Source organism: Pseudorca crassidens, chromosome 11 (genome assembly GCF_039906515.1).
Source record: "Pseudorca crassidens isolate mPseCra1 chromosome 11, mPseCra1.hap1, whole genome shotgun sequence".
NCBI classification, from domain to species: Eukaryota; Metazoa; Chordata; class Mammalia; order Artiodactyla; family Delphinidae; genus Pseudorca; species Pseudorca crassidens.
Window position 1 is genome coordinate 5254573 of NC_090306.1, and position 142690 is coordinate 5397262.

General features: G+C 49.8%; 2 protein-coding genes across 8 annotated transcripts in view; one reads left to right on the forward strand and one right to left on the reverse strand.

Annotated features, from left to right (window-relative positions):
- Positions 1 to 20564: 20564 nt before the first annotated feature.
- NTF3 (neurotrophin 3) lies at positions 20565 to 85917 on the forward strand. Of its 6 annotated transcripts, XM_067695480.1 has the most exons (3): positions 80468 to 82139; positions 82376 to 82519; positions 84835 to 85917. In XM_067695480.1, exon 3 carries the CDS (start codon positions 84856 to 84858, stop codon positions 85612 to 85614), a length of 759 nt encoding a protein of 252 aa, XP_067551581.1. In that variant the 5' UTR covers positions 80468 to 82139; positions 82376 to 82519; positions 84835 to 84855; the 3' UTR covers positions 85615 to 85917. The 6 variants fall into 6 exon arrangements, with proteins under 6 accessions (XP_067551579.1, XP_067551582.1, XP_067551583.1 ...); XM_067695478.1 differs by lacking the exons at positions 80468 to 82139; positions 82376 to 82519 and adding an exon at positions 20565 to 20699; XM_067695481.1 differs by lacking the exons at positions 80468 to 82139; positions 82376 to 82519 and adding an exon at positions 21287 to 21577.
- A 31921-nt stretch (positions 85918 to 117838) lies between these two features.
- ANO2 (anoctamin 2) overlaps positions 117839 to 142690 on the reverse strand; it is a 338080-nt gene continuing 313228 nt past the window's right edge. The window contains exons 21-25 of one of the 2 annotated variants that reach the window (XM_067695483.1): positions 132815 to 132967; positions 132390 to 132442; positions 130232 to 130413; positions 120056 to 120161; positions 117839 to 118785 (exon numbers count right to left, since the gene is read on the reverse strand). In XM_067695483.1, the coding sequence (XP_067551584.1) occupies positions 118513 to 118785; positions 120056 to 120161; positions 130232 to 130413; positions 132390 to 132442; positions 132815 to 132967 (767 nt within the window). In that variant the 3' untranslated portion in view covers positions 117839 to 118512. The remainder of the gene's footprint in view (positions 118786 to 120055; positions 120162 to 130231; positions 130414 to 132389; positions 132443 to 132814; positions 132968 to 142690) is intronic. The other variant, XR_010932208.1, reaches the window with a different exon arrangement.

A 142690-nucleotide genomic window follows, 5' to 3' on the forward strand; every position in this document is an offset into this window, starting at 1 on the left:
AAATTTCCTCTTCTTATAAGGACACCAGTTGGATTGGATTAGGGTCCACCCTGGCAGCCTCATTTTAACTAAATCACCTCTTTAAAGGTCCTATCTTTAAATATAGTCATATTCTGAAGTATTGGGACTTGTGACTTCAACATATGAATCTGAGAGAGACACAATTCAGCTCATAATAGCAAAGCAGCTCCCTGTACTCAGAGTAAAACAGATATCATAAGCCAATTCACATGAAAAAAAAACTTCAATTTTTGTAAAGGACCAACAGATTGAATGCATCTTCTGGCCAGAATAGGACCTTCCTACAAGTTTGCTGAAATGAGCTCCTCTGAGTACCTGGGAAAATCCTCACAGCTGCAGGCTCTGTTTCTTATTCCAGGAGAGATCTAATATGTAACGTAATTCCAGGCAGAAGGAACAGAGGATGCAAATGCACGAGCTTGGCAAGGTCCTAGTGAAACAGTTGGGTGTGCACACAGTGTCTTATGGGGAAGGGTTAGGAGATAGAACAGAAAAGATAGGTTGAGCCCAGAGGGTAGAGAGAGGCTGGGGTACATGTGCTGTGGATCCTGATTTCATCCTGCAGCCTCAACAGCAGGAATGATGCTTGGAGAAGGGAAGCTATTCTGACTTGATGATCTTTGTTGTTTTAAGCATGTTCCTGAAACAGCAGTGGGGACAAAGGACCAGCGTGGGGAGAGGTGCAGACGGAGAGCCCACTTAGGAAGTGACCACAGCGATTCAGGCCATTTTAGGAAATTAGGAAGGCACTGGGGTGGGAGCCCAGGTTGCCCTCATTGTAAAGATATGGGATCCGTTCAACACTTCCTTAATCTCTCAGAACAGACAAGTGCCAGTGAGGTTAGATTTGGGAGGAGGTCACTGGCCTACAGGCACAATGCCATTGATTTCCCTTGTACTTGAGCCAAAGCCATGCTGGGGGCAGAAAGGAATGAGATCAGAGGTCCCCAAAAGTTATGGGGAGTCTCCATGGACGTGTCAGCTATTGGATAATTAAATTCCTTATTGGAAAAGTGAGATCTAGCTCCTCTCTCCCATCATAGTATTCTTGCAAGAGAGGCCTGCACCTTCTGCTGGCTGCCTGGTGTGTCCCGCTGTAAATGTCAAGGCCTAGCCCTGTAAAGTGCTGGAGACCTTCCATCTGAGAAGTGAGTCAGGTGGGTCCGCCTGCTGGACCAGATGAGGTTTCTTCACTGCTGGGATCAAAACCTTGCCTTCTGCGAGTGGAACATTTTCCTGTTTCAAGAGGACCATATGACTGGATGTTTTTTCTTATATCTTTTCATTCCCTCCCTCAGCATTTGTCAAGTACCTTGTGTATGTTGGGCTAATGACAGACACTGGTGGTACAGAGATGACTACGACCCGGTCCAGAGAAGTCTTGTGCTAATCTGATAGGGACCAAGCAGATACAAGTGGATGACTTAAAACATCATATAACATACACCCTACCTTAACTATGAGCTAAGGGGACCACAGAAGAGCCACAACCAAGTGATTACTCTCCTCAGGCAGAGCGCCCCATGTTGTACATGGGGTGATGATTTACCAGGACGCTGGAGTCAAGTGTATGGTTCACTGGCCTATAGGGGTACCAGGAATTCCCACGTTCATTCATTAATTCTCTGGGTGAAGGCCTATTTAAATCCAAGAATGTTTTTATTCTAATCATATCCTACTATTTCAGCTCAATCACTTAGAATAACCATTCACCCAAATGATATGGAAAGACAGACAACTGAGAGACCGTTAGTCACGCAGATATTTATCAGCCGTCTCTTACCTAAAATGCACTGGATTTGGGTACCGCAGGGGGATGGAAAGGCATGTAAAGGGGCGAGAGGGAAGCAAGTGAGGGAGTTAGCCTCTGGTGACGGCCAGGCATCATACTGGAAATTTGGCGTATAGTACGTTATTTATTTTTGAAACAAAGATATTATTATCTCTATGGTACAGGTCAAGATACAGGTGACATGAGTTGCTCAAGTTCACAAAGACAGCAAGGGACATTGTCATTGTCATTCCAAAGCCCACGTCCAACTGACCGCTCCCTGGTACTCTGACAACTGTGCACAGGGTATGTTTCATAAGGAAAGGAAGGGGAGAGAGAAAAGCCCTAAGGTGAAATGAAGCAGTAGTCCTGGTATCCGAGTGGGAGGGGACACTCATTGCAAAGCCCACCACTGCCTGATTCTTCCAGCGGGGCAGGGGCAGAGCACACTCCCGGCTGCCTCAAAGCACACGGGGAAATAGGACCCTCCACTGCTGCACCTGTGGTCCTCCTGGGTCAGCATTGCGGGCTGCTGAAGACATGTGTTTTGCACACCTACGTGCTACTATTTTTCAGGGGCATGGGCATGTTAGGATTGTCAAAATAAACATCCCTTTGAAAGAACTGTTGACTTTATATCCTTCTGTCATCATGAATATTCTCAGTTAATGGGTACTAGACAGGCAGTCACTATTGTGTGTAGGGTATGATGACATTTTTGCTTCTTGGCATGAAACCAGGGTCCTCATTTTAGAATAGGTTATGTGTCAAAGAACTAGAGAAACTGTACGGTTTCCTCTGGTGAACCTCTATCAAGGTTAGAGCTCATACAAGCTGCCAGACACTATGATAAGAACTCTGTACATCGTCTCCCTTGAGCTTCACAGCAGCTCTGTAGGTGGGTAACATTATCAACCCAGTTTAACATACGAGAATATCAAAGCTCAGAAATATCAAGTGACTTGCCCAAGGTCACACAGCTGTTTAAGTTCTTGAGCTGAGATTTGGCCCTATTCCTGGACTTGACTGGCAGAGCCCAGCCCTTCACCACCGGCCTCTCTCCCTTATTTGATGAGCTGTGATTCTGCCTTCCTTCTCAAAGTTGTCTCAGACTCCAGACGAGGACTGCCTGCCAGAATCCAGCTTCATCTCATGGGTGTGAAACAGACCCTTGAGCACAGTCTCTGAGTGATAAAGCACTTTGCCTCTAAAAGTTCTTCTGAGCTGCCGCTAGAATGCTTTTAAACGGAATTATTCAATAAAAGGGGAAATTTCGGTGGAGTTTATTTGTCATGCTAATGGGCTGGTGCTCTGGACATAATCATGTACAAGATAAACTATCCAGTGGAGAGAAAAGGAAATTCCTTGCACTCGGAGCCAGAAGGCACCAAGATGAAACACTGCACTGGGACCCACAGGGATTCTTTTACTATCCTTTGCGAGGGACTTTGGACCCTGAGCACGTCTGCCAATTCGATCTCCCCTCTACCTCCAGGAAGTCTGACCTGTTTCCCTGGGATTAGCTCCCTTGAAATGGAGCTAAAGTTCATTTGATGCAGTCCATGGTTGCATCACCATCTTGGTTCTGTCTGTGTTCTACTGACCTTCCCACTCTGGTCCGCAGGAACTACTCATGCTCATGCCCAATCGTTGAACTCTTATCCTGGTAGAATTTCCTATGCATCGAAATGCAGGACTTGAAATTGTTGTCCTTTTCCTTCGTTTTTAATTGGATATTGCCAGTTTTCACGTAGCATTACAGGTCTCCAAATTCTTTGGACTATTGTTTCTGCCATTGGAAATATCAAGAAATATTTCCAAGATTGGAGTAATACACAAATTTGGAAAGCTTGAACGTTTATCTTCTTCCAAGTCGCTGATGGAAAATATGGAACACAGACAACAGTCCTCTGTTTATGCCTCCTGGGACGTGACTGCAGTTTGACCTCAACCCACGGAGACAGCCTAATTCCTTGATGACCAGCCCAGCTCCTGTAGCACATTTTCAGTGAATCCTTCCCAGATCCTAGAGACTGTCACCTTCCAGCCTAAGAACTCAAAGCCATCGATTTAATAATCTCTAGAATGTTCAGTTTCATCTATAGTGTCCTGAGCCATCCTTCTAACCTATTTTGAAAATAAACACATTTGCCCGCTTCCAGCATCTAGTCCCTTTTTCCATGAATCTCAAATGTTATAAACAATTGTCTAAGATCATAAATGCTGATTCACTTCATATGTTAATATGTAGTTTAGTGAAGCCAGAAGATTTGACTTGAAAGTGACCGAGTGTCCTCTTTGTGTGTCTTTGCCTCTTCCCCCACAGAGGCTGCAAATAGATTTGGAATCTATTTATTTCTCCCATATATACACACATGAAAACCTCTCCCGTTATCTGTTTACCAAGGAGAAGAGAAAACTCTCGTTATTCACGCAAGACTCAGGATGGGGAATGGGAAAAATGTTCCATGAGGTCAGCTGGCCGCACCATCTAATCATGACATGTTTGAAACCCATCCATCGCCTCAGAGCCTGAAACTGATTGGCAAATTAAAAAGGGTCATAAAATTTTAGAACTGGGAGGAATCTGGGGATTCTCTAACACAGCCCCTCATCTTGCAGATAAAAAGTGAAACTCACAGTGGGGGGTAGGGAGTGGCCTAATGAGTACTACATGGTGTGTTCACGATGGAGACAAGCTTAAAACCTGTCTTCTGACTCCTAATCTCATGCTCTTTCCATTTCCAGGATCACTTTTCTAAATTCTAAGTGGCTTTTCGGAGGAAACGGTTATCAATGGCGCAAATTATTTTGGCAAATCAGTAATGGAACTTTAAGCAAGTTTATGGAAGGACATTGTAAGTAAGGAACCGGAAATAGAAGCAAACACGACTCTTGTAGAAATTCCTTAGAATGGTCCTTGTACTCTACTCCCCATCAGCCTCTGCACCCACCCAGCATCTCCCTTTTATGAAACTGAGGCAGGGAAAAAGTTCAGGCATTTCTCTAAACCTGCAGAACTGCTAAGGGATTTGAATCCAAACAGAGTGGTTACAGAATTTGTGTTCTTAGCCATCGGACAAAACTATCTCTCCTGCTCACCTATGGCTCCTAGGGGTACACCAACCACGCTGCCCCACTAAAGGGTTAACTGCTTCTTTCCAGCAGACTGGACCTTCCTTACCTGACCCAGCTGATCTGATACACTAAGCGCCAATGAGCCCAAATGAGCCCAAATCGCCCCTCTCAATTTGTACTTTTGGACAAGGGCCCTTCTGGAGATGATGTCTTTGCACGAACTTACTTCGACAAGCCCTTTTGGAGTATGGACCCCGTGAGGGATCGATTAAAGATTTTTTCAGGAGAGTTTAATCTTGCCCTTCCCCTCATCACCCTGGTGTGTGATGAATAACAACACCCTGTGTCTGAGACACACAAAACCTCGAGATCACTTCTTCCCTCTTAACCCCTTACTGAAGCATCAGAACCCATAACTTTGTGGTACCTGCATCCTAAGCACTGTGCCAAGGGCCTCGCATATGTTATCCTGCTTAATAGTCATGACAGATGAGGAAACATTGGCTCAGAGAAGCAATTACATGTTAATGATCTTGCCAAAGTTCTCCAGCTAGAAAATGGCTAAGAAAGTTGGGATTCGAAACAAGTTTGGTTCTAAAGCTCTTGCTTTCTTTTTCCTTTTCTTTCTTCTTTTCTTCTTTTTCCCCTTCCTTCCTTCCTCCCTTCCTCCCTTCCTTCCTTCCTTCCTTCCTCTCTTTCTTCCCTTCTTCCTCTCTTCTTTTTTTCTCTCTTGAATTATCCTAAGCTCTCTCACATATATTAGCCCGTTTTAGGATGGAGGTCATCCAAGATGGATGGCTGAAGGGATATCACAGAAGGAGGACGGAGGTATATGTCAAATTCACCAAGCGTTATTGAAATTTGAGTAGAATGAAGGCTAGACTAGCAACTGGAGATGTTATATAATTTAAAACTTCCCCTGTTTCTTAATACATTTGCCCTCAGAATTAGAGGAATCAAACAAGACGATCTCTAAAGTGTAATGTGGCCATGCAGGCAGCAGAAGAGTGAGGGGTTGGAAATACCTAGAGTCAGGACAGACTGTCTTTTGTCCTCAGCTTAATCAGACACCAAGAAGATAACAAAAAAAAGATGAGAAATGCAGAACATAAGTCGCCACAAGTTCAATATTTCCCAAAGTCTGTCTTTTGCAAACCACATAATGATTTTCCCATATATGCATATCGCTGAAACTATTATCAACTTAATTTTTCTTTAAATTGATTCATTTGTTTTATTTAATTAAATGGATGTTTCCTTTTTTACAAAATAATATTGAACTGCAATATTTATGCAGAGAAGTGCCCCGATGATAAATACATGACAATAAACTTTTGAAAAGTAAACACTCATGTAATTATCACCCAAACCAAGAAGTGATCACTAACACTCCAGAAGCCCTCATCCTGCCTCTTTCTAAGCACGACATTTTTTTGTCCTCAGAGGTAATCACTATCTTAACTTCAAAAACCACAAATTAGTCTGGCTTCTTTTAGAAACTTATTGAAGATGAAATTAGATATTATGCAATCTTTTGTATCTTTTTTGTTTGTTCAACATTTTGGTAGCCAGATTTTTCTGTTTTTGCATGCAGCATTAATTCATCAGTTTCATTTGCTATAGAGTAATTCATTGTATAATTACACTACAGTTGGTTTATTTCCACATTTGAGGGGCACTTAGGTTGTTTCTAAAATATTGCTACTGCATTTTTGCACATGTTTTGGGGGCCAAAGTGCAACATGATTCTGTTGAGTATATACTTTAAAGTGCAATTGCTGGGCCAAAGGTAATTATATGTTCAACTTCAATAAATACTTATATAATAGTTTTCTAAAATGATTGTACCTATTTATGTTGCATAGAGTTACTAGAATTATTCTTGGATACAAATGTTTTTATTCTATTGAAAATGTATTTTTTAGATCTCATTTTCTAATCATTTGCTGCTTATAAATAATTAGATTTTTTGTGTGTGTGGCAACCTTATAATTACTGATCTTACTAAATTCACTTTTGAATTTAAATAGATTATCAGGATTTTCTTTTGAAATTTATACATACACAATAATGTTATCCATGAATAATGACAAGTTTATTTCTTCCTTTTCAACCCTTATTTTTATTTATTTGTTTATTTATTTGTTTATCATCCTGAGTATGACTTCCAACTAAGCAGATAGCCTTGTCTTGTTAATGTTCTCAAGGCAAAATCTTTCAAGTTTTCACCATTAAATATATTGTCTGCTGTAGGTTTGTAGGTAGGTGTGTGTGTGTGTGTGTGTGTGTGTGTGTGTAGATGCCTTTTATCAGATTCAAGAGATTTCCTTCTATTCCTAGTTTGCTACATTTGCTGGTTTCATCATGAATGAGATTTGAATTTTATCAAACAATTTTTCTGCATCTATTAAGATGATCGTATGGTTTTTCTTTTTTGTTCTCTTCACGTGGTAAATTGCATTGATTGGTTTTCAATATGAAGGTAATTTTGCATTCCTGGAATAAACAAAAATTGGAAATGATTTTATACTTTTAAAATATCCGGGATTTTACTTTCTAATATTTCAAAGTTTTTGCATCTATATTGGTAAGAGAGACTGACTTATACTTTTTTTTCTTCTTGTAGTGTCCTTTTCAGGTTTTAGCCTCATAAAACAATTTAGGAAGTATTCCTTCATTTTAGTCACTGATAGATTGTGTGTAAAAACGATGTTATTTCTTCATTAAATACTTACAAGTGTTTATTAGTGAAGCCATCTAAGCCAAGCGAGTTCTTTCAAGAAGGTTTTAAATTTCAGATTCAAATGCTTTAAGAGATACAGGAATATTCACATTTTCTGTTTATTCTTATATCATTTTGGGGAATGAGTGCTTTTTCTAGGAATTTGTAAACTTTATAGAAATTTCCAAATGCATCGATATAACTTGTTCATAATGTTCTTTCCTTAAATATTTTTATTTAAATTCTTAGAATCTATGATTCTTTTCATTCTTGATGTCAGTATTTTGTGCCTTCTATAATTTTATTGATTAGCTGTACTAGGATTAATTATAATCTACTGTTAATTAGATTAGTCATTTATAAAGACATTTGAAAGGAACAACTTTAAAATTTATTCCATCAACAGTAATCTTATTTTCTCTTTCACTAATTTCAGGTCTTATGAGTATTGTTTTCTTCTATGTTACTTGCATAGAATTAGCTCTTCATTTTCTAACTTCTTGAGATGACAGTTAAATGATTTCTAGCTTTAATTCTTTTCTAATATGTGCATTCGATGCTACATATATTTTCCTTTAATCATGGCTTTAGCTGTATCTTACAAGTTTTGTCATATCATATTTCACTGTCATTCAGTTCAAAATATTTTGTAGACCTTGCAATTATTTAATTTATGAGTTATATAAAAGTATGTTCCTTAATATCCAAATATTTAGGTGTTTTCTCACTGTTACTGATTTCTTAGCTTTACTGGGCTGTAGTTAGGGAAAATATTCTGTATGATTTAAACCTCACAAACTTTTTGAGACTTACTTTACGAATCGGCATGTTGTTAATTCTGTTAATTACTACATGTGCACTTGGGAAAAATTTATGGGTGCAGAGTTTTAAATATTTGTTGTCAGTAAGTTCAAGTTTGTTTACCATGTTACACAAATCTTATATAACCTTAATAATTTTTTTGTCTATTTGATCTACCACTTATGGAGAAAGACGTATTAAAATCTCTCACTATGATTGTGGATATGTCTACTTCTCCCTTGTGTGTGTGCATGTGTGTGTGTGCTCTATTATACATGTATAATATATACATGTTACTAGGTGCATGGAAGTTTAGATTTTAGTGTATGGAAACTCAGTATTTTTAGATGTCCCTCTTTATTTTCAGTAATGAGTCTTACCTTATTCTCTATTTTACCTGATATTAATAGAGTTACACTACTTTCATTCTGAAAATATTTTCATGGTATATGTTTTATAATCATCTTGCTTTTAAAGTTTCTTGGTGTAATTGCCATGTACTGTTTTTTTTTAATCCAGTTTGTTCTCTTTAATTGAGGTAGTTAGATTACTTTATTTCAATATATTCATTCATAAATATATAAATAGACATATTTGGGTCTAATACCCTACTACCTTACTATTAGTTCTTTCTCACCTGTGCCATGTTCCTTTTTTTTCTCTTTTCTGGCCTTTTTTGGAATTAATGTTTTTCCCAAACACCACATTAGCCTCTTCATTTGCTATATTCATTTTGTGGTTATCAGAGAAACTACAACAGGTCACTCTGACTTATTAAAGTTTAATGTACATAAGTACTAATATGGCTTTCCAAAGAACACAAGAACCTTGGAACTTATACCTAGTTACAATGTCCTGCCTTTTGTGCTGTTTCTGCCATGACTTTAATTCTACAAGATATTTTGTGGTTCCGTAGTGTTAGTATTCATTCACATTTGCCACACATTTAACTTTTCCTATATTTCCTCACTTTCATATGCAGTCTTCTTCCTCATTCAGGAATAAGTGTCTTTAATATTTCCTTTAGTACAGATCTTCCAGTAATGAATTATCTCAAATTTTCATTATCTGAAAATAACTTCACATATTTTTCAAGGATGCTTTTACTAGCTAAGGAATTCAAGATTGACTGTTCTTTCCTTCTGTACTTTGATATTCTCTTGTCTTCTGAGTCCCACAGTTTCTGTTAAAAAGTCATTGATAAGTCTCATTGCAATCGAAGGTAATGTGTCTTTTCTCCCTCCGGTACTTTTACTTTTTTCTGTTTGTCTTCGACTTCCACAGATTTATTGCAGTGTGTCAAGTGTGGTTTCCTTTCTATTTATCTTGTTCAGGTACGCTGAACTTCTTGAATATGTGGGTTGGTGTCTTTCATCAATTTTCAAAAATTCTGGACCCTTAAATCTTCAGACATTGCTACTGCACCATTTTCTATTTCCTCTCTTTATGGGACACTAATCATATGTGTATTAGATCTTTTCTCTGCGTATCATATGTTCTTACATCCTCCACAACATTGTTTCAAGGTAGTCTTATGCCTGAATTTGTCCAGTGACTTATAGCTATGGAGGCAGTTGATTCTAATTCTGGAAATTCTGTGTGTCAGAACTATCACTTTCTCTTGACTTAAAATTTGCACCCCTGCAAGTTCCATTCATCCATCCTAGTTCTATCCTTTGGGGTCTTCCACAACAGATACATTTTTAAAATTTACATCATGACCTTCTAGATATTGGGGTCTTTGCAACTCCTGGTTTTTGGATGGCCCTAAGCTCCTGAGGTCCGTAATGCCAATAACAGATATTGGTGTCAGCTCTTTTACAAAGAAGGAATTAGGATGCAAATAGGAGAGCAAAGTACTTGACCCTACATTTTACTGATAGCTTTATTGCAAGAAAAAAATAAAATTAAAAATTCTACCAAAGAAACATTCCCTTAGCAAAGATAGATACTTTTGCTGTCATTCATACAAAGGAAAGAAGATTTTTTAAAAAGATTCATTCAGGTGAGAATCTTAAAAGGTTATTTATAATGTTATTGAAAAATAGAGTTGGTCTAATTAATCCTCTCTTCAGAAAGGACTGACCTTATGTCATCAAAAATAGGAAAGTGTCCATTCCACTTCTGAAGCTGTCTTTTAACCTCTATGTGATTAAAACTCTTTTCCATTTCCTACTGAAACCTTGCCTGCTGCATGTTAAGTTAATTTTCTCTTGTCTTGCCAGTAGTGCACAATGGGAACAAAACAAAGACAATGAAATATTAGAATAAGTGGAAGTAAATAATGAAATAGAGGAAAGAAGTAAAGGTAAGGAATTAGAGGGAAAAGGGGCATTTTCAGAAGGAAAGCAGGAGTTGTGTCTATTTCCTGGGGGTTGTATAGACAGAGCAGATGGAGAACAGCCTCCTAGCAGTCATGAGTTCGGGTTCCACACTCTCACTGACAAGTCTTGTTTTTTGTGTGCTCTCTGGCTGGTCCCTTCATTATCCTGAGTCTTGATAATGTTCTCTGTAAAATGAGCAATTGCACTAGGGGAATCTCAGGCACCTCACAACTCTGAAAGAACTTAAGTCATTCATGCATTGATGCTATGTTGCAGCCAGTCTGTTTTCCAGTTTGAGATACAGAGTGTGGACCAGTGATTCATACTGTAAATCTCCTGCCAGTTATGAGTCCATTCCTATCTTAACCACGGATTCCCTGCTTACCCTGGGAAAAATCCATGGTTTGAGGTTTATTAATATTCATGTATAGAAAGAAGGCTATTTCCAACTTTGTCATATATCTCTTTTGTTAACTTTATTTTTAAACTGTCCATAAAGTCAGTGGGGGGAGATCGATACAGGTGGAAAGATAATCACAGTCATCATTTGCAAAGTTATTCTTTCTCTTTGCGCCACAGGAACTTCTTTCTAACTTTTGGACTCATCGTTGAAAACTTTTGGCAAAGGACCTTTGAAGCAGTGGGAGAAGGACCAGTGGAATTCTCTTATCCTTGTTTGGAGGCAGAGAGGCTGGACATGGTGGAGCAGTAAAATACAAATCTGATGCCTCATGATTCCTTTGTTGGCAGCAGCTCCAGACTTTAAAGCTCATTCACAGGCAGGTTTTGACTGCTGGCTTGCCTGCTGTGTCTGAGCTCTGAGTGGCATTCAAGCCTGGGTCTAAACTAAAGGAGGAGATGTTTGCACGAGTGTACTTGTGACTGGATGGGATTCAAAGGAAACATATGTAACAATACATCAGTTGTCCATAATGTTCTAATCCAGCATTCTATGGGTTTGGAGTGGGAATTTACAGACTTAGTACTTATTAGAGACTCAAGGCTCAACTTTTTTCCTGTATGTCTTGATGCTGTCAGCACTAGTAGTTTGGATTAGAGGGCTTTTAATCTTTGGAGCAAAGCCAGTGCCCTGCCCCCTTGGAAGAATTTCATAGTAACCCGGCACTGCGTGGGTTTGTCCTGCTTACTTGGGGGATTTCTCTTACCCAAGGCTGGCACGTTGTTATCTAGGCTGTGTCCTGGCAAAGAGACCTGCTGAGGAGCTGGGAGGGTGCTGAAATCAGTCTTTCTTCCAGGTACCAAGTCACTGTTCTGGAATGAGTTCTCTCCATCTACAAAGGCTCACGAAGGGCCGGGCCATGGATGGACTTGACCCTACTGTACCCTATCATCCATCTCCTTCCTTCTCTAGGATGACCTTGAGCCCAGGAGAATTAACCCTACAGATATTGCAACCCTGATACTGCGGGTCTAGGCCCTGGACCAGAGGCAGGACACCTCACTCACATCTGAGCTCCTCTGGATGACCCTAATAGGGAAGTTGCTCATCTTCTTCTAGGCCTGTTTCCTCATCTGTAAAAACACCACCCTCTCAAGGTCGGATGGTGTAGAGGTGACGAGCGGTTAGGGTTCAAACTTCTGTTTTGCAACTCTTTCACTACCCAGGTATACTTGGGCAGGTTATTCTTTACACCTGAATATTTTAAATCAATAAAATGGAGATAATAATCGTACCTACTTATGTATTATTTAATCCTTAGAAAAACCCTACAGGTTGGCACGATTATTATCTCCACTTAACAGATCTTTTACAAATGAGGAGTAGGAAGGGATAAGTAACTTGCCTAAGATCACACAGGAGCTCAGACATGAACCAGGTTTTCTGTCTCCTTGTCCAGTTCCAGGACATGTGATATACATATATCTATAACATATGAATATATGCTGGTACAGGTACGTATATGTACATATATATACACACACACACATACACACACACAGTGCTTAAAAAAGTACCTGGGGGCTTCCCTGGTGGCGCAGTGGTTGAGAGTCCGCCTGCCGATGCAGGGGACGAGGGTTCGTGCCCCGGTCCGGGAAGATCCCACATGCCGCGGAGCGGCTGGGCCCGTGAGCCATGGCCACTCAGCCTGCACGTCTGGAGCCTGTGCTCTGCAACAGGAGAGGCCAGAGCAGTGAGAGGCCCGCGTACTGCAAAAAAAAAAAAAGTACCTGGTATATAATGCTAATATTATTAACAGTACCTGGTACCCATTAAGCACTCAATAACCTATTGTTAATAATAATAATAAGATGATGATGATGATGTTGATGACAATCTGTAAAGAAGGTTCCCACCTGCTACATTTCTCCCTGCGCTGGGAGTTTATTGGCTCTATGGGACCCCAGCTTGGGTATTCTTTGTGGCTGAAGCGTTCCTTGCATTCTGAATGGGGGCCTGAGGACAGCCTGCTCTCAGGGTGGGAACAGGGGCAGACCTTACGGTGAATGGACTGGTAAATATAGCAAAGCATCAGATGCGTGCCTGCAGGGGTGTGTCTGTATATATTTGTGTGTGTTGACGAGAGAAGTGGTTTGTAAGCTTATTTTAACTTGAACTTGGCTTTCCTTGGCCCCCAAGAACTGCTAACATCCCTTTTGAGTGTTTCGTGGGAAGTCTGGGCACAAGGTCTTTAAAGGAAGGGGCTCAGTGATTAGTTCCCTGTCCTTGGTTTTGTAGACTGCTGGAGAGAAGAATGTTTTCAAGGAGACGTGGACAGCAGCATGAACCTTCCTTGCCCCCCACCCCATCCTGCACATTTTGAGCCTGTCCTTTCGGTGGTGAATGAGGATTGGCCTTGGGGGTGGGAAAATGGATGAGGTGACCTTTGCTGGGTCACCCAGCCTGGAATTCTGAGGAGAGACGTACAGGAAGAGAGTACTCGGAGGACATTTTATTGTATGTCGCTGTCATACTCATGGCTGGTCCGGACGGGGCTCCTACTTAGGAGCAAGGAGACCTGGGTTCCTGCCCTGCTTAGGCGTAAGGAGACCTGGGTTCCTGCCCTGCTTAGGAGCAAGGAGACCTGGGTCCCTGCCCTGCTTAGGAGCAAGGAGACCTGGGTCCCTGCCCTGCTTAGGAGCAAGGAGACCTGGGTTCCTGCCCTGCTTAGGCGCAAGGAGACCTGGGTTCCTGCCCTGCTTAGGCGTAAGGAGACCTGGGTCCCTGCCCTGCTTAGCCTTAAATCCTTGGGAAAGCTGTACCTTTGGATTGCTATAGATTTGCCTCCTAGACTTTCCCCGCCCCTGACTACCCAGCAAGCATAGTAAACGAAGGGTGTGGCCAGAAGACTTGTCTAATTCCTAATCCCATTCCAGTCCCCAGCCAGAGGTGTGTCTCCAAATGACTTCAACAGCCGGTGGAAGGGACCGTGTGATGGAAAGGGCTCTGGTTTTCTAGCCGTCTTTCTAGACAAGAGCCTGCATTTTGTGCCCTTTGGTCAGCAAGCCACGGAAAGTGCAAAAAGCAAGCTTCACTCTACGCTGTAGTAATGGGCGGGAACACTGCAGCCACAGGAATCAGCAACTCGCCGAGCTTTGCAGAGAGGAGTCGCCTGGTTGTGGCTTGGAACCAGCCGGAGTCTCACTGTCACTCGAATTACTGAAGGTGGAGGAGAGCGGATAATACAAAACTTCCACTGTACCCCAGTCAGTGTGTTTTTTTAATTTTCTTATTTCTATTCCCCATTATACAAGAAAGTGAGGCCAAGTCCCTCGCATACACGGTAAAACCAAGGAGCTGAAAAGTTCAGTGAATTCCCTGAGCTCACAAAGTCAGTGACAGTGTTGCTCTCTCTCTGTTGTCCCTGGATTGGATGTCTTTCAGGATGAACCAACATTCTTTCAGCAGAAATGGAAACCTAAGCTCCTCCTACAACCTTCCATGTCCTCCTAAGCGTTCAAGGGATCTTTAGCATCCAGAGCCTTCCCCAGATGCAGCAGCAGTGAAAAGACCACCAGGCTGGAGGTTTGGAAATCGGACGTGGACGCTGTCCATTCAACCCGTGGACCCCAGCCTTCCCCTGAGGCTCACAGCCCTGCTCCAAGGGGCTCAGAGTCTATACTGTCACATATGCGTCTCCATCTCTTGAAACATCCACATTGACCCTGGTTTTCACTTCCAGCATTTGGTGATGTCTAAATACCCCTTGGAGGGCTCAAGAAACAGCGGGCTGGTGAGTGGACATAGCTCAGCAGATGCATAATTACTCTCAGAATCTGTAACTCTGTACCTGGACCAGAAGATGCTGGCTCACATAATGAGGGGATAGTCTAGCGAGTATTTTATTGTCTGAAGATGGAATTAATGGCAGTGCCACAGCTATGTCAAACCCAGCTAATAAAACCTTATGAGTTCTTACCCAGGAAATATTTTGTTTATGTCACATGGGTCTAATCGAAGGGTTTCTTTTCTCTTTCTTCGCTTCCCTGCCCCCGCCCCCTTCCCTGCCCCCTTTGTCTCCTGAGGCCTATGCCCTCTGGAAGTGCATTAGTTACCTAGGAAACCTTCGTGTCAATTTTTTTTATGCATGGAGTTTGGTGCGACATAAAGCTAATTTATAGGGTGGTGAGGGATTCATGTCATGACTGGTGAAATAGGAGACTTTATTATGATTTCTATATCCACCTGTGTAGTAGGAATCCATACCTTCCCTCTATTATTCTGGGTAATTTTTTGAAGCATAATTATGAATCTGCATGCTATTTCACAAAATGAGTTGATCAATTATTGTTCAGTGTAACTCATTATATTGTTCAGTGTGAGCTCTAGAACATAATTAGCAAGAACAACAAACCGAGAACACACTAGGCAAGCTGTTGAGACTTAAACACACTGTGGAATTTCCTTTAAAATGAGGTGATTCTGTTTTAGAGGCAAAGAATGAAAAGATGAGATTTTTAAATTCTTCAGCTATGTCTTCCCTGCTCATTGAGGTCCATATTAAGAAGCTATTAAAATTCTAAATATGTCCGCTACTTCGTTCTGCTGATTTCTTTCTGTCTTCGTACAAAGGGGAGAATATATACCCATGGAGTTACGTTAATGAAATGTTTAAAGACAGCTTACGAAAAACAGGACAGTCTTTCTAAAGGCTGATCCGCCACCAGTGGGGTGGCAGGATTTCAGTGCAAGCACCATTAGATTGGGAGTTGGGGCTTACATGGTACCAGGCACTGTGCTGAGTGTTTTAAATAAATAAGTTCATTTGATCCTCATAACACTCCAGTGAGGCTGGCACTGAGACGCTCAGCACCTGCCCAAAGACACACAGCTGTGAAGTGAAGAAGGACGCATGAGACCTGGGTTTGGATGCGTCCAAAATCCCCTCTTCCGATGAGTCGTAGCTCCTGATCTGTCACCAGGCTTTTTCTATTTCCCTGGGGAGAGTCATTGTCAGGTTGGAGCCTCAGTTTCCTCAACTATTCAATGCGGGGTGAGGACACACAGAGGCTCAGCGAACATGACCTCTGGGATCCCTGCTCCGCCAGACTGATAACAGCAGAGCCGCACTCTCTCGAGATAGAAATTTGAGGGAAGACCTGGGCACACGGCTCCTGTGGACAGCTGCACCTACTTCACAAAAGAGTAACGCCTCACACAGGACTCTTCAGGGCCTTTGGGCAGGGTTGCTAATGGGCGTGATGTTAATATGGGTGTGATGTTAACAACGCTGTGGTTAGGACCTGTGCCGTAATGGTTGGGCAGCGGGGAATCTTTTTTTTTTTTTTGCGGTAAGCGGGCCTCTCACTGTTGCGGCCTCTCCCGTTGCAGAGCACAGGCTCCGGACGCACAGGCTCAGCGGCCATGGCTCACGGGCCCAGCCGCTCCGCGGCATGTGGGATCTTCCCGGACCAGGGCACGAACCCGTGTCCCCTGCATCGGCAGGCGAACTCCCAACCACTGCGCCACCAGGGAAGCCCACGGGGAATCTTTTGAGTGCCAGGAGCCAAGGGAGTGCACGGTCTTCCCTGACCCTTAAATTCCCAGTCCCTGTGCAAGCACCTTTTGCATTCACTTAATTGTTTCACAAACAGAGACTTTCAGGCTCCCTTGGCAAAGCAGTCTGAGTGAGTCCGGGTGGGGAGGGACAGGGTAGGGCCCAAGAAAGGAGTCACAGGCATCCTGCCAAATTCTCCGCAGTGCCCTCCAGCCGCAGACCATACAACCTGCAAATAGTTGAGGATCAGATGAGGTGTGGAGGAGGGATCTCCAAGGCAGGACGCAAAACAAACAAACAAAACAAAATAAAACAAAAAACAATGAGAGGAGACAAATGTTCAAGGCTAGCTAGCTGATCATGGGGAAAATCACCCTGCTTGTCTTTGCCACGAAGGGTCACAGAGGAAAGGGTCCTTGGAGGCCACTCAGCCCAATTCTCTTATTTCCTGGGTCAACATGTCACAGTGAATTAACCACAGGCAGCTAGAGCACAAGACCACACGCTGGGCATCCCACCCCCCCCCAACACACAGTCTGCTTGACTCAAACATCAAGGCCATAAGTGCTGCTTTTTACAGGGGAAAGGCACACTTCAGGCCAACGTTTTCATTCTGTTTCTATTCAGTGTTTCAACCACAGAGTGGTGCTGTTGCAAAAGAGAAGAGTGGGCAGGAGGCTGGCTCTAGAAATTTGCTTTAGGAGAGAGTTTTAAAACGACCTCCAAACACCAGATCCAGTCTCCACTCTCACAAACCGCTTTCAGGAGGAGGGCCTGACACCCAGATGCAGCCAGGAGAAAAAGAAAGTTCAGCAACCTAAAAATACAGTCAACAGATGGACAGCCAAGGCCCGGGCTGCGACCACAGGCTCAACTTGGAGAAAGGGATCCAAAAAGACCTAGTTCTGGATGGACTGCCCTGGACCCAGCACCGCCTTTGGGGCACGAACTCCCCAGCTTACTTCCTAGCTCTGTTTTTTGCTTTAGCTGTCTGCAACACTCAGATCTGTCTCTATTTCGAAAAATGGATTTGCTTAGAAGTCACAATGCTCCGCAGTTCTAACACGATTCCATATTATATGCAATAATCTTTTACTCTATCTTTTAAAAAAATACACCTTTCTACTCCTTTTTCTGGCCACCCTATTTCTCCATCACCTGGTCACTCTCTTGGAAGCCAGAGGGAGGACCTGGATATCAGTCTTTAGAGCGGGGGAAGAGGACACTTAGCTCTGAACTAGAAAGGATAGCAGTAAGGAAAAGGCAGTTTGCTTGCTCCAGGAAGATTGTTTGAAAAGGGCCTTCCACAAAGGAAGTGGCTCTCCATTTGGGAAAAAGTGAGCAAAGGGCATCTTTCGGCCTCTGCCAGTTCTCTCCTCTTCCTCTCTCCTCCCTCAGCCCCTTCCTCCCTTCCCTCCCCCTCCCTCACAAGGCACCACGCATATTTGGCAAGATTAAGGTGTCACCTCTCATATTACAAGGCGTGTTGATTGCACGCAAAGACAGACCCACCAGCTCAGGACAAAACCCCCTCGAGTTGGGAAAGGCACAAACTTTTCCTGGGGTCGCCTAGGTCCTGGCAAAACGAGACAGACAGTCAGCGCCTGGCATCTGCAGAACAAATCGGTCTTAAACTCCACGCTGCCTCGTCTTTTTTTTTTTTTTCCTTCTGACTTTTTTCACATTTAAGCTTGCCCCTCTCCCTTCCCCGCCTCCCTCCATCCTGCTGGTGACCGAAAAGCCGCAGACAGATCAGCCGGGACAGGTTTTTAACCCATTCCTCGCTGCAGCGGGAGCCAACCCCCTCTTTCCTTGCAGTCTTTGGGTTACCGGAGGACCTGGAGCTCCAGAGAAGAGCCCCTAGAACGTGGCCAGTGGGCCTGAATCCCGCCTTTGACTGCGCGGCAGCGGGGGTGGGGTGGGGGGATTGGGGCGCAAGTGCGGGCAGTGGGGGAGGGCAGGGGGGCGGGCCAGAGCAGAGCGAGAAAACCGGGACCCAGCAGAGCACGCCCAATCCAGACCTTCATGGTGCCTTGCTCCGGGTGGAGGGGACATCTCCGCAGCCTAATCTGGCCCGGAGGAGGACCTGAACCTTTTGGCGCGAGGGCAGCACGGAAGGAGGACCCTACTCTCCCCAGGGACCACGGGAGGTGCCGCCCCTGGGCCTCAGTAGGCGCTTCTGGCCGTTTTCCATGTGGCAATCTCCAGCAGCCAGGATAATGATGAGGCAGGTACAATCTACCTAGTACGCAGCCCCCAGCCTCCCCATCCCTTCCCACCTCCCCTCGGACCGGCAGCCTCCTCTCTGCGTCGGGTTCGGCCTGATCTGGTAGGTGCGGTGCCCTTATTTCTTGGTGTTTGACTAAATTCTCAAACAAGTCAAAGGAATTTGGATGTTTTTGTACTTGGACGCCACCAACTGAACTGCTTATTAGACGCCCGGAACGGCAGGGCCGCGGGGAGAAGCGATACCTACTCACTCCCCTCTCCCAAGCGCGCGCGCGTCCAAAGGTCCTGGAAAGAGATGGGGTTAGGGGTGACTGAGGTGGCAGCGAGGAAGAAGTGGGGGGGGAGGGGGATCGGCGATGAGATCCCCCCACGCCACGACCCGGGGAGCGGGTAGGAGGAGGACAGGAGGGCAAAACTCCGTTCCGAGGCTCTGGATTTCTCATTGACCCCTCAGTGACATTCCCCCCCCACCACTTCTCTTGATGGCAAATGGGCGAAAGCAAAATGCATTAACTAGGGTAAATTTAGAGAGACCGAGCTCACCACAAGCGGGGTCTAATGGGCGGCTAAAGTTATCTCGAAATAAGAGATTTTGCCCCCTGCACTCCCCCGTCCTTTCCTCGAATAATCTAAGGGTGGGGAAGTGGGCGTCACTCCTTTCGGAGCGCTTAGAAAGGTTGGTCTGTCGCTTGCCTTTCTGCTTCCCGCGCTGTCCCCGCGTGCAGACTTGTGGGTGCTGGGCGGGAGCTCGGCTGCAGGGCCCGACCCTCATTTGGAAGGAAGGGGCTTAGGAGAAGTTGAAGGCTGCGTGGGGTGGGAGGCTCCGATTCATCACCCTCCTCTCCCTTCCAGCTCACACACAAGCGCGCACACACACCCGCCCTCCCCCCCCGACCCGTGCCCCCCCCCACCCCATACCTCTCTGGCTTGATCCGCCTGGACCGCCAGCAGCGCCTTGGGTGCTGGTCCCGGAGCGGCGGGCAGCCTGGGAACGGTGTCCCGGGGCGTGCTCGGGTGGTGGGGAGAGGGAAGGACGGACGGGTGCTCTTGGGAGCGGCGGGTGGGGAGAGATCTGGAGGTGAAAGGGTCGAAGGTTCGGAGGAGTTTGCACATTCGACCCAAGCCTCCCGAGGCAAGGGGCAAGAAAGGCCCTTCTTCTTTGTAAAGAAAAACCTTAAATGAAAAGCAAAAAGAAGATCAAAAAGAGATTTTTCAAGGAGAAGAACAAATAAGACAGACTAAAGGCATGAATGTGTAAAGCGCAGTGAAAAGTTAAACATTTCGTTTTTTCTTGGAGATGGAAAAATCGGAGATGGAGGGGCAAACTGAAGCATACTACCAACTTGGAGGTTGGGGATATTTTTATTTAAGAAAGGACAGGGGAAATGACCCGGTGCCCCCAGTGGCCCCCGGCCCCAGCCGGAGGGGCGCTGGGGCGCAGGCTTGCGCGGCCGGCCGGGCGCGGGGGCGGGCGGCGCGGCGCCGAAGGGGTTAAGGCGCTGAGCGCGGAGCCATCTGGCCGGGTTGGCTGGTTATAACCGCGCAGATTCTGTTCACGGGACTCAGAGTTGAACGCTCCTCTCCCCACCGTAGCAGCTCCGCGCGAGGCCCCCGAGAGAGCCCGGCGCAACTACTTTCTTCCCTCTCCTTTCTCCTTCTCTTTTTGTCCCCTGCTGGGGGCTGGCGGCGGCGGCGGGGTGGGAGAGACTTTGAATGACCGAGCTCGCGTCCACCTTTCTCTTCATGTCGACGTCCCTGGAAACAGTCACACGGATGCCATGGTCACTTCTGCCACGGTAAGCGGAGGCGGGCACGCTGGGCGGGCAGGTTCGGGGCCGGGGACCTGCGCGCAGCCCGGTCCGCACCCCGCCCTCACCCCATCGCGCCGCGCTCCCGCACTCTTCCCCCGCTCGTGCCTTCCCGAAGTTTGCGCCCGGATCTGCCCAGGCCGAGGTGCGATCAGAGCCACCCGCCCGCCCCCGCGAACGGACACTCCTCCCCACCTCCTCCCTCCCGTGCCTCGGCTGCTGGAGAAACCGCCCAATATCTGGGAAAGTGATCAGGATTAAGGGACCGGGATTGGAAAGGGCGGGGGGGGGGGGGGGGCGCGGAGGCGAGGGGAAAGGAGGACGACGGAAGGGCAGGAAAGGGCTTCGGAAAACCGCCGGCCCCTCACCAACGCAGCCGTCTACTCCCGCAGAGAAGGCTCCTCGCGCATCCCGTAACAAAAGGGGGTGGCAGTCGTATCCGGGGCGGCGGGGAAGCGAGGGTGCCGCCGCCGTTCCCCGCACGCGCCCCCCGCGCCCCGCTCGCCACCTCGCCAAGCTCTCCGCTCTCCTCCCCCTCCCGGGCCGGGCGGGAGCTGCGGGGGCAGGGGACGCAGAGCTCCGGCCCCCGCGGAGAGTCGCTTCCCAGTTTCGGGAGTTGAGACTCCGTGCGTGGAGTGGCTACCTGCTGGAGTCCCCCTGCCTCCGCTCAAAGCTTTCTCGGAAGCAGCCCCGCACCCCGGGCTCATCCTGGCCGGCGGCCACCCCACCCTGGGTCTCTGCGCAGATGCTGGAGCCGTGCGCGCGGCCCGCGCGTCTGGGTCGCCGCCGGGAGCGGCGGACACGGGGGCCGAGCGGTCCCTGGGGAGCTCCTCGCGGTTCCTCCGGGCCAGCTCTAGGAATCGGAGGTACCGGGAGGCTGGGAGGCCCGGGGCCCGGCGTAGCTAGGTCGGACTTCAGAGGACCCTCAAGGACCCAATTTCTCCGTGGCCCCTGAGCTAGAGCTTGGGGTAGTTGACTCACACTGCCAAGGGAATTTGGAACGCCTGGGAGTTGAAGGTTCGGGAAAGGCGGGCCTGGGGTGGGGGAGGGGACTCTGCTTGTGGCTTTCGGGCGCGAGTGGGTGCGCGGCGAGGAGACGCTGCTTCTTTGGGGGACTTTGGCTGCTGCGTTCCTCAAAGGTACAGCACTGAGACCCCCGAGCCGCACCGGGTGAGGGCTGCTGACTAGTAAGGATCCGTCTCGTTGGATCCGTGGCCGGGGGCTTCCAGGTGGAGGAAACACCGAACTAGACAGCCCGGTCTTGACCTCTGGCGGCGGGCGGCACGTTCAGAGTCTCAGTGCAGGCAGCTGCCTGGACGCAGCCCTAGCGCTGAGCTCGGAGTTGGAGAGCTGGCGACTACACGTCTTGGACTTGTTTATGTGCGCCGAGGAGCAGGGGGCGGGAGCTGGCGGGGGGGAGGGCGGGCTAAAAGGGGGTGGGTGTCACCCCGAGACCCTAGTCGCTTAAGGGCTGTGCTGGGCAAGTGCTCTTTAATGAGGAGATGTCCTCTCCCGATCTGCAGAACGGAGAGCCAGGGACACATCTAAACCCTCTGCCCCCAATGTCAGGATGGAGAAAGTTGGAACGGGAAGGAACTTTGCAATCGGTTCTGTTTTCCCGGCACTGAGAAGTTCTCCCGTGTCCTCAGCCTGCCCCCCTCCCGCCCCCGACACAAAGAAGGTGGAAGGGTGGGATTCAGGGGATCAAATCCAACCGCCTCTGCCTTGGGCTCAAATGCTCAGACCTGGGTTTGGCGTTGGGAGAGGAGGAGATGAAAAGAAACCAAGCTCTGAACGGTGTTGGGGGAAAGTAGGAAGTCTGCGGGGTTGCAGGAAGGAGCGTGTAGGGCTCTGTGCTGGTGTGGACTGTTTTGTAGCTGGAAGTGGAGGCTGTGGCTCTGTGTGAACGGGTCTGCCGGCCTGAGGAGGGCGATCAGGACCCCTGGGCGCTCTGTTTGGTCAGGGAAAGAGGTTTTTTGGAAAGTGTCTGCATGAGGGTGTGCAAGGGGGACGGCCAGAGTGCGGGAGCGCCCCCTGCTCTGTGGGCAGGTGGAGGTGTGTGTTTCTGAGGCTCTCTAGCACGGGCAGCAGGTGAGAGCATGTGGGAACAGAGGTGTAGCTGATGAGAAATCTGTGCCTGCGAAGGGTGTCGGAGAGGGAGAGGTACGGTGTGTTGCAGCAGATGGCTTGTGCGCGCCTGCACAGACACACGGAGTGGGTGTGGCATGGGAGGGCGCCCGTGTGGGGGACGTGTGTGGAAGGTTAGCCTAGGCGCCTGCGGATTACCGAAGGGATGGGGAGGGAAGATTATCTGCAAAGAGCAGAGTGTGAACTTTATGAGTGAGTGCTAGGAAATTTGGCCAGGAGGGCATTGGGGTACGTGGGGAACAGAAAAGTGTGGGCTCAGACGCATTACAGAGAGATGGGGCATCTGCAGAGAAGGATACTCCCCCCCTCCCCCCGCCCCACCCTGGCCCCTCACCAGAGGGGAGGGAATTGGAGAAGGCTTAGGATGAGGGATGTACATTTAAGGGGAAAAGTCCTCTGTGTGTTGGTACCGGCTGGGGATGTGTGCGAGTGAGATCTGAGTGAGTGGAGAAATGTGTTTTGCATGCCAAGTGGCAGGGATGCGCATAGTATTATATTGTATAATGGGTTTCTTATTTAAGAAATAAGAACTGGAATGCCCACTGGACACTCAGCCCATTGCTGGGTACTGGGGCGTGGCATGGTGCCCTGGAACAATTTCTTCCCAGGGCTCAGCGGACTGCCGCAGTTTTGCCAGGAGAAACGAGGAGAGCTCGGTGCTAGTCGAGGTTTTTTCAAGAACTATAATTCAGTTTCTAGAGATGTTTATGGATCTCGGAGGCCAAAGGGAAGCTGATTGGAAATGTACCTGTGGTTTTGTAAAAAGGGCGCAGAAAGATAGGGATGATGGGTAGTTTTGTGTGTTGGGAAGGGAGCTGAGGGCTGTTCCTGTTTCTTGTAGGGGGTGTGGGCTGGGAATGGGGGGTGCAGCAAGCCAGGTCAGCATGCAGGTGCGCATACACTAGAGGCTCGAGTTTCTGAGAGCATGGCAGGGACACGGCTTCATACATGGAGCTGGAGAAGGGGTGAGGCAGTGATCAGGAAGATGCCAGGAAGATGCAGGTTGGGAGTGTTTGTTAATCTTTGATGACTTCTGGGCTGTGAGTTTAAAGCTAACGTGTGTGTGTGCGCGTGCGTGTATGCGTGTATGCATGCAGACACGCCGTGGGTCTGGAGTGAAGTGACTGGGGGGAGGCTAGCTTGGAGGACTGGAAGGGTGTGTATGCTGTCTCTAGCTTGGAGGACAGGAAGTGGAATGTATGTTTTTGCAGGAATTCTTTGTGGCCGAGGAAGGATGAAAATCATCTTGGATGCTAAGATGTGTATCAAAGTTTAAAAGGTACAGATAAAAGAAGGGTTGCAGGTTTATTAGGAAGCATTTGGGGAGGGAGGGGCATGTGATGTTGGTTGGGTTCATACCAGCAAGAGCTGGGGAGGTAACTGGGACAGAGCAGGGGGAGGGGTATGCATTGGCCACACACACCTGCTGACCAGGAACCTCCTTTATTAGGTCTGTTCGTGTGAGGGCATATGTCTGGGGGGAAGAAACCTCATCTGTTTGACCCATGACACTTTTGATTTTCTGAAATGATGTCTGTGCCATTTTGAGGTTCTGCCTTATTTGTAGGGGAAATTCATCTGTGTAAGAGTGTTGATGGAGGGTCTGACCCTTGGTCAGAGGATCTTGCGGCAGTATCTCAGAGGATGGCGTGGTGGAGATGGAAGGTTTCCCATTGGGAATGGCTCGGTTCTAGTCCAGTTCTGCCACTTTGGAGCAGGGTGACCTCAGGAAAATTTTTTAATCTCTCTGATCCTCCATTGTTTCTCTGTGTAAAATGGCGTTGTCTGCCATGACTCAATGAGAAGGAAAATTCACTCTGCTTCCCTCCCCTTCAAAGCTTGGTGTGTTTAGGGGTACAAAGCTTTACTCGAAGGTGACGCCAAGTTGAACACAGGCGCTAGCATGGATGTGAACCGTTGTAGAAATGGGTCCTGGACCTCCTTCTCTTTACAGGGCAAGTTGGGAAAACAGTCTGGATGCCCGCTGAGTGTCTACTGCTCACCCGTGGTGCAAACAGAACTTTCTAGAACTGCCTCAGTTTACTCACCCATAAAATGGAGGCAGCCAAGCCTGGATTACTGTTGATGGCAACCTGTTTTCCTAACAGGTCTTTGAACCATTCAGAAGAAAGGTGGTCCACAAATCAATATTAGTAACTATCCGACGCAGACGTTTCCCTTTTCTGCAGGCCACAACGCCTAAAGAAATGTGATTTGAGGACAGAGAAAATAGTCATGTCTTCGGCGTGTTAGAATAAAAGAAGAGCAAAGTCCAGCCAGCCCGGGTTACTACGAAGGTCTGTTTTTCTCTGGGCTACGCGTCCTTGGCAGGCAAGAGCCTGCCCGTGAAAAGAGGGCATGGGCTTTGGGTCTTTGCAGACACCCAATGCAGCAAGTGGGTGCAGCCGCTTCCCCAGAGACAAAAGTGGAGACCAAACAAAAAAGAGGGACCAGGAAACCCACCCAAGCCTCCGAGTCCTCCCAGAAGTCAGCACATGCTGTGAACTGCTGGCTCAGAGTCAGGCTCCCATCCATCCTTGAGTTCAGTGGCCATAAATAGTCAGGCGCTAAGCTATTTCCATGAGGCACTAAACCAATTCTGCTGCTTTTCTTGGCGAGATTGGGCCAATTAAGTTGATTGGAAGAGGTCACTGTTGATGGCTCTCACATTCCCCAGGCGGGACAGGCCAGCAGAGTTTAATTACATAACATTTCCCATCTCCGCAGCTCCCCTCCCAGACAGATCAGATGTGCAGGCCTCCCCCTCCATCCAGGACGGCGAATGCAGCAGGCAGCCCCTGCTTCGGGCTTCTCCAGACTGTTTCCTGAGCAGTTCCAGTACTCCCACCCCAACTGTGAGGAATGTAAATCCAGTGTTGGCGGGAACGAGAGCGGGGAGTCGGGCCGACACAGAAGATCCTTCAAACCCCCCACCCTGCTTCCCAACCCCACCAGCTGCTCTTTAATGAGGCAGTTTCTGGTGGGGGGGGATGCTGAACTCATGACCCTTGCTAGGGTTTTCCATTTAGTTTTCTTTAAAATTGAGTTTGTTGGAGAAGGACCAAATCTACCGGAGACCAGCCTAAGACCCGTGTGGTGCTGTTGATAAGCTCTGTGGATGTACTTTGTGCGTGGATAGGTGTGTGCAGAGAGAGAGGAGAGCAGGGCTGTGTGTGTGCTGGGGGACACAAGAGCACAGGAGGGGCCCTGGCTGGGCAGGAGGCATTCCTAGAGCTTGTGTTGTGGGCGGCAGGTATATGGGCACCTGGTTCAGACTGGACCGCCGCCGTATTGTGTCTTGAGGAAGAGCCAGCCTGTGGAAGAAATTGGGAGCAGCTTTTTTTCAGACCATTTGTGTTTGGGGATGGAGGATGTGTGAGCTTTTAGGAAGTCTGAGGCCAGTGCAGATAGAACCTCATTCTTGCCTGAGCAGATTTCTATTAAAATCAAGGCTGGGCAAAGGCAGCTTTTCAGAGGACTCATTTTAGAACCTATGAACGCACATGTAGAGGGACCAAGATCTTTAAAGTCTTCTCGTGTTGTTGACAGTTTTCCGTAAGTCAGCCTTTCCTTCTACCTAAAAATACCAAGGGGCTAAGTGTGCACGCACCTCTGGGTGGTGAGGATGCGTTGGCTGTTTCGTGTCCACATCTGCTCCATGGTCCTTCTCAAGCAGTCCTAACTGCTTGAGGTCCTTCTCAAGCAGTCCTAACTGCTTGAGGTCCTTCTCAAGCAGTCCTAACCCCACCAGAGGCTGTCTGTGGCTCTGGGCATCCCTGCAGGACTAACCTCTGCCTGTCCGTGTGGTTTCGCTGGAGAAGGATTTTGACGTTAGCTTTGGTGTGGTCTGTTGTGATTGCTCACTTTTCAGCAGCGTCTCCAGGAGAGACTTTGGTTGAGCCCCCGGTCTTCTATGGATTTTGTTCAGTCAGAGATTTTTTGAAAGGGTTGAGCTTCTTTCTCATTCAAGACCAGAGCTGTAGGCGTACATGGCAGCTTACTGATCTCAAAAGATCCCAGGCCCAGGTCATCTTCAACAGCCTGGGGCAGCAGAAAGCCTGCTGACTTAGAGGTGGGGCATCAAGCTTGCCCCTGAGTTCTGTCACTAATAGGTTGCTGTTGTGTGACCCTGGATGGTCTCTCCAGGCCCTGACGTACCCATCTGTAAATGAAGACCTTGAACTAGAGGATCTCAAAGTTCCATTCCAACTGCACCATCTGAGGATTCTCCAGTAGCCCCATCCTCCTACTCGCTCAGCGCTAATATGCTTTGCTTGGAGTGCATCTTGGCACACCCTCAATGAGCTCCTGTTTTTATCTTTGGGGAATGGCTGAGTCAAAGGCAGAAAGGCGTGCAAAGAATTTGCCATAGAGTTTTGTTTTTGGCCAAGAATACTCTTGAAGTTGGCTTCGCCTGCACAGTGTGTACAGAGTTCTAAGGGGTGGGGTTTGGCTTTCTGGTAGACCCGATGCTAGTCATCCAGCTTCCACATGAACGCCTATTAGTGTTTCTGACTAAGAGAAGGACCCCCCTTGAAGATGACTGATGATGATGATAGTTAATATTTGAGTACTTACTGGGCGCCAGGCATTACTGTAAATATCACATGGTGTTATCCCAGTGCCCCAAATAATCTCTTTTGCAGGTGGGGAGACTGAGGTTATGTGAGGTTAAGGGGGATGTTTACGGGTACACAGCTAGATCTCGATGTGCTGACATTCTAGCCTGAAGCCTGTGACCATCCCAAGTCCATCACCTGCCAATCAGGTTCTGTTTCTGCATTCTGTGATGTCATCCAGATGGGAGATTGCTTGATAGCCCTCTCCAAAGTCTGTCACCCCACAGGGTAACCTGCTCCACCGGAAGGTTCATTTTCACGTGCAAGACAAATGCTGAGGCTTTCTGGCCACCTGCTGGAAAGCATGTGTCAGATCTGTCTTAGCTCCCAACGCCCTCCCCCTTTACTTCCCGTCCTGTTGACAAGGGAATCTGCCCTTCCAGAATGGGGGTGTTGATTTAAGTCACAATTGCCTCCTTGTAAACTCTGTAAGATTGGAGCTGGACATCTGGTTTTGATGCACTTGCCCACGAGAGGTGGTGGGTCCCAGGGTTCTTGAGTCCTGTGGTGAGGGTTGCACAGAATCAAAGTAAAAGAGAATGGAGAATGTGAGGGCTCTTCAGAATTTGGAAAATGGCTTTCCTTGAAAGGCTAGGGAACTCCCTCCATGTATACAGGGGCCATGTATTTCTTGCTGAGAGGTTGAAGGCAGGAGTTGCTACCAAGGACTGGGGTCCCCAGGCTCTGTTTGATGCAGAGCAGAGCAGTTTTAGAGTCTTCCAGCCCTGGCACTTGCTAGCTGCATGCCCTTCTGGGCAATACCAGAAGTAGGGAAGCCAGAGGTGTTCTCGGGTGCATGTTGCCACCATCTCTGAAGCGTGTGACTGAAGGCTCTTGTTTTTTCTCCCTCCACTGACTTTCCCGTCACCACTACCACACATACATCTTCAAAGCAATGAATGAGAATGACTTGGTTCTGTTGCTGGAAAGTATTTGCAATGTGCTAATAAATGGACAGCATTAACCTCATGCCTGTGAAATTGTGGGTGCTCAAAAGATATGTGTTTGCTTTGTTTAAAACAACATTCCATGTGTAGGGTGATGCTTTCCTTCTTTGTAAGAGGACATAGCCCTATTATTATCATTTTTTTTTTATGATAGACCGGTCTTGCCCTGCCCCCCCTCTGTTTTTAGGTCTGAGCCCCTGGCATTTAAAAATATCCTCCCCCTCTGGCTCCAAACCATCCCTCAGGGAATATAGTTCAAGATCTCAGTCTGGGATTATTTCCATTCTGTGTCTAGCAGATCTACTCCTGATGGATCATGGGGGACATCCATCCCCTGCTTCCACTGGGTCCAAGAGGGAAAGTGCAGCTCTGGAAATCACCTGTTTCCCAATATGTGCGTCCTGTAATTGGGAAGGAGCCCAGCTCTCCTGACACCCAGCGTTTGCTCCCCAAACTGCTCACCTCACCACTCTTTGCAAAGGACTCAAACTAGCTGTGCGACCTTGAGCAAAGCATTCTCCCTCCACGGGCCTCTGTTTCCTCTTCCGGAAAAAGAGGGAATGGGATTCACTGGAAAGTCAAAAGGACCCTGCCAGTTCACATATTCCATGACTCTGCTGCTCCCTGAGCCTCACCGTGGCCCATGCCTGGCATTTCTGGGTATCCCTGCTCCTCTGGAGGACTTATGTGCAGAGATGTGGAGGGGGTGGAGGAGGAAATGAGGTTACATGATGCCAGATAAGTTCTTGAACACATGGAGGAGTGCATGTTCATAAAGTGCTGAAGAAGCAAGCTTGCCAGATCGGTGGCAGGTCTTGGATTGGGAGTTGAAAGCACAGGGAAAGGTTTATGTGGGATAAAATTCCCTTTGGGTAGCTGAATTTGGTGAGCGAAATCAGAAGGACCCTGAACTATGAACAGAGATACCAGGCTCCACCCCAAACTGTCCCAGAGTCTCACTGTGCAATTTGGGGAGTCTCTGCTCCATGGAGAGTGAAAGGCTCCTGGCTTAGATGATCCCCCATCAGTAATTTCCTGACTCATCAGGAATTATGGGAATCGAGGGCTAGTAGAAAAGCCTGGATGGATGGATTGATAAGGGGCTTGAATGTAGAGGGCAACGTCCTCTGATTGCAAGAGGGTAGGAGTAGCAGAAATATACATCTGTTCTTGAATTTGAGATGGTCACGGAGGGCTTATTCTGTGTGTATATTGGGCTTAGAAAGCTCTCCCTTCTTCACCAGGGATATTGAAAGCATCCTTCACATCTTTGCTTCACCATTACCTTCTCCTGGAAGCCTCTCTGCATCCTCCAGGGAGCCTGGGGCTCCCTCTCGGTATCCCTGTGTTACACCACCGGGTATTCTGTCTTCTCACTAGAAGATGGGCTCTGCAGAGAAAGGGACCTGGTCTTTTCATCTCTGTGTCCTCAACACCTTGATATGTGTTGGGTGAGTGAATGCATGACAGGTGAGTTATCAGGGAGTCCAGCGGTGAGAGGCTGGGCTCAAAGAAGTGATACTCCTTCCCAAGGGTCCAGAGCCATACGTGTTCTCTGTGTCCCATTTCGGCCTGTCCCGAGGCTGATGTCATGAAGCTCACTGCCGGCCCACTAGGAAAGCCTGTTCTTGATCTCTTTAGAGACCCCCTTCTCCCCTGTGTCTTAGTCTGCCAGGTCCTTCTGCAAATGTGGCTTTTGGTCATGGGAAAATTGGGTGTCACTGCACATGAATTAGGGCCATCTATCTCTAGACATTCAGAAAACACATGTTTAAAGATTGTTCATTAAGCATCCTGTTGGTGCTGCCAAGTCTCAGGCCCTGTGCTCGATGCTGGAGAAGATGCAGAGATGAACGCTGAGCTCTGAGCTCCAGGGTCTAGGAGCTGGTGAGGGCAATGGGCCAGTTCCATCATTGTGCTCTAGGGAGGGGCCGTGTGAGCACGGAAGTTCAAGCACAGGGTTCCTGGATGGAATGTTGTGTGTTGGTGTGAATAATGCTGGGGAATCCTCTGGACCAGAAGCAGGCTGGAGGGTCCGTGAACTGCCTTCACTTTTCCTCATCCCTGAGTTCCTAAGGCCTGACCAAGCCTCTTGTGAAGGATGCTCAGAGCCCGTTGTGATGGGAGCCATTGGCTCTTCCCAGAGAGAGTTTGGGAAAGGGGCGTGATGTACAGGTGTTAGGTCTGGGCGGACGTGTAGGTGTGTGTGTGCTTTCCAGAAGTAGCCCTGCTCTTGGCTGTAGTCAGCCCAAAGGGGGGAGGTGCGTCTGCCCGAGGCTTTTAAGCGCTGCTTCTCCCCGCTGCACTGTGTGTTGTGTCTGTGACCACTCCTGACACAGGGACAGACTGCCATCTACTGTCCACTCTTGTCCTCTATGAGTCCCTCCTGCTCAGTGAGCTCCTCGGCATTTTTTTCACATCCTGTTTTTAATGGGTCCAGATACCAGCAGAAAGAGAATAGACATCAGGTCCTTGTTAAGTAACTTCGTTGGAATTTGGAAGGGGGCCTTTAAAAAACAGAACACATCTGTTAGATGTTTTTCTTATCTGCTTAACGAAAGTGTTATTTGAAGGGGGCTTCGTGCCTCTCTTGACTCTTCTTAATTACCATGCTGGGTACCCGGGTACCATGTAGAGTGCAAAGACCAAGAAGGCTAAGTCCTGTCTTCAAGAGCCTTGCAGTTGGAAGTCGGGACAGACCTGCAAGGAAATAGACCATAGGATGTGGCAAGATATGTTTGGTATGTGGCAGGTGAGTGGCAGGGACCCCAGAGGCTTTGGGGGTTTGGGGAAGGAGGAGTCCTTGTAGACAGAGTGATTGGGAAAGACAAGTATGGGCAGCTTGACTGGGTCTGCTTTTAGCAGCCCCAGGGTTTGGTGAGCACCTCCTAAAATCGCTGTGTGGTATCGTGGAACAGGCTCTGAGCTGGGAGTTCGGGGACCTAGAAGGTCCCTGTGACCCAGGGGGGCTGGTTTCAATGTCCTAGGGCCCACCCATCCCTGACCCGGCATCGCATCCCACATCTGCATGCAGAGGGAGGTGGTTCCTTGTTTCCATCTTGTCAAGGACCAGTAGAGCCGGAGTCCCTCTTGCATCCACTGCAGGGAGGGCATCTCAAGGTGTGTCCAGTCCTGACAACCCCACACACAGTGGGAGGGAGGGAATGTCCCCAGAGTAACCTCAGGTGCTGTACAGCTATGAGGAGGTGTCTGCCTGCTGCTTCTCTCCGTATCTCCCCCTGGACCTTCCTTCCAAAATACATATGCATAGTGCTTGAGTCGAGGATAGTTTTTCCAAAAGGAACTGCATTAGTATCCTAGTGTAGATTATAGCTCAGGTCTAGGATGCCTTCATGTTCGAATTCATTCTACCATTGCTTTTGTGGAGCTTTTTAAAAAAGTATCTAAGACTTTTGATGACTGGGGATTAAAATGGGGGAAACGTTGCTTTTCATAACTCACTCACATTCTTTCTTTTTCTCTCTCTTTCTTAGCATTTAAATGACCATCAAGGAAACCTTCAGTGTATTTATTCCATGTACTTGTCTTATGGTGCATGTGTATGTGTGTGTTTGTGTGTGTGTGAGAGAGAGAGAGAGAAAGAGAGAGAGAGGGAGGGGAAAAGAGAGAGAAAAGGAGGGAAAAAGAGAGAGAAGAAGAAAGAGAGACAGCAAGAACAAGAGAGAAAGCTATTGTAGACTGTGGTCTATTAGCGAGTCTAGGAAATCAAGTTGAATTGGAGTTGGGTTACTGGTAGAGAGACCTCAGATTGTCACTCTAAACCTCTGACATTTCCCTTTTACTTTTTGGCTCTTGTACGAATCAGGAATGTCTCTTCCCAGTCCCCCTTCCGTGTTTACATCTCCTTTTGGGGCTGCTGTATTAAGTTACCATCTGTCTGCAGAAAGTCTCCTGAATTCTTGGGGGACCTCTCAACAGAGGCACAGTGAAGGATGGAGCCATTAGAGAAGGTCTGATTTTTTACTATGGGGGGAACTAAACCCTTTTACTAAAAGGGTTACGGGTTGTTTATCATGTGTTTTCCTGTGGTACAGTGATGTCTGTGACTCCTGCCTAAAGAGAGAGAGCGAGCAGAGGCTGGGACAGAGATGGAAAGGGAAATGCTTCCAAGAGCAGCCAATGTGGAGGGAGAGACTCAGTTCCCAGCAGTTTCGTGGGAGGTTTTCTGATGGCCTGTGACGTGATTTGTAATCGTGGGTGAAAGTAGGAGGAGATGGGGGGAAGAGAGTTCCAGGTGAAGGTGCAGATGGAAAGAGGGTCCCAGGTGAGGGAAACCGGGGGTAAAAGAACCGAAAGCCGCCCAGGTTGTGGTTCACGGGGAGCCGCGTGGGGTGATGTGTCCAGGGAGATGGGAGGAAGGAGGGCCCACACTGAGCCCCCTCCCAACCTCAAGGGCAGCAGGAGCCAGTGGAGGTGGCACAGGGGAGGGTACAGTCAGTCTTTTGTTTTAAAAAAAGATCACTCTGGGGCTTCCCTGGTGGCGCAGTGGTTGAGAGTCCGCCTGCCGATGCAGGGGACACGGGTTCGTGCCCCGGTCTGGGAAGATCCCACATGCTGCGGAGCGGCTGGGCCCATGAGCCATGGCCACTGGGCCTGCGCGTCCGGAGCCTGTGCTCCGTAACGGGAGGGGCCACAACAGTGAGAGGCCCACGTACCGCAAAAAAAAAAAAAAAAAGATCACTCTGGTTCAATATGGGAGGTGGCTTTTCTGAAATAGTTGTTCAATGGGAAAAAGACTGTTGGTTGGATGGATGGAAGAATGAATTAATGAGCGAATAAATGAATGAAATGCAGGGGGGACTTGATCAAGCCAGACTTGGTCACTGGTTACTCTGACCAGTGCTGGCTCCAGGGGAGATGAAGGACAGGACGGGCTGGGGGGATAGGCGACAGGTCATGGATTAGCGTGGCTCTGGCTGTAGGGAAACAGGGACCAGCATAGCAACAATGCTGAGAGATCAGTTGGCCGTGGGAGGATCTCCCAACCTGTTTGCATTTTCTATACATTTCCATCCAAACTTGATTTCATTCCAGATCAAAAATGAAAGTGGCTTTTGGAGTTGTACCCCAGAAAATTTAAAACTGTGATGGTGACTTTCTCCAGAGGGGGCTGCTTGCTTGCAGACCTTTTCATAGGCTCAAAGCGGGCTGTGGACAGATGGTGAGTTTTCTGAGGCACCTGGCGGGTTCCAGATTCTGGGCATCAGATCCATCTATTGATGATTCCTATGGATTGTGTGTGTGTGTGTGTGTGTGTGTGTGTGTATTTCAAAGTCTCCTGAAAATTACCAAATTCCACAGACCCTCTTTTGCTTGTAGTGGATCCCTATAGAGCGTCACTTGCAAGGTCACGTAGGTTAGCACAGATAAGAAGAGTGTGTGTGACAGTGACCTAGACAGACGCCTGGCATGCCCTCCAGCGACTTGGCCTGGTAGAATGCAGGAATCCCCCTTGGTGGAGGCAAGGGAACCAAAGAGAATGTTCTGTGTCATCTCGAAGGTCTCTGCTCAACAAAGACCTCACTGTGGAACCCCCCTCTGCACTGTCCCTGCCCCTCTGTGGCTTTGCCGTGGCATCTGTCCCATTCAGTGAGGTCCCCGTAAACCCATCATAAGTTGAAAATATTGTTGGTCGAAAATGCATTGAATACACCTCACCTAGCAAACATCACAGCTTAGCCCCGCCTACCTGAAATGTGCTCAGAACCCTTCCATCAGCCTGCAGGCGAGCAAAATTATCTCACACAAAGCCTGCTTTATAATAAAGTGTCGAATATCTCATGTAATGTATTGAATACTGTACCGCAAGTGAAAAACCGAATGGCCATCTGGGCACAGAATGGCTGAAAGTGTATCGTGATCGCGGGGCAGCATCACGAGAGAGGCTCTACGCATACAGCCAGGCCAGGGAAAACGATCAAAGTTCGAGACCCACCAAGTACGCTTTCTACTGAACGCGTATCACTTTCACATCATCGTAAAGTCCAGGAATCTAACTGTCATGAGGCGGGGGCTGTCGGCCCTTGCTCTGAGGGCTGCTCAGCTCATCTGAGCTGAATCTCCTTCTCCCTACTCATCCAGCATCTGCCCCGGAAAGTGGAGACCAGGAAGGCAGATCACAGGTGCTCAGCAGATTCCTAGGTGCAGCTCAACTCCATCTCCTGAAGGCGGTGTTGAGGGTGAGGGCAGGGAGCAGGGCAGAGAGAGAGGGACAGAGACCAGTATTCCTAGGGCCTGAATGCTGTGCAGGTACCTTTTAATTTTTTATTTTATTTTGGCCACACCGTGTGGCATGTGGGATCTTAGTTCCCCGACCAGGGATCGAACCCTCACCCCCTGCAGTGGAAGTGCGGAGTCCTAACCACTGGATTGGCAGGGAAGTCCCTGTGCAGGTACCTTTGTACAGGTCATCTCATGAATTCCCCCCCCAACTGCCCCCGAGAGACAGCTCCATCCCAGGCTGCAGGGCATGGCATCCACAGTGCTTGCAGAGTGCAGAAGTGTTTGTGGTCTATGCGTGATCAGATTTCCTGCCCTGGTTCTCCCTGGGAACTTGCGTACCAGTAAGAGGCCCTGCTCTTGGTGCAGTTACGGAGCAGGTCTGCCGTTGATGTCCAGCACCGATGGCTCAATGGGAAAGTCAGCACCTTTCTTCCCTCTCGGGTCCGGGAGATCCACCCAAGCGCCAGGCTTAGGACGACAGTGCTCCCAAGAGGCCCACCCTGAGGACCCGCTTCAACCAATGGGCCACCTTGGCAGAAGGCAGTTGTTTCCTTGCTGTTTTCCTGTTAGGGAGCCAAGACTTGCAGGAGGGCAGAGGAGTGGGGGTCAGAGAAGGAAGCTGAAAATCAAGGTCTGAAAAAACTAGTGAGGTCTGAAACAGTTGTATTGCCAACCACATGTTCCCAAATCGTAAAGTGGACCATGTGGAACGGTCGCAATCCCTGGGTTTCTCGTTACAAGAAGTTATCCCTGTGGATGCTGGCAGTCGTGCTGGGGCTGGATGTCCAGTGCCGGTGGCTAAGTGCGTGTGTCTCTAAGCCTTTGGATTTGGGATTCTCCAGACTGCTGAGTGCCCTGAGTGCAGTTGGAAGCTATGATGGAGAGAGGCGTGCCGACCAGATGTAGGGCCCGGGATGGTGGTTCCCCGGGGCGGGGTGTGGGGGGGGTGCTGGATGGTGGTGTGGGCAGGTGTGGGGGGGTCTCGTTCTGCACGAGTCACTGTTGGGGATTCCCCGTCGGAGACAGAGACAAGCCCTGCAAAAAGCAGTGGAAACAGAAACCCACAGGGCTCTCTGTTCATATCCTACAGGTGGAACTGAAGTCATTCCTGACAACAGATAGGCTCCATCCCCCTTCCCCCGACCCTGCATCACACAGCTGTCACCCTCAGCAATGGCTTCTGCTTTTAACTCAAGGAGTGGGGCAAGAGATGAGCTGAAGCATTTATATCTGGGTTCTTTTTTAAATTTTTTATTGAAATACAGTTGATTTACAGTGTTGTGTTAGTTTCAGGTGTACAGCAAAGTGATTCAGTTATACATATATAAATATGTATATATATATATATATATATATATATATATATTCAATTCCAGATCCTTTTCCCTTATAGGTTATTACAAAATATTGAGTATAGTTCCCTGTGCTGTTCAGTAGGTCCTTGTTGCTTATCTATTTTATATATAATAGTGTGTATATTTTAATCCCAAACTCCTAATTTATCCCTCCTCCCCCTTCTCCTTTGGTAACTGTAAGTTTCTTTTCTATGTGTTAGGTTTGAAGCTGGTATATTCTGATGCTAATAGCACATTGTCCTTTTTGGTAGGCAGCTCTCCTCCAAGTCAGTCTGGGAAAATGTTCCTTAAAAGACATGCTACAAAAAAAAAAAAAAAAAAAAAAAAAAGCCATGCTACAGCACTGAGAGTTGGGGAGGGAGCCTTCAGGGGGTACCGTGGGAAGAAACGTTACAGCTGTGGCTTGGAAGCATCAGTGTATTCCTTTACCTGTTTCTGATGACGTCGTCTGGGGTGTAAGCTCACGTGAGGGGCAGATGGGACAGCATGCTGGGAGCGGACAGGCATGAGGCATTCAAGATGTGGTACAGGAAACTTGAGGTTACGTTGATGTGGGTTCCTCATCCCTTCTGCAAGGCCATCCCCCGAGTTTGCCTCCAGCTACTTGCTCTCATTCTCCTCTGTCTGCACCATTATATCTGCATCTGCAAAACGGAACTTCCCTCCCAGCAGCGTCGTGGATCTGGTTGCAGAGCTCATAGATGACCTCCCCTGCCTTATCGTTTACTGTCTCATCATTATGCAAATACCCTTGAAACACCCCTATTCTTGTTGTGTGGATGCATCGCCTTATATCTTTGAGATTATGCAATGTTCAAGGTCCTTTTCTCTTCACTCTCTTAACTGCCTCCTGGGGGCTGAGTTGTTCTGGTAGTAGAGTTTGCTGTTTCTTTCCGTGGTGCTGGTTTTCCTCGGAGGGTGGTTGGTTATTCTTTCTGCCAGGTTATCTTCCCTGGCAGATTCTTCTACATTCCTTGCACGTGGATTCAGTGCTTGGCTTCAGTTTCTTAAATTATCTGTGGCTTTGTGAACGTGTACCTTCTTTTAGGGATTCCTTACAGTTCCTAGCCAATGAAAGCCTCTCTTCCTGTTTTCCAGCCTAGGCAATGTATAACTGCCTAGGCTGGAAAACAGGAAGGGAGTTTTAATGTGTTTTCTGTTGTATGGATGGACTTGATACAGGAGGAGGAGGAGAATTGAAGTGGGTACTCAGTCCGCCGTCCTGAAATGGGAATCCCTTCAAAGTTCTTAAGAATCCAAGTGAAACATTTAAGCCTCGGTGGAGATAATGGTAATATAACTCAGACCACTTCGCACAGTGCCTGCCCCATAGCAAGGGCTTATTGTAGATAGAACTGTTCTGTTAGCTGCATATTATTGTAATTAAAATAGGGCCTCAGCCTGGTTTTAAATCCCATCTCCGCTTCGTCTTAGCTGTGAGATCTCGACAGTATTGCTAAGATTCAGTCAGTTCCCTTAAGTGTAAAAAGATATTACATTGTTTGGAAAGACTAAATAAGTTACAGCATGTAGACTCAGAGAGTCTGGAACATGGTCAAGGTTCAATACATGTTAGCTGATACTCTCATGATATTATTAATTAACCCAAAGGGGGAAATAACCAGATACTGTGGCATCTTAGGGAATCCAAGGGCAGGAACTGTAGCCACGCTTCATAAGAGACTAACCCAGGAGCCTGGAGGCACTCCTCTGTCTACAGGACCACATGGCCCTGTTCTCTCTGCCTCTGAACCCCGCTTCCCCACTTCTCATTCTAGGCCTACCAACGGACTCTCCCAGGGCTCCCGTTTCAGATTCCTTAGGGTGAGATCTGATTGGCCCAACGGGAGTCAGAGGTTCATGCTAGTTCATTAGTTGGGGACCGTTGAGTATGGTCATGTCACGCGGCACGTAACTTCAGAGCACTACCCTTTCAACAAAGGTACGGCCCTTCTCAGAGCACAGGCCTGTGGGCTGAGCATTCAGCCCCAAATTATCGAGCTTCTGTGAGTGTGTGTGTGGCGGGGTGGTAGAGAAGCAGTGATCAAAGGGCAGACTCATGAGTGACAAATAAGCAGGCCTCACGGAGCACCCCCTTAGGATGAAGAGGACAGGTTTACGTGTCCCCACGAGACTCTGTGTCTTGCTGAGTTTAGGGCACGTTCGGCACCATCCCTGGTCTTTGTCTTTGGGTAACAATCCAGTGAGGGTCTTCACCAGGGTAGACGGGCATGAGATGAATTCTGCACGCAGTTTGGGGAAGCATGGTGAGGTCTGGTTGGGGTACTCTCACCTTCCCCACATGCCCTGCGTAGCTCAGGGAGCCCGGAGCATGCCTGCCGTGGAAAGGCCACCATCCCTGGCTCAGCTCTTTTCCCCAAGTGCAGATCTGAGGCTCTTCTCTAAGAACGCACCCCCCAGGCTGTGCCTCTTACATTCAGAAAGTGAGATCCTCATGGTACACATGCAGGTCCTGGTTTGTGTGAGCTTTTTCCCTTTAATTCTCTGCCTTTTCCAAGCTGAACCCAAGTTTAAACAACGAAGGCCTGAGGAATATCTGAAATGGTGAAGATTCAGATCCTTAAATCCTAGGCAGATAGAGAACAAGTTTCTGATCCAAGAGGAGGGTTCTGAATGTGATGATTTTTAAAGATTTGTTCAGGGTTTATTGGCTTGTTTGTTTGCATGTGGGGTCGTGACACTGGGTATTATACTGTGCTTCGTGCTTTAGTGCACAATCCCATCCCCTTAGCCCCTCGGCAAGATAGACGTAATTTCCCCCATTTCACAGATGAGGAAACTGAGGCTCAGGGAAGTTCAGCCGCTTGCCCAACAGAGCCTTGATCAGCAGCCAGAGCTCCCTAACTCTACAGCTCACGTGTTGCCCACAGACACCACCTTTCCTCGTCTGCCCAGGTGCCATTTATCTTTCCCTGAAAGATTCTAACTGTATCCACCAGGAACTAATACAGTGCGTAAGAAATGTTGGTTACACTGAACTGAACTCCAGCGGCATGAGGGGTCCCAGAACTTGGCAAGGCTTTTCCAGCACTGATGGATCTGTCTCGGTTGAGTGTATCTTTAAAGCTGCGTTTTTTTTTCCATGGGAAATTTCAGCTGGGTAACTTGAAAAAGCAGCTGCTTCATTCCTGGCCAGAACTATAAAGTCTTGGCTCTGCCGGCAGGTGATTCTTACATCAGTGTCCAAAAAGAGCATTCTATCCAGAAATATTTAGTTAGCTCCTGCTTTGTGCTGGGACACTGTTGTTGGTGCAGGAGACAGAGCACAGAACGAGAAAGGTCAACCCTCTGCTCTCAAGGAGCTTAGATTCCACTGGAAACAGTCTTCAATGCAGAAACAAACAAGTGGATGGATGGATAGATAGATAGATAGATAGGCAAATGAAATTTTCCTATGGGGATTAGTGCCAGGATGGATGATAAAATCAAGTGATGTGATAGACAGTGGGAGAGGGTATTTTTTTTTTTACCTTTTTATTTTATATTGGAGCATAGCTGATCAACAATGTTGCATTAGTTTCAGGGTACAGCAAAATGACTCAGTCATACATGTACATGTATCTATTCTTTTTCAAATTCTTTTGGGAGAGGGTATTTTAGATCGTTACGTTCATGACACAGCAGAAGGCTCGTGTGGCTGGGACAGAGAGTGAGAGAGGCCAGCTAGATCGTGTAAGTCCTGGTAGACCACTTACAGAATGTATTCCTGTGATGAGTTGAGGTGTGTAATTAGAAGCCACGCCTCCCTCCAAATATGGTGGGAAGCCAGAGCTTTTCGCCTGAGGGAGTATTGGGAAGCCACTGGACGTTTTGGAGCAGGGAATAGTGTCATCTGCTCAACATTTGTAAAAGGCTGCTCTGCGTGCTTTGTCGGGGGCAGGCTGCAAAGACAGTGAGACAAGTCGGTTGCCAATACAGTGGGCAAGAGGGAATGGAGGCCTAGATTCTGTGGTCGTGAGGGGGTGTTAAGGAGCCAGAAGATTTGGGATCTGTTTTGGAAGTAGGACTGGAAAGAATTGATGGACAAGTGAGAGAAGAGAGTGTAAGAAAAAGAAACCTGTCAATAGAAGGAACGATCCAAGTCCAGGAAGGGAAACATGCCATTGACCTTGTTGGGTTCCTAAGACCCGGGAAGGGAGACATACCATTGACCTTGTTGGGTTCCTAAGACCCAGGAAGGGAGACATGCCATTGACCTTGTTGGGTTCCTAAGACCCGGGAAGGGAGACATGCCATTGACCTTGCTGGGTTCCTAAGACCCGGGAAGGGAGACATGCCATTGACCTTGTTGGGTTCCTAAGACCCGCAGAAAGAGCTGACTTTCCAGCCTGAACTCTGTGTGTGCTGTGGCCAAGAGCACAAGAGAAAGAAAACTAGAATGTTCACTATGCTTCTTTTATCTAAGCTGAAAAACGAACTCAGGTCGGTGACCTAAATGGGCATAAGCTCCAGTGCTGAAAAGACCACTCATCCAGCCGTAGCTCCAGGGCACCTGATGTGGTAAGGCATTGTGTCCTTGCTGATGGGAAATACAGAAATTCACGGTTCCTCACCTCCATGAACTCATGTTATATCTGGGGAGATAAGACATCCCCAACTAAACACAACTCAAGCTAGAAATGATTAAGGCCATGGGACTGCTACCCACAGAGGGCAGTTGGAGTCCCAAAGACTGCTGGTGGGTGATGAGGAAACCCCCTGGATTGGGCAAGAGAGTTAGCAGGTAGCTCTAGATGGCGCAGACGGAGGCACAGAGGTGGGAAAGGCACGGAGCCTTGGGGGCTTGACTGATGCCTGGGAGGGAGAAAGTCTATGCAGAGCAGTAACAGAAGCTGCAACTCAGAGAAGCTTCCTGCCCCACTCCAGGGCATCGTGGTTTGGGGGAAAGGCTCTATTACATCCCCTCATGGCTCCTCTTCCCTTTTGCTGTTTTTGGTTTATGTTATTTCCCCTTCAGAGCATTCTTTGAACTTTCTGGAAACTCCCTTTGGCGGTCTCCTCATCTGTTCCCAGTTTAACCCTTTGCTCCATCTCATGGGTCCTGCGTTGTAGGTTGTAGTGTTTGAGATGCTGCCTTCCTGAAGTGTTTCTCTGAATTAGCATCGGGTACCTGTTCTGCTGTTTTGTTGCCATCCCATTACTCAGGAAAGGAAGGACTCCCTTCGGTATGGGAGCGGGGCTTCAGAGAAAAGCCTAACACTTCCAGCTCCTGAGTTTACGGAGCTCTGCCAAACCTGGTTTCGTACAGATGAGGAAAAGCATCGCAAGTTATCTTCTTTGGTGTCAAGTGCAAACAAATCCCTGAGCCCCTCTGAGGGGCACAAAAAATAAACCACTGGTTTGTGAAGCCCCAGGATAATGCATCTGATTAAAGCCTTGCATCGCATTACTTAAAACATTCTCGCACAAGCATTGGCTGGCATGTGCACGTACAGATTCACACATCTATCTCTTCGCGCCCTTTTCTGGCCTCTGATGACTTCTTTCCTCTCCAGGAGGCTGGAGTCCGAGGCTTCTGAAGCATGACTTCTGGAAAGCTTTTCCTTCTGCCTAACCAAGATGGCATCTCTTTCCTTCTTCTCCTGGGGAATCATTGGCCATTGGACAGTGGTCAGGGCATGGATCAGAAGCACCCTTGATTTCTGGGGGTTCATCCCTAACACCTGGGTGGGAGGCTGCATTGTGCTCTGTCGTCTGGCTCCACCTGGCTTTTGTTTTTTTTGTTTGTTTGTTTGTTTGTTGCGGTACGCGGGCCTCTCACTGTTGCGGCCTCTCCGGTTGCGGAGCACAGGCTCCGGACGCGCAGGCTCAGCGGCCATGGCTCACGGGCGCAGCCGCTCCACGGCATGTGGGATCTTCCTGGACCGGGGCACGAACCCGCGTCCCCTGCATCGGCAGACGGACTCTCAACCACTGCGCCACCAGGGAAGGCCTCCACCTGGCTTTTGGAGAACCCCATTTGAGTCTTTAATGATCTCATGACTCCCAAATGGCCCTGGGAATGTGTGCGCTTAGAGGAGCAAACAGCCTCCTTCCGTCCTGGCCTCTGCAAGAACAGTTTGCTATGTAGCATCCTTAGGAGACACAGCAGCAGGTGAAACTCCCCAGATCTTGTGTCTTTCGTTAAACTCTATCCTGAAGTAGGAGAAACCAAAGAACAGATATTACCTTTATCAAAAGAAGGTCAGGGATTCCTCTGACTTCTTATGAGGTTGGATACAACCAAAGGCAAGGAGAATTTTGCTCTTTGTTTTAGCCATTAGGAAACCCAATACCACCATGTTGTTGGTTTAATTTTCCCTCGTCACATGGGGTTGAATCCCCTTTGCTTCTGCAATTTCTGAATGGTAGCAATCATTTCTCATGATACTCTTGTGTCGTCACTCAGAGTAGAAGAGTAGATTTGACTCTTAATCTCAAAAGAATGGTGACCGTTAATATCGATTGAACTGGGAACCACGCTCAGTACTTTACGCGCGATCTCAGGAAATCTCCCAAGTTCAGGAAGTAGCTGCTTTACTTCCATTCCATTTTGCAGGCAAGGCAGCTGAGGCTCGGACAGGTTTTCCTACATTGCTCCTAAGATCATCTGAGAAACTGTATATTTCACTTGTTTTTCTAATGTGTTTTCTTACTCTCCCTAGTATTAACAGATCCCATGGAGTGTAGGGCTTTTCTGTATCCTTGCTGCACTGCCGTATCTCTAGCCCCTGAGATGCTCTGCAGCACGTGGTACTTGCTCAGTTAGTATCTGTGGAATGACCACCTAAGGTGCCCAAGGTTAAATGGCTAGGAAGTGGTGGCCGAACTTGGAATCACTCTTTTCTGATTCTGGAGTCTGTGTTCCTAACCACTACTTCACACTGCCTTCTTGTTTATTTATAAACGATTCCCCTTCTCCCCCTCTACCCCTCTTTTCAGTGCTTTTCACCTTTCTTGCTGGAATTGAACAGCACAGTTGTCATTTACGAGACGCAGTAAGTGGCAGTCCCCCTCTGCCTGGTGTCCTCATCCCCTTCTGCTTCTAAACATGGTCCTTGTTTCATCCTCTCTTAAATCACCAGGCTTAGTTCACATATCTGGTCATTTTATCTAATCAGAAATGCAAACCATTTGTCTCCTTAATTCAAGAGTTTGGGCTTTTCCTAGGTTAAGATCAGGGCCAAAGAAGTACCACATTGCTGGCTGGGGTTACTCAAAGTCTGCTCTTTCCTGCGTCTAGTCAGTGGGAAACAGAAAAGATGACAGCTGAAGCTTTGGGGGTCCTTTCAGAAGTAGTTATAATGTACGACATTGTTGTACGATTATGAAATAAGTAGCTGTTCTAAAATATGTCCATTTTAGAGAATTAGGAAACTATTAGAATAGAGGAAGACAGTTACCAGAAATCCCATCAACATTTTAGGATATATCCCCTGAAGTTCTTTTCCCGTGTGTGTGTGTTTGAGTGTGTTTTCATGTGTATGTGACTCTGTGTGTGTGTTTCCTTTTTTAAATAAGGGGGCTCATCATACTTGATGAACAGTTTTTAACTGGAATTTTCCACTTAATGTCGCTTTGGATGTTTTCTTCCGTGTCTTTAAGTTTACTTACAGAAGATCATTTTCACTGCGTAATATTCCGTCATGGGCCACCCTTTAACTGTTTCATGACTGTGACACGTTTGCCTTTTGGCCACTGTTTTTATACTACAGTTAGGCATCCTTTGACGTAAATGTTTATGCACAGATGTGGTTACTTTCTTAGAGGAGATTTCTAGAAGGTACGTTTCAGCAAAGCGCATGTGTCACGTGGTGCAGTGGGAAAGCGCTTGGGTGTGGGAACCAGGCCAGCTTGGCTTTGAATCCCAGCTCCCTCACTTACTAGTGGGGTGACCTTGATCAAGTCATCTATCATCCTCAGATTCCTGTGGAATGGGAGTAAAAATCTAATTCATCGAATTGTACAGGATGAAATGATCATATCATGCAGAATGCTTTAAACCGTGCGTGGCACAGGGGAAACCTTTAATAAAAGGCAGCTTTAAGGAAATAAATTTTAAGCTGGATAAATCGACAACAGATTATTATGATTCCTATTTATATTCCTATTGTTTTGATGTCTAACGTGTCGCAAGGTTGTCAGCACTCTGGCACTTGTGGACTTACTGGCCAGACGTTTCCTCCAGTCCCAGGACAGCTCTCTCTCTCTCCTTTCCTGTCCTTCTATCCTTCCCTCTCCGCTTCCCTGAGACACTGTTGTTTTACAGAGTGTGGCTTTTCTCAGCCTCCCCGATCTGCCCACACGTGTTTGCTTTGCTCTCCCATCCCATTTGGACTTTCCCTCCTTGTCAGTTTATTTATTCCATTTAGGAGGAATTGGAGCCCGGCCTCAGCTTTCCAGTTGGCTTTATCCGTGTGCTGCGTTGTCAAACTGCTCTCTCCGTGACTTAGCAATCTCTTCGATCCTTGTTGAGCTGGTATTTGTTCTCCTAACAAATGTTTGGGGTGGTTGGAGGAAGCCTCCTGCCCCTTCAAGCTGCCCTGCTTGTTTGGAATCTTTACCCGGCTGACCACAGACCAGGGACATCTGTCCAGAAGGTCTCCCTTGCCCGGCAACACTGAGAGTTGCATGACGACTGAGACTTTCTGGGGAGACTTCTTGGCAGGAGGAGTTGGGGGGGGGGGGATGCTGGGGACCCTGCAGGGTCCAGTTTGAGTTCCTAGACACGGTCCGGGAGCGTTTTCGATGCACAAGATACATGACTCAGCTCATCCTCTGTGTCTTGTTAACAAAACTCAACCTTCCGTCATCTGTTGTGGACACGAAGCTTCGGGTATGGCAGGCAGCCCAGGAAGACCACAAGGGTGGGGAAGCATGTGAGTTTCCTGGGGCTTCCATAACACCCTGGGTGGGTGAAAACATGGGGAATTTATTGTCTCACGGTTCAGGAGGCCAGACAGCCAAGATCAAGGTGTTGGCAGGGCCACACTCCATCAGAAGGCTCTAGGGAAGAAGCCGTGTCATGCTTTCCTCCCGGCTTCTGGCAGCTTGAGGTGCTCCTTGGCTTGAAGACAAATCGCTGCAGCCTGCCGCCCCACCTGCCTCCCTCCCTGAGTGTTTCCACATCGTCTTCTGAGCGCCTGTCTTGGCCCAGGTCCCCCTTTGCATAAGGTCACCAGCCGTACTGGATTGGGACGCACATTAATGACCTCATTTTAACTTGATTATCTCTGTAAAGACTCTATTTCCAAGTAAGCTCACATTCTGAGGTCCTTGGCAGGGCGGGGGTGGTCAGGACGTCAACATGTCTTTTTTTGGGAGACACAGTGCAACCCAGGGCAGGAAGGCAAGACACTGGGGGTCTGTAACCCCTCTGTGCACTCACCCTGGGCAGTGCAGGCTGTGTGCAAACATGCAGTCAGCTCTTTTCAGGATTAAGATGAATGGGGCCAAGACTTTGAGTGGGGTCTCTGTAGCAGCAGTGATGGCCAAGGAGGACGATGTCTTGCCTTCCTTGTCTCAACCCAGACATTTGTATATCCCACGTGGCCTCTGCCTCTGTCTCCCAACACATTGGGAATTTCTGGGGTCCTGGGATCCGGAGAGAAAGCAGCCCAGCCGGAGGCCAGCTGGTCAGGAATGGAGGAAACGGATGGCGTCTGGGAGGGCAGAGTGGAAGGGGTGGTGGAATCGGGAAGGGATGTGATAGAGCACCAGGGTGGTGGGGAGCCTACAGGAGCTTCCTCCACAGCCGCGAGTCATGCCCCAGCTCTGCCCCTCGGCTGTGTGCCCGTGACCTGGGCACGTAGCTTCTCTGGACCTCAGCACCTCCACGGGTGAGGCTGGGAGGCCGATGGCTGCTCTCTAGGCCACCTTTCCCTCCAGAACAGAATTAGCTAGAGCCTGATGTGTGGAGCAGATGGGAACTCTGGGGCCAGGCCCCTGCAGGGAGAGCAACCCATCTTCCTGTGGAAATATCTTCTGCGTGGGACCCCGGCCCAGGGTCACCCGGCACACATCTGGCTCCTAATTCCCGCTCCACACACACCCCCCTCACGCCCCGTCCAACCCCCGTCTCTTCCCACATGGAAGCCGGCTACTCCTTTTCATGATTCCTATTACTCTTGGGCTGCACACTTCTGCCTTCCATCGTTGTCAGCCCTGGGAGGCTATTACAAGCTTCTGGTACACAGCCCATGCCGACCTGGGCTGGACCCCGTGAGTGAGCTGGGAGCAGGGAGGAAGATGCCTGCAGCTGGGGCAGGGGGCTGAGGGCCTGGGCTCTGACTCTACAAGTGCTGCCTTAACAGATTAAATGAACCTTTGGGTCCTGATCGCCTGCGATCACCTCAATACCGAACACACACACAGACTCACCAAACACACACACATACACACACACACACACACACACCCTCCCCTGTATTCAGAGGAGCCCGAGCCCTGCTCATGCCCTCCGGTTTAGTCTGCCGGCACCCCGGGCAGCGGAGGCCCAGGGCTGCATCCTGTTTAAATGGGTGATGTGGAAGGGGATGGTAGGTGTGGCTCAGGGAGGTGAAGTCTTACTCAGAGCACGCAGCAGCTGAGCTGGGAACTCTGCTGACTCAGAGATGTTGATGGGCAGGAGGCTGTCTCTGTTCATCCTTCTGCTGAAGTCCTTTCCATGATTGACAGAGAGCGTGAAGGGTACCCTGGGAGAAGGTTCAGGCATAAAGGTCAATGGTAAGAATCACACGGTCCACAAAGTCTAGGCAAGCACCATCTGTGGCAAGCTGGGGGTCATAGTGGCCCACTGGATAAGGCTCAGTGCTGCAGGGTCCAGTGGAGAAAAAGAGGGTGGCACAGGGCAGGCAAGCTGTTTGCTTATCGATGACGTCTTCCTTCAAGTATCCTGGGAATCCTGCAGTCAGTGGGCGGTCTCAGGTGTTCAGGGGGTGCTGTGTTTTTCTTAGCAGGGATACTGTGATCACTTGCACAGGATGGTTTTCTCGGGGGCTCGGGATGCCCCGCAGGCATTAACTTCTAGTAGCCTCTTCCCCCATCAATCACCATGAAAACCAGCAACGCCTCCCCCGATTTCCAAATGCCCTTTAGGAGAGGCAGTACCAGCCGTTTCTGAGAATCACATAGACCCACGTGGATTAAGCTAGTCGAGAAGGAACGAATGATATCCTCCTTTTGTGATTTTGCAGCAAACTTCAGCTTCCTCTGCCCCAGGTGGAGCCTCGCCACCATTACTGAATCTATCTCCCTGCTGCTGGGGCCAACTGCACCCCACCACCCCAGGCAGGGCTGTGCGTGCTCTGCAGATAGCTCGCTCGCTGGGCAGAGGTGGCCCTATTTCTGCTTCGGTCCAGCTGGGAGCTCTGGGGACCCACCTCCACCTCCAGCCCTCCCTCTTGGAACGGTGATTCGGGGTGGGAGCCCCAGCATTATTCTGCGAAGTGTCTGGCTATTGGAAGAGAGGTTTGTGTAAGATTCCCTCTCAGCAGCTTGGCACAGATGGCTTGGCGAGGACCAGATTCAGTTTCTGATACTCCCCAGCCTTTTTACCAGGCTTCCCGGAACAGACAGGGAATCAGAGTGAGTTCCTTGAGGTCAAGTGATTTGGACCCAAGTTCCCCAGAGTCCCCGAATGACCCTGTTGGTGGCCCCGTGTGCCGAGCACCCCGCAGCTGCTAGTCGGAGAGATGGGTGCTGCGGGAAGAGGGCACTGAGCTGCCATCCAGCCCTGCCACCCACCCATGGGGCACAGCACTGCCTCTGCCTGGGTTTGCTCACCTGCAGAATGGGGAAGATGGTCGTCTTGCCACTTTTGCTACACAGGCATGGAATGGGGGCAAAGGGGAAGTATTTATGAAGCATTTTGAACTCCAGAGAGAACAGGCACTGCACTCATCCATGGTATACTAGGATGTGACGTAGGCACGGTCAGAAGGTGGAAATGAACCTAATCCAGTCGTGAGTGTCATTGCCAGGAAGATCCAGGGGTCTGCGAACCCGGTGCCCCTCTCGCCACCCTGGGAGGCCTCCCTTCCTGCTCCTGCCTCTGTCCTCTTCACGACCAAACTTCTTTCACAAAGGTGTCATCTCCGTGATGCTCAGGCGCCCTGCAACCTCGCTCTTACCACCCACATGCCCCAGAGCCTCCACGGCCCATGGCCTCGTCTCTAAAGCCAGAGAGGCTGGCCTCCTCCTGCTGGGCCTCCGAGCACCTTTCCGTGTTGTCACCTTCTTGAAATTCTCTCTTCCCTGGATCTCCCACACGGTCCTGCTTTCCACCCTGCCTCTGGCCGTCTCCTCCCACTTTTCTCAGCTGACTTTTTCTCCTCTGCCTTGGGCTCTGCCCTCTGCGTGCTCTCCATAGGCAATGGTCTCTCTCAAGCATTCCACTGGTCTCTCACATCTGCATGGGGCTGACTCCCAAACATACAGGGGTTTTCTTGTAAGCTACAGACCCATATACCCTGCTGCCTGGTAGATACGCCACCCAGATGTCTCGCGGGTACCGAAAGCTCGGTGTGTCCCAAACTCCACATGAGGTCCCTCTGTGCTACAAACCGCCCTACCTCCAGGGAATGTTGTCCGTGTTTCCCAGCTTAGTCAGTGAAACCACCTCCTGCTGCGTTTGGTCGAGTCAGAGCCTGGGCACCATCCTCGCTCGTCTCGCTGCTGATTCCCACGATCAGGCAGCCTCCACGCCATCTGAATTCATCTGCATACCACAACCCCAATCCAAACCGTCTTCACCTCTTGCCAGTTCCCCACACTTTGCAAAGCTAATTGGGTCATTTTTTCCTATTGGAATCTTATCATGGGTCCCCTTGACATGACCTCCATCCTCTTTGTACTGCCTTCTCTCCCTCTCCAGCCCTCTCCCCTCCCTTCTCCTCTCTCCTCCCTTCCCCTCTCTCCTTCTCCCTGTCTCTCCTTCAGCCTTACTGGATTTTGTAGTGGTTTCTGAGGATACACCATGTGCCGTCTTGCCTCTGAGCCTCAGGACTTAGGTATTGGTTCCTGCCACCTGGAACAATCCCTCTGCCCACCATGCCTCTTGCCTACTCTTGTCACCCTTCCGGTGTCAGCTTCAGCACCACCTCCTCTGAGAGGGTGTCCCTAATCCCCTGTCTTTCACAACGGCTCCCGGCCACGTGCTCCCAAAGCACCCTCGACTTTTCCTAACATCCCATGTTTCCTATTCTAACTCCTGGTTCCACATCATTCTTCCTATAGACTCCTTGAGGGCAGGAACTCTTCGTAACATCATTTCCGTCCGCACTGAACACAGGGCTTGGCTTCAAATAAACAGTCAATACACAGTTGTCGAATGAAAGGGTGAATGAACAAAAGGGTTGCCCGGCAGAAACCTGGAATGGGATCAGAGATCAGGCCTGGGATTAAGAAACCAACTTCCTCAGCGTGGCATTAGGCATTCCCAGCACAGGTGACTGACCCCATTCACTTTAGCAACGGTCCGTCCATGCCACACAGCCAAGTACAATGTTGAATGAGGTTTAATCTCTGCCCACAAGGAGCTTATTCCTTTTTTCGAAAACCTCTGAAAACAAGCTCTGAAATGATTTTGGCAGTAGACGGACTGGTTCCTTCTTTCTCTGTGACCAGTGATGGAGAAAAAGGGAGTGTGCGGCACACACACACGCAGACGCACACAGACGCACACAGACATCGTGCCCACACATGTGCACATGCCCAAGCCCTTCCTCTCCTTGATGAGACAGTACTCGCTCTTCTGTCTGGGCTCTTGGCATGCCAGGGAACATCCCATCAGCCCGCAAGCCGGGGAAGCAGCTGTGACCATGGCAGTGAGGCTGGAGGTCAGGTTTGCTGGTCCCCTTTATGCCCCCCACTTTATGCCCCCACTTCTCACTTGGTGAGCGCTGCTGTTACACTGTCCTTCCCCCCAAAGTTAGCACCTGATTTGGCGCCCCCAAAACTGGCTCTCTGTGCTTGGAATTCATCTTCGCGTCCTCTTCTGGATTCTCAGATGGGATGAAATCAGAGGATGGAGACTGGCCACGCCCTTCCTCCTCGACCCCCATAAAATTTCTTGGAGGCTCCCCAGAGGCAGCCAGTTCCTGCTGGGGAAGGAGCATCTGACAAGAGGCCTTGGGAAGCCCCCAGGCCCTGTTAAGGATGCGTCTGTCCTTCATTCTCAAAGACCTTGCTGTTATCCCCCTGCTTGAGTGGCACATGGGCACTGGCTCTTGCCTGTACACACTCCAGCAAGTGGCTATTTCCCGGACCTCCTAGAAGTGATTCCATCCTCTTTGGAGCTGTTTCGTAGTTCAGTTATCTTCAGGGAGGAGCGTATGTCTGGGATCTTTGCCTGGCTGTGAAATTTCATTTCCATTTCTTTACACCTGCAGTTGCAGCATGAGAAGACAGAGCCCAGCTGATGTCCCAGAGAAGGTGCTTTTTTTTTTTTTTTTTTAAAATCAAGGTGCTTTGGTTGTTGTTTCCCAGAAGGGGCTGCGGTCTGAGAGCTGATTTCATCAGCAGGGCGCTTGCGGGGCCACCTTTTTTCCCTTTGGGGTCTTGGCCTCTAATTCTTCTTCCTGCCCAGGCATGAGCTCTTGGTTTCCGTCTTTAAGGCTGATGTTGAAAAGATATTTGATTCGCTGTTCCAGATGCTCATTTCAAGTTGCAGTTTGTCCTGAGGGGCCAGCTTATCCTCTGGCTTTTTCCCTTTTCCTGATCCCACCTGTCAGTTCCCCTTTGGGACCTCCTGAAAACAGAACTGGTCTCCGTTTTGTTCTTTTGTCACCACAAGGCCTATGATCCCAGGGATTTCTCCATCTTTATGTGTTCCTTTCTACCTCCCCGTGGGCCAGTGCCCGGCAGATAACAGAGGCACATTTAGCGATCATTCCCTCCCACGATTGGGGCCACCTTCCCAAGGACGACAAAAGAGGGCAAGGTCGATTCCAGTGCCCCGCCCCTGATTTAGCCTCATTCCCTCTTTCTACAATAAACTGGATCAGAACCAACAGCCCTGTAGAAGTACATTTCTTTGCCTCAAAACCAGGCCCCAGAGAGCATTTGATTCCTTGGCAGAGACGGGGAGGCTTAATTAATTTTTCCCTTTGAACCTCTTGGAATACACACACATACTCACATTCATGCACAACTGGGTGTAGAAGAATTTTAATGGCAGGTGGTGTGAGCAGTTCTTTTCCTCCTGATATGACCAGGGTTTTTCCATCTGGACTTTTTAGCAGGACCTAAGAATATTGACTTTCTAACCACTTGGGTGGAGTGAGCAGAAGGGGAAGGGGGGTGGGGAAGGTTCAAGGGGGAAATATGCTTATATATAAATCACATGTGAAGGCAGTTTTGAAGTCATTATTGCTTCAGGATGTGTGAACCGTAATTGTTTTTTAAGGTCTTGATTTGCCCAATGAGCTTTCCCAGGGTTGCTGCTCCAGGCATGACGTCGTTGCTGTCAGGGTGTCCGGCCCGGTCTGATAGAAGTTTAATCATTTTAAAGGGGGCCCAGGGTGGGATCTGGTTTCTCCCAGTTCTCTGCTGCGGTCAGTTCTGCCTGCAGCGTGATGTCCACATGACTTTGACGATTAAGACAAAGGAGTTAAAATGAAGAAGAGGCGTTTTCTCCCTCTCTTTTCCTGCTGATTTTTTTCATGGTTGGCTGCACAAGGCACTGCGTCACTTCTAGGCTGTATGCTATTGATCGTAAAACTTTCCCTCTGCCTTCATCAGCTCCCCGCTCAAAACAGGCAGTGCCGTTTTGCCCAAGCTCTGAAAGCCACTTCTCAGCTGCCCACATTCAGCCTTTTGACCCCCGAGGCTGTCTTCTCATCACCCCCCTGCCCTGTCGGCACACCCACTCTCCCAGCCTCCATTCCTCGTGTCCTGGCAGCTGCAGGCCTGCATCAGTAATGGTCATCCCAGGGAATAGTTGTCAAGGGTCATGTAAAACATCCCCCCCGCTGTGTTTTGAGAAAGTTTTCCATCCCTGAAGGGCCTTTCTGGATAATCAGGAAGGTCGAACTGGGGCAGCCTACAGGAAGAAGCCTGGAGAAGGGAAATCTGTGTCCATAAGCCATGCTGATACAAAACTTATTTTTTGGGCAAGTCACTTAAAGAGACATGTGGAGAACTCAGAAGACCTGGGGGAAAAAAATTGAGAGAATGTTGAAAATGTTTGAGGTGTATGTGCATGGGAACACTTTAAAGGCTGTGGTGGAGAATTAGATTTGTGGTAAAACTTTGTAACAGAGTAACCTGTTCTTTCACCGAAGTGTGCTTTAATGTGAGGGTGACAAATTCAGCACATGTACTACCATTCTACACTTTGCCCAGAGCAGACATCACTAATCAATCATTACACTCATTCCCACTGAGCTTCCTAAGGCCTTTTAATCCTCAGCACAGGTCTCCAGGGAGCCATATATCAATCAGTTGGATTTGGAACTTAGACTGAAACCCATTTGGCACCTCTCATTTAATGGAAAGAACATTAGGCTTAGAGTCAGAATATCTGAATTCTACTCTGCAACCTACTACTTGTTGGTAATTATTAGTAATGATTATCTAACTTTAGTTTCTTCCTCTCTAGTAAGAAAACAATGGCTATCACAGAGGTCTGAGATAAGGGTTAATTAAGGTAACATGTAACTTACAAGATAATGTATGTGGTTGTGTCTAGGACAGAGCCTGGCACATTGTAACAGCTCAACAAGAGATGACCAAATATGAGTTTGCAGTGGGACATGCCCCCTCTCCCATGTGGAGGACAATAGATAGTACTTCTCCCACCCTTGCTGCTACTTTGAATGTCCTCGGTGAAGGCAGATGGGGAACAGCCGGGGCTCTGTCTGCCACCTTTAACTTCACATCGTCAAGACTCCTATTAAATCTCTCTTTCGAGAACTAATATAATGGTCCCTTGATACCCTGGGAGGACAGAGTTCACACCCGGTGTCAGGACCTGCCATGCTGCATGTGTAGCTGTGTGCCAACGCCAGGCCTGCTTTAGACCTTGGCTGTGCAGGGCCTCCTCACTGTGACTAAGGAAAGCCCTGGAAGAGATCTTGGTTGAGATATTTGTACAACTCATTGTCCTAGTGTTCTGGCTGGTGGTGATGACGGAGAACAAGGGACCCATGGAGGTGGTAGGACAGGCTTTTTTGGAGGAGGTTTCACTGTACTTCAACAATTCCAAGGTCAGAAGACTGCAGAGCGGTGTGTAGGGCATCCCAAGGACTGCCTTTTCCAACATGATGTCAGACTGGCCCTGGATGCCGCCTTCAGACTGGGGAGGCGTTATTTTCAGAGCAGCAACCTCAGGGGACATTCTTTGAGCAAACTGAATGCTTAGGGTCATAAATTCACACATCCTGGGATGCCAGTGACTTCCAAATGCCTTTCGCATTATATATATTATACGTAGTGCATTTGACTTCCCATCCTACTGATTTGCAATGAAAAAGGCGAGTGGAATAGAGCTCTTCCATGTGGCTTCAGATTCTCTTTGGACTTTTCCTTGTTTATCTTTCCACTCAAATGTGAACAGTTCATACCAAGGATTAGTCAAGGCCATCAGGTCCTTCTTTTTCTGGAATGAAAGGGGCAGGATCCAGATCCCTGCATCAAGGCAAGATTCATTGTAATTAAACAAATAGATACTGATTACCTGCGTGTATGCCAGACAATATGGGAGGCATTGAAAAGTGCAAAACGTAGTCCCTGCCCCTATGCAGCTTAAAAACTGTCATGAGGGATAAAGAAATACACAAAGGGTGTGGCAAAATAGAAGATCGTCAGAATGTCCTGGGAGTTTGAAGGAGGCAGATCCCCAAAGGCTTCATGGAGGAGGCGGCAATTGTAGCCCTTGAGATCAGTCTTGCAGCAGCTCTAGATGAATGGGCTGGGATGGGGCAGGGGTGGGGCAGTAGAACTGAGAGGCAGGAGAAGGCACCAGCATGAGGATGCGGCCATAAGAGCCCTGAAGGGTGCAGGTTGTAGTGAGGAAGGGTCTACGTAAGGGGCGTGGCCTAAGAGACGGGACTCTTTCTTGTGCTGAGGTCGGGTTTCAGAAGCAGCAGTCGGTACATATGCTTTCAGAAGCATACGTATGTATGGCTCAAGGACAAGTCCTGTGTGGGATCTTGGCAGGTCTGCAGATGCTTGGATAATTGCAGAGCTGGCTTAGTCCCTTTTCCATTATACCGTGCTCCCAGGGAACCAACTTGCTGTGAGGACTTGTCAAGCTACTGCCTTTCTCTGGGCTTCAGTTTCCACACCCGTAAAATCAGGAGATTGATTTAGCCGATTCTAGATCTGACATGTATGATTTTGTGACGATAATGAAAAGGTGAGGGGAGCATCTTTTCCTTCTTTCCTCCTCCCTTCCTTCCTTCCTGCCTTCCTGCCTTCCTTCCTTCCTTCCCTCCCTCTTTCCTTCCTTTCCTCCTCCCTTCCTTCCTTCCCTTCTCCCTTTCTACCCTTCTTTCTTTGTCAGTCATGCCTCTTTGAGATGGGAGTGGGAACAAAGTGACATTCGATCCCACAAGGAAGTCAGGGGTCCAGGTCTGGGCTTGGTCTGAGCTGGGCTTGGTTTTTTCCTGCTCTGACACAGGTAGTCAGCACAGCTGCTTCTTCTCCATGGGAGGTCCCAGTGGGGTCTCTATGGCAGGTCCACCAACTTGGAATTTCTGCTCAGTTCAGCAGACACTTTCTGAGCAGTACCCATGCTAGGCGTTGTGTGGCGTTGCGTGGGATAGAGATTCCTGTCGATCTCAAGGCAGACAGGTCAGCCTGGAGGGAGCAGTGGGTCGCAGACCTCATGCTTATCAGAGTCACCATGGAGGAGTTTTCTTAAGCGTAGATTCTTGGGCCCATTCACTAATGGTATTGCCTCAGCAAACCTGGGGTAGGGCCTGAGAATCTGTAATATTAGCTGCTTCCAGGTGACTGTGATGCTGGACCAAGTTTAGGGAGCTCCAGTCCAAGGAAGATGCTCAGCTGTCGCTACCCAGAATGACCGTGTTCTACCGTACTTGTATTTATTTGAATTTATTGAGTATTTGTTGATTTTTTTTCCCTATATACTTGATACGGACCTCCACATCCCAGAGGTGGGGGGTGTAGAAGGACTCTAAGTTAGACTATTGTGAGACCTCCACTTCTGAGCTCCTACACAGCTGACGACCTCATTAGGAAGGCAGGTCATTCACGTGAAGTGATGTCATCATTCCCATCCTCACCGTTCTCTTGAGTATTCATATAAAACTCATGAGATTTATCCGTTGAGATTGGAAAGAGCCCCCCTAGGGTGGACAGGTTAGGTGTTTTATCTCTTTCTTTTCAATATGGAGACCGAGGCTCTGAGAGGTGAATCGATATATCCAAACTCACAGAAGTAGCAAGTGTAAGACCCAGGATGCAAAGCTAAACTCCTCCCTCAGTTCACTGCCGCTCCCCACTCCCCACTGAGAACTATATCCTCTCCCCCCAGAGCACTGGATCCTGGAGCTGGGAGAGGCCAGCGTGGGCTGGGATGGCTGGGGAAAGGTTCAGGGAGAGCTGAATTCAAGGTGGCAGAGGACTCTGGCTGGAGCCTGTCCCGGGAGCAGGGGGGTAGACACAGCTTCGATCTGGGATGGTCCAGGCTGCTGAGAGTGGCAGCTCTTTCCATCCGCCTTGTAAGGCAATAGCACCGTGACAACATATGTTTATGTTATTTCATCTGCGCAGAATTCATGTGAGGCAGAAAGAAGGCAGGGCCTGTTACCCCGTACCAGTGGGAAAGTTTAGGTTGAAGACAGACATTTTCCTCAATGAATGGAAAGACTATTTATCGAACGCCTACCATGTGCCCTCTGGGCGCATGTCATGCGATGCCTCGTCGATTCCCGTAACTGCTCTGTGGGATAGGCATCGTCAGCCTGATTTTACGGTTGGAAAAACTGAGGCTTTTACAGAAAGTGTGTGAATTACTCACTGTCAGACGGCAGGGAGATGGCAGAGCCAGGCTCTGAGTGAGGGTCTGTCTGACCTCCCAGACCACCCGCTTGCCCCAGAGTCCCCTCTGTACCACTCACCTAGTGGAACTGAGCTGAGTCTCGGACCAGTGGCCCCACTAAACTTCTCCATCAAGGGAACCCTCGTGGTACGCCGGCCGTGTCGCTCAGGCCAGCGTCCCTACTTATCCATTAGGAGCTGTGCACCAGGTGGGGCTGCTTAAGAAGCATTGTCACAGGAAACTTAGCTCCCTGTTGAGGCGACAGGAGTTGCTCAAGACCATCTGACTTGTAAGTGGCACGGCTGGGATTCAAAGGCAGGTCCCTGACTCAGCGGTTGGCCCATCGTATGCAGCTCGGTCTGCCTAAAGGATGCTGAGCGTGGCAGGCCGTCTCCCAGCCAAGGTAGCCAGAAGCAGGGCCTGGTGGGGATCTGTGGGCATCACGGGGACCGTGCCCCAGTCTCCAGGCTGAGCTGCCTCTAGCCTTCCCCAGGCAGGGGTTGATACTAGAGCTTTATACGTCTTGAAATGAGTTCTTCCGAAAGGCCCGCCCAGCTCTGTCCTGGCCAGTGGTGAGATGCACGTGGTGAGGCCAGCTCTGGGTAATCTTTCCCGCTGCCCTCCCTGTGCTTCAGAACCCAGCCTGCAAGGATAATGCCAGAAGAATGTACTGCCAGCCCCAGGAGGGCCTTTTACAACTTCTGGTTCCCTCGTAATTCTTCTGACAAATGCTCCTTTTGATCCAGACTTTTTTAGCCATCAGTTCATTCCAGAAGTGACGTGTATGCACACATGCTTGAGGGGGATCCAGGAAAGGGGATAAGAGGAGAAACAGGGACTCCAAATCTGCTCAAATGTGGTAGAGAAGCCTATCCAGAGAGTGCTGACTGCTCACCGGAATGTTATTTGCCTTTTTTTGTTCTCGGAGTAGCCTCTTGTTCAGACTTGAACGTGGAATTCCTCCACTTCAAAATGAACAGGGGAGAAAGCCTGCAGGTTGGGATTTCCCAGGAGGACTGGCGGCTGTCTGCCCTGGGACAGAACAGGGAACGTGAACTCTCTGTACTTGTTTGTTTTGTTCATGGGAAGCATGGGGGAGGGGAGAGAGCAGCATGACTGCACTTTTCCTCTGTGCCCTTGAACGGGACGGGGGCCAGGCGTGGGGTGCTGTCCACCAGGCTCCCTTTTTGGAGCATTGGGAAGTGTTAGGAAGAGTTGGTCCTGGGTTTGGGGTCTGTGATCTTCCTCAGATCATGTCACTTGTCCTTCCCTGTGATGGGGATAAGAGCATTGTAGCCAAAGAGAAGAGTTTTGTTCTCCAAGTGTCAGCATCCTAGTGCCTGGAAGGAAGAAGCCTTTCATGTGCTGGTGGGTCCTCCTCCATATTTAACTCTCCTATTCTTAGGCCGTATTTCCTTGAGTGTCTTCCATGGTTTAATCGATCTATTGGGGGTTGCAAAGTTGTCACAAGAGCAGCACAAAATTTGGGGAAAAAAACTTTAAAAAAACGTAGAATCTTATAATTGGGGGCACAAACCCCAGTTCTGGCTCTACCATTAACTGGCTGTGTAGCCTCGGGCAGCTCATAACTCCTTGGCCTTGGTTTTTTCATCCGTGAAATGAAGCCTGAGGGCTTAGATGATTTCCAAGTTCCTCTGAATGCTAAAATCCTGCTCCTGAGGACCTTGTTTAAATGTCACCATCATTTCAAAGCATGTATTTGGGGAGGTCCCCCAGGTGAGCATGGCCTTGTGTTGTGTCTGAAGGGGGTTGTCATTCGGTCCGGCTGTGGTCACCTGCTGCTACGGGGGCCTGGGCTCATTCAGAAGGTAGAATTCTGAATTCTTCAAGGGACTGGCCAGGTGCCAGACTCTTCCCTCTCTCACCCCTCCTCCGAAAAAGATTCTTTTGATCCTTCCTGCTAGACCTGTCCATTAATCTTGCTTCTTTCAAACCTGCATGTGATGAATGTCCATCCTTAAATTCTGACAGTTTGAGATGAGGTACGTTTCACTGTTCAATCACCCAATTGGAGTGAATTTATTTCCCAGCCCGCGGCTGCAGAGGGATAGACCGGCCGGTCCTTCTTGGCTGCCTTTCCTGCCCTCCCCCTCCCTCCCTGCCCAGATTCTCTTTGTCCGCCACCCTCTCTGCTGGCTCCAGCATGCCGGGTATGCTGTACACCGTGAAAGTGGAGAGATGCGTGCGCCCTTTCCTTTCCACTTTCCCAAACTCTGCCGTGAAGCCACTGCCCCCTCCTCCCAAGCCTGCTCCCCAGCCCCCAACCACGGTTTCCTCTGATGAGATTTCCTCTCTGAGGGAATATTTTGGTCCCGTTCTCTGTTCCCAAACAAATTCCCCTGGTTCTTTAAATCTGGTTTCAATCAACATAATCACAGTCTGTTCGGTGATATCAACTCTGCCTTGATTTGCTCATGTAATTCACGCTCTGGCCTCCACCCCTCAGGCTGTTTTATATACACACACTCAAAGGCATATATATATGTATATATTACGTACAATGTACGGATATCGTGTATTGAAAGAGGGATACATTTTCCATCAGGCCTGTAATTTCTTTTCATCCTTCTCCAAGTCAATATCTTAATGCACGTCACCTCAGCTGGACTCATTGTGAGAATGCTAGGGGCTCTTTTTTATTTTTTAAGAACAGCTCTGTAAACCTGGGTCACAAACGAGTTTCAAACCGAGGGCAGACTTCTTCTATCTGCCAGTGTAAATCCCATCCGCGTAACGGAGTCGTGAAGAGCGAGGTGGGAGATGTGCTCGTCCGTTTGACACACACCTCCCCGATACCACGGAGCATGTTCTCCTAAGTCTTCATTCGTGTTTCTGTTATAAGTCCTTTCTGTATGTGGAGGAAGAGAGGTGAGGAAGTCCTGGGAAGGCGTGACGCACGGAGACCGTAGGAAGCGACACAGATGGGAGCTCAGAAGTGGCAGCTCAGGGGTAGAAGCTCGATACCCCTCACATACTGACTTCTGCTAGCCTGCTAATTACACTGCCCTGTGAATTCCAGGAGGCAATGAAACGGGACACTCGCCTGGGTCATGGCGAAGCCCCCCTCCCCAGAACAAAACAAAACAAAACCTATTGGGTCATCAACCTCAGAGAGGAGGGTGGAGGCCACCTAGAAAAGAGAAGTCTATTGAATCGCTGAATCAATGTTGTAAATCCATAACAGACAATAATGGCAAGCCATGGCTTTTCATTGCCAGAGTAGCGGCTACTCAAGGGAGAAAAGTTTCTGTGAATACTGAAAGTTTAACTGTACCCTCTTAGAGCCACAGTTTAGAAGATTCAGAGCGTAAGGACATCAGAGCCACTTTCCCAGACAGCAGGCTGGGAGGGGAGGGTTTGGAGGGGAAGGGGCAAGGCTTAGACGGGGAGAGGCTGGGGTCTTCAGAGGCCTAGGGAGGGGAAGGCTTCACTGTGGTGGAGTCAGGGATGCTTCCGGGTGCAGCGATCATCTTAGAGTGCACAGGACAAAGGGGAAGCTTGTACTTCTTCTCTGGTTTAGGCATGAACATAGAATGGGTTTCTACAATTAATCTAGAACTAACCCTGACCAACAAGGCAACATGTAGAGACATTGGCCAGACTCACCTTGAAGGTCACAGAACTTGCTGAATGTGTGTCTCTTTCACTCTCCAAAATAATATAAAAATAAGTTTGGAATCGTGCATTTAATTTCTTTTTAAATGTTGGGATAACATCGATTATTTTTTTAATTATCTCTGTCTTTGATTTATCGAGACCCCCCCCCCCGTATTTAAAAACCAGAATGAGAGGAGCCCCATTTCCCTTTGGTGCTGTTACTTGTTCACAAGTTCATTTTAAGGGAGACTTGTAGAGGTTTTCATGGGGGAGAATCACATGGCTGGGATTCTTCCTCTCCTCTGATACGGGGACAAGAGCTCTTTCTTATCTCTACTGTGAGCAGGAAACTGGATTGACGGCCACGGGCTCCAAGAGTGAGCAGCTAGTACATTCCAGTTTTGCAGCCGGAAAACACCCCCTCAGCCTGCAGTTTAATTGCTGAATCCTGTGTCGCATCTGGATGCCCAGGTGGAAGCAGGGTCATCCTGGTTCCTGGGGCATGAGGTTCCTGGAGCCTGAGTGGCCATTTGCGCAGCGGATGAACCTCCATCACCACCCACCCTCCCTTAGCTGCAGGGCAGGGGCTGTGCTCTCCTCTTTACGCCTGTCCTGGAGAGCACGCCCTGCCTTCTCCAGGGTCCCCGGTGCAATGGCTGGAGAAGGGGGAGCCGGGGGCCAGAGATTCATCTTGACACCGTCCCTCCTTCCCCTGCCTCTGCCCACCCCCACCCGACCAGCCGCACTGTGAGACCAGAAGCCTCATCTTCCCCTCCCAGGCGAAGCCCCAGACATCCTGCGAGCACGCCACCCAGCCTGGAGGCTTCTGCCCCCACAAGTCTGGCTGTAAGATGAGCGTGTCGCCCAGATGACTTCTGATAAAGGCTGTTATTTTGAAGTGCAGAGTGCGCATCTCTGGCTGCGGGGGTTCACGGGAGCCAGGCATGTTGTCAACACCTGCTTAGAGCCGCTTCCGTCCCCACCCTTCCTTCTGGCAACGTGAGTTGCAGTTCATTTCCTCCATCCCCAGGCTCCTCACCGCCCTGTGACTGTGTCCTGCAATCGACAATTAAATAGTTATTCCGCCACTGGTATAGTCTGTGTCGAGACTCACTGACTTGAAGGCACTAAAACTTCCTCTGGTTTTTATAGACTGTTTCACAGGTTATTAATGTGGAGCAGACGGCCTTCGGAAACAGCAATTCACAAGGGTTCAGGACACCTGGATTCATCACCTGGGGAGGGACCTTAAATGGGTCACTTTCTCATTGGGCTTCCTCATCTCTCGCCCAGAGGACCAATGTGAGTTTGGGAAACTCATGAAATCGTGTATTGAGATTAGAAACTAACGCTGAAATACAGAAGCATGATCGTGTGGGCACTCTTTTCCCACCAAGACCGTACCCAAAGAAAAGGGACTAAAAGTTGCAGTCGGAAGATTTGGGATAGAGGATGGGGAAACCTCGGTGCACAGGGGCATGGGTGGCTGATGGTAGCTGTGGCCCTTTCCGGAGGCCTTTCAGAAGAGTCAGCTTCGGTATCGGCTGGTTATTACGTGTGTTTCCTTCTGTGGCCGGACTCCTTGGGAGCTCTTCTTGGAGATACGGAAGAGCGTCTGATGGAGGCTGGTGGAGAGGGTAGGAAGTCTGCCCAAAGAGGCGTTGTAGAGAGGGGAATAGTGTTGCATGAGACTTGGATTTGCTCCCTGGGGATAGATCTCTGGATCTCTATAGAATTCCAGGATGGATCACCTGGTGGGAAAGTCTCTGCCTCCTAGTGGAAAGAAAAAAGTGAGCATTAGGCATCCTGCAGTGTCGGAAAGATGGGGAAACCCTCTCCCCAGTGCAGCACACGAACCCTGCAAGTCTGGTGCAAGAAAGCGTTATGTACAAGGCAGAAAACCGAGCTGGGGGCCGGGAGCTTTGTCTGCATATTGTCAATGTTCACCTGGTATCAGTTTGATAAATGTGATCTCTGAGATCCTGTCCAGAAAGCATCACCTCGCAAGAGGTATGTGATTACCTAAGGGTCAGGTTGCCCTCTATACGTAATCAGGCTCTAAAGAGGGAATAACTTGAAAGTATTTTTTTTTTTTAAATTAGACTGATTATTTTATTTTATTTTATTTTTTTTGCGGTACGCGGGCCTCTCATTGTTGGTGCCTCTCCCCTTGCGGAGCACAGGCTCCGGACGCGCAGGCTCAGCGGCCATGGCTCACGGGCCCAACCGCTCCGCGGCATGTGGGATCTTCCCGGACTGGGGCACGAACCCGCGTCCCCTGCATCGGCAGGCGGACTCCCAACCACTGCGCCACCAGGGAAGCCCGAAAGTATTTTTTAATATCATGCAATAGGTAAGAATCCCAGGACTGTGTTGACGGAAAGAGAGCTGGGGGTTGGTGTGGTCTGAAGGCCACACACGATCGGGCACAGAGTGTGTGTAAGTATTTAGGAAAAAGAATAAGTGTCAGAGGATGCGGATGGAGGCCTAGCTCTGTCACTTAGTGGCTGTTTGCCATTGGACAAATCATTTCATCTTCCTAAGATTCAGTTTTCTTCAACGGCAAATAAAGAAAGTATTGCTCCTTATATCTCATTGAGCTACTACAGAACAGTGTATATGTTCGGAATTGTTATTGTGACATCTGGAGGCACCAATGCCAACGCCCTCACTTTTTCCCTTTTGTGGTTACTTACTCTCTGCCCCTCTTTCTGGTCCGTTCTTCCGTTACTATCATTTGAACCTGCCTGGGGTTGGGGAGGGGAGGTGCCGCTCTCCCATGATGCCTGGCGACTGGGCAGTTTTTCAAGGCCAGCGTGACCATCATGGCTGGTCTCTTTCCCCATTTGTACCTGTCTTTTCCCCGCTGGTCCCAGGGTTCCTGGGAGGCTGATGTTGAGGGAGAGAGCCACGGCAGTGGGAAGGGGCGGCATCAGAGACCAGGAGTCGGTCTCAGAAGCAGGCTTTTGCTTTCTGTTCTAGAGGATCAGTGACCTCAGATTTCTATGTTGATGCCTGTGTTAATTTACCCCCGGAGCTGTTATTCAGTGAACTTAAAAAAAAAGTTCTCCAGCTTTGTTTTCCTCTGGGTGGCGAGAGCACCCTCTCTGAGGTTCACTTATCAGGTGTATGTATTCCTGGGAGGGTCCAGCAGAGTTCCTGTCCTGCTTAGTTCAAAAACGGTCTCCCCTCCCCTCAGAGCTCTTGCTAAAGACATGACCCTGAACCTTCTTTTTGTCACCGTGACGGAGTCAAGCCTGCTTCCTCTTTCCCTTTGGCTTGGCCAGCTCTCCCCAGATCCTTATGTGTCTTTTGGGAGTAAGTTCTTTCTGATCCACGCATGGCATCCTGTAGCCCACATTGTTCCAGGCACTGTGTTAGGGGCTGGAGCTGCAGAGCTGAATGAGATGGGCCCTGCCCTCCGGCACAGTGCAAGCCAGTGGTCACGTAGAGCCCCACGGGGGCCCCTGACCTGGTCGGAGCGCCTCCCAGAGCCTTGCCCCAGCCGGGACTTGGCCTCCGTGGCAGCAGCTTAGGGGCACTTGGGGCCAGCCCTAGTCTCACCTTCATGAGTCCTGTTGGGTGCTGGTTCCCACGTGTTTTTATTTGCAGGTTCTCCAGTCTCGTGCATTCTCTCCAAGCCCCAGGAATTCCCAATCTAATCCTGATCCTGCCGGAACTGTAGGTGGAGTGTGAGAGAGGAGACGCAGGTCCAGAGGGGCTTCGGACTTGCGTCCCTTCCCGTCTCGGTGCAGGAGCCCTTCTCTGTACCTTCCTGCTCACCTCTCCTTCCTAAAGAGAGGCTGCAGTGCTGCTTCCGGGCAGGGGGCCGGGACTGCTGGAAATGAAACTGATTTTCCTCTTCGGCATCCGAATCCTTCCTTTGCAGCGGCTGGCACACAGGTAGTGTGAGAGATCACCTGTGTCATCAGCTCCCAGGACGCCCAGGAACTCCTTCTCACTACCCTCACAGCATCCTCAGCTGAGTCGTACTAGCCACTCTGTTGCTCTTGACTCAATAATTATCTTTAGAGGGTGCAATTAGTCCATGTTAAGGGCCTTTGGAGACAAGTGAGCATGAAAGGGAGAACTAATAATAATTATACCAGGACAAAATCATCAACGATCACACTTCTCAAGAGGTCCATCCCTTTGATCCACTGACTATGTTTCTTGGAGCCTTTTACTGAACACCGACTGTGAGCCTGGCACCATTATAGATACTCAGGACATCAGACTTAGAAGGAAAGCTTACAGTCCGGTGCGGGAGAAAGACAAGGAAGCGGAGGGTTATAAAAGAATGTGCTGAAAGGCAGTGTCTTTAGGAAGGTGGTGTAGGAGCAGGGTCGGAGGGACACACAGGAATCAACCAGGTAAAGGGCGGCAAAGGGGGTCATCAGAGATCCTTGAAGAGGTGAGAGCACTTGGCGGGTTTGCAGAACTGCAGCCCTTCCTGGTGAGACACGCACCCAGGACCAGACTGGGAAGGGCCTCATGCAAGGCTGAGGAATTTGGGCTTCACCTCGAAGGTTTTAGAAAAGAACAGAAATTTCTCCAGCTGGGGAGTGATGCAGTTAGGCTCCACTTTAGAAGATCCTTCCGTTCCCGTGTGGAGAGGAAATGAGAGGGAGTCTGGGAGAGGGTGAAAGTGGGTTCTCAGAGACCACCTAAGGGTCCCCAGGAGTAATCCCGGCAGGAGAGGTAGTACGGGCCGTAGGGAAAAGGGGCGTTCATTGTGAGAAGTAGGAGGCAGAATCAACTAGAATTTAACGGGACTTCCCTGGTGGTCCAGTGGTTAAGACTCCGTGCTTCCACTGCAGGGGGCACGGGTTCAATCCCTGGTCTGGGAGCTAAGATCCCATGTAGTAACGGCTAGACGAAAACTGTGGGAGAGCCACAGAAGCTGAAGGAGGCGGGCCAGGAGGCTAAGGAAGGAAGGGCTGCAAGGCATCTACCTGATTTTCAAATGAGGGACCCAGGGCTCTTCTGGGAGGGTTGCTTCGGGAGGGCCCGGTGCTGGTGGTGAGGATGGATGGACGGAATTCTGCCCTTTTCGAGGGGGTGGAGGAAGGGGAAGTAACCAGTGCAGGTGCTTTTATATGAAGCTGGACTGGGACCAGCTAGTCGTCCTTAGGGGAGAACTATTTTCTTTTCCTTGTTTAGGGTTGGTAACATGCGAACATTACGGGCACACCTCGTTTTATCGGGCTTCGCTTTATCGCACTTCCCAGACATTGCCTTTTTTACATTTGAAGGTTTGTGGCAACCCGGCCTGGAGCAAGTCCATCGGTGCCATTTTTCTATCCACGTTTGTTCACGTCTCTGTGTCACATGTGGGTAATTCTGGCAGTATTTCAAACTTTCTCATTATTATTTGTGATGGAGATCTGTGATCAGTGATGTTTGATTTGACGATTGCAAAAAGATTACAACTCGCTGAAGGCTCAGATGATGCTTAGCATTTTTTAGCAAGAAGGTATTTTCTAATTAAAGCATGTACATTTTTTTTAGACACAATGCTACTGCGTATTTCATGGGCTACAGTATAGTGTACACATAGATTTTATATGTACTGGGAAGGCAAAAGAATCATGTGACTTGCTTTATCATGGTATTTGCTTTATTGCAAGTGGTCTGGAATTGGACCCGCAGGGCAAGCAAGCTCTGAGTTCTGCCTGTGTCTACTGAGGAAAGGAAACCTGCAGAGAGGGGCAGGTTAAAGACAGGATTGGGGTGGAGGTCCTGATGGAAGGAGGCTTCTGAGTGAATGGGAGGCGGTGGGGCCAGCGTGTCACTGTAGATGCTATTGGAGATACAATGTGACCAGGACAACCCAAACACTCAGAGGAAATTATGGCTGGACTCAGTGTGAGTGTGGAGTCCTGGTTGATCCAGGGCAGGCCTGCTGTGTAACCATTACCCCAACCAAATGATCAATAGCACCCCCTTTCACTTTCACAAGTTTACTGGTTAGGGTGATAAAGCATCTGGCCACTTCAGCTGTGTGGATTCAAGGAGATGTGTGTACAGAGTGAGGAGTTCTTACCTGGGGGACCCTCTCTTTTTTTTTTCTCTGAAGTAGGAGGCAAGCTTTCTGTGCTCTGAGACTTCAGGAGATAAATGTGGTTCTGAGAGAGCTGTTGTGAGGAACAGAAGAAAGACCTGACATAGGAAGAATAGCAAAAACTTGATCGACAGCAAGGGCTGAGACAAACTTGAGAACATAAATTTGCTTGGCACCTAACAGTGCCCATGCCGCCCTTCCCCGTCTCCACAGCCCGAGTATCAGCCAGAGAAATGGGTGCTTGATTGACCTGAGGCTGGGGAGGTGCAGGGCAGCTGTGACCAGGGCGGGGGTGGGTGGGGTAGAAGAAGGGCTGAAGCAAAGGACTGTGGGAACAGCTCAGACCTACAGTCACCTCTGCACAGGAAGATGTCTATTGCAGCATTACTTCTGAGAATGGAGAATTGGAAATAATACATTTCCTACAAAGGGGGTGTAATCCAGTAAATTACGGCAATTTCTGGGATGGAATATTAATTATGTAGCCATCAAAACTTTGTTTATGCACATTTTTAATATGATGGGAGAATGCTTAGATTATAAGATTAAGTAAGTCAGTTGAAGAACGATGTGTATTCAACAATCTCAACTTTGTAATGCGTAGAAAAACTTTGCACGTGTTTAGAAAAGGCTGGGTACTGTGGGAGTTGATAGATTTCTTTATGTATTTTTGTATTTTTAGAATGCTCTCCAATATGCTCTTATTACTTTTATAACACGGAAGAAGAATCTCTAGAGAAATTTATTTAAAATTCTTTAAACATAAAAAGGGTGTATGCAACCACGAGTTAATCCGTATTCTCTTGATCTCTTAGATGGGCAGCATCACCCAGATAGCATGGTGTTTGAGAAATGAGTTTTGGTGTCAGACACACCTGGGTTTGAACCCCAGCTCTAGTATAGCAGTGGTGTGATCTGAGGTGAGTTGTTTTCTCTGGGGCCCTCTTTCTTTATTTACGAAGTAGAGAGAATAACGCACTCCCGCAGTCTCTTCTGTACAATTCCAAAACCCACAAAGCTCTGAAAACCCAGAGTCCCTTCTTAAAGTTTCAGCAGATTTATTTGGCCGCAAAATGTGACCTGAATTGGCATAATCTTTATCTCTCTTAAGTGAGTATTTATAATTTTGCAATAGAAATATTACCTTGTGTAATCACGGGAGCTGCTCCAGACCCATGCAGAGTGCTAGGTAATGTACAGTAATACACAGGGTTTCAGATAAGTGACTGTCGACTGTGGGACCTGCCTCAGAGGGTTGTTGCAGAATTAAATCTTAGCGAAGTTCCAGGCAGGAGCAAATGCTATCATCATGATTGATATCATCATTATTCTTGAGCCTTCACTACGTACAGAATGCTTAATTTCTGCTTGCTTTCTCTTCCTTCCGTTCCTTTCCTTATTGGCATCTTTGAGAAGAAGACAGACGTGTCATTTTTTATGGGCACTTAGGTTGACATTGTTTAGGACGTGGGAGTGGAAAAAATGGGAACTTCCAGCAGAAAATTCTCCTGCCTCTTTCCTTCTTCCCAGTTCCTAGTTTCCTGAAGAATAAGCCATAAGGAATAATGCGTGTTAACAGGGCACCCAGATAGTTGAAGAGCTCATCAAAGGATTAAGTCTTATTCTCTTGGTGAAGAATTTAATGGCAAAGCACATGTGTTCATTGTGGAATTGTGATACATTCACAGCATCGTTGCTCTACATTTAAAGATGTACTTTGCTTTAAGCTAAAACTAGTCTGATATATATATATTTTAATGGAAGAGTGGTTATTTACTGCTTTCCATAGGAATTCACAGTAAGATTTTTTGTTGCAAACCCTCCTAGTATCTTTAAAACACAAATCAATTCACAGAAATGTGATTTGCACTCAACATTTTCAGAGGCATAAGTAGGGCATAAACTGAGGTCATTCCTTCCTGTTCTTGGATGAGTTTTGCTTCATAAATTCTGTCGGTGTGGCACTAGCCAACTGCGTTATTAACATCACCAAGGGGAATTAAAACATAAAATGTTATAGGATCAAAAGTTCCACATTCTGAATCAATGCCAGTATATTTCCAGACGCTTCAGTTTGACTACAGTCTGCAGCCATCCCCTCCTCTCCACCATGTGACTCATCCACTTCAGGGTGGAGGTCATTGACTGTTCCCACACATCGCTATGGCCCCATCAACGTCCCCATGGTGGAGCGTTTTGCCTTTACATAGAATCACAGAGCCTCAGGTCTGGAAAGAACTGTTTTGCAATCCTCTCTATTCAATCCAGTGAATCTGGCCATTTCGACGGCATGCCTGGAAACTCACCAGAGCCTTCTTTCTAGTAAACCAAAATAGATCTCCCTGAAGTAGACGGCTCAAACTCTGCAAATTGGTCCAGAGGCAGACGAGCTGGTCTGTTGGCTAGAAATGCCGGCCTGTCCTAAGGTCTCCAACCCTTTTCCACTTCAGCTCATCAGGTCCTCGGTGGCCCTCCTACTGCGTGCCCAGCACAGTGTCAGGACACATTCCTGCACGTTCTTGGGTTCCAGCTTACCCTCTATGTTAATGCATTCATTAGCACCAAATTGCAGGGTTCCTTGTCAAAGCCCTTCAAGCCTAATTGGAGCTTCTGAAGTGAGATCCCCCAATTATATTAGTTCAGTTGTCTCATTGGTCTCATGCCTATCATCAAACACGTTTTCCTTCACGATTGTTGTCATTTTCTTAAAACAGGTATTGTTGAGAAAGACTGTTTTTAACGCAGACTTTTGCTTAACCGGTTGTTTGATCTGCAGAATACCACAAATCCTCAGATGAAATAGAGCCAGGAGTGGGGGAGGGGCGACGGGGGGAGGCTCAGAAAGCGGCAGGTGCAGAACCTGAGCCAAGGACGGGCCCCACCCGGCTCCCCGCGCAGCCAGAGGTGGCGCGCCTCCGGAGGCGATCCACTTCGTGTGCATTGGCGCGTCAAAGAGGCGGCGGGCCCAGAGGAAGGTTGTCTGCACTTTGTAGCTGTAGGGACTCTCCCAAGGTTCACAGCGAGCTGGGCAGTCCCAGCCATATGGTCTGTCCTCTGGATTCTTCAGGGCTTCTTTGTGTGTGTGCGGCACGCGGGCCCCTCACTGCCGTGGCCTCTCCCGCCGCGGAGCACAGGCTCCGGACGCGCAGGCGCAGCGGCCATGGCTCCCGGGCCCAGCCGCTCCGCGGCATGTGGGATCTTCCCGGACCGGGGCTCCAACCCGTGTCCCCTGCATTGGCAGGTGGATTCTTTTTTTGCGGTACGCGGGCCTCTCACTGCCGTGGCCTCTCCCGCCGCGGAGCACAGGCTCCGGACGCGCAGGCGCAGCGGCCACGGCTCCCGGGCCCAGCCGCTCCGCGCCACCAGGGAAGCCCTTCAGGGCTTTGAGAATAGAGAGGTTATCTTTTAGGAAGAGTGCTGGATCAGGAGTCAGGAAGCACGGTTCTGGTCCTGGCTGTGAGAGCTTTGAGCCCATCACTCACTTACGCTATGCCCTAAATTTCTCAGCTTTAAAATAGCAATACCCTCTCTTTATAATTTTCCTAACTTCATGTCCACTCAAAAAGCTAAAGACAGTAGGATGCAAGTTTTAAGTTGCAGTCCTTGGCATATAGTAGGTGCTTAGTGTAGCATCCTTCCTTCCTTGAAGAGATCAGGGGGTTCTGCCATGTCCCCAGATGTTTTCTGCCCGCGCCCTGTGTCTGTGAAAGCTTCGAGCCTCTTGTTGGATGCTTTGCCCACTTCTCCTGGCTGTGTTTGTTAGATTAAAGGGTTGCCTCACTGCCTGTCTCAAGGTAGCCTCTGCTTGCTCTCCAGGACACCCATGGGGGCCTGGAGCCTTTAAGTACAATTGTGCTTTTGAGGAAGAGGAGCTCCACACAGTTCTCAGGCTCCCCGGTGCTTATTTGAGGTCATCTTCAGCCTTTCCAACTCAACCCCTCCAGAGGGGTGAAGACCCACCTTCTTCTGTCTTTTGGGAAATCCACCAGAACTAGTGTGAAGCCATGCATTGCATTTTTCAAGAGTCAAACTCAATCACCAAAAGATGCATCAGAGGGGCCGGGGGGTGTGGGGTAGAGGTCAGGGGAGGAGGTATGGAAGGTGTGCTCACATCCCCCCCAAAAAGCATTGGAAGTTGTGTTGGAAAAATCCTCAGCTTTTGTTTACCACGGTGGGTAGCCACAGGAGAGGGGGAGCTGGGTGGGAAAGGAAAACAATAGAGGGCTGTGTGCTTTGCTGCAGAAGCGCGCTCTCACCAAGTAACGTGGGTCAGCGCTGCTCAGTTGGCCCCAGAGCTTAAAGGAGGGTCTGGTGCAGCTGTCAGTGGTGGTGGGCAGGCTGGGGCCAAGGCAGGCCCCCTCCAGGCACTCGGAGGCAAAGCTGCAGGAATCCCCAGGTTCAGCGGGCTCCGACCTGCTGGAAACCCTCGCTACCTCTTGTTCTAGGGAGGCTTGTGGGGAGGCCACAGAGGAGGTGACCAGGAAAGGGAGTGCTCACATCGCATGCAGAGAGTGACCGACATATGGAACATGTTATCCGGAAGGGTTACAGGCTGGAGGAGCTCCTAGACTTTTCCAGGGGTGGGATGGGGGAGGGGACAGCCTTCAGAAACCCAAGGAGGTTTCTAAACAAAAGGAATTTGAGAAGGGTTGGAGGAATAATGAGAAATGCAAACTTGACCCAGAGTTTCTCTTTCTATCTCCCGGGCTTCTCCCCAGCCTGTCCTTACATGTTTCCAATTCCTGGGGACCCGAGAGGGCCACTGGGGCCATGTGCCTCCCTCCTTACATGGGCAGAGCTGGCGGGGGGTGGGAACGGGGTCAGCAGGACCCCAGAGCCGTCTCCCACCCCACCCCCCTTGTCCCTGGGGACCAGAGAGAGAGAGAGCAGGGAGCCCAGAGCCTTGTCTCTGCCCCTCTGTGGGTAGGCAGACTGCAGACACTGCGAAGATCTTAGGATGATTTACCCGGATTCCCTCACTTTGTAGAAGAGCAAACTGATGCCTGGGAGGTAGAAACAAGGCTTGTCCGAGGTCCCGTGGAGACTGACCGGGAAAGCTGCAAGGCGCACCCAGCCTGCGCTCCTCCAACCCTAGGGCTGTCTCCCCTCCTCGGCATCCCTCTCCCAACACACTGCACACACGTGCACACAGATACACACACACAGATACACAGACACACGCACAGACACACACACTAAGACGCACTCAGACAGACGCACACACACACTCAGACATACACACTCACATACAGACACACACACAGATAAACATGGACACACACAGACACACACACTAAGATGCAGGCACACAGACATACACACACACACTCAGACATACACACATACAGACACACACACACAGATACACATAGATACAGACACACACACTAAGATGCAGACATACACACACACACTCAGACATACACACATATAGACACACACACAGATACACATAGACACACGCACAGACACACACACTAAGACGCACTCAGACACACACACGCACTCAGACATACATACATACAGACACACACACACAGATAAACATGGACACACGCATAGACACACACTCAGACACAGACATACAGACCCAGACATACACACACACAGACACACACAGTCATACACAGACATACATACACACACAGACACAGAAATATACTCATTCACACACAGACATACACATTCACACACAGGCACATTCACAGATATTCACACACACACTACACACACAAATAAACACGTTATACTCTCACACACACACACTCAGACACAGACATACATGCACACGTACACACATACTCACACGGACACACACACAGGCACACTCACAGACATCCTCACACTCACACGCTCTGCTGGCCTGTTTCCCAGCAGCTTGTGTCCAGGTTGGAATTCCTCCTCCTTCTGCTCTGCTCGGATGGCAGAGAGCCGTAGGCACTGCCCCGCCCACTCTGCGACACGGTCCCAGTGGCCGCAGGGGCGTGGCCTATTCTGTGTCACCACCAGGAAGCCCTCTTTGACCCTGAGTGCTCATACCCTCGTTCTTGTGTCCGTGTCCCTGGCTGCTAGGAAGAAAATGTCAGCTGGGGTGGGGTTAGCCAGCTCTGGCTGCTGGCGCGGTGGAGTGGCTCCTAACACGGGTGGATCTAGATGCAGACACCCTCTGGGCGGCAGTCGTGGTGGTTTGGGGGGACAGTCTCTCCTCCCCCGTTTTTCCGTAGGCGTTTTTCCAAAAGCCACCATGCAGGGGCCTTGGACTCAACTGAAACCCTGTTCAAGAAAGCCTTGTCAGGGCTTCCCTGGTGGTGCAGTGGTTGAGAGTCCGCCTGCTGATGTAGGGGACACGGGTTCGTGCCCTGTTCCGGGAGGATCTGAGCAGCTGAGCCTGTGAGCCATGGCCGCTGAGCCTGCGCGTCCGGAGCCTGTGCTCCGCAACGGGAGAGGCCACAGCAGTGAGAGGCCCGCGTACCGCAAAAAAAAAAAAAAAAAAAAAAAGCCTTGTCTGCCTTCCTCCCTCCGTCCTCTCTTTCTCTCTGTGTCTCCCTCCCTCCCTCCTCCTCCCCACCCCCCACAATCACTTGCCCTGAGGTCCCCAGGAGCAGAGGTGGCTCTGTGTCGCCCCTTTGTAGTCAGACCCTCGGCTGCAGGCCCTCAGGTGCCTGACGGCTCACCTCTTCCGTGGGGACGGTCCTATTCTTCGTGGTTCCCGAGGTCCATTTTAGACCATCCTCCGGGAATGTACTCAGACTCTTCGAGCAAACTTAGTGAGACGTCATCACTGGCACTAAAAGGTGACCCCTCTCATCCTCTGTACTTTTTCCAGCTCTGGGTGTTTGTCCATCTTTCACTGTGTAACAAGCTCCCCCAAACTTGGTGGCGTAAAAAAAAACCCACTGTTTTCTCATTTCTCATGACGCTGTGGCTCAGGGAATCGAGTCGAGCTGGGTGGGTCAGGTGGCCTTGACAGAGGTCCTTGGTGGTTTTCAGTTGACTGACGGGCTGGCATGGGTCACCCAGGCCAGTTCACCCGCAAGACGAGTGCCTTGGCAGCACTGGCTGGAAGGCCATGGTGAGGGGGGTCTCCAACATGGTGGCCTTGAATGTCAGTGCCTCCCATGGCAGCTCGGGGCCCCAAGAACAGGCAGAAGCCACACGCCGCTTACAGCCTAGCCTTGGAAGTCGCATAATGTTACTTCCTCTATATTGCATTGATCAAAATGGGCACAGGCCACCCACCTACAAGAGAAGGGTACATGGACCCACCACTACGTGGGAGGCGTGTCAGAAATCAGCGTGTTTTAAACTAGCAACCTGCCTGTGCACAGTATCTGATCCCAGTGTATCTTCTGGCTACAGTCTCTTCCAGAGCAATGAACTTAGGCACTTTTGCCCTCTGATATAAAAGAGAGCCTCTACTGGTGCTTAAGCCTCCTCTCTCAGGCTTCTGGGGTGTCCCCCTGGGCCATGTTCTGTGACTGTCCTGCACCCCTCCCTCCTCCAGCTTCTCCTCCTGAGACAGCGTGCAGCCACGCCCACACTCATCACGCCAGTCGGCTGGAACGCAGAGAAGCTCTTCAGAAACGGCAAGGTTTTCAAAGACAAGGGAGAGCATTGGTCTTGAGTACGCTGGGGAAAGGGAAACCAAAGGGATGGAAAAGCCATCAGGTTGGAGGTGGAGTCATCCAGCGTGGTGGCAGGACCAGAGATGGAAGAGAAAAGGCATGACATTCCAAAGCTCTTGAGGAGTGCAGATGTCACTAGACAATGGTGCTGATGCCACACAAATATTTGTAAAAGGAAGGGAAGGGTTCTGCCTCATGGGCTACCGTTTGAGCCGAGTCAGGCTGCGAGGGCTCCAGCCCTCTCACAGCGTAGCGTTCCACATGCCGTGCCGGTCCTGATTCCGCTGCACCTCCCGGAGAAGCCCTTCTGCAACCTTGTGGGCAGGTTTCCCTCTGGGTGTCCTTATATTTATGGCTCTGCGTTGGTTCCAGATGGGCAGCACAGCTCTGCGCCTCTGGAGAGCCGGCTTCTGGTTCTGGCTGTTTCGTTAATTGATTGTTGCATTTGAGGCAGAGGTCACTTTCCTGCTGTAACCTTCCCATTGTCTGAGAATTCTAGGTGATGAGAATGCCAGTGCCTGGCTCTGTAGCTTCAAAAGGACACGGAAGGGCTTCCCTGGTGGTGCAGCGGTTGAGAGTCCGCCTGCCGATGCAGGGGACACGGGTTCGCGCCCCGTTCCAGGAGGATCCCACGTGCCGCGGAGCGGCTGGGCCCGTGAGCCATGGCCGCTGAGCCTGCGCGTCCGGAGCCTGTGCTCCGCAGCGGGAGAGGCCACGGTGGTGAGAGGCCCGCGTACCGCAAAAAAAAAAAAAAAAATAGGACACAGAAAAGTAGGAAGGACCAGAAAGCGAGACCAGTATTGAGGATCATCTGTCTGGTGAAGAAATGGCCCAGGGTTAGCAGAGGGTCATAGAAGCACAGGATATTAAAGCTGGGAAGAAGCTGTGAAAAACTGTTTAGTTCAAGAGTTCTTCACCGAGGATCTATGGGTCTCTGGGTGAGGCTTTGGGGAGCTGGTGAATTGCCTCGAATTTTTTTGCAAACTGTTTCCGATATGTGCACATGCGTTTTTTTAGGGGAAACTTTCTTTAGTTTTTATCACATTCTAAAAAGGGTCAAAAACGGCTGAGAACCACTTTAGTCCACCAGCATTATGTTATGTGATTCTTAACCAGGAGGGATAAGGGCTCCCCAGATGGTATTTGGAAAAGTGTGAGTGCCTTTTTTTGGTCGTCACCATGACTGGGGACATGATTGACATTTAGTAGGTTGGGGGCAGAGCTTCATGTGTGGGAGACAAAACTGAATAATGAAGAACTAACTCTCCTGCCCAAAATACCAGCATCAGCCCTATGGAGAAAGCCCGTTAGGAATTGAGACCCCAGGATGAGCAGTGATTCTCCCGTAGCCGCAAAACTGATCAGTGGCAGAGATGCTTTTCATTCATAAATCAAAGAGGGAGACGTGCCGAGAGTGCGCATTATTTTATTTCTCCTTGTCAATACGCTAAAAATCTATGAAAACCAAAGAATCAGAAATCTGTCTCGCCTTCAAAATTCCAACAAATTTCAAAAAGGATCCCTGGGTTCTCGGTCTTCTTTACCATCCAATAAGGACAGAGGAAAGGAATGTGTGACATTTGGGGAAACTAAGGCATAGATAAGTGAGCCCGTCAGCCCCGTGTTGCATAGATATGCTTCTCAGCCACTGTGAATTGGCGATGCCCAGCCTTGGACGGGGAAATGTTCCCTTTGCGCTTCAGAGCACCTGTCTTGGAGATCTCTTTCTCAGAACAAGGAAAGAAGCATTAACGTATCAATGTGGGGCTTGGTGCCTCGCTCCCTACAAGCAAGTCAGAGGTGCCTTCAGCTCTCTGGAACGAGTTGGGAGGTGGTCTGCAGTACTGGCTAAAAGTACAGCCTGGGGGCCACACAGGGGTCTGCATCCTGGCTCCACCTCTCAAATGATGCGTGATCTCGGACAAAAGAACTTAATCCCTCTGAGCCTCAGTTTCCTGAGCTGACAAGTGGGCATGATAATCGCATCCATGAAGATTAATTGAGACAATCCATGGAAAGTCTGGAGAAGTGCTCAGCATATGGTGCGGCTCAGTAAATACTCGCTGTTATTACAAGCGGTTAGGATGACTGTGTCTGTGATGAATGACAGCTTTGGGTCCACAGTGTTGGTGCCAAAATTCAGAGGACAAACTCTGGGTTGGTTTCTCGTCTTGCCCAGCTGCCCAGAGCGAGAGTCGGTAGATGGTTTGGGATTGGACCGTAATGTTTATGAAGTGTCTTCCACACACCTGGGTTCGGGTGGAAGATGGATTTTCTTCCTGTGTGTCCATTCCAGGCTCCCTTTGCAAGGGGGCGCAAAGAGGCTCAGGAAATCTCCCGTGCAGACGCCTCTCCTGCCTTGCTTTCCCGGTGTGGCAGGGGATTCAGGTGAAGGACGGTGGCTGGGTGAGCCGTGGAAGGAGGCTTTGGCCCTCCGAGTCCCCAGACAGCATGGTTTCCTGGAGAGGGTGTCCAGACCAAAGGCAGCCATGGACCATCTGCTAGTCCCTCATCCTTGTGGAAGGAGGCTGGCTGTGGGCTGGGGGAAGAGTGAGCGGGAGACACAGGCCCCATCGCCAAGCCTGGAGGAGAAAGGCTACCACCTGACCACATTCACCGTGGCCAAGTCCTCGTGGGGCCAAACCAGAGTGGTTTGGGTTGACCCCGCCTCGCTGCCGCTGCCCTGGAGGTGCAGTCCCAGGTCTGGGCGTTGCCAAGCCAGCTGTGGTCTTGGTTTGGAAGAGGCATCTGCAGAGTGAATGGGAGTCCTGATTTGGGATTTCCCTTCGCTCCCAGCTCTCAAGATAAAGCCAGCTTCCTTATTCTGCCATCTTGAGAGCCATCCTTGGCTGGGTGGACAAAGTAGATAATCGATCGTCCTCATCATTATTTATTATAATTATTGAAGATGGAAGGTCAGCAGCCTTCTGATACAGTTAGCTTACAGCTGGGTAGCACTTTACGGGTAATACATATGCTTGACCCATCAACCCATCAAACCCATCAACCCATCAACCCAACTCAGACACTAGGAGTACATCTAGGACAAGAAGTTTCACTTGCTTGGGGAGGTTATTCTCTGACGCTAAGAGTTGAACGCCAGCCATACCCGCAACTGTCTGTGTAATGGAAGCAGCCTTCCCTTGTGTGTTTCCACACTTGGAAAAATGGAGTTAACCCAGATGCAGAAAATGAAACCAACATCAAGACGTCTCAGAATATTAAATGCTATAATAATTTGGAAATGACCATAACCCATCCTCATTTGGGGAGGCTACAGTGTGTGTGAGGTGTGTGTGTGCGTGCACGCATGCACACACAAGCCCACCACAAACCCATACATGTACATCTTCAAGCACAGTGGTGAATGAACATCAGTGCCCAGAACAAAGAAAACGGAATTTACTAGATAAACACAGTTATGGCCAGTAGCTGGATTGACTCAGATTCTCTCTGCAGATCCTTCCTTGTCTACCCTCTGGCCATGAAATGAGAGTTGATAGTATGTAAAGGATAAAGTAAATCTGGGTTTCCTGGGGCTTGTGTCGGCATACCAAGCTCCTTTCAGATCTCTCTGCCAAGATGGGGCCAAGCCAGAGGGTTCCCTGGCCTGGGGAGTAACTGCGCTACCTTCTTCTGGGAGCTGTGGTGCACGTTGTTTTGACATGTGCCGTACCTTCTGTCTCTCACTACCTTAGGGCCCGATGAGTGGATGCTTTGAACAATGTAAAATTCCTCTTCCAACAGCTGTGAAAAAGAAACTCCCAGCTTTTTACTTCCAGCTCAGGGTGTTTAGCTTGCTTTGGGGAGACCGGCTCCTTGTCATTTCAGGAGTCTCTTGTCTTCATTTTCTGGCCTCCAAGAGGAACCAGTTTCAGCAGCTCCTTTCTGAGGGAGGTGAGTCACCCTTCTGAGGTCTCTATGTCATTGTGTTTCATCCTAGAACACACCTTCCTTGTTGATAGGTTGTCTTGTTTCCACCGGGAAGCCAGCATCCCCTGAAAACTGAGGACCTTGTCCTATTTCAGATCTTGGGCCAAGCTGTCTGTGTCAGTCGGTTTCAGAACCCTGAGTTAAGTAAGTTTCACTAAGAGGAACTTTGCAGAATGAGGGGCTTTCAGAGAACAGGGAAGGAATCCATCTCCCTGCCTCTGCTGTCACCTGTATGGACTCTATGTGATGCAGACCTGCCCAGGGATCAGGGGTCTCAGATGAGGTCTCACCAAGTACAGCAGCGAGGTGATGCTTTTTGGTTGGGGGGGAATTGAGACCATGCTCGCCGGCATCTTTGATGACAGTCGTTGACTAGTTCTCTGATCTCAGCTCGATTTCTTACCCTCTCTAAAGCTCAATGTATGTGTCCTTGTTCTGCCTAAGACAGGGAAGAGTGGCCACCCTCAGAGGTGCAATGAGAGTGAGTGAGTTGTGTTTGACGGATGCATGCAGGGCCGTCGGGGGAAGGGCGCCACGAACACCCACACAGCCCAGTTCTGGTGAGTTCATTTCTAATCCGCTCCTTCCAGACACCCCAAGTCGCTCCTTCCCTCCATCCTTTCACAAGCGTTTCCCTCCCTTGTTGGTTTTGGATCCACCAGTGAGTTAACCTGCGTGTTTCCAGTCTAATCTCACCCTGCTTCTTCCAGGCTGCCCGCCCACACGGGGGCTGGGGAATAATTGGTTTGTCTTCATCGGTGTTTGTAGCGCCTTCCCTTCAAGCGTCATCTGTGCGTTTCAATTAACCTGCCACTTTTTCCTCTCTCCTGCTTCCGGATCATTATTAAAGAGATTAACCAAAACCAGAGCAGCCCCCAGCGGCGGCTCCACCGGGACCTGTCTCTCCCAGCCCCCAGCCTTGTCAGGGGTCAGAACATCTTCATGTGGCCCCAACGGACTCATTTTGAGGCCTCAGGACCCATATTCAGAACAAAGCCAATTTGAATTAATTTTGCAATTAAGACAGGAGAACAAGCCTGGCCAGTCCTTTTATATGGCCTTGGTTTAACGTTTCCACCACATTCCTCTCCTTTTGGTCATTCTGCTTTAAATCCTTTGCCTCCCCACCTCTCACTCTTTCCATTCCCTGAACAAGATATTAGGGTTATCTGGCAGGATGTGGTCTTTGGACATCTTAGCATTCATCAGAGACCAGGTCATCGCTGCAGAAATTCTCCAAAGAATTAGGTCCTTATGGCTACAACTGGCCAGTGTCCTCGAGTGCACTTGCCCCCGGCAGATGTGGCTGCCCTGGACATAATGAAATCTCTAGAATTTGCATATTCAACACTTGGCAAATTAAAAAGTGCTTCCACCTTTGCTCTCACACCTCCTCCCCTAGGAAAGCTAGAACAGAGCCTTTACGCCCTCTGTGCTATTCACCCCATTCTCCAGCGCTGGGGCCAAACCCAGGGTCTGAGGTGGTACATTCTGTGCTCTGTATGAAGCAACGCGTGGGACAGGCACCTGCAGGGGCCCGACCTTGGAGGGCATCAGGCCCAGGAAGGACGGGAGGAAACGGAATTGTGTTTCCTTTCATGGGGGATCTGAGAGGAGGAAACAGGAGTGGTGACCTCAAGCCCCTGGAAACTGCTGAGAGGTGCCTAGAGGCTTCTTGGGGAGATGCTCAGCCGGCCGGCTTCAGCTGTCCCGGCTCCAGGCTTAGAACCTGAGTTTCCTCTGGACGGTGTGAGAGCCGGGACAGAGAGACAGCACAGGACATCTGCTCCAGAGGCAGACGGCCATCCAGTCTGGGCTCTGCTGCTTGTTAGCTAATTATTAAACCTCCCCATGCCTTGGTTTCCTCATCTGAAATGGGAAATGTAACTACGTACCTTCGAGGTGTTGTTACCAGGATGAAGACGCAATGTATGTCATTTCCCGGCAAGAACATTTTTGTGCTTGGTGACCCCACTCTGCCCAGGCTACAAAATTCACTCGGTACACGTGCAAGAAGAAAGGGCTGGGGGTTCGTGGCCAGGCGGTGGCTTGCACGTGCCAGGGAGCTAGTCCTAGAGAGGTGACTTGTGGAACTCAGCGGTGACGGCCCCCGTCTCCCGCGTGCGGCAGGACAGACCCTGGTTGCTGTGGCCTCAGACCCTGTACCACCGTCCTCACCGGCTTCTCTTCCATTTCAGCTGTTCCTCCCAGACCCCAAACCCTCTGTGTGGATTGTACACTGAGCCAAAAAGGAGGAATCAGAAATTGCTCTCTTTTGAGTATTTTGAGGGATGGTGAAACCTTGTAGGAATGTTGCTCCAGGGTCTGGGAAAGCACCATATGTGGGAAAGCATTTCTAAGCGAGCAAAGTAGCATCTGCAAGCTGGTCAGGATCTTGGACAACTCTGAGCGGGGAAAGCGGGCACTGGGGAGAGTGCAGGACGGGGTCCAACGGAGGTCTTTAACAGGTCTTTTTCCAATTATAGCCGAGAAGAGCCTGGGGACCCTGGCCTGCTTCAGAGCCAGACCTGTATTTTCTTTGGGAGAAGAGGCAGAGTTGATTGGCTTCCAAACCAGGCTTGGCAGAAACCCAGACAGAATCCGAGGCCAGGAAGCTGAGTCTCGGTAGGTCTTGCTTGTAGTAGGTGCTCATTCAGTAAACGGACCTGGAGACTCGACAACAGCGCAGCCCTGTGCCGGACGTCAGAGATGGGGGGATGAGAAAGACGTGGCCTGGTCATGCGGGAGGAGCCATTCAGACAATGCTAACTCGGTAGGATCGTTGCTTAAACGGGGGTCTCTATAAACTGCAGTCACCACCAGCGAAGGAGCATAGAAGTCTCTCGAAATTGAAATGTTCACTGATGCGCCTTCCTGGTACCGCCTTTCCTCTTCCACACCCCACTCCAGGGAACTAGTCCTCTGCTACCTGGTGTGTGTGCACGGAGGGCAGGTGTGCAGTGTCTTCTGCTGCCACAGATAACTGAGGTTCATGTTCATCTAACCTGTCCAGCGGATCACAATGTGCCAGGCACGGTGCTAAGTGCTTTCATAATGATATGACTTTTCACCCCTGACAATGACCTTGATTTTGCACCGGCCATGCGATCTCCGTTACATTTAATCACCGAGGGTCCCCTGTCGCTCTCTGTGTCATGTAGCAGTCAGACCTCACACAGCTCGCTTTACACTGCTCCGGGTCTCAGTGCCCTTAGTGGTAAAAATGAGGTGGTTCCCTATGGCCCCTTCCAACTTCAACATCTGTGTTTGGGCGAATTTTATTAGCGACATTCTTGGGCTTGCTCTGAAAACCTGAAAGCAGATTATCAAAGTGGAGTCCGCAGGAAGCCTGCTGGGTTTTATCGCAGCCTTGCAGATATCGAGAAACACTTACAGGCCGGAAGATGATTTACTCCCAGGACTCATTCCAAAGTATCATGACGAGTTTTTGGACTTGATGGTAAGCAACCATCCAGATCCAGAAATGAGTAGGACCCAGGCTAAGGGGCATTTGGGAATTTTTTTTTCTTTTGCAATACGCGGGCATCTCACCGCTGTGGCCTCTCCCGTTGCGGAGCACAGGCTCCGGACGCACAGGCTCAGCGGCCATGGCTCACGGGCCCAGCCGCTCCGCGGCACGTGGGATCTTCCCGGACCGGGGCACGAACCCGCGTCCCCCGCATCGGCAGGCAGACTCTCTACCACCGCGCCACCAGGGAAGCCCTGGGAATTTTGATATACTTCATTTTGTTCATTCGTCCCACCGCACCACCAGCAGTGCTGGCCGGATGCCTCTGTGCTGAACTTGCGTGCTTGGGACCCGAGGGGTTACTGGGGTTTGCCTTGGGGCTCCCACAGGTAGATGGGAGGGTAGGAACAGTCCAACCTCTACACTTCTCTGTAGAGAATTGAAAAGCAATAATAAATCAACTACAAGTCAGTCTGCTTTGTACGATCTGATCGCTGCGCTTTGGCGATTCTTTGCAATATCAGTGATGAAGCCTTCCTCTCTGACAATCCTGACCTCTGCCCCAACCCTACCCAGGGGAGCAAGGAAGGCGGTCTCAGGAGCCTTTCTCATTGTCCACAGCCCCGGGCCCTCCCTGCCGGGTTGCACTAAAGTCACAGCTCCCGTCCACGGCCCGGCACGCTGCACCCTGCCTCGCAGCGCCCTGTGGGCTTTGCACATCCCTTTTGACCAATGATAACTTTCCGCCCTTACTTTCAAACAATTTCACCAGGACGAACTGTCTTCGTTCCTGCTAGCCGGGGTATCACACAGAGTCTGGCGCTCAGAGAGGGAACCTCAAACTCAAGGTGTAACGCTCTGTGGTTACCATCTTGAAATTCGGAAGAATTTTATTTTTGACTGTGGGTTTTCTAAGTGAGGTCCCATAGGGCCATGGAGCAGGCACCTGGGGGCTCCGAGCATTGCCTCAAACGTGGTCACGCCTCCTGCCACCATCCTGCCTGTGAGAAATGTTTGCCCTGGGCCCTGCAGACTAGGAAGCCAGTTCTGTGCGTGGAGGGTAGGCATTCCAGCCACCCTCGGTCCATCTCTGACTCCCTGCACCCACCCTCGGTCCATCTCTGACTCCCTGCACCCACTTTGTATTCACTGTGGTGTGGACTCAGGGGAGAGGCAGACACAAACAGGAAGGGAGGGGCTCCTGGCCTTGGAGGAGAGAGTCTAGGGAGTAAACCACGTCATGCCGTGAGGGCTGTGACACCTGCCAGCATGCCACGGAGATGCAAAGGAGGCCGGGCTGCCGCTCTCGGGGGAGCATCGTGGAAAAGTTAGCTTCTGAACCAGGCACTGAAGAATGAGCAAAATTTCAGCAGGAGAGGAGGCTATGAAAGTGTGCAAGGTGAAGGGTCACATGGGCCGTAAAGCGAACAGTGAACAGGGCTTAAGGGTGGGGTGTGGGAGCCCGATCATGATGTGATGAAAAGGAATGCTGGACCCGGAGTGCGGAGCCCCCCTCTCTGCCCTTGTGTGCCTCTCCTCTTCTTTAAACTGCAGTTTGGGTTTTCCTCATCTATAAAATGAAGGACTTGGATTAAATACCCTTCTCCTTCTTCCATCCTTTGGTTCCATATACAGGCCACCTCCCATATAGCAGCTCAATCCATCAACGTTCTCCCTACCGACTCACCCTTGCAACGACCTTACTAATCTAGGTGTGACTCTTACTGGACCTGGGACCTCCCTCCACTCACCACACTTGATTGATTTCCCTGTGAGCAGGTAGCCTGCTTATTCTTAGTTGATAGTGGCTGGGCTTTTGGGGGGTTTCATAAATTGTTTTTTCGATAACCTCTCCATCCCAAATTATTTTATTGCAGCTGTACTCTATTTTGGAAGGGAGAAGGGGGTGTAATTCTAGTTGCATGTACACCACACTTTTTGTGTTCATGGTTGATTTTGTTGGGCCTGCAAGATTGAAGGGAATGGCACTCTTACGCAGAGTTGGGGGGGAGATCAGTTATCCTGTGGGAACCTTTTTCCCAGGATAATACAATTCCTGGAGGCAATCTCTAGAGGTGGGCAGCACAGCTAGAATCCTTCTCTCAGCCCTGACCTTGAAGGAGTCAGTTGTCCAGAGAGTGGTTCCCATGCAAGGAAGACGGTCCCCTTATCAGAGAGACAGGCTGGGCGCCAGGAGGAGGAAGTTGGAATAAAGTGACAGCAGTGCTGTTGGCCTTTGGGGACAAGAGCGCAGTTCTTCCACCGAGATGGGGAAAGAGGATGTCTCTGAGTCCCGGGAGCGAGTTAGCTCGGGCAGGCTCAGACACGGGTACTTGGTAAGCAGGGCTGACTTTCTATGTCTTGTGCCACATTTGTTTATTTCCCTTCTCTTCTCCCCCTGGGTTTCTCAAAATACCAAAGGTGAACCAAGGGAAGGATTTTATTTTCCATGCTTAGAGCTTTAAAGAGGAAACGAGAAAGGCCTGGGGACTGTAAGGTGGCTTCAGTGGTGATTACAGAACGAGCACCTCGAGGCGAGTGGTGGGAAGCGCGGAGCACAGGAGGGGTCATTAGTGCAGCCAGCCCTCCCCACCAGAAAAATCTCCGTCCCGTGCCAACCCTCGGAAAACCAGGGCTGTGCTCTAGTGAGGGAGAGACCAGCAATGAAGGTATATCAGGATCAGCCCTCTAATTCCCCAAGGACTCAGCAGAAACCCCAGGTCGAGGCTCTACTATGGCAACAGAATGAGAGCGTTGATAGGTGAAGATGCCATTGAAACAAGGAGACAGCAGAATTAGAAACAGAACCATTAAAAGGAACGTTTCCTAGTGGAAACTTAAAGAGTCAAACATGAAAAATTAACAGGGAATCTTGCACTTCAGGGCAAGTGTAGCCCATTGCTTTGAGCTGTGTCTCCATCTTCTACAGGTGGTGCTTTGGGGGCCCTGCTGTCTTGTGAAGAGGGTCTCTGGGGATCAGGTGGGCACCTTGGCGAGCGTGTCCATTGGAGAGGTCGGCAGAGCACCTGACACTCAGGCCCTCTTACAGCACAGGTCGCAGCCCACATGGTCATTTACAAGGGCAAGAGAACGGCTCTGCCAGGCTGGCCAAGAACGAGCCATCTTTGATGCTATGGATATAGAAGCAACTGGCCCAACCCCCAGCCTTGGGGTATCTGTTCCTTTGAGAGATCTCAGGGGCTGCAGTGGAGGGGGCAAGAGAGCTATGATTCTCGAGGCAATTGCAAAGCTACCGCCGCTGATATTTTTTTAATTAAAAATGTATGTGCGTATTTATAATTTTCAGGTTCCATTTCTTCGCATTTTGCCGAGGTGGAGAGGGATGTGATCTTTTCAGGCTTAAGGGACCTTTAAAGGAGTGGCTGGAGACGTCCCTGGCGGTCCAGTGGTTAAGACTCCACGCTTCCACTGCAGGGGACACGGGTTCCATCTCTGCTTGGGGAGCTAGGATTCCACATGCTGCATGGCACAGTCAAGAAAAGAAATTGAATAAGTAAATAAAATAAAGAAGTGGCAGGACGTCATCTACACACAGCAGAAGGGCTGCAGATGGTAGACGTCAGGTGCAAAGGTGACAGGTGCTATCTGTCCAGGAAAGAGATGGAGGTTGAAAGCCTGGAGTCAAGCACACCTGCCTCTTTGCGACCTGGGTCTTCGGGAAAGACCTGACTCTTCTAGGCTGTAGTCCTTCCGGTGATGTTCTTGGTTTCCTTGTGAAAAAGATGATCTTGCCCTCTCTCTCATACACACACAGACACAGACACACACACACACACACACACACACCTCTTTCCCTCTCACACAGCCACGATGCTGGAGGAAAGATTGTACTGGTGAAGGCACTTGGACATCTAGGAGAGAAAGGAGGGCTCGTAAAAGGCAGTATTTCCCAGGGGAAGGGGAGAGAAATAGACAGCCTCTGTATCTGGCCAGTACAGGGGCATTTTGATGCTCCCCTAGGATGGTGGTACCCTGCTGTCTCTCTTGCCTCACAGGGATCCTCAGCCTCTGGTTCAGGATGACAAAGACCCAGCGGCCACCACCTCCTGTTAACACCTATGTTTCCTTTTCAGATCTTACAGGTGAACAAGGTGATGTCCATCTTGTTTTATGTGATATTTCTCGCTTATCTCCGTGGCATCCAAGGTAACAGCATGGATCAAAGGAGTTTGCCGGAAGACTCGCTCAATTCCCTGATTATTAAGCTGATCCAGGCAGATATTTTAAAAAACAAGCTCTCCAAGCAGATGGTGGACGTTAAGGAAAACTACCAGAGCACGCTGCCCAAAGCAGAGGCCCCCCGGGAGCCTGCCAAGTCGGAATTCCAGCCCATGACGGCCATGGGCCCCGAACTGCTGCGGCATCAGAGACGCTACAACTCCCCCCGGGTCCTGCTGAGTGACAGCACCCCCTTGGAGCCCCCTCCCCTGTACCTCATGGAGGATTACATGGGCAACCCCGTGGCGACCAACAGAACGGCGCGGAGGAAGAGGTACGCGGAACACAAGAGTCACCGAGGGGAGTACTCCGTGTGTGACAGCGAGAGCTTGTGGGTGACCGACAAGTCATCGGCCATCGACATTCGGGGACACCAGGTCACGGTGCTGGGGGAGATCAAAACCGGCAACTCTCCCGTCAAACAATATTTTTATGAGACGAGATGTAAAGAGGCCAGGCCTGTCAAGAACGGTTGCAGAGGCATTGACGACAAACACTGGAACTCGCAGTGCAAAACCTCCCAAACCTACGTCCGGGCACTGACGTCAGAAAACAACAAGCTGGTCGGCTGGCGGTGGATACGGATAGACACATCCTGTGTGTGTGCCTTGTCGAGAAAGATCGGAAGAACATAAATTGGCATCTCTCCCCATATATAAATTATTACTTTAAATTATACGATATGCACGTAGCATATAAATGTTTATATTGTTTTTATATATTATAAGTTGACCTTTATTTATTAAACTTCAGCAACCCTACAGTATATAAGCTTTTTTTCTCAATAAAATCCGTGTGCTTGCCTTTTCCCTCAGGCCTCTCCCATCTGTTAAACCTGATCCTTGTAAGTTGGCTCTTGTAAAATTTGTGTACACCAGTATTTTGCATTCAGTATTGTCAAGGCCATGACTGTCGTTTTAGTAAACTTGTTAAAATCGGCTGATGTCAGAGTTGTGTGTAGACACAGTTATATCTCCCCTTCCCGGATGCCTCATGGTTGGTTCATTACCTAAAAGAACTGTTACCGCCTCCGTTGCAGTGATGCTGGGCAGCTGGGCAGCTTGGAGCCGCACCCTTCATTCTGACCAAAAAGCTCACTGCCCAGAACCTACTTGCCTTTCTCTGCTGTCAGTTTTGCCAATTAGAGTTACAATGTTACAGTCCTGAAACGATAACAATGAACCTGGCAATTTTCGTTTGGGAAGTTTCTTTTCAGCACATTTGTTGTTTGGGGATTTGAGATTGTTAAGGGTTGAATTTTTTTTTTTTTTTTGGCTTCGGTTTTTGTTTTGTTTTTTGTAAGTGGTTTTCTGAGGCACATAGGAAACATTTTTTAACTATTTGTAACAGAAATAATTGTATGGGGGCTTCCCTGGTGGCGCAGTGGTTGAGAGTCCGCCTGCCGATGCAGGGGACGCGGGTTCGTGCCCCGGTCCGGGAAGATCCCACATGCCGCGGAGCGGCTGGGTCCGTGAGCCACGGCCGCTGAGCCTGCGCATCCGGAGGCTGTGCTCCGCAACGGGAGAGGCCACGACAGTGAGAGGCCCGCGTACCGCAAAAATAAAAAGCAAAAAACAACAACAAAAAAAGAAATAATTGTATGGGTGCCCGGAAGCAGAAACGGATCATGAGTCACCCGCACACAGAAGAGAAATGTGCTCCTAAGAGATTCTCTTGGAGCCCCGCCTCCCCTTCCTCTGCTGGTCCCTCTTGGTGCTACAGGGGGAACTGGAAAAAGCTGGTGCTTTGGAGTCAGACCTAGGTTCCAATTCCAGCTACCCCCTGTGACTGTGGGCAAGGTTTCGAAGGCTCCCTGAGCCCAGGTTTCCTGGAGTCAGAGATTCAGATGTGGGTATGGGTCTTGCCTACCCCACAGGTCGACGTGATTCAGCTATATTACTGCAGTAGGCGTCCCAACAGAGGGTAGACATTCAAGAATGGAAGTTCCTTATCCCTTCCCTCCCTCTCCTTACTTAGGTATTGTGTTCCCCTGTATCATTTGGGGGTTTTGGTGGGGTTTTTTGTTCTCCCGCCCCCCAGCTTTATTAAGATATAATTGACGTATAGCATTGCATGAGTTCAAGGTGTACAGTGTGATGATTTGACACGCATATATATTGCGAAATGTTTACCGCAATAAGGTTAGTTAGCACATCCTTCACCTCACACGCGTGCCATTGTTGTTCTTATGAGAACATTTAGAAGCTACCCTCAAGGCAACTTTCAAGTGTACGGTACAGTATTGTTGTCTATAGCCCCCCTGCTGTACATTAGCTCCCCCAAACCTATTCCTCTTAAAATTTGAAATTTGTACTCTTTGTACAGCATCTCCTCTTCCCCCATCCCCAGCGCCTGGCAACCAGAGTTCTACTCTTTGCTTCAGCTCTTTTAGAGTCTACTATACATGAGCTCTGTATCATGTTTGGTTGATTCATCCCCTTAGATGTAAAAACCCCAATTGGAGGGAAATTTCCGGGCGCCTACTGATCCCAGGAGGGGTCCACCACTGCCGAGGGGTCACTTGATGATGACCACACCTGTCCTGCCAAGGCAGACCCCAGTGATGCCCTCCAAGTGTTTTTCCCCTGGGAAGCAGTTCACCCTCCAGGGTCTGGAGCCTAAGGACTCCCATCTCCCATCTGGTCGGAGACGCGAGGTACCCACCATATCACTATGGACCCTGCATTACTGCCCTGAAACCCTGTCTGTTGGCTTCTCTGGATTGCCCTGCCTCCATCCGAGGCCCGTGTGTGCCCTCGATATCTGGAGCAGCCTGTGCCCGCGATCTGGCCCCCCATAAAGGACACACATGCCTAATAGTGTCTGTGTCCCTTATGGGATGTGACCCTTTCGAAACAGGCTCAGCAAACAGCCGTGGCTTTGGTGATGAGCATATAGTCAGATCGCACTCGGTTCTGCATGCCCAAAACACGAGGGCAGGAAATGAGGAATTTACCACGTACCCACCCCATGCTGGGCACTTTCAAATGCTGCCACCGACCGTAAGTTGTCACAGATCCTTTGAGGTAGCAATTGTCATCTCCAGTTTACAGGTGGCGAAACTGAGGGTTGAGGATTTAACCTGCCCGTGGCCACTGAGCAGGTAAGTGGCAGAAGGAGGGTGGAAATCCCCGTTTGAGTGCTGACGCTGTCCTGTCTCCTCCTCTCTAGTACCTTCCCATCCCCTTCCGCAGCCTCGCATTTCAGAATGAACCACACAGGCCTAGGGAAATGGAAAGCTTCGTTCTCTGTGTGGAAACCTTTGGAAGCTCCTGCTTCGTGAGCCTATGTCAAGAACACAGTAAACCTGCCAGGAGGATACTGGGAGTCTTATGATGGACCCAAGCCCCGTTCTCAGGTTGGACTTAAGGAACCTTCATGTTCCTCTTCTGGAACTTCTACTCCAAATGAGTTTAGGGCCTGTCTGGACGGTCTGGCTGCCTGGGGAGACGGGCTTGGGTGACGGAGACCCCAGAGTCCAGCCTGGGAAGACATAGTTCCTAAACAGCAGGGCTGAGTCCTGGACCCCACCTGGGATGGAAGGCGTTTCCCTACATGTCGAGAGCAAGTCTGGAGCACCTTGCTTCCGGGGTAAGTGCAGCTCAGGGGAGAGCTGAGCCCGGGGGTGATGAAAACAGGCCTGAAAGGAGCTCCGGGCTTCAGGCTGTGGGGCAGCTCTGTTTCCGTCCCCGTGCTGGGGAACACAGCTCCCTTTCAGCAGCTATACTGGCATAAGAGGGCACCCAAGGCCTGCCAAAGCCAACGTGTTAGACTCACGGGCCAGGGCAGAGCCTTCCACAAGGTCCGGAGGAAGCCTTTTGCATCTGCTGCACACATTTGCCATTGAGATGATTGGCAGTTCGACTCATCTCTGGGGCAGGAGGGCCCTGGAGGGCAGGTGTCTGGCTCCTGGAGACGTACTTGCTCTCCGTCACCTTCCCTCGTCGCCTGGCTTCTTGCTGGACCTTCGCTAAACAGAGAGGTGTGTTGCCGGGTAAGGAGCCTGGCTGGAGGGAAGGCAGGTACTGGCCCGACTTTGTTGCCAGTGGCGGCATGACCTTAGCTAAGTCACCTGTCCCAGAGTGGGCATTTCAGCATCCCGAGCTCCAACTGCAGAGAGGGGCAGTGTCCAGGCTGCCAGTCCTCTCTTCCTGGATGGATGCCACGTTCAGAAGCTCTGTTGGCCATTGGTGCGGGCTTCTCTCTGCCCTTTCATAAGGATGCTCCCCTCTACAGGCTGTGTGAACTTGACCAAGTTACTTAACCTCTCTGAGCCTTTGTTTCCTTGTCTATAAAATGAGGATAGTGCCTACTGCATTACATTTGCAATGTAATGAAAATATCCAGTTCCTGGCCCCTTTAGGGTTACCTCTGGTGGTTAGGTTTGGGGAAATTTTCAGGAGCCTTCACTCTGGAATTCCGGTAGGAATTTCCCAACTTCACGGCGGAGGATTGATCCTAATTAAAGAGTCTTAATCACCTACCCCATGGGAGGCAGTCGCCAGTTCACCCACTTCCCTTCCACAGATCTCTTGAACCCTTCTCAGCAGAACTACTGGCAACGCACGTGATTTTCTGAAGAGTGTGTGTGTAGGTGGCTACGGGGTTTGTTCCTTCTTGCAAATTTACGGGGCAGCTTTGTTCTTGTATTATAGTCTTTCTGTCTGTCTGTCTCTCACGTCCAGCAATGCTTTCTCCAGGTTGGTGTTTAGGGTTTGGCATTTTTGAAGATCTTGGTTGTTTTCCCCTCCCCCATCCATGCATGAGCACGTCTGTGTGTGTACGTCTGCTTTTTAGTTCATTTAGTCGGCGTGGAAACCCTCCAGCAGGGCTTGGACAAAACATATGCGTATATGTTATCACCTCCGAACATGTGTGCAGGAATGAAATTCGTGTCGTCACCTCCCAGCTACCTGGAGATTGGTCTGACTTCACCAGGAAGACGCATCCCCCAGGCTTCGAATTCAGATGGCCCCGGCCGTGCAAAGCCATGCCGGCTGCCCCGTGACGTCTGGCCTTGCTCTGCTTCCACAAACCCAGGAAGAGCCGCAGCCCCCGAGGACTGATTCTCTGACCCGGACCCTTCTTCTCCAGCCTAACCCTCGTCCTCCAGGTTCCCAGCCCCAGATCTAAGGAGACCTCCCAAACTCCTTGCACTCGCTTCTCAAGTTACAGCAGGCCAGTGGGCTGCTCACGAGGCACAAATGTTTCACCACAGGCTGAAAGGCAAGCGCCTCTGGGTTGACGGGGACGCCCGGGGCTTTTGTTTGGCTCCAGATGGAGGGTGGCCCGGCTCGGACGAGCTGAACCATGGCGAGGACGCAGGCCCTCTGAAGGACCACGGGTTTGTTTCCTTCCATCCTGGACCTGTATTTTGTACGAAAGGCCGACAAAATGAGCAGAGAAGGGCTGGGGTGGGGGCCAGGGGTGGGGAAGGCCCACGAGGTGGAGAAGCGAAGGCCCAAAGATATCGAGAGAATTTTCTAGAGGCGGGCTACCGCTGAGGAGTTAGGCTGAGTTGAACTGGTGCAGGGGTCAGTAATGACATTGCGTGTGCTGTGACAGAAACCTCTGTGGCAAGAAAACAGAAAAGTTTACTGGGAAATGGTGAAGCAGAGCTTAATGAGTTAGATGGCTTTTCACGCGGAGTTGTAGGGAGGTGGGTGGGCGCCCATGAGCATGTTTGCACGTAGCCGTGCGTGTGTGTGTGTGTGTGTGTGTGTGTGTAGCTGCTTTGATTTCCCAGCCATTGATGTATTGCCTTTTTTTAAGGAAAGGTCATGCTTGAAAAGAATGTTCTAGAACACGAGTTTAACCTTTAGGAGACTGAGCTGGTAGCCAGCTGGGGAGCATATGGAACACAAACTGGGGCTGGAAAACAGGCTGGTCGGGGTTGAGGATTTACAGGCAGAAAAGGCATCAGGCGGATTCCAGCAGCCAAAACCGAAGGGGCTGAAGGTGTGGGCCTTCTGACTGGGGAGGAAAGTGCTGGAAGCTGGTGCTAGGGTTAGGGGTGGAAAGGTAAGGTCAGACTGAAGAATAAATAATCGTAGTGATGGTTATCATGTCCTGGCTGCTTCTTCCCTGTAAGGCTCCGTGCACACCCCAGTAGTTCTAACTCTTTTGTGCCGTTGAGGACATTGGCCAAGGAAAGTTAAGTAACTTACCCAAGGTGGTACAGCTGGTAAGGGGACGTGTCCAGATGGGAGCCCGGGAGGTCTGGGTGGTCTGGAAGCACATGCTCTGCACTTTTTGAGGAAGACAGCAATGGGGAGAATGCTGAGTGCCTCAGGGGACCTTGACCTGAATTTCAGTGAGGTGGGGGAGTGAGGAGGGTGGCAGGCATGTGGCACAAGCAACAATTAAAGGGTCAACACAGCAGGGACTCACAGCAATCGATCTACCTGGGGGAGATGCCAGACTCACCAGCACGGAGGCTCCCTGCAGCAGGGACTTTCAGTAGGTGGGAAAGAGGAGCGTGTCTCCCACCCAAACCCCCCAAACCCATCCCCCACCCAGTAACTTATCAACTGCTGTACTAGCTGGATTGGTGCTTGTAGCTTTGCCCTGAAACATAAAGATCAACATGGCTATAATATCCTTTGGGGGCTTTTGCAAAAGGATAGAAGACAGGAACTTCAAATTTGGACGGAACTTTTCATCCTCCCTTACAATCAGAGATCCATCTTTTATCCATTCAATACATTCTTTAATCCGTTGAATGCCTATTAGGTGTCTGGCACCCAGCTCAACTGTATGGACTCAGCACGAGAGATGTCATCCCTCCTGGAAGAACAATGAGTAGAAAAGATGCGACCTTCGGGTATACCGCTGAGAGTACCCTTGATAACGTTCACGTGCTCTCCATAAGCACCTGCTCACAAGGAGTTGGTGCTATTTTATAACAGCTCTAATTATCTGAAAGAAATCCACTCCCTATGGTGAAGCCAAATCTACAGATAAAACAGATATAACTAGATTGTCAGCAAAAGGGCTCCAGGAACCCACAAAATGAGCAACTAAATGCTGCTGGGAGCAGTCGCGGAAGACTTCCCTGAGGAGGCAACTCTGAGCTGGCTCTTAGGGATGAGTAGGAGTCTGACAGGGAAGATTGAGGGGAAAGATATTCCAGATGGAGGAACAGCCTTCAAAAGTGCAGGGTGGTGAAGGGGTCTAACACATGCAGAGAAAAGTAAAAGGTTTGGGGTAAGGAGAATTTTATGACGGTAGGAAGCTGGAGAGAGAAGCTGGGACCAAATAATTCAAGGCCATGTGTGAAAGGCTATAAAGTTTGGATTTGATTGCTTGAGGACCCTCGACTTTAGCATCAGAATCACCTGAAGGGTCCATCATCTGAGCCTCTGACTGATTAGGTTTGGGTGGGGCCTGAGATTTTGCATTTCTAACAAGTTTCCTGGAGGTGCTTTTGTGCACTTTGAGAATCACTAGTTTATTAAGTAATGAGGAATCAACAAGGGTTTTTTCCTTGATTTTTTAAGATGATTTTGGTGGTAGAATAACTGACGGATGGACTGGAGGCAGATTGATGGAGTGAGAGCTGGAAGATCAGCAATAAATTGTAAAAGGGAGGGGGCTTCCCTGGTGGCGCAGTGGTTGGGAGTCCGCCTGCCGATGCAGGGGACACGGGTTCGTGCCCCGGTCCGGGAAGATCCCACATGCTGCGGAGCGGCTGGGCCCGTGAGCCATGGCCGCTGAGCCTGCGCGTCCGGAGCCTGTGCTCCGCAACGGGGGAGGCCACAACAGTGAGAGGCCCGCATACAGAAAAAAAAAAAAAATTATAAAGGGGAGGATCCAGACTAGGATAAGGCAGAGGGAGCAGGGAGGAACTCGGGATAAGAGGAGCGCTTTTCAGATGGCATCAATCGGATTTGGTAACCAGTTGGACGTGGAAGATGAGAGGGGAAGACAGAGGAGGATGGCCACTGTGTTCTGGAGGCGTGATGATTCTAGATCAAAGTCAGGAAGACTGCAAGACGAGTGGGTTTGAGGACAGGAATGATAGGTAAGGAGTTTAAGGTACCCATGGGATAGTAGAGATATCCAATAGGCAACTCATTGTCAAGACAGAAGCATGCTTGAAATGATCAAAGAACGTCTCTTACTCATCTCGAAATACCCCAGCACAGGTGAGCCCTCTCCATGTACAAATGGGTCTAGCCTAAGCCTAGTGGAAGCAAATCCGGTTGTGGAATCCGGACTCCGCTAGGGATTTGCGGTCAGACCTCCACTGGAGATGACACGGAAGACTGAAATAATACGCGTCGCCAGCATCACTCCGTGGCGGTGTGGCTCAGTGGTCAGCTCTAGGATGCGGCTGTTGGAGACATGTCAGGTTACATTTTAAAGGAAAAATCAGATGTTGGGAAGCCAAACTGAAGATTCTGGCCCAAAAGGACCCAATGGGGTTCTATTTTCCGGGCTAGGACCTTTGCCAGTTGTTGGCGGGCTCCTTGAAAGCTTATTGGTCAATCAGGAGAAGAAAAGATCCTTCTCTCTTAGCAGAATCCTGGAAGGAGCCAAGCCCCACTCTGCTCCGGGGCTTTCAGACACGCCTGGGTGCTGGTCCTCTGTCCCCCGCTCCCTTTGTCTGGCTGCCCCCTGCTCAGTTTACAAAGTCCTCAGTTTGTAGATCCAGACCTCAGTTCATCCGTCCCTTTTCCGTGGGGGTCCTTTCCTGACATCTCTTCCTGTGTTCATTAGAGTCTAGCCTTCCCCATCCTTTTATGTCGTCCTGGCGCACAACATTTCTATCACATAACACGACTGAAATGACAGGTGTCTGGGTATTGGTGTAAGTCCTTGTTTGATATGTCACCCCATTTGGCTTTGACATCCCTAGGGGGCTATCATGGTGGTTTTGTCAGAATCATATCCCGGACGCTGGGTGCTAAGCTCTCAGTAGGCAGTATCGGTGATATACCTTAATAAACGGGAGCTACCACAGGAAGGGTTTGGGTCACCCTCAGGGAGAACGGGTCAGGATGGAAGGTTGCCTGGCTCTGTAGTTACGTGGATGGGCATGACGAGGTGATGAGTATTTCTGGGAGACAGGAAGCTCAACAATCTAGAATCATAACGTCCTTTTCAGTGCAAACATTCGAGACACCGTTATTACACTGATGAATTGTTGGGGGGAGGACTCGACTGGGAAGAAAGCAGCTTTTACACATGAGTGAAGGGAAACGGAACACAAGGCCAGGGGTCAGGGCTGTGTTTACGCCTCTTAGATAAAGAACACCATGTACTGGTTGAGCATTTGTCATCCATTCAAGCTCACGTTCATTCAGCCAATGTCGATAGAGACCTACTAAGTGCCCACTCTCATCCTAGATGTTGGTCAGTATAGTGACAAACCGGTAGGTGCGGCTCGCACCTTCATGCAGCTTCTTGTCTAGAGGGTGTAACAGAAAAAAATTAGAAAGACACAAGCAAATCTGCGTATAAAATAATTTCAGGGAACGCTAACCACTCAGCAGACATTGATGGAAAACAGTGAAAAGGATCGAGAAGGAACGTGGGGTAGACAGGCAGTTGGGGGCAGGGCGATGGGGGAGGGGTGAGACACTATATATTTTCATGATTAAAATGGTTGCTGCTGTGAAATTCAAGATGCGAAATGTCAGTGTGCCTAAGGGGAGTCAAACATGTTCGTATACCCTGAGCAATGAACGGCCCTCATTAAAGCAAAGGATCTCTAACAAAAAATCATAAGTCAAGCTTTGGCAGTAAAAGCACAAACAGGGCCCAGTCCATGAACCATCCCTGTGTTTCTCAGGGTGAAGCTTTCTCTCGGGACCTCAGTCCCCCCTTCTCCCCTAAGAGACCAGCATGTTGCAGTGTTGCTTCACCAGCCCCCCCGCCCTCAGAGGGACTTTTCTCCCTGTCAAACCTGTTTCATTCCAGAGAAACAAGACTGGTCCCTCCCTCCTGCTGCCCTGGTGCCCTCCAGATGCTGAAAGGTGGGCGCAAGGGGGGCAGCAAGGTCAGGGCCACTCCCCCTGAATTCCTGTGCCTCTGGCTCCTGCTGGCAGCTCCCCAACCAGGGTAGGTGGGGAGGTTTGCCCACCCCAAGGCTAGGTTTCTGGTTCTGATACTCTAAAAGAACTTTCTTTTCATCTAAGACGTGCTTCAAGAAAACTAACCCTGAGATCCCATCACAGTGATTTTTCTTGGGACTATAGTTGAGTCATTTGTACTCCACAACCCTCAGTTTTGCTTCCTGAAAAGTGTGTCTAAAAACATTCCTAATCAGTTACACAGTGTCGTGGGAGCAGACCCAGCCTACCTTATAGATGTGGAAGGGGGGCCAGCTTTGAAATACTATGGAAGGAGAGGCAAGCAGAGTGGTCTCTGAGAAGCTCCAAAAAGGCCATTAGAACCGCTTCCCACCCCAACCTACTAAAACCAGCTAGATTCAGAGAGGTTAGGCAAGCCCGCCAACGACACACAGCTAATATGTAGGGCAGAATGGGGATGAGAACCAGATCTTCTGTCATCCAGTCGAGAGCATCCTCCTTTACTCCACCTTCCTTCATAATCATGTGACCCGTCATCATGCGGGCAAGTGTCCTGATTTCATTCAGTCTCCAGTTTCCTATAAAATGATGCTGATGATAGGAACTACCTCTCAGGGTGATAGTGAAAATTGTAGCTGGAACAGGCAGCATGGGCCAGTGGAGAGCGATCGGCTAGAGCAGGGCCGTGGGGGCATCCGCTGGGCCTTCTTTGAGAGTCTGAGAATAGAGAGTTCCTGCAGACCCCCAGGGAACGGAATGGGTAGTGGGAGATCCCTCGGGGGCTTGGGACCGCAGTTATTAGTAACCGGCACAGCAGTTGTTGGGTATTTTCATAAAACCTTTGAGCCCAACACCTGCTCTGCCCACCTCACGGGGTGTCATCAGGATGGAAGGCAAACACACACGAAAGGCACTTGGCGGCCCACGTGGCATCCCGGAAGCTCCCCTGACACTGGCTCCCCCGTCCCAACCCCCGGAGAGATGGGACCCAGCCAGCTGGCCCCAACACACAGACGCATACGCCTGGCTGCTCACCACCAACCCCATTTGAGGGAAAAGTCTCTTTTTCTTGCCCAAATCCCTCACGCTGCAGTCTAAGTCAATCTTCTAGCACGTTTGATTTTTAAGTGCAGACCGAACCTGGAAGCTTACTAAAGCCTTATAAAAATACCCTAGGGGGCTTCCCTGGTGGCGCAGTGGTTGAGAGTCCGCCTGCCCATGCAGGGGACACGGGTTTGGGGCACGGGTTCGTGCCCCGGTCCGGGAAGATCCCACATGCCGCGGAGCGGCTGGGCCCGTGAGCCGTGGCCGCTGAGCCTGCGCGTCCGGAGCCTGTGCTCCGCAACGGGAGAGGCCACAACAGTGAGAGGCCCGCGTACCGCAAAAAAATAAATAAATAAATACCCTAGGCTCTGAAAGCGCAGTCCAATGGGATGGGTAGGGAGGTCGTGAAGCGGAGGAGTCCTGATGTCCCAGGCCTTCCTTTGCTGCATCCCCCTTCCTCTGCCCGTGCTCCAGCTGCTGGCGAGGAACTACCCCAGCCTGGTGCTTTCAGTTTAGCAAGAGGCGAGACAGACGGAGAGCAGAAAAGCAGAGCCCAGCATGCCCGTCAGGAGCTGCGGGTATGAACCCTGGAGCCCCAGTCCCACTGCGCAGCCTCAGATGGGCTATGTCCCTTCCCTCCTCCCCAGCACCAGCTCCATATTGGACCCCCGCCTGGGGATACAGATGCAGCGCAGCCTCCTGGAGAGATGGACACATACAGCCGTGGTGCAATGTGATCAGGGTTCCAACAGCTTCCATGACAGCTTGGCATTAGGGCACAGATAAAGGACTCTTTGCCTCAAGCCAACTGATAGGTTTGTGTTGTTGGGATATAAAGATTGAGGACATCAAGGGCCAAGCCATGGCAGCTTGGACCTAGTCCTACAGAAGAGGAGTACCTGTGTCCTGTGGGAGTTAACTCAGGAGAAGGGCCTTCAACAGATGTGCCTCATCTGTCAGCAAGGACTCCAAGCTTCGTCTCTCCACGCTTTGGTGCCCTGCTGCCCTGGACCACTGGCACTGGCTGCCCCGCTGCATCTGTGCAGACCCAGGCCTGCCTGGAGTGGGAACAGCCCTGCGGTGGTCCCACTGCAGATCCGAGGATGCTCTGTTACATCCTCTCTGGAGGATGGACTTGCTTGGAGTCACAGTGAAGGGGAAGACGTGGGGTGGGGGCATCCTGGCAGGTTTGGAGAAGGAAGATGAGAGACTGAGGACACAGTGGGGCCACTGCATCGCTCATCTGGGCTTGACCCATCACTCAGCATCACTCTGCCCACTCCCTGGTCCCCTTGGCTGGGTGGGAGGGCCAGCTCTAGTCACTACCCTTCCTGGTTTCCTGCAGCTGGAAGTCCGATGCTGGGTCTCAGTCCAGGGGTAGCTGCGCTGTCCGCATTGCTTCCTCTCCCCCTCATCCTGTCATCCTTCCTCCGGAACTTTTGACATAACCCTACTTCGTGTGTGTCAGTGTGACTGTCAGCACAGTGGAGTCAGCCTCCTTGGGGTGGGCTGTGCAACCTCGCTCAGCCTCTGGAGCCCACAGGCCCTGTTCCGGGCTGGCAACCTCGGCTTCCCTTCTCACCCCAGGGCAGCCGGGCTGCAGTTCCTCCGGAGGGTAGGGGGAAGAAGACAGAGCTCGGCTCCGGTGGCCTTGGGAGCATGAGGCTCCTGGCTCCCCGTGGATTCCTCTGCATGGTGTGTCCTGTGCTCAGGGGCAGATGAGGCAGGGTCTCACCCCACCCTACGGAGCCCTCAGCGGAGCTGGCTTTCCTCTCTGTGATCCAGCCTTGAAAGGAGCTGTGTAGGAGTTCTCCCAGACACAAATTTTCATCAGATGCCACTTTCATCAGGTCCCACCCATATGCTTCCAGGAGCCCCCACTGTTCAGAGTCCCAAGCCCTCTGGCTGGGTACTTGGGGTCATTGACAGTGTCCCACAACCCCTTTTCTGGTCACGTCCCTCTCTCGGGAACGCTGAGGGCGGCCCCACTGATGGAATTCCTATTTCTCAGACCTGCTCACCTCCACGCCCTTCTGCTCCCCTGCCCTTCTGGATCCTTCCCTGACCACAACCTTCATCACACACAGGATCTCTCCCTGCTCTGACTCGAAAGTGATGCCAGAAAAGAAGAGGAGGCGTGTGTGACGTCTGGACTCTTGGATTTGTGAATTTCCCCCTTTGGCAGAGGAAGATGCTGAACCCCGGGGAGAGTGAACGCAGGCACTCAAACCAGAACGCTCTCCACACACAGCTCGTTTCCTCTGACCCACGAGGAGGGAGGATTCTAGATTACACATGCAGTGCTCTCTGGCTCTTGCCCATGTCTTGGCACACGTTGATTCTCCTTCCTAGGGTGCTCATTTCCTACTTTTTTGCAAGGGAAAACCCTAACCAGCCTTCTAGAGCTAACCTGGCTGTAACCAGAAGCTGCAGAAGTTTCCTGCCCCAGGATTGGCTGCAGAATTTGCAGGGACCCATGCAAAAGGCAAATAATTAAGAATTTCAAGATGGTGACAGCAAACCTTAAACCCCAAGTGCAGAGCCCTCCTGCATGCAGGGCCCGGTGTCACCGCCCACGTCCTGCTCCTGTGAAGCTGACCCTGCTCCTGCACTCAGCACACCTGGGCATTGGGGAAACAGGGCGTGGCCATCCTTGCTGAGGTCACAGTGTGAGCAGTGTTCGGCACACAGTAGGTCCTCAACAATGTCTGTTGAATTGCAAAGACTTCTCGTATGCAAGAGGTTATGAACTTCAGAAGAGGTGATTCTAAGAACAAAAGAGACACCCATGTGTCTGGATCCAGATTTTTCTGGTGCTTAAAACTTGAGAAAAATATGTGGATTCCCCTGAATAAATAACACAAGATGGGATTACTGTTCTGGACTGAACTGTGCCCCCTCCTCTATTTCAAGTGTTGAAGTCCTAACGCCCTGTACTTCAGGATGAGACTGTATTTGGACATAGGGTCTTTAAAGAAGTGATTTAGTTAAAATGAGGTTATTAGTGTGGGCCCTAATCCAATCTGAGTGGTACCCTTATAAGAAGAGGAAGTTAAGAGAGCGAGAGAGAGAGAGAGGGAGAGAGAGAGAGAGAGAGAGGGAATGAACCATTTAAAGACATGGGGGGAAAGCAGCCATCTACAAGCCAAGGAGAAAGGCCTCATCCTTCCCTCATGGCCCTTAGAAGAAACCAACCCAGTCAACACGTTGATCTTGGGCTTCTAGCCTCCAGGATTGTAAAACAATACATTCCCTAAATTAAGCCCCCAAGTCAAGCCCTTTGTTATGGCAGCCTTAGCAAATGAATACAGGTACTTGAAGAAAAATAAATCAGAGAAATTATAAATGTTAAAATCTTACAGGTACAATTAAAAATCAGAAAATATAGAAAACCAAATACTAAGAGTTTCATTAACTGCCTGGCAATACATCTATAATACTTTATTTCCCCTATTTTTTGTCTGCATATTCTTCATATCTGACAATAGTTTTATAATATTCTTTTCTATAGAGAGAAAGAGAATTGAGCTTCTCCTGTAACATGACTGATCAAAATTTGTTTTTTAATATTAATATTTCAGGAAAGTTCTTTTCAGGTTGTATCCTTGGTAATAACAGTACATTTTCAGAATTGTTACCAAATTTAGGAAAACCTCTCTTAAGGTTCTTCCACATAGCAGCTGAAAAATGTCAGGATGTCTCTTTTTTTTTTTTTAATGTGGTGATTAATCTTAAATGCTCATTAACCAGTCTGCCATCGTTGTTCCTACTGTAAGATTATGTTATCTTTATCAGTGATAGCAGTTTATGTTGAATCAGCAAAAGAAGGAAAATCCTTTTTCCAATATGAACATATAATTAATTCCTTTCCTTTAATTGGATTATATAACAATCTAAGAGCCTACTCATCACTTCTATAGGAAATGTATCATTTCTATTGGAAATTTATTTCTTCCTCTTAATGAATTAATACTTTAGTGTGATCTGAAATTTTTTGTTACTCTTTGTTTCTTAATATCCGAATAATTTTCATCTTACTTTTACAAGGTTTTTGAAACCATGTAACACGTCAATCATTTGCTAAGGCCCCTCTCAACCTTTGGAAGGGGCTGGAGCAAGTGAGGGGATTTGAAGCGTCTTAGCTTCCTGGTAAATCAGCCCTGGCCAAGGTTGAAGGCTCCGTTAAAAGAAGAGCCCAGGGCAGGGGCAGGGAGGGTGAGAGGAACGTGGGTCACACCCGCTCCCCCTCTCAGAGCCAGTGAGGGCTTTCCCGTCCTCAAGCCAGAGAGCAGCCTCCCCGAGGCAGCTGTGTGCCTGGGGTAGGTGGTGGGCGTTCTAGCTGAGGTGCAGGACAAAAGCGGGTGCCCTGCTGGATGGCTTCTTGTGCTTCTTGGCCAAGGTCCTCCTATTCCCTGGATCTGCCTGTCATTTTCCTCCACCAGCGTGCTCTGGGCTCGGACTTTCTGAGGCACCCATGCTGCCGTTCCCAGAGGTTTAAGAGCAGGCTGGGGGACATGTGGGCGTCTGGTGAGCCTGGGAATTGGGGAGGGGGTGTCTGAGCAGGGAAGCTGGCCCACCCCAGTCATAAATGCCATCCTCTTAAGGACCCGCAGGAGTATTTTATGGTTTCATTGAAAACTGAGACCCCAGCGCAGCTGTTCTGCCCAAGAATTCCATGGGGCAGGGACGATGGGGCGGGGAGAGGGACCGCTTGTCAAGTAGCTGAGATCTTGTTACTGGGGTGGAGGGGAAATTAGATGCGGTCCCAGGTCCCAACTCTCTTGCCCCACACACCAGGGCGCTGGCCCCACTCACGGCCATCAGGACACCAGGACCTTCTATCTAATCCCCATCAGCCTAGCAAATGGTTTGGAAGCCAACTCTCACAGTCTGTTTTCATATAGGGCAAAGTTGGAAAAAAAAAAAAACACCTCTTTGTTTGGAGAGCAAAACCTGCTCCGTGTTAGAGCAGACAGGTTAGGCTGAGATGCGGGTGGAATCTTCCCCTCCTGGGTTAGTTAGGGAGGCGCGCGCTGGCTGGTCTGTCCACCTGGAATCTCTCTCCTCGGATTTCCACGGAGCCATCTCCTTCTTGTCTTTCAGATTGCAACGTTCAAGGTCACCTCCCCCAGGGGGCTTCCCTGACCACCCAGTGTCACTGCCACCGTCCCGCTGTTCCCCCTTCCGATATCTTTCTGCCGGTGACAATGCAGGCACTTTGGGAACAGGGACTGTGTCTGCTCTTTTGGCAGCATTATTACCAGCACCTCGAAGACTGTCCAGCACATCACAGGCGTTCAATAAATACGTTTTACTATGTTGAACAAATGAATGGTGTTGAAGACCTGGGCTGTGTATTTTCTTTGAGGAAGAGATGGAGAAAATGTAACATGGTGGAGTGGAGTGGGGCCTTAAGGAAGGGACCTGACTCAGGAAAGAAAAATCATGCCATTTTTTTCCTTCAAGTATAACCTGCTGAAAAATAAGTACTTTGAGAGCAGATGCCATTAGGGTTCCTGCCAGACAGGCAGCTCGGGGACATTGGGATGGGCTCCCAACATCCGTGACCTTAGTTTTCTCTCCCTTTGTAAATCACATCCGTACCCTATGCAGTCCTGAAATCTATGCCTCATTTCTAAAATGTTTTCCTACAACCTAGTAAGTTTGACTTCCTTCCTCACTTTGTAAGGGGGTGTCATTTTACAAGTCAAAAAGAGGGCTTCCCTGGTGCGCAGTGGTTGAGAGTCCGCCTGCCGATGCAGGGGACACGGGTTCGTGCCCCGGTCCGGGAAGATCCCACGTGCCGCGGAGTGGCTGGGCCCGTGAGTCATGGCCGCTGAGCCTGTGTGGCCGGAGCCTGTGCTCTGCAACGGGAGAGGCCACAGCAGTGAGAGGCCCGCATACCGCAAAAAAAACAAAACAAACAAACAAACAAAAGTCAAAAAGAAGGGACTTCCCATCCCTCCAAAAATCTCTAGGTTCTCCTGCAGGGAACAGTAGCTGTGTGACCTTGATCAACTCACTTCCCTTCTCTGGGCCTCAGTTTTCTGTAAAGCGAGGAGACGCTGCTGGCTGGTGTCCAGGGTCCATCCAGAGGGCTGTGAGTTTCTCATGCCCACGCCCAGGGAACATCCACACAGGGAGGAGAAGCCCCAGGACCCAGCACCCTCAGGAATTACAGGAAGCAGAGGGCCCTCTTCCTGGTGTCCAGGCCCCTGCTTGTCCCCTGGGGCTAGTCCATCCCCTGTTGCTACAACATATCATGAGGACCCTGTTTGACAAGTGAGGAAAAACAGAGTTACCGCCCAAGGTAGACTGACTGCAAAAACAGCCCCAGTTCACCCAATCCTGTATCCAAGTCCTTTGCAATGTACTGTAAATTCACACACCTATTTCAAGAGGTGGAGCCTAGCCTCCTACTCCTTAAATTTGGACTGGCTTGGTGGTGCCTTTGGTCAAAAGGATGCTCTTGAAGTATCAATGTGTGGATCTGGAGCCCGGGTTACAAAAGGCCTTGCACAATCCTTTCTCCTTCTTAGGTCCCTGTCACTGACATGAAGGTAACCCTAGGCTAGCCTGTTGGAGGATGGGACACATGGCACAGTGTGAGCGGGCCAGCCAAGGCCATTCTAGATCAGCCAACAGCTCAGCCAAGATCAGTCAAGCCTGGATCAGACCAGCAGAACAGTGCATCGCCCCACAAACTTGTGAGGGATGCTAAGTGGTTGTTCCTGGGCTGCTTGTTATGCAGCAGTAGCTGGCTGATGAAATTCCCTGCGTCTTCCCCCATGGCATCCCAGCCCTCCCTTATCTTGCACCCTGGAGCACCCTTGCCCATGGCCTGCCCTTCCTAATTCTGCACTGCCTAATTATTTCTTAAAAATACAACCTCCCTCCTGTAAGTATACATCAAGGCACACATGCAAGTGCCTACATGATGTAAGTTTATTTTTCAGGGTCTCTTAAAAACCAATATCTGGGGCTTCCCTGGTGGCACAGTGGTTGAGAGTCCGCCTGCCAATGCAGGGGACGCAGGTTCGTGCCCCGGTCCGGGAAGATCCCACATGCCGCGGAGCGGCTGAGCCCGTGAGCCATGGCCACTGAGCCTGCGTGTCCAGAGCCTGTGCTCCACAACGGGAGAGGCCACAACTGTGAGAGGGCCACGTACCATAAAAAAAAAATATGATAAGCAATGTCTTTAGTAATGCATTAAATAACAGTTCTAAAAACTATCATTGTTTCAAAGTAATGATGAGTATGTTGATATTTTGTGACAGTTGCAACAACTAGAGTGTGACATGAAACTGAATTCTGTTGGTGACATAGTCACCACTACCACTAACAGTAATGTGGATTGTTGCCTGGACTCAAAATAGAAGGATGTGCTCCAATTCAGCTAGAGGTTAGTAAAAGAAAGAAGTATTTTTCCCATCCAAGTTCTTCGGTGAGCTCTATTCAAACATACCTTGGGAGTCATGGAACCCTGGATAAGAACCCTTTGTTTAGAGACAGTTCACCTGAATTCAAAGAAAAGATGTAGTGTTTGGGATCCCTAAACGACCCAGTTACTCTGTGCTTGACTCAAGGACCCAAGCCGTTACCTGCTGGGTTGTTCTGCCCTGTTGTGCCAGGGAACCAGACCGGGCTTTGAATGTGCGTGATCTGGGGTCGTGCTTGTCACTTCTCCCAGATCATCACAGAAGGCTCTGTGTCCTCCAACTCAGCAGGCCTGGAAGCCATCCCAGCAGGAGCCATGGTACCAACCCCTGCTCCCACCCCCGTCTCCAGCCCCTGCCTGACTCCACTTCCCCCACCTACCCTCGCATCCTTGAAGCAAGGATATGTCCACCCGAGGACCACCACACCCCTGCAAGGATTGGAGAAGGAAGAGGAAAGGAACAAACTGTATACATCTAATACCTGTGCGACCTTATGATATGGACTTAGCACACCCTGTCACCGCAACCCTTTGACAGGGGTTATTCCCCCATCTTGCAGATGTGGCCACAGAGGCCCTGAGAGTTTAAGCTGCATCACTTGAAGCCCAGATGGGTGAAGCCCAATTTCCCAACTTAACGCACAGATTCCCAAAACTGTAAGCACACCATCTCTTTGAAACTGCTCATGCCACCTGTGGGTAGCTCCGATTCTCAAGAAGTTCTTCCTTGTTCCGAGCTTTAGCCCACCTAGCAAGAGGGGCAGTTGGTACTGAGGATTCGTTTTATTTAATGACAGAGTGATCGTTTATTCATTCTTCAACAATTTTATTGAGTACTCCTATGGAGCAGGCACTAGAGCTGCAGCAGAAAGACAAAGCTCCTTCTCTCCAGAAATCCACATTCCAGTGCAAAAGACAGAAAATAAAAAATAAGCAAGTAGATAGAGGGCAGATCAGGTTGTGGAGAAAACTCTGGAGAACGATACTGACCAGGGAGATGAAATTTGAGCAGAGGTCTGCAGGACTGAGGGGAGAGACACATGCAGAAGAGCATCCCACACACAGATGCTTGGCACATGGCAGGAAGGAGGCCAGCGGGGCAGGAGCACAGCCAAGAGAAGAAAATGGGAGCCGCAAAGCTGATATTCAGCCAGCGTGCACCTATATACAGGAGTCCTGATCATTCAAATATTGAAAACCTTCCAAACTGGTTGGTTAAATGGCCGCTTTTCCAAACTCTTAAATACCACCCACCACGACCTTAGAAACAAAGCCCTCCCCCTTGGAATGCCCATATCCAGCCGCTATGGGGGCTGGCAGAGCAGGACACCTTCTGGTCCTTCTTCCAGCCCTGTGGTGGGCACCTGTTCAGGTTAGTTAGTGCCCACGTGGTATCTTTTGTGCTATTTAACATTCTGAATATCACCCTGTGCAGCAGACAACGTCAGAGAGGAAGCAGGTTCCAGATCCGGCGGTAAGGACTTCGTTCTTCACTTTGAATGAGAAGGGAGGCCCCTTGGAAGTTCTGAGCAGAGGAAAGGCATGGACAGTTTCCAGGTTTAAATGCCTGATCCAGCTGCGAGGGGGAGAATGCACCGAAGCAGGGAGCCTGGGAGGCTGTTGTCACAATCCTGCAGAGGGGACAGCGGTTTAGAAGTGGCAGAGCTGGCAAGAAGCGAGCAGGTTCTGGAAAGTAGAGCTGACGGTATTTGCTGATGGTGCAAATGTGGATCATGAAAGAAAGAGAGGAGGTAAGGACGAGGCCAAAGTTTTTGATCTGAGTAACTGGGAAGATGGTGTTTCCATCAGCAGAGGTGAGAAAGGCTGTGGGTGGCCTTTCAGTCTTTGCCCAGCATTTGGATAAAAGACGGACTCTTTGGACTGAGAAAGGCACTCGAGGGTTGAGACAAGGAAACGCTTTTCATCTAAGCAATTGACCACTTGAGCAGAAGAGAGGGTGGGGTCTGGTATGAAGGGGTGTGACCAGCTGGGAGAGGGCTGGAGGCCCGGGGCTGGAGGATGTGGGGCAGGAGTGGGGTAGAGGTTATCCTCCAATGGCTCCTACCTTCTCAGTGAAGGAGGGTGAGGATGAGGGAGCAGCCACTGAAGGTTTGAGGGGAAAAAAGAGAAAATAAAATAGTTACTCAGCAAAGTGGGAGAGTGAATGGACCAGGAGAATACATCAGGCAAACAGCACAGCCACCCTGTCCGGGATGGGCTGGTCCAAGTCTTCACACATCTGGTTCCTTTGGAGATGTGGTGAGTTCTCACACAGAAGGAACAGAGGGTAAAGCATAGAGCTTCTCACGTGGTGTCCAAAGCTCCTTGAAGACTAGGATGATGGAGCCCCCGGCTGCTGCATGGGCCCAGAGCTCAGCGTGCAGACCAGTGTCTGCTGCTCCACTGGTGACCCCCAGCCCTGAGATCCCTCAGCCGCCCCCGCCACAGTGACTGCAACCCTACTATCAAAGTTTTCTTTTATCTTAACATTGAAAAATTATAGTACATACAACATACATACAATAAGGTACATTACTCTGAAGCACATGAAACCACCCCCCAAGTCAGGGGCATAGAACATTCTGGGCCCCGAGAATACACCTTCATGCCCTCAGAAGCATCCCTCCTGCTCTCCCAGTCACTGACCTCCAAAAATAGCCAGTACTCTTGTTTTTCATAAAAATACTTCTTTTTTTTTACCGTCTTTGATCTTGTTGTAAATGGAATTAAACTGTAAATATCTAGTATGTCTGTCTTGTTTTGCTCAGTGTCACACCCAAGGGATTCATCCCTGTTGTTGCATGTATCAGAGTTTGTATTTTTCTTTGCTGTATAGTATTCCATTGGCGAGTTTACCACAGTTTATTTATCCATGTACTGTTGATGGACACGAGGTTTGTTTCCAGTTCAGGGTTATTATGAATCATGCTGGTATGAGTGTTCTTTTAACTGTCTTTTGTTGCACAAATATATGCATATCTGTTGGGTATATTCTGAGGAGTGGACTCTTAGGAGTGACCCCTAGGGAATGTGTATTTTAGCTTTTGAACCAACAGTGCACAATTTCCTAAAGTGGTTATACCATTTTATGTTGTATTAAATCACACTGTTGAATTATACAGTAATTCCTTCTTTTGAAGGAATTCACAAGGCCCTTTTATACACAACTTTTTTCATCTTGAGAAAAGAAATAATTTAAGCCTGGGACAGTTACCATCGTCAGCATACTTACCTGGGACCAGGAATAGGATATTATGGGCTCTGGGTGGCAGTGGGGAGCAGCTGGACCAGGGATGGTCCAGAGGGTTGCTTGGGATGGGGAAGGGAAAGGGTACCAGAGACACGCTGCCCCATTCCACCAAGGCTGGCCCCGCAGAGAGGCCCGCAGACCCTCTGCCTGTGGGGTAGGGAAGGCCCTTCAAGCCTGAGCACACTCACCCTCTACTCACTCACTCACATCCTTTATTTCCCTTCTCCTTGTGGTCTACTTCTGGTTCATTAATTATGAATAATTAGTAATAATTAATCATCATAATTCATTCATTATGTCCGTTTTGGGAAATGGCGCAAATCGTTTCGGAAAGCTGCATAGTGCAAGTTGCATCTTAAATTATGAAACTGTATTCAGTGTATTTATGACCCGGTAGTAAATTTATACATAATCAAGGATCTTCTAATAGTCAACTGGCAGAAAATAAAAGATTAGAGACTCTCCTTCTGTAATCGACCAGACTCTCCCATGAGCAGGTGTGTGGGAAACAGGAGGAGGAACACGTGATCTGTCTGGGTTATTCTGAGCGCTAAGGGGAAAGAGATGGGCAGGAGCGTGCGTTCCCCCCTGGGCACATGGGAGGGAGCAGGGAAGAGCCAGAACGCCCTGAGAGACAGATGCAGTCATTTCAACCTAAGCTCCGATTCTCCACACACTTGTCACGTCAGCCCATTTGTGTGTCCTCAGCCCTAGAACAGGGTCCCAGAAAATGCTGCGAAGGGATTGTCTGATCTCCTTGCAGGTGGTGCGTAATGAAAAGAGCTAAGAAAGTACTAGCTGCTCTAATAAATCAACCCTAAGACTTCAGTAGCTGGACACAATAGAACCATATCTCTGAGTCTCGTAACAGTCCAGCAAAGGCGCTCCTGGTTACAGCGGGACTCCAACTCGGGGAGTCAGCCTCCTTCTGCTTGTGGCCCTATATCCAAGTGGAGAAGGCACACCCTCCTTTTAAAACCTTGACCTGGGAGTCACTCACGTTAATCCACTAAGGAAAATTTGTTATTTAGCCTCACCTGACTGCAAGTGGGGTAAGGGGGGAGCATGGCTTGGTCTACCACAGACCTTTCAACACCAAGGCTCACAGCTTCCCATTTGATTTATCCAGATTCGCTTCATTATGCCAAATGTCCTCTCCAACGACTCTATTTTCATATCAGAGCCCAGATCACGTCTTACACATTTCTCAACCACCAGCAACTAGCACATGGTGGGACTCTGTAAATGCCAACTGATTGGTTGGTTGATTTACAGCCCTTTCTCGGAGATTTCTAGAGTTTTACAAAGCACCAAGCCCTAATTCATATCTTATTCATTGTCTATCTACAGCTCCCTCTCTGCCTCCACAGTTACTGCCCCACCCGGCCCAGCTAGCTGGATGGGCAGCTGGAAACTTCCCACCACTTTTCCATCTGTAGAGAATCCAGTCGCCCTCCTTGGCTCAGTTCAAACGGCACCTCAAGAGCTAAACTTTCCTTGCCCACCAAGATTTTTCTTATTCACAAATTGAGCACTTGGTGTTGCTTCCTGATAATGTTGCCATCTCAAATGCATCTGTCTAACTGCCCATCTAAATTCCAGTACCTTCATGCCTCTGTACCCCCTTAACACTTTCTTCCAAACCACGCACAGAGCAGATGCTCAGTGCAGACTTGTCAACTAATAGGTTAGCAAGATGAGATTCCAACACTCGTGAAAAAGTATCCCCCGGACCAGTGATTCCCTACATGCCTGCATCAGCAGGGAACTCAACAAAAGTGCAACTCTTCTGACACATCCAGGCAGCACAGACAACAAGATTAGAAGGTAATTTTATCTCCATCGCACTCCCTTTATCTCCCTCTTGTCATTACAAGTACAACCCAGGAAAGAACAGGAGCAGAGAGAACATTGGGAAGAAGGAATTTATGATCCCCACAGCATGAGCTCGTGTGTGTGTGTGTGTGTGTGTGTGTGTGTGTGTATAAATGGGAGAGATCTGAGGAAAGAGCCCTCATGCTACACCCAATCTTAAGTGTCAGAGGAAACCAGCTGACCCCAGGATGGGTGTCTCTGAGGTTGGGGAGAGGGCTGACCCCCTTCTCCAGGGATCTTAGCTAGTCAGCAAGAGCCCTTTGCTGGATGCTGTAGCCACCTGGCTAAGAGCATGAGCCCATGTGCTGGAGAGGAGAAAACACTGGACGTGCTGGTCTAGGGGGCCAACTTCCCACCTACTAGAACGAAGTTAGTCTCTGCACCTCATCTATAAAATGGAGATGATGACTTTCTGCCACCACTGGATCCAGAGAAGCCTGGAGGGCAGCTGCTTCCAGGATGCAGTGATCAGGCTTGCCAGCAAGGGGCTTTATACTAAGCATATTCCAAGCTAATACCTGGGATTATTGTAACCTACTCTCCCCAAGATTTCAGCATCCTGAATCCACAGATTGTGAATGTCAGGAGGCACCTGAAAGGTCAATCTGGAACCACCTCCTCATTTTCTAGATGAGACACACCTCATTTCTGAGCACGTGGGGTCACGGGCTGGGGTTGCAGAGGGCCGTGCTGCATCTCTGCCTGTGGAACTTGGGGCTGTCAGGAACGGCCACCAGGAACCAAGCTTACATGAGGACCCTCAGGCCACCTGGAAGAAATGCAGCGCTTGGGGACCACATGCCAGCTTCCTGTGGGCCAGACTGAATCCCTCTGTGACCAGACTTGACTAATATAGAAAATCATGCCCATGATGGCTGGCAGTGGCCCAGGGATAGGCTTGTCACCCAACCAGAGTTTTCCCCTGGTTTTCATGTATAAATGCCAGGAAAAGGACTCCCGCTTCCTTCCGCGGTCACAAAATTGGGATGATGTCAACATAGAGCTATCCTCAGCCATACCCTCCCGACCTCACCCCATAGAAATGGGAGGAGAGGGGAGAGGAAGGGAAGAAGGGGGGGGGGTGGGAGACCTGGATGAGGGTCCATGGGTCACTCTCAGCTTCAAGCTAGACCTTCTCCTTCCTTATTCAAAGGCCCAGGAGGAGCATGTGGAAGGGCGGGGCAGAGAGTACTAGTAACCTGTGCAGAAATACTTTCCTCTTTTCCATGACCAGTGGAACCCTGACTCTGGTGGGAGGTGGGCAATGTGCCAGCAAAGAAAACCGCATCTCCCAGGCTCCCCTTCAGATAGGGTGGCATGTGAGTAAGTGCCAGGCAGCAATGTGCACACTGCAGGTACAGGGAGGCTATGTTGCTGGGTCTTTGTTACCTCCCCTCCCTCCTTTTTCCCTAGAACGAAGTGATGGCTGGAGCAGAGGCCATCTTGCAGCTCTGTGGCCTTGAGGAGAGAAGCAATGCCATCCTCTCCATCTGTCAGGAGGAGACTTGGGTCTGCTCCGTGGTCTCCCAGCCTCGCCCCTCCCCATTCAGTGAGGAGCACCCCCTCTAGACCACCTTGCAGATGTTGGGACCCCAGAGTTTTCTGACCAAGTGGCCCAAGGCCATTCCCAGAGCTGGGTGTGTCCTTTCCTGGGTCTGTCCTCCCAACAGCAGACCACACCACATGGGTGTGCCCACCCCAAGTCCAGAGGCACCCCTGGGAGATGGTGAGGGAAGGCCACTCTGAAGAAGTAACATTTGAGCAGAGACTCAAAGAGAGGGAACTAATGATATGAGAACCTCAGGCAAAGGAACCTCAAGCACAGAGGCCTCGGGTGAGAAAAGATTGAAGCTGTGGAGCTGCCCCCCACCCCCAGGAACCCACTCCTCAAAATTCCCACCAAAGCCACCCCAGGTCACTGGGGCATCCTTCCCAGTGACTGTGCAATTCCACTCCCTAAAAGCAACTTTGAATTAGATAAATTCCACATTTAATTCCTCCTTAATTAATCCATTGCCCCCTCTTGCGTGTTCCGTACGCCAATCAATGGTGACCTAGGCTGCAAAGATACTGGCCTGTGGCCACCTCTGGCCATGGGCAATATGGCATTGGAAGGCTGGTCTGCATGACTGCCCCAGTTGCCATTCTCTCTTTTTCCCGGAACATGGTTTCCTTTCATCTCCGACTGATTCCAGGACCCGGGCTCATTTGCCCATTTGGTCTTTGGCATACAGTCTGGGATGAGCTTGATATGGTTCCTGGCCTGGAGGCAGTGGGATGAGTGAGGTGACCTCTGGAGGGACCCGCAAGCCACAGGGGTTATCAGTGTGTCTCTGAGTCATGTCACCACCATCGGGACCAGAGTTTGGTACATTTTTGCATCTTGGAGTCCTTTTTCAGCAGGAGGGAGAGAGGGGATGGACTTGAATTAAATGTAGGCAGGGAAAATAGTGAGCACTGTTCCCTCTCTCCTGGAAAAGATGTGTCGCAGGGAGAAGACAGTAGGTGTTCATGAACATGGGCTTCTTGGTACTTTAGCCCATCATAATGTTGTTGAGAAAACATAAGCTACCTTACTGAAGATGGGTCTTAGACCCCACACTCTGAGCCAACTGGAAAGGCCCCCAAAATGGCTCAGAGTATATTCACCAGAACATAATAAAGGCAGAGGATCTCCAGGGCTTTGGGGATGTGGAAAAGGGTTGGCTGTGATTAATATATTCCCTCGGGATCAGATTAGAAATGATAATCACCTCTCCTTCAGGAAGAGACTAGGATTGGGGGAGGTGGGGAGGAGGAAGAAGGGGGTACCTAGGGAACTGGAGACATGCACATCTTTGCCTTTGCTACAGACTTGTCAGGAAATCTGGAAGGTCCAAAAATTTGTGATGAGATTTCCACAGAGAAGCCAAAGTGACGGACGCCAAAGCTTTTCCCATCTTGAATCTAGATTGTGTTCTGGAATCAAGGCAAGGGTAGGCAGCTACCCAGCTTGTCTCCTTTGGTGTGAACTCAGCCAGTTGCTCTTGGGTTTGTTTACGTTGGCCGCCCGCTGTGGCTTAAGAGCCTTGAGACAAGAGAGGGCAACCTTCAGTCAGAGGCTCTGAGCAAATCCAAGGATTCTAAGCTGCTGAAGGGGAATCTCTGGGTGGGTAGGATGGCAGGCGAGCAGGAACTGAAGAGACTTCCAGGATTAGGCATTCAGGAATTGGTGATTTTATGCAGACATATTTGGACGTTTTCCACACGGTACAGCCTGGATGCCTACCGATTACAGGGTCCCCAGGTGCCCTGCTGTGACAAGCGTCTCTCTTTTATTTACTTCCAGGATCACCGTAAAGACCAGGGGGCCTGGAGGAAGTACTGGGGTGGCCTGAAAGGACACCTGGGGAACTTGGGGGGAGCAGTGGTTATTAATAATCGAGTCCAAAGTTATTTCAATATTACAGCACAGGGAACTATACTCAATATTTTGTAATAACCTATAAGGGAAAAGAATCTGAAAAAGAATATATATATACATATATGTATAACTGAATCACTTTGCTGTATATCTGAAACTAACACAACATTGTAAGTCAACTACACTTCAATTTTTTTTCCCCAGGAACTGGGGGCAAAGAACAGATATACATATATATATATATATATATATATATATATATATATATATATATATATATATATATATATATATATTAATAAAGCTGATATATCATAGAAAAAAAGGTTTATACAACAGTTTTAGCCACACTGTAAAATATTTTGCCAAACTAAATGGTGTCAGTGCCTCAAGTTTGTTACAAATACCAGCAAAAGTGAGCTTTACTCCTTTGTATGTTTTTAGTCTCTTTCTATCAGTTGTCTGTTTATATCTTTGGCCTTGATATTTTTCTGGAAAATAGCAATGCTACTGTCACTTATATTAGTTTCTTTTTCGTTAAAAAACAAACAAAAAAAGTTATTTTAATATTTTCATCTCTGGCCTGGCCCTCGCTGGTGTGTCCTCACGGGCGAGCGTGCGTACCTTTCCGTAGGGTGGGTCCTCAAACATTAAGCCTGCCAGTCTCCAGCAGAGCTGCAGGGGTTTGGTGATGGAAGAGTGAGGACCTGGGCGTGGGAGAGAGGATTGCATCCATGAAATACAGCAGGAAGAAAAGGCTGGCTGGTCAAGGTGTGTCGCCTTGAGCAGGAACCAGAGGGCAAGGGTAAGACCATGGGTTTTCTGGTGGCAAACCAGAAACGAGCATCCTGATGTAGCAAAAGCCCAGGAAAGGAACACGGGAATACAGAAGAGATGACAACGAATAAGTCTGGAGAAGTAGAGAGTTTATATAACTTAGTCACGGGAGGAAAGGCTGGGGGGAAGATGGATGGCAGGCTGGCATAGAGGAAACAGCATGGCCTCCGGGACAGACCGAGGTTTCACCTTTGGCTCGTGAATGGATTTGCTAGGTGTCCTTGAGCAGCTTGGAGACTATCTTAAAGCACCAAGTTTTCATACAGGAAATGGGCTCATTGTTACAGGTCATTGTAAGGATCACAAATAACGAAGATGATGCGTCTGGTCTGAAACAGGTCCCCATGAGCGGCCGTTACATGCCTACATGTCCATGTCCCTCACTCTCCACACCCCTTCCAAGCCCAGACTCACAATGTATATGCGGTTCCCCTTGCGGAACAAAAGAGGGAACTGGGAGGGAGCTGGTAGATCTCTAAGCCTGAGCCCAGGGGGCATGACCCCGGTGGGCCAGGAGTCTCCCTCTCTGTCCTGACAAGCATCACAGAAGGGCATGCTCAGGGACAAGGGGCCAGGCTGATGGAAGCTTGCAGGAGGAGTCCTGGGCATGAGAACTGAGAAGAGGGAACTGCGGAGTGGCAATGAAGGAGAAGGCGAGGAGAAGGGTCGGGCTGGGGCTGGGCAGCTGGGAGCCGCAGCTAGCCTGGAGCAACGCTCCTGTCCAAACAGTGGGGGTCACTGTCCCATGAGGCTGTACCCAAACAGACAGCTCAGGAATGTGCCTTTTCCTTTTCTCCAGGGAGAGGTGAAGGCACAGGCTCGGGGGCGAGGCAGGTGCAGCCTCCTCCTAGCTGAGCAGAGACAGAGCTTCTTGGAGCCCCGTGTTCCTGTGTGTGTTAGCACCCCTTGCCCCACTGCTCTCGCCAGCTCTGCCCAGTGAGCTTAGAGGCGCTGGGCTCAGGGAAGATTGACACAGAGCTTTCCTTCTGGGTAAATGAGGGATTGCCCAGAGCAGGGTAAGCACGGAAGCTTCTGCAGCTTGGGAGGCAAACGCTTAGATTCAGCTTGGTCTGGAGGGAAGGGAGTGGACCGATTCTTCTCGACACTCGGAGACCCCCAGCTCATAATCCCAAATCAGTATCTATGCGAGTGGGTCAGTGTGACGGGAGAGACCCCCAGGCCTCAGAACGGAGGTCCCCACCTGGAAGCTGGGTTCAGGCTGGGGAAACTGGCTTGATACAAAGATCTGGGAGTTCCAAGGAGGGGCTGAATTTGGTACTTGTGTGGTGAGGCCGAGATCCCCGGGGGATAATCGTGGAGCCCACGTGTGGGACACACGACTTTGCTGGGGTCACAAGTCAGGTCAGCGAGGGTGTCCAGGTGCAGTGGCAGATGACCCCTCTAGCACACGTGTGACACTCGCCAAAGAGCACGGAATACCCCCCGCTGTCTCCTCAGGGGGTCTCTGGAAGCCCCCTTGGGATGGGTAGGCCCTGGAGAACTTGGGGGAACCCAAGGCAGGAGGCCTCAAGAAGGAGACGCCGATGGCATCTTGGTCCAGCTTCCTTGATCAGCATGTGGGCGCTCCAGTCATTCACAGGAAAAGGAGGGCCTGCAACCCAAGCTGGTGGTAGGGCTCTTTAGTAAGACAGGCACTAAAGACACTTCGCAGGAGGTTGTGCGGATTAAAGACTGTGAAGAGCGTTCAGTTCTTAGCAGAAGAACTAGCTCCTAGTAATTGCTCTGTGGGTGGTGACTGTCCTTATATCATTACTAGTACTGGTCCTGTCACTGGCCTTAGGCCATGGGCCGCCGGGAGAGCACCCAGGGGCAGTGGGCCTCTGAGCGAGTGGTCATGATATCCAAGAAACAGAAGCCTGTACCCTGGTGCTGAAGTCCTTACAGCTGTGTGAACTGCAGGCTTCAGTTTCAGTGGCTATCAAAACAGGGCTAATGATGAGAGGCACACTGACATGAAAGCTAATGCAAGTTTAGCTCCAAGGCCCCTTCCACGGGTGCCCAGCACTAGAAGGATGTACAGAGAATAGAGGTGGACCTGCTTTCAAAATGTCTGGAACATTTTTTCAATCTTAGAGCTTATCGATGAAAGGAACTTGATAGACGCTTTCCCAAATTTGACCGTAATCTTAAAATTCACATGAAATGACCAACAGTGAGTTGTGGAACTGAAAGAAAAATGTTTAAGTTTCTAACCAAAATAGAAAGTAAGTGTATATCAAACTTGCTAGAGGAAAAGACTGGATTCCTTTCTCTTCTCCTTATTGGAAATATTGGTATGAAAAGGCAATTAAAGAACCTGCAGCCAATGGTGTGGAGGGAGCAGTATTATTATAAGGGTGAGCGAGTTGGTTAGTTAATAAAAAATGAAGTTATTTGTTACAGCTTTTGTGGTGTTTGGGGGTTTTTTTAAGATTTTTTTTAAAGATTCTTTGCTGTGGACCATTTTTTTTAAAGTCTTTATTGAATTTGTTACAATATTGCTTCTGTTTTATGTTTTGGTTTTTTGGCCACGAGGCATGTGGGATCTTAGCTCCCGACCGGGGATCGAACCCGTACCCCCTGCACTGGAAGGCGAAGTCTCAACCACTGGGCTCCCAGGGAAGTCCCTTTTGTGGTGTTTCTCGTGTTAGCCTAAAATGTATAATTTTTTAATGATTTCTCTCTTCATGCTAAATAAATAGTCACCTTTGTACCTAAGTTTCTTTCATAATCTGGGGTACTTTTTTCTTAAAGAGGGTCCCTAAAATTGTAGAAGCTTATGGTCCCACAAAGCCAGGATCTGCCCATGTTAATAACACCACCTGCTTTTGACATAATGATATGGAAAAGTACTGCACATATGTGGCCCAGTTACGTGGAGAGGAGCTTCCGAGGGGTTTCTGAAAAGAGATAGGGGCCACTGAGAAGACAGATAAAATGGAAAAACTCAGCCCCGTGAAAAGACAGTGGGCCATTAATGGAAGCAAGAAGAAAAGAATCAGAAGAGGCAGGTGGAGGAAAGCCTGGGGTTGACAGCTGTGAAAACCAAGTTTGAAGTTGATAAGGGAGACACCAGCAAAGTTCTTGAGAGCGTAGCAGGAAGGTGGCCCAGGGGACAGGGCTGACAAGGCCTATTTCAGGGGCCTCACCTGTTCCCCAACACGCAGCTTCACTCAGACCAGGCAGATGTGGTTCTTGATAGAAGATGACACATACTCTCTGAGGAACCTGAGACAGGCCAACCAGCGTCCACTGTGCTGGGGGAAAACGAAGAGCAGGTTATGATGTGGGACCCATGTCAAAAGTCTGCCTCTTTCCCTTACGGCCTGTGGCTTCATCCCCCTAATTGAGGAAGACATCCTGGCTGGGAAGCCTCGGGCCTCCGTGAGGAAGGGAGAGAAAGAAGCTTCATGAAACATGAAGGTTCCTGAACTCGTATGCGGAGCTGTCTTTTGGAATTCCCATCTGGCTTTCGCCTTGCACTTCCTTTCTGCAGATAAAACTGCAGGAGCCCCGGGGAGGCCGGAAGGGTCGGTGGAATCCACTGTGTCTGGGTGAGAGTCCTGGGCAGAACGTCTTCTCGGCTGGTCCTGAAGGGAGGTGGCTTTGCGGGCACTGCCATCTGCTGCTGTGCAGGGGACAGGGCAGAGGAGGGAGGGGAGTAGGAGGGGAGCCAGATGTGCAAACAGGGCTGCGTGTGTAAGAAACATCTGCTTTGTTTTCCAGAACGCGTGGCTCAGCCTTGAAGGGTGGGCTCTGCTCTCTGGCGCCCTCTGCTGTGGCGGAGCAGAGCGGATACCCCCGTGGGTCGGGGCAGGAGTGGAAATGTGGACACCGCTTACCTGGGCTGAAGGGGTTTAGGAGATCCGAGACACGGTTGCCCAGGGCCAACCGTGCAAAAGGTGAGTAGAATGGATCCGTGGAAGGTAAGCTCAGTCATCCACACTGAGCCATACCCTTCATTTGTGCCGTGCTGTTGGGAGCTGCAGAACTGTACTTGTCAGGGGAGGAATGGACGAGTCCAACCTCAGTTACTAGCAAAAAATGTATCCCAGAAAACCCAGTCCAACCTCATTTACCAGCAAGAAATTTATCTCAGAAAACACACACTACAGGAAAAGGTACAGCCTTCAGCAGCACAGGAAATTCAAGAGAGTAAGGTTACAGGGGGCTGGTGGGAGCCTTCACCTCTCTTCCAGATTATCCGTGACAGATTCATATAAGAGTTTAGAAGCTGCTGGATTCAAACACCGTAGATTATAAATGGATGGAGGGGTGGGGGGAGAGTAACGTATTATTCGGGAAGAGCACGTTCCTAAAGTATAAAGGATTTGGACAAGGAGGGAAAATGTTGAGAAAAGATGGTGGGCGTGAAAATCAAAAACTGGAAAACCCACGTAAAACTTCAGCATGTCCTTAAAGTAACCAACACCTCCTCTGGGGTGTGGCCTTCCTGGCAGCTTCCACTGTGACCAAGTTGTACGCTAGTCAGACTGACCTGCAGGGAACTGGGGCCAGGTCCCCAGGGAAGGGCCAGTGCACTGTTTCTTGTCAGCAGGTGGGTGGAGGTGTGTGAAAGGCAATGATAAATGACGTCTGGCCTTTGCTTCCGACTAGAAAATCTCCCCGCAGAGCTCGGGAGGCCGCTACCGATCCATGACGTTCGCTTTGCAAGCGGTGATCTCCGAACCATCCTGGGTTTGTCATTAATTCATGTACAAAATGGCAAACCCCTCCTCCCACGCCCTCACATTTCCTGTCTCCCTTATCCTACTTCATATTTCTTACGATCGCCTGAAATGCTGTGCGTTCATCAGCTGTCTGATGGAACCGTCCCCAGAACATAACTCGGCGCAGTGGGATTCTGTCTTTTGTCCTCTGCTGTATCTCTGGTCTGAGGACAATGCCTGGCACCCAGCAGGGGCTCCATAAATATCAGTAGGAAGCAGGAGAGAGAGAACCGCAGACAAGGAGATGCATCTTTATAAAGAATGTTTCCATTTATTATTTTAAACCTGAACCTGCATAAAATGATGGCTAGCTGCATTCAGCTCAAAGCATCCCCACGACATGAACGGGAGACAAGCCCAGGTCTGGACCTTTGCTCACCATTAGGTCCAGAGGCCACAGCAATCAGCCACGGAACTTAACTGGCATCCACTGAGGCTGTGACAGTGATGCAGAGGGTTTTCTCAGGGTGATGGTAGGAAGTGGGGGTGGTGATCACTTATGATGGGGCTGAAACAGGGCCCGGACTGTGCTTCTCATGGCCCGCGGCCACCGAAATTCGGGGACGGTATGCGAGGGGGCACAGGGCAGGGCTCGCGGTGCCTGGGACTCTGGGCTGGAGAGACCCAATTCTTTCACCAATGGATGCAAAAGGGGGTACCAATCGCCCAAAGGATACAGCTCAAAAGAGGACCTAAAAGAAACCCAAGCTTGAAGTTTCTGAGAAGCAGCGTCATTCTCTTCCCTCCCGCGCCCATCTTCTGCCTCCTGTCTCTAACCTCTGTCCACACACACACACACACACACACACACACACGCACGCACACACATGCCCTTTTCAAGAGCCCCTCAGGCCAGATCCTGCGGAAGGACGGACACCGCACCCATGCGGGTGCGCAGCCCCGGGCTGGTCTCAGCTGCTCACACACTGGTGTGCTGAGACCCCGGGGACGAGCTGCTGCCCGGCTGGCTCCGGCCCGAGGGCACCGGGCTGGCTGCCGGGCTGCCCCCACTGCGACGGCCGGCGCCCTGGCTCCTCCAGGCAGGCTCCTCCGTCGGCCTGAGCGTCTCCTGCTCCTCTTTCAGGAAGAAGTCCACAAACAGGCTCTTCTCCCTCTTGATCTGGTCACTGATGTCGGTGGGGATGTCAGGGATCACCCAATCCACAAGGACGCTCAGGAACATCACCAGGTTCTTGGAGAGCCGGAAGGGGGTGGTGAGAGGAGAGGCTGGGCGGGAGGGCTCCACCGCCCCGGGGAAGGCGGGCTGGGCAGCGGTGAGGGCACAGACCCCAGACCCGGGGAGGGGGAGCAGGGGGCCTCTGGGCTCCTCTGGCTCCTCGGCCGACTCAGCCAACGAGCTTCACTGTCCCTTGGGGTCCCCGGGTGAAAGTGGAGTAGGGACAGCACCCATCTCCCAGAGCGCCCCTCCCATGCACGGCCAGACAGTGTGAACTGGCTTCTTCCCCTCCGCCCCCCTGCCCCCACGTGTCCTGTTCTTGCCTCCAGGATCCAGGCTCCAGAGCCCAACGGCCCCTGCAGGGCTCTCCCTGAACCAACCGCCCCTCTCTTCTTCCCAGCTGTCCCTCCGTCCCCATACCGGAGGTGGACCCTTGGTTTCTGCACTGACTTCCGACCTCAGCCAACCCCACGTTCTGGTCTCACGGCCTGCCTGGGCCCTGCCTCAGAGGGCCTGCATCGGTTCTGAGGTTTTGTGCACATCCGTAAGTGCCTTCCCTCCCCCCAGTAAGCCACCTCCCCTCCCGTAGTGTAGGATAAGACCCTCCCTTCCTGGGAGCGTTTTCTATTTCAGTGGGTGAATACGTTCTGCAGTGCCAGCACCGCCCGCTAAAGGGCAGCTCCCCGTATGCTCTGGCTCCCAGGCCTGCCGCGGGCTGCCCCTCACCCTCCAGCTGTAGCTTCCTCTGCCTGCCCATCTTATGCTCGCACGCCCCCTCTCCTTAGACCTGGAGGACAGTGACAGCCCAAGAGATGTCGGAGCCCTGCCATCTGTCTTCCACGCTCTGAACCCACCCCCAGCTCGACCTTGAACCCTGCGTGCTCCCAGGGCCCAGGGAAGGCTTGGGAACCAAGGGCTGCTCCCAGAGGCTGCCATAAGTGATCTGGAGCCGCTTGGTCAAGTCAGATGCTGGCCTTTTAAACCGAGTCCCGAGGTGAGGCTCTGCTCTCCCACGCTGTTGCCCACTTCCTGGTCTTAGGTGTACATGGGACTCAGTCTCCACCCTGCACCTTACTCCACATCTGTCCTGTAACCTTACTCTGCTTTATCCTCCTTCTGCAAATCCATCCGTTAATGAAAGCCCTCACCCAGGGAAGGGTCTCAGGGCTGCCCGCCGCACGCAAAGGCCCCCGAGTCACAGAGCGCCCTGAAAACCCGGAGACGGGGCCACCTGTACCCCTGCAGCCCGGATCCTGACCTGCTGTGCCTTATCTGAACAACTCACCTGGAAGATTATGACAAAAGCCAGACGGGCAGACAGAACGGACCAGTACTGCTTGGAAAACTCATAGGGGTTTGGGGCCCAGGGCGGCTCCCGGTAATCCTTAAACCTGTGCAGAGAGAAAGGCCATGTGAAGACTGGGAGGAAATGCAGGGAAGGAGCTACTTCTCTGGTGCAGCCTCAAAGGTCAAGGCAGAAGGCAAAGCCCTGACTCTCAGACTCGGGGGCGTAGGAGGCAGAGGTGAGGAGTCCACGGCCCAGCCAACAACGTCCCAAAAAGGGCCAGAGTCCAAAAAAGCCAACATCAGCCTAGAAGTGGCTTTCTTACTCTCTCCAACATCCCCAGAAGCTTCCTCTGGATTCTCCTTCCAGAGGAGCCCAGGAATCACAAGAGGAACCCAGGACTATGAGGCCATCCTGGCTCCACTAGCCTGTGGGCTCTGAGGGGGTGGGGAGACCCCCAGACACCACGTACATTGCTCCGCAGCCCGGGGCTCAGTGAAAACGCAGGTGCCAGCAGACGGTCAAGGGTGTCCTCCCCAGCCGGTTGCCTAGGAGAGGGGCCAGCCTCGCCTGATGGCTGATTCAGAGCAAGCTGAAGGCCGAGTGAATTCTGGGAGGAGGGCAGTGGTTCAGAGTCTCGGTTGGGCAATATCCCCTTTCACTAACCATCTTTATCACCTGCCCACGTGGTTTAAGAAATAAAATGTCAGTGCCTGACGTAAGCTCAGACGGTGGTGACGTCTAGGGCTCGTCCGAGCTGTTGCCTTTTCCCCCCATCTTGGGATGACTCATGTTAAAAACGGCTTATTTTCTCAGACTCCCTTTTTTTCTAAGCCTGGAAAAATAACAAGAGTTGGTACAGAAGAATTATGCCCCTTCACGGAACAGTTTTCTCCATGGAATTCAACAAATCTTCGAGGCTCAGTAAAAGCAAAACAAGCCCTGGGCTGAAGCAGAGGTGGGGTGGCACCAGGCCACCAGGCGGGGCGCACGGCTGCCGAGGAAGGCGGGGAGGGAGCTCTGTCCCAGGAGGGGCCCAGGGGAGAACAAGCGTAGACTGAACGCGCAGCGTGCGTCCATCCCCAAGCAAGGGGCTTTTCTGGAGGTCTCCTCATTTCACAACAAGATCCTCAGGAAGGCATGGATATCCCTGAATAACCCAGGAGGAAACCGAGGCTCAGAGAAGTTCAATGATTGGCCAGCAAGGGGTGGAGTCAAGGTGAGAATCCAAGTCTGCCTGAATCTGGGCTTTTCTCCTATTGTCGAAAAGCTCCTGACTACTAGCTGCTGTTTGGGGAAGGGGGTTCAGCAGTGGGGGCTCTCTGCACCTTCCCCTGTGCCGAATGAACCCGCTGCTCTACCACATAGAAGCACAGTGGCTTCCGATGGCCCAGGAAGACATAAAGGGGAGAAGAGAAAAAAAACACAGGAAGATGAAGAGATGCAGGGCAAAAGGCAGAAGAAATCACAGTGGGGAGAGCCAGCCGCAGAAAGAGGCAGGCGGAGAGGTGGGTGCTGAGCGCTGGACTAGGGCTGGGCAAGAGGCCAGGAGCTGCCCCCTCCTCACCCGGTCCCTCTCTTCCAACAGCTGATCGCAGCTGCTGCAGGCCTGGTTTGTCATCCGGATGAAATGCAGAGCTAACTACAACCCAGCTGAACACCGTGGGGCTTATCCTCGCCATCCCCGGCTGCGGACAGAAACACAGCCAGCTCCAGACCACGCCCGCTCATGGGAAGGAGGGAGGGTGTGGCCAAGGGAATAAGGACATTTGGTTGGGAAAAGTACTCAGGCTCACCCACCCTCCTGCTGTCCCCCCAAAACCCCACGGCAGAAGGGAATTTATCTTGCTTTTCTCAAGACCTCTGGAGGAGGGGTGATACACACACACCCCTACTTTTCATGGTGAGGAAATCCTTCCCCAGGTCTAGCCCAATCCCTGCTGCTGCAGTCAGAGTCCATCTCCCTTGTTTTCTAGCTCCATCAATGAAGGAACAGCTGCTCACTGACCTCAGTATGACAGCCATTGCTCAGCTCTCTTTTTTTTTTCCCAGTCTGCAAAGAATCCATAAATCATCGAATTCTGGTCCCACTTCTGCTACTAACTCACTACAGCTTTTGGAAACGTCACTCTGCCCTCCCCGAGTGTCCACAACATGTTTTGAATCTGGCAGGCACACCCATCTAATCAAGGATCTGGGGAGAGATTAACACACAGATACGTCCAGAAAGCTCAGCTTGCAATCCGTCTGTGCCAATGGCCTAAGGGTGCTTCGTCAGTAACTACAGGGCAAGCTATGCCCAGAAAACAGCAACACGCAATTTAACGAATTATACATCTGTTCACATTCCTCTTTTCAAAGCTCACTTTTTTAAAAAACTGTGACCTGGAGTAAGCAATGCATTTTACATTAGTGCACACGTACGTATATATCACAGAAATAAAAATCACACACACACACAAAACATACTCATCCTTGCTGTGCGCTGTGCACGGATAGTTTCTTGTTCTCTGCTATCCTCTACTCTCCTAGTCTTTAAAATACTGGTCATGACCCACTGAAGTGGTTTCCTAACTCACTGATGAATTCATAGTTTGAGAAACACTGATTCCAGTAAGCCTCTGCCACCAGGTAAATGATGGCTTATTTACGTTCCAATATAAGCTCTGATTTCAGAATTTAAAAAAAAAATTCATCCTAAGAAGTCAAGCGTATCAAATGTTTCTGAGTAATCAGAAGACACTCATTAAACAAAGAGATCATTAGTTTTAAGACTAGAAATGTCCAGAAAAGACAGGGTGGCTAGTGGACTTAATTGTGGCCAGCCTGGTGACGGCTGTCTGTCTATTTCGCTTCCAAGCCTAGAGCAGAGAACAGCATTGGCAAAAGCGTGGGCTTTGGAGTCAGCAGGTGAAGGCCTGATCCCACCCCCACTATTTCAGTTCTCCATCCTCTAGACAGTTACCCAAAGATCTGATGGCCAGGATCCTCGTCCATGAAATGTGGACTTTGCATCTCACAAAGCTGGAACGAAGACCACTCAGCATACTACCAGACATATCAGAGGACTCAATAAATGTTCTTCCTCCTTTAACCGAAGGTGACTTAAGAAATACGCGTCTTCTGTTAAAAGAAGATGGAGCATACACATCCCTGCTCCCAGGGAGCATCCCTGTTCCCCTGGCTTTCCAGGAGGATTTCTGAGCACTCAAGCTCGGACGCTCCGAATTTCCCATGATGCTGAGATGAATAAAGAAGAGAAAGCCAACGCCCAACTGCAGGGAGCTTCTCTCAGGCTCCGGGTCCGGGTAAATGGCACAAAGCAGGGAAGCCTCAGGCTGATGGGAAGGAGAACTTCTGCTCCATTCCCATTAGCTCCAAGGCTTTCCAAAGCACACCCTTTCCCCCGGTTTTGAGAGCTCTGGCTCTCCCAAAGTCCCACTGCGTGGTCAAGCACTGGGCGAACCCCACATCTGGTCACTTCCTGCATCTGCTGGCTGGGATTGAAGCTCAGGGATATTTTAGGCATGGTTCCCAGATCTCACCCTCATCCCTCAGTCTTCCTTTATTTTCTTTGAGCCTTAACACTGAGTTTGAGAGTTCCCTGTAGTCTTGTAACAAGGAGAGTCTTCCAATAAAGAAACGACTAGAGGGTCTAAAAAGCATGTCTGCGCTGGAGTGGCTGGGCCACTTACTAATTGTAGGAAGCCGAGAAAGTTATTCCACATCCCTGGACCTCAGCGTTCTAATTCACACGGAGGCAACAAAACGTGCATCTCTGTGCCGAGTGTACGGTAGGTGCATGCGTGAGAGCCCTCAGCCCACCATGAGCAAATGAGCACACGCGCGTGTGCGTATGTGTGTGTGCACTGAATGTTAAAGGGAAACACAGTGAGCAGTAAAGAAGACGGCACACGTGAGTGTAATTTCTGGTGGCAGAAATGGACACAATGGTTTCTTCTGGGAGAGAATGACTGGGCTAGGGGCTGAGAAGAGGGGCTTTTCCTTTTATACATATATACACACACATATACATTATATAGAATTACTTTTATAATAAAAAGTTCATCATCAAAGAAGGATGCAATTAATGGTACCATTCGGCTGACTCCAATATATATACTAAGCTTCCAGGAGCAAAGTTATAGTATTAAGTCAGGCAGACTCACATACGATAAGTGAAAGCGGTACAAAAATCAACATCTTATCGGCTTTAAAACTGCATTCGTATTTTACCTAGATTGTTCTAACCCTATGAAATAGTCACATTGAGCTGAATTTATACACTAAAGAAACAAGGTTCCTATTAACTCAAAATACATTTCATTATTATAAAACGAGTCCGTGAAACATCTTAAAGGTTCTATAAATTCATTTTTAAGTTAATCCATGGAACAGTGTCTGAGAAAGAGTCATATAAATGCATCGCCGTGGCTACCGCTGGGAAGATGCCTAGGGCTGGGCGGGGCCGAGTGGAGGTGGGGCAGAGCTGGAGAGGTTGCCCGTAATGTTTAGAATGTTTGCAGGAATAAAGTAACGTATTACATGTGTCATTCACGATTATATTTTTACACTAAGTATAAAAGAAGCTTTGGAGATTATTCCAAGTCCCCACTTTTACAGATGGGGAAACTGAGGTGCACAGTGGGAAGAGAGGCTCCTGGCTCAGACATCCCTTCCCATCCTCACTTGCAGGGGTGACCAGTGACAGTGAAACTGGCCACAGTTCATCACAGAACAGAATCACTGCAGGCAGGAAGGGTGCCAACGTAACAAACTGAGGGGTTGGTCACTGACATTCAGAAATGGCTTTTTTTAAAAAAATGATGTTTTAGTTAAAAATGCATGTTTTAGTTATAAATCAATTAGTAGATGCATTTCTCAACTCAAAACAGTGGTATGTAAAAAACAAAATTTAATACTCCCAATGGAAAGTAATGTCACATTAGTGCTGAACACAACGGCATACGATATTTCTGTACCATCTGAGCTGCTTAAAAGCGTCTTCTGTAATTGACTTTGAACAAGGGGAAACAGCACAGGCCATTACGGACTAATCAGGCCTGGGGTGATGCAGTGTTGATAAAGGTGAGGAAAGGCACCACCACAGAAAGCTGGCTCTCCCTCTGGTCTCGGCCAGAAACAGATGAGAGGCAGGCAAACCCTGGAAGGGAACTCCCGGGACCCTGGGATAGGGAAGAATTTGGGTCCTGCAGAAAAACCTGCGGGAGCCATCCAAGGATGCTGTTTCGGGACGCTCAGCATCTCTAAACAGACCCAGTGGGTTGCCCAAGCCCAGGTGGGCTCCTTGAGCTCTCAGACCCGGGTCCCTGGCCAGGTTCTGCCCTACTGACCTCTCTGCTCCACTCCGCTGAGCCAGGAGCTCGAGTCACCATCCAGCCTGTAGGATACAGTGGTCCCTCGACCCTGTCAAATGACCACTAATCAAGCCTGCAGACTGACGTCACGGGGCTGTTTACGGAGCAGCCCGGCCGGGGCAGTCAGATGGCTAAGGCAGATGTTGCTCCAAAAATGCTGGGAATGCATCTCAAATGGGCAGCCGGAGACTTGTCCTAAATTTTATTGCTATTTTTAAGATACCTCTATCCCTGGCGAGGCCGGACTGGAGCCGGAGACCTCAGTTTTATTTGACCACATTTATCTCCGGGGGTCACGGAGAGCTAAGAATAAGAAGGGTCATCGAGTTCCCAACGCTATTTGCCAGGAAACAAGGACAAACTTTGCATTTCCCATCACGGGAGCGGTTCTAGACGTGGGCTTCGGGGCTAGTTCTAGCATTGTCTGTGTTTCTCAGAATCAATCTCTCTCCCCACCCAGCCCCCTCCATCCCCCACCCCCTTCATTTCTATTTCCGACAGCTGCTGACGAATCCTGGCTTACAAAGACATCCGTAGTTTATGCCTCCACTGCATCAACCTCCAGAGACTAGGCGAGCCAGACAGGTCCACACGGCATGCGGTGAGGAGAACCTACCTGGGGTAGGTAGAGATCTTCATCAGCAATCCTCATCCACCTAGGATAGGTAGCCCCCAAGGTATACCCACTTGAGACGGCATATCTAGATGATTCGATGACCCCGCTCCCCAGACATCTGCTTACATTTCAAACTAGGGCAGCTTTTTTTTTTTTTTTAGATGTTGGGGGTAGGAGTTTATTAATTAATTTATTTATTTTTGCTGTGTTGGGTCTTTGTTTCTGTGTGAGGGCTTTCTCTAGTTGCGGCGAGCGGGGGCCACTCTTCATCGCGGTGCGCGGGCCTCTCACTGTCGCGGCCTCTCTTGTTGCAGAGCACAGGCTCCGGACGCACAGGCTCAGCAGCCATGGCTCACGGGCCCAGTTGCTCCGCGGCATGTGGGATCCTCCCAGACCAGGGCTCGAACCCGTGTCCCCTGCATCGGCAGGCAGATTCTCAACCACTGCGCCACCAGGGAAGTCCGGGCAGCTCTTTATTTTCAATGTAACCCACTGGTCTCCACAGCGAAGTCAGAGATGATACCAGTGAGAAGTCCCTTCCATCCCCCACCACGGTTCCCAGTGCCCTAAGGTGAGTCCACACACCCCCACCCCCATGACCAACATGCTCTTCCTGGTCTGGCTTCTGTGTTTCTCCCCGCCTCACCTCTCTTAGCTCACGCCTCTCATTCCAGCTCTGACCACTGAGCATGACCTAGCCCCTCTACCTGGGACACCCTGTTCTCCCTGGACCTCTGTCACCACCTGACAGCCCCCTCCCACCCAGGCCGGCTCGGTCCCGTGAGTGAGCAGTTTCAACAGGTTCTCCTTCTGGCCACTCTGGCACTGGACACTTAGGTCTGGGTCAGGTGCATGGCCTCCTCCTCCAAGGCTCGGAGAGCTCCCTGCAGTTGCCCGACTGCACGTACGGAAGCTCTGTTCTCATCGCTGAGCGCATGCTCATCTCGCCTGTCCAGCGAGACTCCTCGCGGGAGGCACTGCGTCTTGTTCCCTCTTATATAACCAATGCCAAGCCTATAGTAACGCCTCAAAAATAGATGCACAATGAACCTACAATCCCCACTGGTACGGAGTAAAGAAACAACGGTGGACGTGCCAGAAATGCTTTTGGTTTGATTCCTGAATGATTTATTTTCTGCAGGTACGTTTTTCTTGACAGAAAAACAGCATGCACTTCCTGCACACGCACCCAGTGTTAATTCCGCCACTTAGCAGGCCACAGATGAGCCACGATCCCATCTACTTTCCTGGAAACAATGGAGGGAAGAGTTATCAGGGCTTTACATCTGGCTGGAAAGTCCAGTGACTCTGACGGTAGATACAGCAAAGCTTGATGTGACCCATGTGTGCTAATAACACCTGGTCTCCTGGGCACCCGTTGTTTTGGTTGAGATGCATCCATTCATCTTGACTTCAGATCTCAGAGGAGGAGGGAACTACCCACTAGTCTGAGATCACGTGCTTCAGATGGAGATAATTTCACTTCCTACCCCTAACCCCACGGCCCCAAAGACCATGGAAAGCGTCGCATTCTTCTGGCCACAGCGATCGGCTCTGGATAGGAAGTGCGTACTAATCCCAGCCAACAAGCGGCAGCAGGACTTTTGTTGAGATTGTTGGGAAAGAAGTATAGCCTTTTGTTCCCGCTGGACTCGGACACAGTATGATACTGGCCTGGAGCTGCTGGCAGTCATCCAGCGTTTGAAACTACAGTCATCACTGACTACAGTAGGGTTGGAAGATGGAGAAAGATTTGGTTTGGGCAGATTGAATCAAATCTACCCAACTAGAACTACCGTCGACTCAATAGAGAGGCATTAAAGTCCCCTTGTGTTTAAGCCAGGGTAAGCCACTGATATATCTGGAAAGCACATTCGTAGTGTCACTGGAAGACGTGATGGTCAAGGACAAGGTCAGAGTCCCTTGGTGCTCTGGCGAGACTTGTGCTTCTAGACCAACTAAAGGAACAGCGTTAGCCTCGCTTCCCCACGTGACAAGTCACACTCGTGCTGCAATCCCCCGAGCGTGGGCGTCGAAGCTTGTGTTCCTGGAGAGACGTGAGTCTTGCTTCCGGCTCTGTTGCTAGAAACCTCTGTGATCTTGGAAAACTCTTCAACTTTCTAAGCCTTGGTTTCTTTTTATGTAGAATGAGAGTTTCAACAAGATGATTTCTGTACCTTTCAGTTACAAAGATGATTTTGTCCTCACTTTTCAGCGCCCGTTCGTTTAATGTGAAGGTGCTGGCTGACTTCACCTACCCTGCTGGAGCAAATCTAAATGCTACCAGAAAAGGCCACCAGCTGGTCCAGACCCCACTGTACAGCGGATCTGCAGACCCAAATCCAGCACCATGGACAGACAGCCTGGCCCGCCAGCGGTGGGCCCTGGGCAACGCAGGGTAGTAGCCCAATCTGCCTACTCGAGTGACGACTTGTTATAGTCCCAGATGCGAAAATGCTAGAGACATCTAGGCCACGTGAATCAGTATCTGTGAATAAATGGACTTCTCTATCCTTAGATCTGGTCCCTGACTTTGAGCCTTTCTGGTTGGCTAGTGTGAAGCCCTAAAGTTATTGCTCCTGGGACCAGAATACCCTTCTATTTAAATCACATATTGGGAAGGTTGTTTAACTCAGTCCTCTGGGTTGGGAAGACCAATTCGTTTTCTCCCTTTTGTGGTTCAGACTGAGTCTGAAAGAACTTATTCCCCTCTGCTCTTTTTCTCTTTCTTTGTCCTTCTCTGGTAAGTAGTGGAGAGTTTTCTGTTTCTCGGCTTCAGTGATCCCGGTGCTGACAAATTACCATCACGACTCTAAGCTGGTCCTCTCAGGAGTTCCAGCTATTCCCTCTAGGTGTTAGATGGAAACTGCCCCTTAGATTTCCGACCACCATTTTAAATGCAACATGATCGGAATCAAATTCATCTAATTTATGATAAATTAGATTCTCTTGGCATCTTCCCCATCCCTGTCAATGGACCCACAATTTCCCAGTCCTCTGGCTTCAGCCCAGACTTTGGAGTTATCCTTGATTCACGCTCTCTCCAGTGTCTCTGGTACCCAGCTTTGTAACGTATGACATTAAGTAGCTCATCTTCTCCCTCCCTCTGAATTACTTCCACCTCTCCGGTCCATGCCTACCACCGGTCATGTCTGAATGATGCAGCACCTCAGCTGCCCTCCTCGAGTTAGCCCAATTCTAGCCCATCTTCCTCTCTGAGACTGGATTAGTTTTCCTAAGCCCACACTTCAGCCTATAATTCCCTGGCCCTAAAAAGGTCCGTAACTTCCTATTGCATCACATTAAAATTCCTGTAAGGGGGCTTCCCTCGTGGCGCAGTGGTTGAGAGTCCGCCTGCCGATGCAGGGGACACGGGTTCGAGCCCTGGTCCGGGAAGATCCCACATGCCGCGGAGCGGCTGGGCCCGTAAGCCATGGCCGCTGAGCCTGCGCGTCCGGAGCCTGTGCTCTGCAATGGGAGAGGCCACACAGTGAGAGGCCCACGTACCGCCAAAAAAAAAAAATTCCTGTAAGATTTCGAGATTTCCCATTATCTACTTCATCCTACCGATTCAAATTCAACACCGCTTTGGCTTATACTACCCTAGGAGTTGCTCTCTATATTGTATTTCCTATAGTATTCCCTATTATTATCTCCCAAGCACTCTCCTTGCCAACTCCAGCAGCTAGCCCCTAAGTGTTTAACACCTCAGATTCGTCCCCATGACCTGGCCCAGGCTGACTCCATACCCAGGATACTCTCTCGTTTTGCCCTACAACTCCTCATGGCCCCTCCAAGAAGCCTACCCTTTCCATTCCGGCCCTCACTGTTCTCCTTCTCCTTCAAACACTCGTAAGGCTCGTGGCCCATACTAGACATAATCCCTGAATAACACGCAGTTGTCCTACCAGTTCTGTTTTCTTCCCAAACAGACCATAGACCAGACCTTCCCTTGACGGTAAGGACGAACCTATATACGTCTTTTACCTGCTCCATGGTGTCTAGCAAAAGGCACTCAATACATATTGGCCAATTCACTGAAACTGACTCGAAGGGATCTGGGCTTTGGGGGTAGGAGACAGAAGCGAAGGAGGATAATGATGTAATTCTAAGTCGTCCGGATAATTCCTTGGACCTGCTGCTTCTAGTCCTTCGCTGCCCTCCTGCACCCGATTACTTTACCTGCAGAACTGAACCTCCTGGTCAAACTGTGAGTTCTCGGGCTGCGTTCCCTCCTTCAGCTGGCTGACGTTGAAAAAGGAGAGGGTGTGGTTGACAAAGCCATGCAGAGTCCCGTTGTGACTGTAGGAGTACTGATACACCAGGCGGGGAATGAAGTCAGAGGTGATCGCGATGACAAAAGCCTGGGGATAGAACCACAAGCACCTGAGGAACCGTCAGGATGGACACCATGCGGGTGACGCAGGTCCATCTGCCCAAGAGACTGTCCCCTCCTGGCTCTCCATCCGGGGGCACTGCTCTGATTGATACAGAGTCCTTGCCCCTGAGCTCACAACACTGACTTACCTGGCTTTTCCATCTTTGATACATGTAAGGAAACCCACAAGTCAGTGGCTGTCAAGAGAGTGAATTACAACCACCGAAGCAAAGGATGCGAAGCCAGTTTGGACCATTGGGTGAGGGAGGGCGTGAATCATCTCTGAGATACCTGAACTGATGCTGGCATTGGCCATGCCAAGGTAGAGTGGGAGATTTTCTGAGAAAATGACTGAGAGTGGTGAGACGGCCACTGAAGTGTGACAGGCAAGGATACCAAATGGCCACATATTGAACACATCTGCCCCTGAGGGACACGAGAAAGCCAGGAATACCAAGGATATGGTTCCACGGTGAACCTCAGTTTGACCATCATCTCTCAGCGCTTTTTAGCCCATCATACAATGAAAGTCGCTCTTTCATCCATTTTGCTTAGAAAAAGTGAGACACAGAGAGGGAAGGAGGAGGTCCTGCTGGATGAAATGCACACACCCAACGTAGCGCCTGGCGTATCTAAGTTCTCTATGAGGGTCTATGGAGCAAACCAAACGACAAAGGAACGACTGCCTGTTCGGATGAGGAGGGAGTTTCTGCAAAGAAAATCTTAAATCTTTTTGGCAGGTGTTTATACTGTCCTCGGCACCAACAATTAAAGCCCTTTTAAAAAATGCAGTTTAGGCATTGTTTTCTAAATGTATATACGAGTGTGCATGGCCATAACCATATTTGAGAGTGAGTGACGGACTTCTAATAATCACAGCTGTAATTAATGGAGCACGGGCCATACGTCCTTTCATCACCCCATTTAATTTGCAGACTGATCCTACTTGGTGAGACTCTTATTCTCTCCCATTTCTTACAGTTAAGAAGTCTTAGAACGGCCAAGGAAGTAAAACGTCCTGTCGTTCTGTTGTAGATGAAAAGCGCTTGGTACTCAGGGGCTCTTTTCTAGAAGACACAACTCCAAAGCAGCTACTGATCAAACTGCACCTCATTTCTCAGCCTTGAGACGTGCACTTCCTACATCAAACATCCCACGTGTGACGGGCGGATCCCCTCTGCCTCTCTGCACACCTCGTGCCGTCTCATGTGTTTTTATTCGGTAGCCAGGTCACGGCCGGAATCAGCGTTTCTCTCCCAAGGGAAAGGGGGCTGTGGCTTTCTTGATGTGCGCTGAGCTGGTAGATACTGTCCCGGGAGACGGAAGAGGAGGCCCTGCCTGACCACCATCCGTATGGAACGCAGACGCCAAAGGAGCTGCTGGCTTGGGCCCAGCAGGATTTCCTCCGAAACGTGGACACATGTGGCAAGGCAGTTAAGGAGGTCAGAGCAGACAGGACCCCTCTTCTTCCATGTCCTGTCTTAACCGAGCAGCCCCAGGGATAATTAAGACTTTACACTGACAGCTTGGAGAAACGGTAATTAGGAACTGCAGCCTGGGCGATGGTCCAGGTATTGTTCAGCTCCAGGGTAGAAAAAGAAAGGAAAGAGATGGCTAGATATGTGCAATTCTTTCCTCATGATTCTTGGCTCCGAGGAAAGATCTGATCTGGACTCTTAAGGCCAAGGTACACATTCTGGTGGGTAATTGCCTTTCTTGCTCTTAGCGAAATGAACGACAAAGCTGCACACCTCCGGCAACAGCCTGATGACTTAGAAGGCGCGTACGTGATACGTGATATTAACGAGGGCTGGGGAGTGGGTGGGCGCCGGGCGCTGTCTTAAACAGAGCTCCAAATGGAAGAAGCTGGGAGGTAACAGGACAGGTTTCCTGCCCTGAGGACTCAGCTCCCCTGGAAAGCCCCTCCCACAGAGCGAGGGTGTCATGAAAGCAAGCACTTACGTTGATGATAACAGAGAACTTGCCGATGCCCGAGAGGATGTCAAACCAAATCCCTGTAAGACAGGGAAAAAAAGGGCGTCTGCCTCATTCCCACCCTCAGCCCAGTGATGACAAGGCTTCAGTCAGAGTGCCGCCTTGCAGGCAAGTTACCAGTGGAGCTCTGCCGGGCCCCCCAGGGATAGGCTTGTCTGGAGAGGCTTAGGTGCACCCCTGTCTGTGAAGCAGGGGGCTAGCGGGGGGTGGGGGTACCGTGGCCTCCAGCACCGAGGAGATAAGGATGAGGGGCTCGAAGGGGTGATAAGGAATGCTCCAGCCCTCCGGATGCCCGACATAGTGTGAGGGGGGCGGCCAGGGAGACAGGGGGAGGGTCGGAGGGAGGGGATGGGGATGGGCTGCGTCGCCTCTGAGGGATGCAGGGGACAGACCGATATCTTTGGTTCGCACAGCATCTGGCCGCCTCAGCTCCGTAACGAACTTCTTCGCATCCAGCCGCACTTCGATGACGTTGTTGAGGAGGGCGAACACCGGCGCCAGAGGAAAGGAGGCCACAAAGAGGGTGACAAAACCAAACTGGATGACTAAGAGAAAGAAGAGCACAAGAGGCAGAAGGATTTAGACATATGTTTGCCTTGCAGCTCTAGCCCCTGTCTTTTCTGACCGGGGACTCTTGTCCACCTTGGGCTCAGGCTCCCTTTCCGTCCTGCCCCACGGTAGGGGCATTTCTTTCTCAGCACCCACAGGCCTGGCAGTCAGTGCCATCACTTAGGTGCAAAGCTCTATTTAGTTGAGAAGATACCAAAAAAGGAAAAGTCTCCACCCCTTCCTTTCCACTACCTTTTATCTCCAGTCACTAACCCTGGTCATTGAACTCAGAGGTTAACAAACTTCTTCAGCAAAGGTCCGGATAGTAAATATTTTTTTTTAAATTGAACTTTAGTTAGTTTACAATGTTGTGTTAGTTTTAGGTGTACAGCAAAGTGATTCAAACTGAATCATATATATATATATATATATGTATATATATGTATGTATACATATGTATCTTCTTATATACATATAATTTTCAGATTCTGTTCCATTATAGGTTTGTTTTTATTTAGATGTTGGGGGTAGGAGTTTATTAATTAATTTATTTCTTTTTGCTGTGTTGGGTCTTCGTTTCTGCGCGAGGGCTTTCTCTAGTTGCAGCGAGCAGGGGCCACTCTTCATCGCGGTGCGCGGGCCTCTCACTGTCGCGGCCTCTCCCGTTGCAGAGCACAGGCTTCAGACGCGCAGGCTCAGTAGTTGTGGCTCACGGGCCCAGTTGCTCCGCGGCATGTGGGATCCTCCCAGACCGGGGCTCGAACCCGTGTCCCCTGCATTGGCAGGCAGATTCTCAACCACTGCGCCACCAGGGAAGCCCCCGTTATAGGTTTTTTTAAATGTTGTGTCCATTATAAGTTACTATATTTCTGTGTCTGTGAGGCTGTTTCTGTTTTACAAATACGTTTATTTGTATTATTTTTTAGATTCCACATGTAAGTCACATCATATGGTATTTGTCTTTCTCTGTCTGACTCACTTCACTTAGTATGATCATATCTAGGTCCATCCGTGTTGTTGCCAGTGGCGATATTCCATCCTTTTTCGTGGCTGAGCAGACAGCAACTATTTTTGTATGGTCCTGTCATAACGACCTAACTCTACCATTGCACAGTGAGAGCAGCTGTAGACAATGTAGACCAGCAGGCTTGGTTGGGTTCCAATAAAACTTTATTTACAAAAGCAGTAAATAAAGTGAGCTGGATGTGTTTGCAAGCCCTGATGTAACTTCAAAGCCATCTCCCAAAGTTGGCCTCTTCCCCTATCCACAGTCGCTGCTTTTATTTAGAAGGTGGATTCATTCATCACACGTGTACCGAGAGCTCCCTGAATGTCAGGCACTGTGCAAAGTCTTTAAGGAGGCAGAGCTCCCTGAATGTCAGGCACTGTGCAAAGTCTTTAAGGAGGCAAAGGTCTGGACCCGCCTACAAGGACCTGCCTTCAAGGACCCGCCTTCAAGGAGCCTTCAAGGGAGAGGAATATACAAAGATGTGCAAGGAGACTTCACGTGTGCCAAGAGAGAAGGGAGGATGTACCAGACAAAGCAGAGATCGCAAGGAGAGAGCTCAAGCCTGCTTGGCGTGGGGACTAAGGGGAGTCTCCGGAAGGACACCTAAGCTTAGACTTGAAGGATGGGCCTGTCACTGCAGGCGGGGTGCATTATAGACTGCATCCAGGCCCTGGAAGCAGTGCAGGCAGAGGAGTGGAGGCGGCCTGTGCCAATCGGACGGCGTAAGGAGTCCAGGCCCCCATCGTTTCTACCTGGACAGCTGCAACCACCTCCTACCTGGTTTCCTCGTGACCGATCTGCCCACACTGCTACGTCTGTTCAGCCCCAAGTGCCCGGTAATCCGATCCCATCACTTAACCTACTCACAAGCATTTCAGCTGGCTCCCCTCTGTTTACTGGATAGAATCCAGATCCCTTATCTTGGGACACAGGGGCTGGACCATCTGCACCCAAGCTACCTCTCTAGCCCCGCCTCCCAGAATCTCCCCACAACCGCCATGCTTCTGCCTTCCCGGACTCTGAGCTTCTCACCGTTCGGATATCTCCGCAGACACGTTAGCTCCTTCCCTTCCATGGCACACGAGGGAAGGAGCTAGCAAACTCCTATGCATCCCCAAGAACAGTCAAATGCCATCTCCTTGGTGAAGTCTGTTACCCCCTCCACTCCTTCCCCACCCTCTGTTACAGCCGCCATTGTGCCGCGCTGTGACCATCTACCCACATGCCTCCATTTCCCGCTAGAAAGGCAGGGCTCCATTCCCTGTAGGGGCTCAGTACAGATTTGCTGATGCAAAGTCAGACCTGAGTCTCAGGAAAGTCAGTCTAATAGGATTTCCCTACTTATTAAGGCAAGTTATTTAACTTCTCCGCATCTTAGTCACTCCAGTTATAGAGGATAATAACAGTACCCACCAAATAGGTTGACAAAATGATTTTGCATACATAAAGTGCTCAAAACGGTGTCTGCCATTTAATAACTGCTCAATAACGTTACCTGTTACGTGTACTGTTACTCTTACTGGAGTGCAGATGGCTGCAATGTATCCTGCATAGGGACCCCTTAGACACACGTTTAAGGTGCAAACCCCGCAGGAGAGTCAGGAGGCCTGACTTCGAGCCCCGGATATGTTTCTCACTAGCCCTGCGTCCCTGGGCAATTCTCTCTGTTTCATTGGGCTTCAGCAACCTCATCTTTAAGTTGAAGAGACCGGTTTAAATTCCCTTCAGGTCTGATTTGCTGTGATGCTGTAATTCTTATTCTCTTGGACAAATGTCAAGATTCTAGGATATCCAAGTAAAGAATGAAAGACCAGGATCCAAACTTAAAATAAATTTGAAATGAAATGAAATAAAAAGTGTTCACAGAGGGATACGCTTAACCACAGCAGAAAGTTCAAGACACAGAGCGTGCACAGAACTTCACCCAGCACCGCCGCTTCTGAGTTGGCCCAGGGTTGAGGGTGAAGGCTCCTGCTGACTCAGTCCTATCACAGCCACGGTCCTGGATGCCCAGTGGATTCTAGGCAGGCCCTACGAGACCAGCAGCTGCCAGTGGGTGGCAAGATGTATCAGAAGGCACAGACTTGTCAAGGCCGGGTCCTTGGAATGACCGCCTGGCTAGCTAGCTGGCCGAAGGGGAGAAGAACTCTTCCCAAACAAGTGTGGGAGCCAGTTCAAAACGCAGGGTCTATCGCGTCTCTTAAAGGAGGCTTTGCTGAGTCAGGGGTGGGGTGAGGGCAATCGGGGTGGAGGGGGATGGAATGAACAAGGAAAGCAAAACAGGTGTTAGACTAGTTTTGTGAAACCTGTAAAATGCATGTCTGTATTTAAGTATATGGGTGAACATACCTCTAGTGCTGGAGTTCCAAGTTGGTCTTCTTGATTCTGAAGAGCTCAGGTCTACAGAGCAAATGTTCTTCTTATAAGCGACTTCCTCCAGCAGAACTGTTTAAACTCTCCAAAGCCCCCACGAGGACTTAGCAAGGGGACTGCTGGGGCAGGGAAGAGGCAAGTTACCTCCGAGTGACTACAACCAGATACGGCATGCCCTCTCCACACTCACGCAAACGGCACTCAGAAATCCAATGTCCTTCCAGGATCGCAGGGAAAAACGGGACTCTCCACTTCCTCAGCTTCCCTTCACGTGAGTTCCAAAGGCAGATATGAACCCTCTCCTCTGAGGCTGCCCTGAGGGTTTGCTTCTTCACCTTCACAACCTCTCCATCACAGGGTCCCTCTCTGTGCACACAACTTCCAGTGGTGACTCGACGCTAACAGTGCCCATAAGTGATCCCAACATCATAACATGTCTCTTTTTTGTTTGTTTGTTTTGCGGTACGCGGGCCTCTCACTGTTGTGGCCTCTCCCGTTGCGGAGCACAGGCTCCGGACGCGCAGGCTCAGCGGCCATGGCTCACGGGCCCAGCCGCTCTGCGGCACGTGGGATCCTCCCGGACCGGGGCACGAACCCACGTCCCCTGCATCGGCAGGCGGACTCTCAACCACTGCGCCACCGGGGAAGCCCCATAACATGTCTCTTCTCTTTCCTCTTCCAGGCACGTCTATGTGTTCAGCACCAGACAACCTTAAGAGCGTGGACTCAGCAAAGGCCAGTGATGGCCACAGTCCTGTGCCTCTTCTGATGTTACTATAGGGTATCCTGGGCCAAGAGAAACCACCCTCTGAAGATGTCCCATTGCTGCAGGTGTTGCCTGCCTGGACGGGGTACACTGCCTATTTCCAGGAATCAACCCAAAGAGGCAGAAACAAAGAGGAAGCTTTGTTTCATCTTGGGGAGAAAAAAACATAAAACCATAAACCTCTGGCGTACAAATGTCAACTCCAAGACGTGCTTTTTTTGGTCAAAGGTCTAAATGCCGTATCAGATGGGCGTCCTTCCGAGGTCACTTCAGAGGACACAATGATATCAGCCTTACCAACACCAAGCCTGGCTTCTAAAAACAGCCAGGCTCCAAGAGGCTAAGAACAAGGCCGGAAATCCTCACGGTGCTGCATAATACAAGCCAGCTTGGCTCGACCCATAACAGATTAAACCTGGCCAAGCCAGTGAGGGAGGAATTCATAAGTTGATTTTCAGCTAAATCTTTACAAAGCCTGCTGTAAAGTGCCCCAGAAATGCCGAGCTGAAAGCATGCAGACTGGAAACCCTCATAGGCACAAACCCCACTGGGTTTTCTCTTCTCAATCCCCAGCCAGCCAGGCTCCTTTTAAAATATGCAACTATCAGCCCCGTGCTGCCTGATGCCAGAGGCAATTAAGATCCTGGCCTTGATTACGTGGGCTTAGGTTAAAATAACAAAGAGGAGTGGATTACACTCAACAAGATGGCATCCAGAAAGGACATTCCAGGACAATCTGCTTAAAGAAGAAAATAATATATCAGGTGGGATAGAGTGGACTGGCCAGGATTGGTGGAAAAGCTCTTGAGGGAACACAATTTGTTATTCAGTTATTTAAATTCTTCGGTAAATATATCTACCTTCCCGTCACACACGATAACGGCCAGATCCCTGGTGTGGCACTCAAGGCCCTTTGTGATCTGACCCTAACTTATTTTCCCAGACGCCATGTGCTCCCTCCCCAGCCCCTGTGCTCAGGGCTGATACTGAGCTGGGGTGTTTGGAGATCAAGTCGGCCTGCTTTCCAACCATTTCAAAACCATTTGGACTTCCCCAAATTCATCAAGTTTCCCATACTCCTGAGCCTTTGTCCACACCATGCCAATGTCAATTTCCTTCTCTTCTTGCCTGCTGGATGGATTTACCATTTATGTTTCAGGTTCCACTCAAACTTAACCTTCTCTATGAAGGCTCTCCCCTACCCCACTGCTCACCCCTACCCCAGGCAGAACTGGGAGCCACGGGCACCTCCCCTCCTCACTCCCATAATGCCTTGCATGTGTCCCTCTACTTGTTTATTTGACTTGCTCCCTGGACAGCAACCCCCTTGAAACCACGGACATTTTTTTTTTTTTTTTTTTTTTGGTACGCGGGCCTCTCACTGTTGTGGCCTCTCCCGTTGCGGAGCACAGGCTCCGGACGCGCAGGCTCAGCGGCCATGGCTCACGGGCCCAGCCGCTCCGCGGCATGTGGGATCTTCCCGGACCGGGGCACGAACTCGCATCCCCTGCATCGGCAGGCGGACTCTCAACCACTGTGCCACCAGGGAAGCCCTCACGGACATTTTTGACTCTTTTCCGAGGTCCCACAATTTTGTGTGGCACCTGTCCCATAGCAGATGTTTAGAGGTTATCTGGTTTCATAAACACAAACTTATTGTCACCAGCTGTAAACACAAACACACACGAGAAGAGGCAGACAGCTAAAATGTGTGAATGGGGTTTCCCTGGTGGCGCAGTGGTTGAGAGTCCGCCTGCCGATGCAGGGGACACGGGTTCGTGTCCCGGTCCGCGAAGATCCCATGTGCCGCGGAGCGGCTGGGCCCATGAGCCATGGCCGCTGAGCCTGCGCGTCCGGAGCCTGTGCTCTGCAACGGGAGAGGCCGCAACAGTGACAGGCCCGCGTACCGCAAAAAAAAAAAAAATAATAATTTGTGAATGGAAATCACTGTGCTTAGTGATGGGGAGGGAGAGGGGGCCGTGAGGTTCTAACAAGTCCACACAGCACTTCTCAGCGCTGTCACGCCCACAGAAGGGTTCGAAGAAAGTTGGTTGTAAAACCAATCAGTTAGGAAAGTCTAATTCTAATGAAAATAACTATAGCTTTTTTTTTTTAAACTTTCTATAATTTAGTAAATTTAGAAATTTTATAATATAGTCTGCTTAAGGCAGCAGTGCCCAACATTTTCGGCACCAGGGACTGGCTTCTTGGGAGACACTTCTTCCACGGACAGGGGTGGGGGGTGGTTTTGGGATGATTCAAGTGCGTTACCTTTATTGTGCACTTTATTTCTATTATTATTACATTGTAATATATAAGGAAATAATTATACAACTCACCATAATGCAGAATCAGTGGGAGCCCTGAGCTTGTTTTCACTTGCCACTCACTGACAGGGTTTTGATAGGAGTCTGCAAGCAACTGATTTATTATGGTCTCTGTGCGGTCAAACCTCTCAGCTAATGATAATCTGTATTTGCAGCCACTCCCCAGCCCTAGCATCACTGCCTCAGCTCCCCCTCAGATCATCAGGCTTTAGATTCTCATAAGGAGCACACAGCCTAGATCCCTCGCATGCGCAGTTCACAGTAGGGTCCGCGCTCCTATGAGAATCTAATGCTGCCGCTGATCTGACAGGAGGTGGAGCTCAGGCGGTAATGCAAGCGATGGGGAGCAGCTGCAAATACAGATGAAGCTTCGCTCACTTGCCCTCCGCCCACGTCCAGCTGTGTGGCCCGGTTCCTAACAGGCCACGGACTGATGCCGGTCTGTGGCCCGGGGGTTGGGGACCCCTGGCTTAAGGGGATTAAAAGCTGGGGGCTTAAGAACCCTCCCTGTCATGAACCGCTAATAAGCAACGCAAGGGAAGGACTCAGAAACATGTTGGCGTGAGTTTGTCTCTTCACTCGGGAGGCAGTTACTGAAAAGATTCAGCTAGAAACAGCCCATTAATATAAACACGTAGCTAAAAACACCACGGGAAGGTCATCGCTGTCTATTTCATCAGCCTGTATTTCCAGGCTGTGCCCAGTGATGCCCTTCTCCTAAGGGCAAGGGAAGACACTGTGCACAGCAGTGAGTGTCTGGTGTAAAGAGAATTGCAAGTGTTGATGGACCACGTAAACAGGAAGAGGTAACAAGAAGAAGGCACGTGAGCTGATTGCTTGGCATGGACCTCTATCACCTAGGAAAATAGTAGCAGTCTTTACAGAAGTATAAGAAGGTTCTCAATGTCCATCATTCACCACTTATTCATTCATTCACTCATTCACTCATTCCTCCAACAAGCATCTATTGAGCACATCCTAGACACTGAGCACCATGCTCGTTGCTAGGAAACAAAGATGAATAATTACTGTGTCATCCTTCCAAGGGCTCACAGGATGCAGTGGAGAAGATGGACATGTAAGCAAATCCTGGCTGTGTGTTGGAGTTAGACCTCTAAGGGCAGCATCAAGAGACTGCAGTGAGTACCAGGGCAGGAGTAACTCACTCTCACCAGCGGGCCTGTGGAGGCTGCAGGGACTCACGACCACTGGGCTTCACTTGAAGAACAATTCAAAGAGGCATCTGAAGGTTTGCTGGATGTTTGGTCATTAACATCTTTCCTGCCAGTCACTCATCCAAACTCACAGACTACTCAGGAAATAAAGACAGTAAGTGGAATCCCCTTTCGATCTGCATAGGGTCACCTGGGGGTTATATAATGGATCAGATTCAATTCAGAAACCCTGGAAGTCATAACAGGAAAGACTCGCCTTGAAGTCACGGCTTGAGTATTAAGAATTTACTGCCTACAAGTCATCACAGCACCAGGACAGATCAGCAAGCCACATTTTCTCCATTTCCTTGTGATTAAGGGAGACTGGGTCCCCACCTTTCCTCACTCCCATGTGAACTGTGAAATATTAACTCCTTCAGCTGAAGGAGGGAGGAACGACGACTTTCTGAGAGTCCCACTACTCAAGAACTCAGAGTCTTTTTATAACAGCTATTTTAGGTTGATAGTAGGATAGACACCAGTGCATAAGCAGCCCTCTTCGCTGCCTTGGGAACAGAGCTTAGGGTCGTGGGAGTTTTCAGACATGAACCCCGCTCATGGCCACAGAAAAAGGCAGAAGAACATGGTTCTCAGCCACAGGGAGCTAGAAGGCCTGGAGACTATGGTCTTCTGGAAAAATGTGCCCTTTGCTCCTCTTCTATCTCCTCTGAGCAAAACTCCAAACCCTCAGAGGTCATGAAGCTTCAACCAACAATTCCTAAACACCTACCATGTGCAGGCAGCATGCTCTCTGGTTCATAAAGTAATCTTCAGTGTCAAGGATTATTATCTCCATTGTACAAGTGAGAAAACAGCTTCAGAGAGGTGAAATAATCTTCTCAGGGCCACACACCTAGAAATCAGTGAAGCTCCGGAACAAACATAGTTTCTGATGCCAACCGAGTGCAAGGTCCTTTCACCCCACCAAAATGTAAATATGCAACCCTAAGGCAACAGCATCCCTTCCCCCTGCCTAGTTACTCCCACGCATCTTAGGTTTCCTTTATGGGATCTTCTCTGATCTGATATCTTTTTGTCAGAGAATGAGCTTTTATTGATGCCAGCATCCCCACCAATCTGCACAGGTGTTTTACCTCCCCAGGGTGTCTTCATTCACGTACATGTGTCTTCTGCAGGGGCACACTGCAGCTGAACCTGACGTTTTCTGTGCCATCGCTCCTGTCTGCCCTGCATTCGTGGCACCTCAAAAATCTGACATCAGTTTCTTAAAAGTAGAGAGAATCGAGTTTGTGAGCTCTACTGATTCGTTTCTGATTTTCAGAGAACCACCTGGTGAATTCCCAGCCAGTGTTTACTGAGTGAACAAATGAATGGCCTGGCTTACTCACTCCTGTTTACTTTCTCCACCTGCAAAATGGGATGCGAGGGCCAGTTACCCACGCGTCCTTCCTCTCATCCATCCATCCATCCATCCTCCCATCTACCCATCTGGGCTGGGGTAATGCAGTCAGTGAGGTGGAAAAGCAATGGAAATAGTCAAGCCTGAAGAGAAGTTCCCGAGCAACAAATCCCTGAGGACCTTTGTTTGCCCTTACCTCTTCCCAAAGGGCTGGGGCAAAGCCAATGAAAGGAACACATAAGTAAGTTTATGGTGTTTTAGAAAAAAAGGAAATAAAGAACAGAGAAACGAGGGAGACACAAATATGCAAACTCTAAGGACCCACAACGGGGCTGTGGTTGAGCAACAAAGTTCACTCTGAGCTTCCTGGCTGACAGAGCAACAAGAGAAATGGGATAAAGCGAGAGTTCTCAGTATTTTAACCTAAAATACTGCCTCAAATCATTCACTCACTCAGGCCTTCCTCGAGCACTGACTGGGCATCTCCTCTACGTCAGGAGCCTTCCAGGCATGGTATCTAAGTACACTCTTGCCTTTTCTCTTAAGTCTTCATGGGGAAAGGGGCTCCTAGCACAGACAATGACAAGCAACGTGTGCGTCAAAAGAAAAGGAGAGACTTGACCTGCAACTCACCCTCCTCCCCAGAAATACCATAACGAGACCCTAGATG

Excerpts from the sequence above, each read along its gene's own strand:
- NTF3 (XM_067695477.1), top strand. The coding sequence starts at position 82,095 with ATGAGCAAAATTTCAGCAGGAGAGGAGGCTATGAAAGTGTGCAAG. Across the intron at positions 82,140-84,834 it reads AGGCTATGAAAGTGTGCAAG|ATCTTACAGGTGAACAAGGT; the intron begins GTGAAGGGTCAC and ends TTTCCTTTTCAG.